General features: G+C 39.5%; 2 long non-coding RNA genes across 2 annotated transcripts; one reads left to right on the forward strand and one right to left on the reverse strand.

Annotated features, from left to right (window-relative positions):
- Window positions 1–17,206: 17,206 nt before the first annotated feature.
- Window positions 17,207–60,494, forward strand: LOC102461971 (uncharacterized). The gene is made up of 5 exons (XR_012904820.2): window positions 17,207–17,399; window positions 18,461–18,584; window positions 43,787–43,828; window positions 52,947–53,094; window positions 58,347–60,494. It is a non-coding gene; the product is annotated as an uncharacterized LOC102461971 (long non-coding RNA).
- On the reverse strand, window positions 24,946–103,246 carry LOC112547357 (uncharacterized). The gene is made up of 3 exons (XR_016349916.1): window positions 103,127–103,246; window positions 47,507–47,627; window positions 24,946–25,361 (listed from the first exon to the last, which is right to left on the reverse strand). It is a non-coding gene; the product is annotated as an uncharacterized LOC112547357 (long non-coding RNA).
- Between the last annotated feature and the right edge of the window lie 26,201 nt (window positions 103,247–129,447).

Here is a 129,447-nt window from a genome sequence, read left to right on the forward strand (position 1 = left end):
GTTCTCAAGCAACATTTTTCTTTCTTTGCCTATCAATAAATTTCAGTTATTATCAATGGAAACATTTTTAATTTGTTTGTATGTATATGGTAAAATCGATATTTAGCAACATTTACTGATAACAATCAAATCCTTCCAAACCTACAGTGCTTAAGAATCAGAATAGCTGTGTTGGGCTTGTCAAACTGACCTAAATTATACTATAACCAAGCACTCAAACTCCCTTTTTTCTAAGGGGTCTTTATATTTTAAATGGATTACTGAATATTTTTCTTTCTCCTATGGCCTACTAATATACCAAGTCTTACTCAGAATTGTTGGGGGGAGGTTAATTAACAGTGGTAAAACCCAACCTTTAGAAACTCAAACTGCAATTAGATCAGATTGTAACAGAATTTCAATTGTAATAATAGCATTTTGTGTTGATCAAACCTAGACATTTTAATTACATTATCTGGTTCTTTAGAAAAATAGAAATCATTTAAAAAAAGATAAAAGACTCACTGGTGTAATTTGCTTTTACCTCTCAAAAACACACAACCAAACCAAGCAATTTACAAAGCAGGCCTTCAGATGATATTTCTCTTTTCCAGATTGCCCTTCTCTCCCCCCTACCCCCACCCAACCACCCCTAGCTCCCAGGAGAAAATTGTGAGGGGAGGGGGGGAAAGGATTGTCATGATATAAACTATTTTATGGAGGGATTGTTGGGAAAATCTTTGATTTAGTTTTTAATTCTAAAGGAGACTTATTTGGTAGGCTTACATGGTCAATAGCAAGATTTGTAATCAAGGCAACTTTATTTATTTTATTGAGAGATCTAAGAGACTGAATACATGAGTCACAGGATAGATTCAAAGTAGTTCACAGCTTGCATTGTTATATGAATACTAGTAGTGATTGGTAGAAATAAAGAAAACTAGCACTATCTTAGTATCTAACGTAAAAATAAAATCATATTTACCCTTTAGGAATAATCTGTCTGGTCCTATTGAATACATTGAGCCAGACTGTGCTAGCAATAAATTATAGACTATTCTGTTCTATTGGTAGTGTATTTAATTGGTTTATACTCTCTTAAACAGTTTAAAAATTAATTTTTATGTGTAAATGTAGCCAATTTTAGGTTAAAATAGGGTTTACATAATTTTTTTTACTTTGCTGACAATGTTAGTGTTATGGGGTTGTTTGTTATTTGGCTTGTTGGTGATGCTTAGCAAAGGAGACACTTCCTTTCAGATTCTGTTCTAAAAACCTCAGGGCTCTCTTTTAGGCAGTTCAGCCTAATGGAATTAAGCCTGACATGTTTCAAGTCTATTTCTTTATAAAATAAACATAAAACAATGGTTTAGATTTCTAATAAAACTCTTGAACCATGCGAGACTCAAACTTTCCCTGTCCTTTACACATCTGTAAATAAAGACCATAAAAGAGGAATACAACAGGATAAACCAACATGAATCTGAAATCCACTGCAGCATATTAAATGGCGCAGGCTCACTGAAAGAGAGGGTGACCCCACGGCTTCTTGCAGTTTGAAGCTAATTGTCTTTGTCAGGATGGGAACGTCTGGAAGTCCACTGCAGTGTCCCACCAGCAAGGCTTCAGTAACTGAGCTGGCCTGCAGAGAATGAACCCACTTTGTAGCGACACAGCGGGCTCAGACACCACCTATTCTGCTCTCCAAACTGTCATGCATAACAACTTTATTGTGCTAAATTGAACTTGAAAGCAACCAAAGGCTATGAGAAGGAGAGGCTATGAGAAAAGCGTGCTGTCAGCGCTGGCAAAGTCTGACCTGGAAAGTAGGCTCAGAGACAGGAGAATAAAAGACCAGGGCCCATGAACACAGCATATTGTTTCATTTTAAAGTATGATTCCCATACTAGAGAAAGTACCAAATGTGATGTAAATTTATTTAAATAGATTCCACTGCTTAAAAGTTTGCCAGCCGCTCATATCCAACTTTCCCAGCTCTCTGATTCGTTACTTACAGTGGGAATATAATGACATATAGTCATCATTGTAACAGCTTCTTTGCAGGGACACAATGATGATTAATAGCTAGCAGCAAATTTTCACATGGGCTCTGAAGCACTATAGCATTAAGCAGCCAAACACTCCCAAATCCCCCTTTTCTGTTCCACTGAAAAGTCCTCTCCTTGTACCTTGCAGATATGAACAAAGCCTATCTTAATTCCAATCAGCTTTTCCTTATTCAAAGAGACCTTCTCTTTTTCATAATTGATTCATGTGCATTTTTTAGTCTTTCACTGAGCCTGAGCCATTTTTTCCTTTTCTTCTTCTTCTTTTTTTTTTCCCTGGGGAGATTCATTTAGGCAATAATTTGTTTTGGGTTTTTTTTCTTCCAAAATATCTGTTAAATAGATTTCTCAATTAGTTCCATTTTTTAAAGAGAAAATAAACTCTTAACTTTGTATGTCTTTTGCAATTGTCAACCAGTAGCACTGATGTATGTGCTCACAGAAACACAGAAAAAATTCTGGCAAACATAAGTCAAAGACTAGAGAGCAACAACAATAAGCTGGTTCTATTTATTGTATCAGCTCTCATTCCCATGAGAGACATGCTGCTGAAACTGTAGACTAGATCCATTTTTCTTGACAGAATTATTTTTATAGACAGATTGTATTAAAACTATTTCCAACATTTTCATTTTTTAAAACTATTCATGAATGTTTCAGGATCATTGGCTTTTCTGCAAATATTCTGTTCACATGTTAAAGGAAAAATATATATACAATTAAGGCATGCTGCCACTCTTGCTTTCATCTGTTTATTACTTGTAAAACTTCGTTCAATTGAGTTATTTCTGATTTACACCAGGATGAGATCAAAATTAGGCCCTCAGGATTTACATTTTTATTTGTATTTGGAAAAAACATCATCATCTTCAAAACAAGGTGAAAATTGTATAAATTAGTCTTTAAATTATACATTTGCATTGGTTTTCTTCTTATGCACAACTGTCTACTGCATTCTCTGTTTCCAATCCAGGATGATATTCCCTAGCTATTTCTTTATTGCATATAATGAAGGCCAGAATAGTTTCTGAAATTAGCATAATATTAAGGAACATACAATCTCTGCTGAAGTCACAGCTTCCAAACGTTCAACATGTGTGACAATGAAACTATATAATACTCTCTGTCATTATTTCTTAAATTCTATTGGTTGTGCTTCAGTCAAATATTAATATATAAGTTCATTGAGACTTTTTGCTAAAGCTGACTGATTTTTTTTCATCCAAATACTTTTCTACTAAACATGTCTTTTTGTCCAAAATTGTCATGGACAATTTTCATTTTGGTCAAAAAATTCAGTAAAAAGATATGGTAATTCATTTTTAAATCCAAAACTTTGTACTGGACAATAAATATTTTGAAGGGTTTCGTTCCAGTTTTTCATCAAAAGTCCCGCAAAATGATATTTTTTTAATTCCCAAAATAAAACATTTTAAAACCAATTCTGCTCTCAATTTCAACATGCTTTGCAACATTTTGCAGTTATGTTTTTAATGCTGAATTTGTTTCTCACACAGATTTTGCATTGATTTCAGAGGAGTAACTCCTAATTAACACTGATGTATCCAAAATTAGAATGAGGTCCACAGAATTTTTGTCAGGTGGTATAACTCTTGGTGCAATAACATTTTTATTACAAATCTAGCTTTTTGACACCAGTATGCCCCGTGAAAAACTGGAGTGTGACATGCCTTTCACTTCACTGAAAGACATGTTATGCCCTATCATGTTTTCTACAAGCAATTTCTGTTCTATATGTTATTTGTAGTATGGGATGGGGGGAGGTACCCCCAGCCAGTTCCTTTCACCAGTCTGGTGAGTCTGTCTCTTTTCTGTATGATTTTCTGAGAAGCAATCCCATTCCAGTCACATCATTCTATTTTCCTGGCACAACCAAACCCTGACCTTGGTTTAAGTTATAATAAAAGGAAGCTGTGTACCAAATTTGGTGGTTCTAGCTTTTACCGTTTAGGAGGAGTTCTTGAACAAACAGACACATAGACAGACAAATGCTCAAATATATAGTAAATATGGTAACTTGTATTGAATAATGCCTGCATTAGTTATTAAACGTGGATTTTCACTCATAGTATATCTGGTAGAAGTGGAAACCTAAAAATACAAATAGATTAGGTCATCCATTCATTGGTTTATGGATCCACAAGTTTTTCAAATAGTGTCAGAAATCTAAATGATATCCCTTAGTGCTGATTATATAATTTGGAATGCTAAGTTAACTGCTAACTATATAAAATCTATATAAAAACTATATAAGATCTCTATTGACTACACAGCTGAGAAGGCTTGTGTGTGTTGTTAATTGGACTACAGGAACTCTTGATACTGTTAGATAGCAGTATGCAAATAATTGGCATGAGGGGCTAAAAACCCACCACATATCCTTTTCAGGGTACATCAGCACCAACACATTCAGCATGTTTTGGCATCCTAATGTACCTTTAGAGGACAACAGACTGCCAGCACAATTAAAATTTTGGGTAGAGACTGCTATTATCACTGTCAATGCATACTTCATTCCACTTTCTGCTGCTATGTATGATGAGTACATCAGAGAGCAGCCCTCTGTATTTGAAACGAAAGATGTGAACACCACCTGAAACCCCTTTCACCAATTGTCTCATGTGATTTCCGGTGTTTGATCATATTGCATCATTTATTGTAAAAACATTAGATGGTTCTGAACCAAAAGCATAGTCCAACATTCCTGATCCTTAGAAAAGTCTGTCTTGGCATCTACATCTGAATACTTCAAGTCAAGCTCATTCTGCCAGTCTATATTGTCCTGTCTCTTGTGATATTGTGAAGGGGCTCACCGTCTTGTAGCTCCCCTTTCTGGCTGAGAGCATGTCTGCAACTTCCCTGCCTGGCTGTTCTCTGGGAGTAGAGGGTGTCCCAGAAGGTTTTCTGGTCAGTTGCCTGGCACCAGACTCCTTTTTAACCCCTTGTTGTGGCTGCTGGAGGTTCGTGCAGGTACTCAGGCCACTCACTCCCCTTTAGTCTATTGGTCTTGTTCCTGGGCCACTTTCCGAGGAAGCTGTTCTGTCCAGACCTTTCTCTCAGTGCTTGCAGTCAAGTTCTCCCTGCACCTTGTTCAGGGTTCTGCAAGGTGTTATAGTCTGTTAGTGGCTAGTCTTCAGCCCCTGGACATGGGTTCTGACCAGGTATGAAGTCCAGCTCCCACTCAGAACTGTCCAAAGTGCTGCTGTTCTCCCCCTTTAAGATTGGTAGGTTACATGAGATATTTTGTCCAAAGCATCTACGAATTATGCATATTTGTGCCCCATAAGTCCATTTCATAAAGCATGGAGGGGATCCCTCACACCATGTCAGAACTGGCCTAAGCTATGGGCTGACCAGGCTACCACCTGGGGCACCCCATTGTAGCAGGCGCCGCGCAGGGTTGCCAGACCGGGCAGGGGCGAGGCCGCACATGCACCGGGTTCCCGGGGCAGGGCCGCGCATGTTCTGGACGGCCGGGGGCAGGGTTGTGCATGAGCCACACTCCCGGGGGCGGCACTGCGCTCCCGGGGCCTGGGGCGCACGAATGGCTTGGGTCGGCCCTGCACCATGTATCTTAAGTGCCTTCTGTTCCATTATCTACTTCCTGCCTTTCTGTATAAGTGTCTCTACTACCTTGTCTTGTCTCCCTACAAATGTTTCTGTGCTGTTCAGTACCTTTCTTTTCTTCTCCCTTGTATGTTCTTCCCAGTCACCTTGTTTCCTTCTCTCTCACTCCCTGCACAATGCTGTCTGGAGGCCAGGTTCCTTTGTTTAATGCTTCTTGGGACTTTTCTCTCACACTGGTGGGTCCCATTCCCAGCCCTTTGGTGGCTGAGGGCTCTGATCCTGTGGATTCCTTTGGTTCTTGAGAGAGGCTCCCAATTAATGTCCTTCTGTGTAGCTGTGGTTCTGGTGGAGGAAAATAGGTTGGCTCCTCCTCATTTCTATTTCTAGCAATTTTTACCATCCTTGTAAAGGACATGACATGGTGCAGCTGTAGTATACTTTTTATGGCATACTCTTTGAGCTCTGACCTAGTGCTCCTGCTTGAGGCATGAGTTCTGCACTACGGCCAGTGAAGGTTAATACTTATAAGGCACAATTGTGAATTTAATTAAGTGAAGTAAGAACTGGGGCATTACGACATTTCAGAAAAGTTGTGGTTCATACTATTTCATATTTCTGAAGTAATCTATCTCTCTACATAACAAAGTTTTTCCTGCCACCCGACAGAATGACATCATCAGGCTCTCTGACTGCAACAGTGGCCAGAGAGAGGGTGTTCGGAGAGCATAGCAAGCAGGGTTTTTTTGCGCCTCAGAGTGGGGGGTTGGCAAGTGTAGCAAGCAGGGCACAACCCCCTAGTCTCTTTTATCCTCCAGTTCCAGAAAAGTGCTTATTTACTTTGTTGTCCTTCATCTTTGTGATGAACTTAGATAAAGAATGTGGGTTTAAATTGTGCAATAAACTGATGGAGAAACACACTTTGTTGCCTCAGGAAAGGTCAGTCTCTGAAGTTTGCATTGGCATTGCCCTCTGTGCCTTACTTCCTCAGCAAGAGCAGCTTAATAACTTGTGGAGCGAAGAAGTGCAAAATGCTCAGTAAGTTTACAAAAAATATCTAAGAAACAGACTCTTAGTTCTGAAGCTCTGTTAGATTAAAGATGTTTGATAGACATAAATAATCTCCTGAGACCATTTTGTAAGAAGTCCTCAGGTTTGCCCTTCTTTGAACTAAGGAACTGCCTGAGCATTCACCCTAAATCAACGGTTGGTCCTAAATACCATTAAGCTCATGGAACTAGCTGCCCGTGACAGCTGACTGATCCTAGGCTCAAGAGGTGTCAAAACCAAGACAAGAGTTTCACTGCTGACAACCTTTCCCAGTTGTTCTGGAGGCATTCACAGTCTTTCCCCTTGACTTTCTATATTGTGTTCATGTTCTTTTATTGTGATACCTTTGAAACTTTACTCTTAGGCTACGTTTACATTGGCATGATCTTGCACAAATACTCTTTAATGCAAGAGTTCTTGTGTAATAGTATTTGCGCAAGAGAGCATCTACACTGGCATGTGCCTTTGTGTAAGAGATGTACTTTTGCGCAAGAGCATCCGTGCCAGTGTAGAAGCTCTCTTGCGCAAGAAATTCATGTTTCCTGTCTACACTGGCCTCTTGTGCAAGAACAGTTGTACAAGAGGGCTGATTCCTGAGCGGGAGCATCATAGTTCTTGTGCAAGAAACACTGATTTTACACATTAGAATGTCAGTGTTCTTGTGCAAAAATTCCCCGCCAGTGTAGACAGGCAGCATGTTTTTGCGCAAAAGCGGCTGCTTTGGCGCAAGATCGTGCCAATGTAGACACAGCCTTATTTTTTGGGAATGATGTAACTATGGAGCACCAGCCATCATATGCCTCTCCAATAAGGCTATTATACAAAGAGGTTTCTACATAAATATAAAATGCCTCTTTCTTCTTCTCTGGAATCTTTGAGGATAACAGTTATTCAGAAAAAAGAGGAGAAATTTGAGGAAGTGAAACACTCTCAGATCAATACACAGGCCTAATTTTCTTTCATTGTGGCAATCTATTTCATTTTGTGACTAAATTTCCAGATTGTTATGAACTGTTTCAATAGCTATATTTGCTCATCTGAAGAAGATCTTGTCATTCCAGAACTACCAACTGGAGAGAAACCTGACAGGATATTTAAAATGCTGGTAATGAAGGAGAACGGACAGTTAGTTTTCCATTAATAATTGAAAACTAAACAAAGCAGCTATAGATTATATCAGCTTGAATAACTGACACAGCAAAAGATTTGATTATATCAAATGACATAGCAGAAATACTCCGTAAGCTACCTTCCACTCAGGTCCCTGTTCATCTCAGTTCCCTCAGAGAGGGATTCATCAGGTCTCTGGATCTCTCCAGGTTTTCCTTCAGAAAAAAGGATTGATCCTTTTGATTCCAAAGCTAGTTTTCATCAGAACAGGCTTCTAAGAAATTGCATTTTTTTAGGTATTTCCTTCATAAGGAACTCCTAAGACATGCTGTTGCTTCATTTATCACACGAGATGCAATAATAGAAAGAATTTAAGAAAGAATATTTAAGAAAGAATTTCTGTGTTTTGTACTTCATACTTCCAAAGGAGGATTATGAAACAAAGTCTTCATTGCATATAAGGTTCAAATCTAACTGGAGATTTTAGCATAAACCTAATTTTTTAGTAAGAGTTTATACATGTAAATTTTTAAATCAAAGTTTTGAAAAAGTGATATATTTTCAAATTGTATGCATTGTATCACACTGAGACATATGAGCAATAGGACACCCACTGAAAGAGAGCTGTATTAGTGGTCTGAGCATAGATCTAGAAGCTACAAACTTTTGAACTGCAATCTAAACACTTTCACTAAATATCTCTGTGGTAAGGTCATTTAACTTATCTGTTTTATTTTCTTATCTGTTGAGCAGGAACAATAATACTTCAAAGAGGTTTTCTGAGGATTAGTTAATGTTTGTAAAAGGCTTTGAAGATAACTACTTCTACAATTACACATCTAGGCAAATGTGTGAGGTGAAATATTTAAAGCTAATTATACAGATGTATAGGGTTTGACAGTATTTATAGTAATAGCTAAGCTATCAGTGCAATATGCTTATGGCATTTGCACTTTAGTTTATAGCATTCTATATCAAAAATAGTTATTTCGAAATAGTGGCACTGGAGTGTCCACACTACTCTTATTTCGAAATAACTATTTTGAAATTAGCATTAATCCGTGGGAAAGCAGGAGTGGAGATTTCAAAAGAAGCAGCCCATTATTTCAAAATAACAGGCATGGTAGTGTGGATGCTCTGTTTATTAATTCGACCTAAACGGGATTAGTTCAAAATACAGCCCTAGTTTAGACTAGGGCTAAGGTGCCACAGGACCAGTCTCTTTTTAAGTTACCAACTAACAAAGCTGCACCTCTGACATTCAATGAAGAAGGAAAGGCCTCAATAATTAAAAAGGGCCACATGCTCAGTGGCTGTTGGCTTACTTTCTTTTTCCCTTCTTGCATCAGCTTTATTAGCCTCCCACTCCCATTCTTCCATTTTACCATATGCCGGACCAGATGAGGCACAATGGACACCTTCCTCCATGGTCCACTTTGGAACCACATCTCCTATTTTAACTTTCCCTTTGAAAGAAATATTCAAGGCAGGCCTGGCCAAAGAGTTTGCAGAGCACTAGCAGCACACTGAAAGAGGAGCCCAGCCAGTGGATGTTCTAGTTTAAGTCAAACTCAGTCGAGGGGTTACAGAGTCCAACCTGGGCAGCACAAGTTGCTCGCTGAATATATTCCACAACACCTCTATTTTTAAGAAAAATTTAAACTGTCATCTATCTCAGTGTCACCTGCCATGCTTTCACTGTTCATTATGACATCTAGTAGAAGCCCCCACCATCTATTCTTACAAACTGGCTGAGACCCCCCGACTTGTATTAGAGATCCGGCATTTATTTGACAGACCTGGCATCTATTAAAACATCTGGTCAGTACTCCTGGCAACTAACAGAGTAAAAGACTCATATGGAAGGTAAATGTTTTCGTATTGGAGGTTATTGTACAATTTTATGCTACTTAAGACCATTTTCAATACAGTTGAAGATGATTGCATCAACTCCATGTTTCAGTAAGCTGGTGTAACAATGTGTTGCTGACATCCAGGGCTTTATAGAAACATAGAATTATAGAACAGTAGAACTGAAAGGGACCTTGAGAGGTCATCAAGTCTAGTCTCCTGCCCTCATGGCAGGACCAAGCACCATCTAGATTATCCCCGAGAGATGTCTATCTAACCTGCTCTTAAATATCTCCAGTGATGGAGATTCCACAACCTTCCTAAGCAATTTATTCCAGTGTTTAAATCACCCTGTCAGGAAGCTTTTCCAAATGTCCAAGATAAACTTCCCTTACTGCAATTTAAGCCAACTGCTTCTTGTCCTATCATCAGAGGCCTAGGAGAACAACTCCTCCTTGTGACACCCTTTTAGATACTTGTTAAGTGCTACTATGTCCCCTTTCAGTCTTCTCTTTCTAAATTAACAAGCCCAATTCTTTCTTTCTTCCCCATAGGTCATGTTTTCTAGACATTTAATCATTTTTATTGCTCTTCTCTGGACCTGCTCCAACTTCTTCACATCTTTCTTTAAATGTGGTACCCAGAACTGGACACAATACTCCAACTGAAGCCCAATCAGTGGAGGGTAAAGTGGAAGAATGACTTTTCCTGTCTTGCTCACAACACTCTTGTTAATGCATCCCGGAATCATGTTTGCTTGTTTTTGTGACAATGTCACACTGTTGACTCATATTTAGCTAGTGGTCCACTATGATCCCTAGATTCATTTCTGCAGTACTCTTTCATAGACAGTCGCTTCCCATTCTGTTTGTGTGAAACTGATTGTTCCTTCCTAAATGGAGTACTTCGCATTTCTCCTTATTAAACTTCATCCTATTTACCTCAGACCATTTCTCCAGTTTGTCCAGATCATTTTGAATTATGACCCTATCCTCCAAAGCACTTACAACCCCTTCTAGCTTGGTATCACCTGCAAGCTTAGTAAGCATACTCTCTATGCCAATATTTAAATTGTTGATGAAGATATTGAACAGAACCTGGCCCAAAACAGACCGTTGCAGAACCTCACTTGTTATGTCCTTCCAGCATGATCGTGAACAATTAATAACTACTCTCTGAGAATGGTTATCCAGCCAGTAAAGCACCCACCTTATAGTTGACCCATCTAGGTTGTATTTCCCTAGTTTTATTGATAAAAAGCTTATGAGAAACCATATCAAATACTTTACTAAAGTCTAGGTAGACCACATCCACAGCTTCTCCCTTATCCACAAGGCTTGTTATCCTATCAAAGAAAGCTATCAAACTCGTTTGACATGATTTGCTCATTACAATTCCATGCTGGCTGTTACCTGTCACCCTATTATCTTCCAGATGTTTGCAGATTAATTCCTTAATTAATAGCTCCATTATCTTTCCTGGCAGAGAAGTTAAGTTTCCTGGGTTGATCATATTTCCCTTTTGGGCACTATATTTCTATTTTCCAGAGAGATCTGGCTTGTATTAGGGACCCAGCACCTATTAGTACAAACCACTTGAGGCTCCTGGCTTGTATTAGAGATCCGGCGTTTATTTAAGACCTGACTAATGGACATTTTACAGTATATAGAGTCAGGTGGTGGCAAAATAAAATATCCAAATAACCGAAAAAATTAAGTTTTCATATCTGTGCTAAATTATGGAGTTTGTGAAGTATGAAATAATAAGAAATAATCTCATCAAGCCTTTTTTATACAATGAAGATACTTGTAGCTATATAGTTTAACCACTGAACAACTCTAAAACAACTGTTAGTACAACTCGAGACCTGCACAGCACAAGTGCAGTTAGTACCCCAATTATTTTGTCAATTGCAGGGTGGGACACTGAAAGCGCAGGGTCCAAGGCAACTGCCTTACACAAAGGCTGGGCCTGGTTCAAGATCTGGTTCTCATCTGCACCAAGTATAAACTTAACACAGCTAATGAGAGCTGAGGGATAGAGGGCTCTAAGCAGCGTTTCCGCTGGGCCATCTGGGAACCAAAACAGCAGTTGGAAGCTAATCAGAATGATGCTGATTGCACTGGTCTCAGAGGGTACATCTACACAGTAGCATAATGGCCGTTATTCCGAAATATTAACGCGCGCATCTACACAGCAATTCTGTCACTTCAAAATAATTTTGAAATAATGGGCACCTTATTCTGACTCCTGTAAACTTCATTCCATGAGGAATAATACCTGTTCCAATATAGCTATTTCAGAATATTAGTAGTGTGGATGCTACACTTCAGCTATTTTGAAATAGTTCCTCCTCAGGACCATTCAAACTAATTACTCCCCAGTACCTCCTGGAGCTCTAAATAGAGGTGGCACAAACACATTAGGGAAGACTGCCTTGGATTAATTTTGAGGCTTCCTTGTAGTATAGACGTGCTATTTTGCAATAAGCTATTTCTGAGTATTTCTTCTGAAATAGCTTATTTTTAAATAAGCATGCATTATAGACATACCCAGAGAGACCATTGGACTGCCTGAGTATCAGGCAGAACAGTATATGTTATGTCCCACACTGAGAACCTTTTCCTATCCTTGACATGAGTCATATGTGCAGGAAAAAGCTAGCAAGTTGAGTACAACAGCAAAGCCGCTGAAGTTAGGGCTCTCAATTTAACACTTTTTTTAACATTCTTCTAGGACAAGAACATCATAACACTCCACAAAAGTAAAGACTACTAATGAAAGTAGTATTTCTTTCTACCATGGCGTTTCATGCACACAAATGTAGGCATGGAACTACGTATACATCTTTGGTTTTGCATGTTGGTCTCAAGTTTTTAAAAGTTTTCATTAGTGTCTCTCTACCCATCTGGGTCTTGAGAAGTGACTGTGTCAGCAAGGTGTCAGATTCCACCTTGGGAAGGCAAGGATTAACCATTAGGGTCAAGAAGTGTTTTGAATCTGTTAGCATTTATAAGGCAACTGCCATGAGTGGTTGCCCAGCTGATGTGCTGGACTAACAGCTGATCTGCATTATAGACAAAGTCAATAAAACGTGCATTGCTCAGTGGTGTGAAAAAGCACCCCTCTGAACATCACAATTTTTGCACTGTGCACATCTCCTGCCAGATTAGCTTCTGTTTCTCACTGAGGTGGTGTAATTATGCTAATGGCAGAGTGCTCTCCCATCAGCATAGAGTGTCTTCACCAGATGTACAACAGTGTTGCTGCTGCATTGGTTCAGCTGCCTCTGATGTAGTGCTGTAGTGTAAACACTGTTGAACTGTTGGTAAGCATTCTGTGAATTTCACTTTTTTTTTTTTTTTCAGCCTGGCTACAGACTGGGTTGTGCTTTCCTTCTTTTATGGGGCTGTCAGGAAAAAAGAGCAAAAATGTGTTAACTGCTGTTCAGACTGTAGTTTACCACATTTTAGCTTTGAAAAGGGAAAATGAAGTAGTCTCAGGAAGGCATGAAAGTTTGGGTGAACAAATTGTAATAGCTGTCCAGCCATCAAGATCCACAATCAAGACTTCAGAGAGCTGATGGGAGTAGTGTATTCCCTTCATCCTACATTTCTCCCTTAGCACCTGTAGATCTCAGTCACAAAAATGAAACATATGTATAAATGTTCCCTTATAAAATTCAGGGACAGTTATGTGAGGCTAAATGTAAAATACAGGTTCCCAGAGTTCTTACAGAAAATAATAAATATAGTAAGTCACTGTGTGCCAGATTCCAAACTAATACAATAGGGTAATTTCACAAGTTGCACCAAAGATGGATCAGGCCTAGGGGCTAGAAATAGAAGGAAATTCATTTTTCTGGATTTTCTATGGATTGTTTAGTGTTAGAAATGTATTCAATGCCATATTGCACACAAAAATAGTCCTTTTTCCAAATTGCTTACAATTATATAAATATAGCAGATGTCATTGTTAAGCTAAAAGACACAGAAAATATTCCAAAGATGAGAACTTGGTTTGGAAAAAAGGAATTGTTTTTCTCTCTTCTTGTGACTATTGCAAAAGGTTTGTGTAAAGATGGACTTGAATGAAAGGAGATTTTTTTTTATAGGGGGGACAGAAAATTCTCTCTCTGTCTCACTCTCAGAAAGCAACTGATGGATAGGTTCTATCGAGCCAACCTGGCTCACCCAGTCAGAGAGACAACAGTAATACCACATGATTTCTATCATGTGACTCGCTCTATGTGATTTGTCTCAATGTACCCACAATGAACTTGAACTTACTGTGAACAGCAGGAGGAGGGGGGAATATTCAAAGAGCTCAAAAAGCATTTAAAGACAGTTTGTGATGACTAAGAAAACTTGAGCAAGTATGTTCGCTGCAACTTCATGGATGCAGTTCAGGAAACACAATTTACACAGCATCTGTTTTAAAGCCTTCATCTGATGTAAGATGAGGCAGATTTAATTGGGCTGTGATCTGGCAAAGAGCTGTGAGGGTGGGTGGTTGTTTAAAAAGGCTGTTTACATATTATTTCTCATTTTCCACTTTAGACTTATAAATAAAACTTGAAATCATATTTGACCCACTCTAGTTTTGCATAATGAAAACCTGTGCTCCCTGTTGCAAAGATAATAGTTGTTCTATTTTGGCATCTATAGGAGACAACAACTTTTATGAAACACCTGAAATAATATAAAATATAATATCATTGTCAAGCTGTCAAAACAGAAATCAAAGAACTTGCAGAATACTATAATCTGCAAAGGTGTCTTAATATATTATACCAAAGATTTAAAAAACAATTAATGGTCCTACAGCCCCTTAGGGTATGTCTACACTACAGTGTTATTTCGAAATATTTTATTTCAAAATAACTATTTTGAAATAGCTTATTTTGAAATAACGCACCTGCACACAATATGCATTTTGAAATAGCATTTTGCTATTTTGAAATAGTGCATCCACACTGAGTAGACTCTGAATCGCATTTAAGACTGGCCAGAACCAGTTCCAGCAGGACACCAGGTCAGAACTTACTGTGTGGGGCAGCTGCCTGAAGCTATCTGAGTTCTGAGCTTAAAGGGACCCCCCCGCCCCTGGACAGCCAGTTCTCAGGTTTCCCTGCTTGATTGTCTACCTCGATGATTGACAGCAAAGAATTTTGTCCCTGTATGCTCTGGTTGCCCTCACTCGGGACACCACAGCACTCTGAAACATGGAGCCAGAGCTGCCCCTAGGCACTCTGGTGCTTCTTTTGGACACGTTGCTGTGAATCTGGCTGCACTTTCTGCAGGCTGCCATCTAGGAGGTCCATCGGGGGGCTGGCAGTATCCAGGAGGCCCTGCGGGAGAGCTTCCACCCTGAGGAGCACTAAGCGCCTCCCTGGTCTGCCCCACTGGGGGCTTGTGTCTCATTCCTCACTCAAATCCTTCCACTTACCCTTCCCTAACCCCCCTTCCTGATGTCAAATAAAATACACGTATTTTATGAACACAAACTCTCTTTATTTAACAAAACCGGGGGGGGGGGGGGGGAAGAGGAAGAGAATGAAACTGTGGTGAGACTAGGGAAAGGAGGCAGTAGAGGGGAGGGGGAAACCTAGGAGGAGGGAGCTGGAAGGGGGAAGCAAGGGGAAGAAGGAGGAAGGGAAGCTCAGGGTTGTGGGGGGGGGTCTCTCTGGACCAACTTGATTTTTCAAGTGAACCTACTCCTCGGTTCACATGTGACCTTTGGTGGCCAGGCTGGCAGCTATCCTGTCATAGACGGCCACATTCCTCAATCTAGTGCAGAGATCATGGATGTTGGGGGCATCCCCCCTAAATATGAAAAAGGTCCATGATCTCCACCCTGGTCCAGGAAGGTGCCCGACTTCTCCAGGTCCTAGCAGGCTCCTGGGAGCTGGCAGACTGCTCCTGGGGAGCGGTGGAGGGTTGTCTGCCAGTGGCTTGCTGGCTCATGTTGGGGCCACTGGGTCAGGGACAGTGACTACTGGCTCTGGGCTGGCAGGCTTGGAGCTGGCACAGGCACTGTGGCCAGAGTCTACCCCTTTAAGGGCTCCGGGGAAGGGGGGGGGGAGGGAAAGGAGTGATCTTGGTTGAGGCTGGAGTAGCCACCAGGGTACCCTGGGAAGGCTGGAGGCCCCCATTTCGAAATAAGTGTCTACACAGCACTTATTTTGAAATAGCTATTTCGAATTTGGCATTATTCCTCGTAGAATGAGGTTTACCAAATTCGAAATAAACGCTCCACTATTTCAAATTTATTTCAAAAGAGCGGTTTGGCTGTGTAGACGCTAGGAAAGCTATTTTGAAATAACGACTGTTATTTCAAAATAACTTTGCTGTATAGACATACCCTAAGAGACTAAAAAAACATATAGATAGCTAAGAGTACGTCTACACTGCAACCCTAGTTCAGACTAGGGATGCAAATGGAGACGACCGAAGTAGTTAATGAAGCAGGGATTTAAATATCCCACGCTTCATTAACATGATCTCGCCGGTGCGCTAGTTCAAATCACAGCTTATTTGAACCAGGAAGTGCGCGCCGGGACACATTAGTTTGGACTAAAGCCCTTAGTCCGAACTAACGTTACTCCTTATTTTTTGAGGAGTAATGTTAGTTCGGATTAAGGGCTTTAGTTCGAACTAACGCATCCCGGCACGCACTTCCTGGTTCAAATCAGCTGTGATTCGAACAAGCGCGCCGGCGAGATCGTGTTAATGAAGCGTGGGATATTTAAATCCCTGCTTCATTAACTACTTCGCTCGTCTCCATTTGCATCACTAGTCCAAACTAGGGATGCAGGGTAGATGTACCCTAAGATTGTATGTTATAAACCCACTATTTTATCTGAACAAAATAATCTTTTAAAAATACCTTTCAACAGAAGTGTTAGTAAACTTATACCAATGAACTTAGTAAAATTGGAATAAACTCTATTCTTAAATCATAAAATTTCCTACATTTTTATGTTTCCTGTACTGGTTCATGTTTCCCTATGGAAATATATCAAAGACAGAATTAGAAAAGACTTAAAACCTTTTCTATGCTTTTGATAAGATACTTTCTTCAAATAAAATTTAACTTGAAATAACTCTCCAAGCCATGTAGAACAGTTCCAGAGCATTTTTTAACTTTTTTCTTCCTTCCCCTCCCCCGCTATCTCAACAGTTGTTAAAAGAAACAGAAAACAATTGAAATTTCACCTAGTTGGTAGACAAGTCAATTTGTGTTTTGCTGCAAGATAATCTACACTTGTCAGGGCATGCACTGGGGTCTCTTGCGCTTGTTATGATAACTGAATTACTTCAATTAAGTTTTTAATTGCAGAATTTAAAGTTTCATTTCCTTTTGGATGGATTATTATAATTTCTTTAATAAAATTAAATGTTAATTTTTGTTGAAATGATAAATACATTTCTCTATTCTGTAAAATCCATAGAAGTGAGTATTGACTTTTCTGTTCTAACCTGTGATTCAAGTAAAGTTCATGTGAATACGCTGTTGAGTTATCTTGTAAATTCTATCACTGTATTTTCTATTTATGACATTTATAGTTGCAAAAAGTATTTAATATAGAAATATTTCTACTAATGATATGCACCAGAAAGTAACTTTTAAAACATTGGATAATATTTCCAATCTGCCGAGACTGACCGAGACTTTTTATTAGACAGAAAGAGAAGACCTATACCCTGAAAAATAAAATTACATTACTTATTTGAGAGAGGAGAATTTAATCCTCAGGTAAGAAAAAATACTATAAATACTACCTGTCCCCACAGAAGGAAAACCATAAAAACCAGATTACTTTCATTGTTGTCTTCTTTTTCCCTAGTTTTTGTCTGTTATTTTTTATATTCAAAACATTAATTTTTCTTTAGATTTTTTTTACAAAGAAGAAAAAAAAAGGGCTAGGCCACGTCTATGCTGAGAATTAACTTCAATTCTTTATTGTTCAGGATGTAACCAGATGCTTAAGTAAAATGTTTGATCTGTCTTTCAGTGGAAAGCTTCTTTTTAAATCACAGATCAACTTAGTCAGAGGAAAGGCATTCTCTTGCTTTATGAACAGAGGAAGTAATCTGGGTGCATTTTTAGAGATATTTTACTCCCCATGGAGGAATAAAGCTACATTTAGAGCTGGTTTCTGGTTTAATATCTCTTATTGAAAGCTGGACCTTCTGAAATCCAATGCAAGGTAGAACTCACAAGTGGAGGATTTTATTTTATGAGGGGTTAATTTCATTAGTCAGTTTAACGCTAGATCCATATTCCTTCCCCACTTTGCTTACATTTGTATAATTGCTATAATGCAGTGATAGAGTTTTATGAACACTTCTTATATACCTTTTACATAGTTTAAATCTGATATAAATTAACTTTATTGCACTTAATGTGATTTAAACCAGTCAAGAAAGGAACTAGAGAATCCTTTCTTTGGTGAACAACCATGGAAAAATTTGACATGAACAAAATTGTTACTGCACCATTGATATTATTTAAAGTACTGCTGTTAGGGTACAATGGTTATTTTGTTGTACATGTTTGCTTTTATTTTAATCTCTGTTATAGTAATTAGTTACCACTTTTTCTTATTGAATATTTTATTTGACATATATTTAAATGAAAATAAGGGTTACTGTTGGTAAACTTTTATATACTAACTATTAGCAACTATTTGATGCACCCTTCATGCTATGAGAACATCAGGCAAACACACCCATTGCTCATGTATTGTATTTTTGGCTCTGATCCAAAGCCCAAAATTTCCACTGACTTCAATGTTTTATTGGATCACTCCTTAGGATATCCACCCCATAAGCAGAATATACTTTTTCGGCATCAACATGTAACATCAACAGACTCCGGTTGTTGGCAGGCAGGATCAAACCTGGAAGTTCTGGAGTTAAATACATGACCCTCTACCACGTGAGTTAAAAGCCTCATGGCTTTCAGTTAAAGCTATAGCCCTAAGGTTACACATTTATGGCACGTCTACACAGCAGGGCAAAAGTCAAATTAAGATATGCAACTTTAGCTACATTAATTGCATAGCTGAAGTAGAAATGCTTTAATTCAGCTTCTGTACAGCAGGAAGATGAAGGAAGAACACTCTTCCTTCAACTTCCCTTACTCCTTGTGAAATGAAGGTTACAAAAGTTGGAGCAAGAAATCCTCCACCTTGACATTATTTTGAAATAACAAAATGTGGCATCTACACTGTATTATTATTTCAAAATAATGTCAGTTATTCCGAAATAATGCTGCTGTGTAGATGGACCTAGAGAAAGACACCACGGGCAATCTTCTATTAGACCTACTTCTGCTGGTGAAAAAGACAAACTTTCAAGCTTACTCAGAGGTCTTCTTGAGGGCTGGAAAAACTAGCATGCCAGAGCTATATACAAATTGGAATAGATAGTTTAGAATGGTTATTTAACAAATATTCTCAAGGGATCATACAAGGTGAAGTGACATCTTAATGTTTCTGTAGTCATAGGACAAAAAAAGGGTGTTAGTGAGTTATTGGGTTACAGTTTATTATAATAAGCCAGGAATCCAGACACCCTACGCCAGTGGTCTCCAACCTTTCTACACCAATGATTACTTTTTTAAATGTCAGGGCAAGCCAAGATCAACCCCATCTCTTCCTCAAGACCCTACCCCTTCCTTGAGGCCCTGCCCTCTCCATTCCCCTCCTCTCCATCATTTGCTGCCCCCAGCCCTTACTCACTCTCACTGGGTTGAGATAGGAGGGGTGGGCTCTGGGGTGGGAGGAGCAAGCTCTGGGAGGGAATTTGGGTGCAGGTGGAGGCAGAGAAGGGGATGCTGGCTCAGGGAGGGGACTCCAGGCCGGGGAGTCTTGGGCTCAGATAGAGAGTTGGGGTGCTGGAGCAAGCTGCAGGCTTGTGGATATGAAGGTGCAGGAGTTTGGGCTGGGGTGTATGAGGGGCTCAGGACAGGGGGGTTGGGAGTATGATGGGCTCAGTACACAGATCTGCAGTGTGTGGATGGTGCAGGAGTGTTGTGGCAGAAGTCTGGGGATGTGGGGGTGCAGGAGTTTGGGAACGTAAGGGGCTCAGGTCAGGGGATTCAGGTGTATGATGGGCTCAGGGTTGAGGTATGTGGGGAAGTGCAGGAGTGTTATGATGCTGCAGCCAGATGGGGCTTTGGCCCCAACTGGGGGCTTGCCAGGCTTCATTTTTAATTATAATATTATGTCCAACACAAAACATTTCAGCATTGTCTTTATTTATGAGATTGGCGGGAACCTGTTTTGGGTCGGGCCACTGACCCACAGAAAAATCAGTCAGGGACCACACAAGCCAGATGGAAAAAAACAACCCTTCCAAAAACTCCCCAAACCTCACTGATGTGGCCCCACTGACACCCCTCACTCCCCTGGCATTTGTGTTTTATTTCCCCTCTCCTCAACTCAAGGGTGTAAGGACATGTTTTCCTTATAAAGAAAAGCAAATGTGTACTTTTAGCTTCAAGCTCATTTAGACTTAAAGAACAAATAAGAAAGAACAAAAGTAAAATCTCCATGGAAAGGGCATACAGTGTGTATCAACTCTGGACTGTGCCACTCGGTCCTTACACTTCCTAAAACGGGAAGCACATATTGGGCCCCTCTCATCTTGTCCAGGCACCTGCATCAGTGCAGGGATGAATCTGGCCTAGAGAGTCTGATCAGCTGATTTATGCTCAAGATGCATGAAGGGCAAGAAGAGGCTGAGGAATTCCCTTTTCACCTCAAGAGACCTTCAGATATTGCAAAGGCACTTGAAGATGTGCGCAAAATAAATACTTCCACCTTTCCCCCAACTGTGAAGGCAGTATCCTTGGTTTACACTAGCACAAACTGAGCCATTTGCATGAGGAAGAGAAAAGTATCTACAAGGTGAAGAGGCTCAGTCAGAGTCCAGCACAATCCCCCAAAACCTTTGCTGCAAATCACATTTTAATTTTCTGTGATCGACAAGTGGGAATTTTGGAACTGATAGCTCCCCATCCTTGATGGCTGACCAGCTCTGTCACAGTGGGGATATGGCAGAGCAGCCACTTGTCTGCTACTGAAGAGTATCATGTCTCTACATCTGATTTGCATAGATTATACCCAAGCTTATAAAATGACCTAGGTTCATTCAAATATTGGCCCAGTCTTACTCAATATTCAGCCCAACTTCACTGAAGTCCACAATCATTGGCAAAATTTGGACAACTCTGCCCCCAATTTCATGTTTCTAATGACACCTAATAAGTTTCACTTGATCTGCAATTTCATTACTAAAGTTTTGCACAGTTTTGTGTATCTGATTGTTGTGTGGGCTGCTTCCAGTCCCTCAAAACTCTCAGCTGCAGCACTGACCAGGTGGGCAGCCTCCAGCCAGCAGCCCTGGCACCCTTATTCCAGGAGCTGCTGGCCAGCTAGCTGGAAGCTCTGGGCAGTGCAGCCCCAGCTCTCCCCTCCCCCACCAATTGAGGGAGCCAGACAGCCTAGTCCCAGCCTTTCCTCTCATAAAGGAGTGTTGTGAGCAAGACACGAGAAGTCTTTCTTCCGCTCTACTCTGTGCTGGTTAGGCCTCAGTTGGAGTATTGTGTTCAGTTCTGGGCACCGCATTTCAGGAAAGATGTGGAGAAATTGGAGAGGGTCCAGAGAAGAGCAACAAGAATGATTTAAGGTCTAGAGAACATGACCTATGAGGGAAGGCTGAAGGAATTAAGTTTGTTTAGTTTAGAAAAGAGAAGATTGAGGGGGAACATGATAGCAGTTTTCAGATATCTAAAAGGGTGTCATAAGGAGGAGGGAGAAAACTTGTTCATCTTGGCCTCTGGGGATAGAACAAGAAGCAATGGGCTTAAACTGCAGCAAGGGAGGTTTAGGTTGGACATTAGGAAAAAGTTCCTAACTGTCAGGGTGGTCAAACACTGGAAGAAATTGCCCAGGGAGGTTGTGGAATCTCCATCTGTGGAGATATTTAAGAATAAGTTAGATAACTGTCTATCAGGGATGGTCTAGACCCGTGGTCCCCAACACGGTGAGCGCCGGCCCCGGGGGCGCCGCGGATTCACCCCCCGCGGCGCGCGGCGCTTGGGGAGAGAGCGCTAGCGCCGGCCCCGGGCGCGCGGTGCTTGGGGAGAGAGCGCTAGCGCCGGCCCCGGGCGCGCGGCGCTTGGGGAGAGAGCGCTAGCGCCGGCCCCGGGCGCGCGGCGCTTGGGGAGAGAGCGCCAGCGCTGGAATGCGGCTATGGGGGGGCGAACGGCCACGCCCCCTGGCTCCCGGCAACCCCAAATGGTTGGGGACCACTGGTCTAGACAGTATTTGGTCCTGCCATGAGGGCACGGGACTGGACTCGATGACCTCTTGAGGTTCCTTCCAGTCCTAGTATTCTATGATTCTGTGAAAGAGCTGTGGGCTGGATAGGTGTCAGGCAGCCCAGCTCTGTTTCCCCCACAGTGAGCAGCTTCCTGGGGGGTCAGGCAGCCCAGTCCTGGGCCCACCTCCTGCAAGGAACCGCTGGAGGAATGGGCAGCCCAACTCCAGCCTCGCCCCAGTGAGAAGCTTCCACCTCCCCGACCTCTCAGCCCCCCTTTGTGTGCTCCCCTCTGTCCTGAATCGTGCACCCCCTTACCTTCCACCCTCTGCCCTCATTCCTGTACCACAGGGCTATGCACCTTGTTAATTATCCCTTGGTTTATATTGTTTCGTGTGTGTGCGCGCGTGTGTATGTATATATAATTTTGTTAGTAACTGGTGGGTGCCCCGGTGGTGCACAACTGAGCAAGCACACATGACATCAGTGTTGGTACACAGGACAAAACTCACTCCAGTCATGGATGGAAAATCTTAGAAGGAACACTGTATAACACATTCACAAACTACATTATATTTACCAGTAGCACTTCTAATCCTTATGGAATATGTTCAAAGTTCGGTGTGTTGTTGTATAGTATAAGTCAGATAATTCTCAGCTGGTGAGCACCTAATATCCTGACAGTGGAGGCTGTACACAGACCAGTAGCTTAGTTTAGAATGCCTTAGGGTATGTCTACACTGTAAGCTTATTTCAGAAAAAAAGCTATTCTGGAAGATATCTTCCAGAATTGCTTATTTCGAAATAGAGCAGCCACACTACAGGGAAGCCTCAAAATTCGTCCAAGGTAGGCTCCCCTAATGTAGACATGCTATCTTGATTTAGAGCCCCAGGAGGCACTGGGGAGGAATAATTTAGAATGGACCTGGTAAGGAGCTATTTTGACATAGAAGCAGTGGAGTGTCCACACGCCCCCTATTCCGAAAGAGCTTTTTCGGAAAAGGCGTTATTCCTCATGGAATGAGGTTTACCAATGTTGGAAAAAGCCCTCCGTTTTTTAAATTTTCTTAAAAATTTAAATTTTCTTTAAATTTTAAATTTGGACGCTAGTATTGGTTTTCTGGAATAATGTCCATTATTCTGGGAAAATGGTGCAGTGTAGACGCACCCTTTAGATTTCACACTTTTTTCCTGCTTATCTGGAGTTATCTTCTATTATCTCTAGCTTAGACAATTAAATGATTGGGTTCTGTAATAGATAAATGACATAGTGTTTAGTTCACACTGCAGTTTACTATAAGCCCCCAAATGTAATTATGGATAACTATTGACAAAATCAATGTGTTAATGTTGTATGACACAGTCCTTAAGCCCCATGTGAACAAGGATTTCAGGATTATGCTGTTATCATTTAATAAACATAAACACAAGAAATTTAGGTATAAAAAAATCCATGCAATCCTATAAAATTAGGATCCTATAAGAGGTTTTGCTGTAGTCACCACCAGAAGTTAACTTTTTTATTTGAAAAGAAAAATGAAGTTTTTGTTCTTCTGTTTGAAAAGTTAACCTTCACAGTGTAAACTGATACAGTGCCATCTTATTGACTCAACTGTCTATATTGAGGCTATAACACCACAAAGAGAGGTGTGAACTTTCACATTCATTTTAACGGAATGTTAACTTTGAGGCTTAATAATGGCCTTCTAAATGTCAGCACTATTAATTACATTTTGAAAATCCTATCTCCAGGATTAGAACCTCAACTCAGTGATAGCTAAGCTGAAAAGATCATTACTATTTTACGTTAGGGAGAGTTACCGGAGGTTCTGTTATCTTAGAATTAGTTACCAAATATATATTATGAACAATACATGAATGTTGCATATCTTGTACAGAAATAATATATGTATGTTGAGTAAATAAAAATAAACAAACACTTTGCTGGGGGATGACAAGGGAGATACATCCAGTGCAATTAGCTCTATACTTTCTATGTTTCATTTACCTCACACTGATCTAACATATTACCTGTATTTTCCAGCAAGAGCAGTGGTGTAGGAAGCTCCACTAGAATTTGGAGGATGTCATTTCCTTTTTGTGTGTGTGTGTGTGTGTGTGTGTGTGTGTGTGTGTGTGTGTGTGTGTGTGGAAAACCAAACAAACTAAAAAGCTATAAAAGTCACCAGTCAATTAAATTTAAGAAAATGGAATAAAATGTTTAATATTTAATATTTTATCCTTGTTTTACAGACAAACTATCTAAAGTAATACAGAATTTCTTAATTCCACCATCTGAAGGAGCTACATATAATTATTATTATCACATCACAAATTAAAAGACTGTAACTATTGGTTGGAAAGCAAGGCCACCATTATACATAGTAATAACAGTAATCAGATTGGGAGAGGAAAGGCAGGATGTAGCTGTCAAGTTCTAATCTCACTATTTTCCATGCAACTTTGTGAGACCCATTTAAACCATACCAGGTTGGCAAGCTCACACTGCAGACCCCAACCATCACCTCAGTGACAGCAATGTTACTTAGAGTATGTTTACACTGCAATTAAAAATCCACAAATAGCACATATCAGTCAACTGAGGCTCACAGGGCCCAGGCTGTGGGCCTGTGTAATCACACTGTAGGCATCAGCTCAGGCTGAAGCTTAGGCTCTTGGACACTGAAAAGTGGGAAGGTCCCAGACCTCATGCTGCAGTCTGAGCCCAAACACAATTAAATATCCCTACTGCCTGAGCTCTGTGAGCCCAAGTCAGCTGGCACGGGCCAGCCATGGCTATCTAATTGTAGCGTAGACATACCACATGTCTCAGTACAACTACATGCTACACTCCCTTGTCATGGAACAACCAAGCCCAGACTGTGGCCACAGTAAGAGCTAAAACAGACATGCATTCAATATCAAGCCAAGCAATTAACTGAGTTTTATTTTAGTCACATTATTGTTGCCTGATTATGGAAACTCAGAGGTGGTTTATATCCTATTATGGAACAATTGTAGCTGGCCAGATGAAGTGCTTCAAACTGTAACATGTTGCCATACTCATCCATCAGATCATTGGTCTGGAAGGCTGAAGAAACGGGGCTTCCATGCAAGCCATGTGGAATGTGTAGTTCTTGAAAACTGACACAAAAAATTAATCTTGTACTTATATTATGTGCTTCTAGAGAAGCAACTGCAATAACTTAGACATCTTAGAATGATCTGTTCTATCTGACTCCATTCTCTGACTATCTTCTATCATCATATACTTGGGGAGACTCTCTGCACTTACAGGGAAATCTCTGCCAAGTGGAAAGGGAGGCCTTGGGCACCAGAATCCTCAAACTTGTCCTGGTCGTACTGGCTGAGCACACCTGTTTTATCTCTGAAACAGACAAATAATTTTATTTCATTATTGGGTCCCAAGCATGTTACTACTGCCTGGGAAAATAATATTTTCTGTCCTACTTAAAGTTGTTCATGGTCAAGTGTTAAAGTGGCGTCAAGCAATATTACTATTTTACGTTAGGGAGAGTTACCTGAGGTTCTGTTATCTTAGAATTAGTTACCAAATATATATTATGAACAATACATGAATGTTGCATATCTTGTACAGAAATAATATATGTATGTTGAGTAAAAAAAATAAACAAACACTACTCTTTAATGAAAATGCTCTAAATTGTCTACCTACATACAAAATAACATGTCAAAAATACAGTTGTTAATTGCAAGGATCTATACAATGCCCAATATAATAGGAATCTGGTCCAGACCGAAGCCTCTGATTGCTACTAAAACATACATAAAGAGAAATAATAAAACATACTTTACAGTAAATAAGATTACTGTAAATTATAGGCATTACCTGTTTGGTTGATTGGTGCTTGTTGATTATCTTTGCAAGGTTTGGTTGTTTATCCTAAGCTCCATTTGTTTTTTTAGTAATGCAACTTGCCTAGACCAATATAAGAATTATCAGAAATATTGAGAAAACTAAGAAGTTGACCAATCTGTGTACGATTGTTAGGCCCTCTACATATGTACAAAGTATTCACTGGCATCCAAACCTCTCCTCTCCAATGCTGAGTTTATCTTGTCATGTTTGTCTGTTCCAGATATGGGCTGGTCACGGAGTTTGCTTATCCACACAGATGTGTTCATTGTAAATTCCTTTAATGGGTCATTGTAAGACCTTTCTCGGATGATTCTGATGTCAGCTTTTGAGTCAATTTTAAAATCAATAGTCTTGCCATGAATATTTAGTTTTACTCTCCAGGCAAGTTCTATGTCTTCCCAAGTGATAAATCCTAGAAACAATGGCTCTTGATTGTCTGTAATATGAGTCAACTTCCTGACTACTTTGGTAGGGAAAAGTGTCCATATTTCATTCATTTATATCACCATGTGTCTTTGGCTGGACATGTAAAATCTCTTGGGATATGCTTTTTTCATACCTGATGCATGTAGGATGAAATTTGTCCTTCTTAGCCTCAGCGTTCTTTCTCCTTGCTTCAGAGGTTTTATGGTGACTATAACACTCAAATATCTGTTTTTAGTTTTTATGTTAGTTTCGGGTTTTTCAAGTTGCTCATGGCTTTTGTTGTATTGCTTGACTAATTCTATCTGGTTTGCTATTTTTAGCTGTGGTGAGAGTTAAATCTCATTCATTTGTAGCTGCTGTAAAAGATCTTTATCTTTTAATCCAGTAACTAGCCAGTCTCTGATATTTTCACATTTTGCATTCCCCAAATCATAGTTTTCAGCCAAAGTATGTGGAGCTCTTATAAAACATTCAGTATTTTCCTCTGGTTCCAACATACTCTTTCATAAATCACATTTCTCTGGGGTATAGAGTGTGAATCAAACAGAACCCTTTCAGAGTCATCTGTGTGACAGAGTTCAGTAAAGTCTAAGGATGTAAAGATATCCTCTGCTTGCTTCCCCATAGCATAAATTAATTAAGATTTCTGTATATCTCCTGTTTCTTTGTAGTGTTTGTTTGCAATGCAAAAATCTTGCAAAATATTGCTTCCAGACTGTGCATACTGAAAATTTGTCAATGTTGAAGTTCTCTGGGGGCATTGAGAAGTGGCATGGTGATGAGGTTCTGCAATCTTTGTTGCTGTTTTCATTGTATTTCTATTCTTAGTTTACTCCTGACACCATGTCATAATCTTTTGTACCAGATATGGATTGCTCATCATAAGCTCCTTTAATGATCTGTCAGATATTGCAGAGGTTTCTTTATACAAGGTATTTTACGTAAAGTGTCTTCAGGTAGCTAAATGGTATTACACATTTTTGTGTCCCATTACACATCTGTTCTTAATTCATGGTAAGTTAATGAGAAGGGCCTCAATATCTTGCTTCTATGAAAAAGCTCCAGGAATGCCCAATATTATGTCTCCACGTAGTCCAGTTGTTGGACTAGAGCAGTGGAGTGGACAAATGCAAATGTATCGGAGACTTCCAGATTGTGCTTTTTGCTGCACATCCACAGCAACATTCTGAAGATGAAGACATTGGTACTTGTCTTTCATGTAGGTTTCTCCTATCTAATACTAATAGTTTAAGAGGGAGAAATCACATTTTGACTGCATAATCAACTAAGGGAACTTAGGATCTTCTTTCTGGGATCCAGGCTGCATCTTGTGAACAAGGACTGTCTCCGCAGTATACCCATTTAGCTTATTGACTCACAAGCCCAGACAGACTACAATAAGGGCTTGGCATACTTCCTGAAAAGGGTTGCTGGTCATTTGGGTGCCACAGAAGCTGCAATGTTCTCGATGGCCTTTGTGGGAGGAGGTACACTGTGTGACACTGGCAAGCCAGGTGCCAGCTCATGAAAATACCCCTAGGGCTAAACTGAATTCTAACAAATACTAGCTGCCAAGAGCACTGACAGAATTGCTGGCCCCCTGAACCAGGTGCGGGGCGGGGGATGGGAGTGGGTCTGGCTCTACACTTACAGAAGGGGCGGGGCCTTGCATGGAAGGATCAGAGCTGGGGGCTAGTCTTTCCCTGCCAGCCCTTCAGCACCATCCGGAGTGCTACCTGGAGCTCTGGTGGTGACTTAAAGGGCCCAGGGCTTCAACTATCTCCACTACCACAGTTATGGGGCCTTTTTTGATCACCAGGCACTGAGCCGGCTCTCCCCTTCACCCATCCCTACCTCCCATCAGCAGGCCTACTAGCTGCCACCAGTCTGGCTCACTTGTGTGCTGTGCTTGTTTAAATAGGTATTAGAGTAATCAAAATGTATTCAAACTTTATTAAATGTTTGTAAGTTGTCGCATGCCTTAATCTCACTTATAATATCGATGTTCTATATTATAAGGTATTATTGAAGTGTTTGCTCAATGAGGCCTGGTCTACACTAGCCCCCTAATGTCGATTTTCTAAGTGATGTGTCCACACTACCAAGCCCGTTATTCCAGAATAAGAGGCTATGGAATTTGAACTCTGTAATCCTGCTTTTCACAAGGAGTAATGCATTCCCGAACTTCTAAGTCCAACATAATGTTAGTGTAGATGCTCCAGTGTCACTAATTCAAACTAATTTGCCTCCAGGAGGTCTCCCACAGCTCCCCAGAGTGCTTCCGAGGGCTCTGAGTACTAGTCAGGCTCCATTAATGTGGATATCCTACCTCAGACTTCATTTGATTCCTACCCGTAGTGAGGACACAGAACTTCGAATTTATAAAATAGGGTACCCAGAAGTCAAATTCAGTAAATTTGAAATAATCACCGGACAGAAAAAAAAGCATTAATAAGCCTGAAATACTAGTTTCCAATAGGAGGTGTTATCTCCTGTCCAACAAAGAAGGCCCATTAACCCAGACGAAAAATTGTGGAACATCACAGGACAAGACTTTGTTGATTGCTCACTGCCTCCTCCCTAACCCCTCCTGAAGAGGAGACTTGCATGTGAATTCCTCTTAACAGATGAAATTGTGACTGGAAGCAGAAATGCAGGGGGCAGGGGAGGCAAGGGAGGAATAAAAGTCTTCAAGCCTATGAATCGATGGAATTGTAAAAAGTTAGATTTTTTTTAAAGTATAGTAAATAATTTTATTTGCTTTCTGGTTTCTGAGCCTTAGGGTTAACTCAGTACATCAGGCATGTTGTGCATATTTTCATAGTTTCAGGATTTTTGTCAACACTGAGGACTAGAAACTTTTTCTTTAAAATGTAAGCTGAGACTCTCCCTGAACACTTTTCTCCAAGAACTGTAGTTTTGAGAGAACCCCCAAATATTGCAAGACTTTTGAAAAAATCACCAGGGGTAGCAACACTGGTCACTGACATCCTAATTTCAGTAGTATCTAAACTTTACACAAATTATTTCATATTCTGCTAGTGATATCTTTAGAGAGGCATATAGCAAAATGAAGAGAATAGTATTGAGAAATGTAAGAATCTAGAAGCAGAGGTTTGGGTTGAGGATTGGGTTTCATGACTTTGACCTTCCTCAGACAATCCCATATAATTTTTTTTCATTCAAAGGTCTCACAAAGAGTTCATATCTACCTTTGAGAGATTTATGAACTTCCCAGTGTATAAAATTAAAGGCAAATATGAGTATTCTATGTAGGTTTAGACATTATATTCGGGTAGCCTCCATATGGGGCAGTAGAATAGATGACACAATCAGAGGTGCTGGAACAATTTTTATAATGGCATGCTGATGATGGAAACCGTGTATTTTTGTTTGTTATTTAAGCCAGGGAATGTATCAGCACCCTTACCACCACTGGGCACAGTGGTCAAGTTTCAAAAGGAGGACGTCTCATAGGAAAACTGAGAGGTTCAATACTTCTTATTTGTCACTTTAGAGTTGTTTCTTTCGTTTCACCCTCACATGGAGAATTCACAATAAGTAGGCTGAAAACTTTGTTTTTTCACAAAGTGTCTAGGAGTTATAAAACCTGTATTCAGCTTCATGAATCTCTGGGGTCATAAACACCTATATCCTTCATTCTTTTCTTTTTTTTTCTTTTTGTAGTTTTCAGTAAATTGGAAATCTTACCTCCAAGTCACTCACTATAAGTTTCTGCTGTTTTGTAATTAACACCTAGAACCTGCACTTTTTGAGGCAAGGAGACAAAAGTCTTGCTTTCTGCAGTCCGTTAACAGTCTCTCAGTTTATTATGCTCTCCCTCCTATTTGTTTTTAATTGAGACCTTACTTATAATGTAGCCATTTTGCTAAATGTAGAATATTGCTACATTACCACACATGAGTTTGCCTGGTTTTTATGTACATTAGCAAATTATGAAAGATCAAATATCTGAGGAAGCTGACACATACTAAATTAATCCTGAAGTAACCTTGTATTAACCGTTTCAAGTTCACAGTAGTATGTTAAACCACCACATTTAAAAGGCAGTCCCAAAAGCAAACTAAAATGGTGCTTGAGAATAAAGTGATAGATGAGCTATAAGGTAGGTGATAGAGATAAACTCATGGTTGACTCATCTATTTTTTATTAAGGTACTAATTGCACTAAAGACTAGGAATTTGAAAACCCAGAATATTGTAATGCAGAATCCTGAATGAGGTGTAATTATATTTACATAGATAATGAGACATTAAATGAAAAGGGAACAATAGATACAAAAAGTTATTCATTTCATCTTACATAATTATCTGAAAAAGATATAAATTAATAGAATTCATCTGAGAAAGGTGATAGCTGTAACAGATGCTATATTTTGAATTAAAAATGTAACATGCTTGTAATTTCCTTATGTTCTACTTCGTTTCATTTTACAATTAATTTAAGTTCACTTCTGATGTGTGTCCCAGAAAACAAAAGAGTACGCTCTTTCCCTTTCCATCCACCATAAACTAATTCTTTTACTCTAATGTTCAAGTCATGATAAACTAAGACCAACATTTTAGATGTCTATTTGTAACTTAGCCGTTTATAGATATGTAAAACCAAAAAAACACCAGAGAATAAGAAAATTGTATATATTTGATGATGTGGTTTTTGGAAGACCTATTAGGAGGCTCATACAGCTAGTGCTCCTCTTCTTAGAATATGCGCATTGTGCCTCAGGTGCCACATGACCAGGATTCATTACCAAATTTGGTACACTGGTGGATCATTAGCTTCCCAGACTTGAGCTGAGTACTGATAGGGAATGTGATGTGAACACTGATCCAACTCCCACAGCCAGTAGTAAAACAAATTCTATAGCTTATAGATGATAATTTTCTAACACAAAAGGCTTTGAACCTAACACAAGGTAAACTGTTTTGGGTACATCATTATTATGGATAAAAGATTAACTAGTCATTGGACTGGCAGTTGGTAGTTGCTTACGGACCAATTATTAAACTTGATTTCGATAAATATAGACACACAGTGAGCAATCCCAAACAGTAATAGATCTCTACATTTGGTGCTTCAAAAGGACTAATTCCACAAATCTGAGAAATTATGTGCAAACTTGATTTTTGGTTTTTAACTAAAATGTAAAGGACCAGATTCTGATCATTGGGCATTGCCAAAGTAAATGGACTATGTTTTCAAGTAAATAGAATTTAGAGGCCAATGGAATCCTCTCCTGCCATAATGCTCAGCTAAATCCTTTAATGGTCCTTACTTCAGCCTCAGGGCAGTCCTCTTCAGATGGGCTGGGGAGATGTTTAACTGGATTCATCGCTTGTAGTCAGGGTTCTGCACTTCCTTTGAGCTGGTCACTCCTAGTCTCTCCTCTGTAAAAGGGCTTCACAGGGACATCTGCACCTGTGTGGGCTCCCCATATATTGCCAGTCTTGGGTAGTGTTACCACATAAGTCTGTTGCAAATGGAACCTTGCATACTTGCAAGGGTGTGCAGGCAACAGGTAACTTAGCCAGCAGTGTGAATTAATAATTTTCTGTAATTTGTATAAAATATAATTGACTACGACATTTCATCTTAAAAACAGGTGGTCACTGAACATCTACAATAAGTCTTTCAAATGAAAATTGCACAACAATTTAGCATTTGTTGATTTAACCATAGACACATTATGTCCTCACTGACCCACCACATCTCCTTTTGAGTCAGTAACATCTACTGTCTGTCACTTTAAAAAGTCTTGGTGTGGCAGATCTTAAAAAAAAAAACCTCCAAAGAAACTCATTTTTAAAATGCCATAATTATGGACCCGATTGCCCCTGATTCAAGTAAACCCAAGGGAAGGGACTAAAGGAGATGAAATCATGAACCACAAGGTTCTCTTTGCAGAAATGTCACACCAACTGTTCTGTCAGAGGTCACAGTGGAATGGGCCATAGTCTGGCCCTAAACCCAATGGAGTGTGTGCCATGTGGCCTGGGAGAAAGGAGTGATTTTTGTGATGTAGGCTACCTTTTATAATGAGGAGCGGGAGGACCACACACACACACACACACACACACACACACACACACACACACACACAACATCCCTCCATGCTCAGATTTAGGGTGTACTATCATACCCTATTTATTTACTGGATCCAGTTAATAGTACATATTTCACATGCTTTTTAGCTATGTGTTTCCTTGATAGCCTGTGGTATTTCTAAAAGCAGTAACATAGTTACCCAATAATCCACAATGTCATGCTGTAAATTATGTAGTTTTCAAATGCATGCTGTTGATACTTTTCTTTAATATACTGCCTAAGGGTCTGATCAAACTCCCACTGAAGTCAGTGTAATTTAGATCAGACTCTAAAAGAAATTAACTATCAAAAAACTAAATGATAGTGTTTGCTTCTGTGGACACTATATTTAAGGTTGCAAAATGGTTTCAATAATAGCCTCATGTTTTCACTTCCTCATAATTTACAGAAGAATTCTCCTTTTGAGATGCATTTTTTGTGCTTCGTCTCTGTGCAAAGATTTATTTTTATTTTTAACATGTTTGAGAAAAAATCACTTCAAGCTGTTTTTCAGTTCTGAGTGCCTGAAAAAATACCACATTCATGCTGAAAGTTGCTTACTTTTTTCCTCTACATTTGTGTTGTCTCCCCCCGTAGTTAACTCAGGAGCACTACACTTTGAAACTTGAAATGTGGCATGTAAATACTCCTTATTCAATAAAACTTCCATGACCAACTACAAAAAATAACATGATTGGTATTAGTTTTTCCAAGTGCATCTTCATCATACTAGAACCTTGATACTAGTTCTTAATGTTAGGCTTGACATATTGGCAAGACACCACTGTCATGGTTAAAGTTAAGGATATGTGGAAATGTTTGAAGGGTCAGAGCTTGTGTAAACAGGCCATCTGCTCATCTGCAAGTGCATAGGATTAACAGTGAATCAGTAGTCTTCAGAAACTCAGGTAGAACTTCTCCATTGCTGTAATGCTGAGACATGAGCAGGTGAAGGGGCTGCAAACCATAACTACACCCAGATAAAATGTGAGTTTCTCATCCCAACCCTCTCACCATGGAATCATAGCAATTCTGCTGAGTGATGGTGCTTCCCAAGCAAAAGAAATTGAGAAGCAGCTCTGAGTGCTCAATATTTACCTGAGCAGGACTGAATGCTAAATATAGTTAATTCTAATTCCATCTTGAGATCCTGATTTAGCACCATATTAACGTGGGAGGACACACATAAAAAAGATGGCTCAACTTTTAGGAAACATTGGCAAGCAATTAACAAAGTTACGAACTTTTCCATATTGTGCAGTGCTAGCCCAGTACAGTTAAAAAATGTCACTGAATCTGAGAGTTCTCTCTTTTGGATTGCTACACTATGCAAATGCATCTTTTGGAGAATGTAAACTTTTTTTCAATGATACAGAATAGCTGCTGACTGTTAACCAAGCCAATGTTCACTTTTCTAAGGAACTGAGCAGGTACAAGTTGACCAGCCAACTGGTCAGTGAATATTTTTTCCTTCTTCTCCTTCCTTTTGCTGTGGTGGTTTTCATTTCTTTAAAAACATTTCTCATGCCTTAAATATTCAATGCATCTTAAAAAATACACACTTAAAATAAGAAAGATCAGGAATTTCTAAACTTAAACAACATAACCTCCAACACTCAGAAAATTGACTTAATATACATAGTATTTTCTGTTCCTTTTTTCTAATTTAATATGTAGTTGTAATACTGTTTATGTAGCTAAAAATATACTATAAACACTTAGGACAATGTCTTATGGCTGAACTTAATTTTGCTGTAGGAACATTATACTTTGTATTACCTAACTTTAAGTGATTGAAACAGTGCAAATTTAACATTGATTAACACAGCTTTTTGCATTCAGTTTAGTTGGCATTCAAGTTTAAAACCTGCAAAGGCAAACAAATGTTCTCCTAAAAGAATTCCCCTAGATATGGTATAGTACATAACCAACCTCAGCTCCCTCACTATACCTAGGCACAATGCAAGGATTTAAAGAATAAGAACACAGGATTTGAGTATAGTGGCTACACATACCCGTGGCTAATTTAATTAACAGTGTCTGACAATCTGTACTCCTAGTCTTTACTCTGAATTTCCTAGCATTTATAGATTGAATAAACAAACATATGTTTATGTAAATACATTTTTATGTCTGAACTGAGGGCCCAAATATGATCCATGACTGTGATGTTTCACTCCACCTGTTTTTAATCAATAGCAATGCATGCTCATATTTGTTAATAAAAACAAGTTCCTCTTGATATAAAGCAGGTTTATTTTGTCAGTGCCATATAACTGTTCATATTATTTAGTTCAGCATTATGACTTTCTCTTTTACTTTTGCATCTAAAAACTATATTTTGTTAAAATGTTTGTATTTTAATTTAGAAAAAAATTAAACTTTCTTTTTTACATACCTTTTAGTTGTTGACTAAATGTCTACATTCCAGCAAAACAGAAGCTTTTAGATTTTGTTCTGGCTTCTACCTTAAATTACATTTAGGAAACTCTTTACTAATGGCATTTTTTAAACAATTTGATGTGGAATATGCTATGGCATTTTTGTAAAAATGACAGGTGAGAGTCTACTCTTAAAAACCTGCATGTTACCGTTTTTTTTTAATGTGAATGTTCTATGTGGGAGAACAATGTCCATTCTAATCACAAACTTTCATCGCCTATAAAAACTGAGTAAAAAATGAAGTTCATGTCATGAAACCACAAAGCAAATTAATGAAATCGTGTCATTTGTATCAACTCGAGCTATATCTGCTAAATATTTTCTAACTACTCTAAGGGGGAAAAAACAGAAGGCAAACTAGCAATGAAAGGAAACAATAATGGTCAGCAGCATGTGTTGCATGTTATTTGAATGGAAAGTAATTTGTCACTTCTGAAATAAAGGCTGTTTATTCTTGTGTTTCACTGTCTGTAACAATCTTTACAATTTATCTGTGAAAAAGTGAGAAACTGTACCATTATTAGCATATGAATACTTGACACATCAAATTGGCTGTACAATAACAGAAGGACATTTGCTATTGGTGTATGCACACAGACAAAGCAGCCATTTTGAAAAAAAATGAAATGGTGTGGATGTTTAACCGTTTGTCTGTCTGTCTGGTTTCACACTACTGCTTTGATTAGTGCAGCTTGGAAGCATGACTTGAAATACCTAAAATATAAGCACACACATTAAGTACTGGACCACCGATTATTTCTTTTATATTTTTATTCAGATATGAGCCATAGGAAAAAAAGTGTGTGTGTGTGTGTGTGTGTGTGTGTGTGTGTGTGTGTGTGTGCGCATTCGCACAAGATACGGGGGAGGGGATATGCCTGCCTATGTGAAGAGTGTACAGAAATGAAACATTGCCTACATACAGTTTTATTTCATGGCAACAACATAGTGGGCCTTGGGTCAGATGTGTGAAACTATTTCTCAAAGAAGCTGCATACATAATTGAGGCCCTATGAAGGGTTCTCAGTTGAAGTTGCCAGGCTACATTCATTTCAAAAGCAGAGCCATTTGTTATCAAATTTAAATTAACTCCCTCAGCACTGAACTCCTCGTTTAAAGCACAGCTTTTCAAACAGTACTCAAAGTATCGACAGAAAAGAGAAATTGTGGCCACTAAATGACAATAACATCATTCCCACAAAGAACAGAACTATTACCCACATTTAGGCCTGCCATGCTATAGTCTAAACAGATTAATTTCTAAATGAGCTATTTTGATGCCTTATTGCCTGTTAGGAAGCACAAACGTATTCTTTTAAACAAAATCCCCACTGTAGCTTTAAGTTGGGTGGAAAATCTGTATTTAAGATTTTTTCCTTTTATAATCTGTAGGTACTAAGGCAGCTAATATTAAAAGTCTCTTTTCTACAAAGCAACAATGCTTATATACAGAAATTAGTGATACAGAAGCATAGAACATTGATACGTTTCAGCTACTCAGGCCTTAGGTCTATTGGATCTGATCTCCTAACCTTTATTGACATATAATTCTTGCACATGTGAATAGATCCTTTGACTACAGTGCAACTACCTGTATGTGTAAGAATTATTCACATGAATAAACATTGTAGATTTTAATTATTATCATTATTTATTAATTGTCAGCAATGTCCCCAGTGTGCAAACAAATCACAAATATTCATTCCTATTATTTCATAAATCCACTTTGGTTGTATTCATGACCCTTTTGTGTTCACTTTTGATAAACATTTTCACAACTGAATTTTACTGGCAAAATATTTGAGGAAAGCAATTTTTATATTCCATGCAGAAGAATTTTCAGTGTGTGCTCACCCAAGGCTCAATCCTGCAGTGTGCTGGACATTCTGGGTTCAATGAGAATGCTCATGTGCTTAAAATTAAGTACTTTATGCCATATTTTAATGATATTTAGGCCTCAAGTGGGAATTTCAAAAGTATCTACTGTCCACTGAGATCAATAGAAGTTAGGCACCTAAATGCTTTAAAAATGTACCCTTTGTGCTTACCTGGACTGTGGGAAGAGAGCACAGCACTTTACAGGATTGAACCCCCAATAAGGGAACATAAAAAGATACTATATGGCTTATCTGGCCAATCAAAACTAAACAACACAGCTCAGATTTTGAATATTTCTAATCATTTCATAGATCTAATATTTCTAATCATTTCATAGATCTAATATTTCTAATCATTTCATAGATCATTTCTATACATACACCTACAAAGCCTAGCTTGCAATCTACTTGCAGACATGACAAGAATTGAAAAAATGCTAAATTTAAAAAATCAATTATTCATTGTGAATTATTCGCTCTGTCTAGTCTTAAATTAGGTTTTCTCAGTCCAATCAGCAAAGTTATGCCAACAATTAAACCCAACAGAACATTCTGGCCATATACGCACAGTATGCACCTGAATGCATCATTATACATTGCAGGCTTTCTGGATAGCAAAGGAAAGATGTACATAGTTCCATGAATTTTACATAAAACACAATTATGTTATTTTCTTCAGTGAATTTTATTTAACATATTGAGGTTTTATATTTCTAAAGCTGTAAAACCTGAGATTTTTACCTGATTTAATTAGATATTTCTGTGTTCATTTCTGTGAGAACTTGAAGTCTCTAGATACAAGTCAAACCTTTGCTATTGCTAAGTTTAATACACAGAACTAAATATAGCATTCTCAACAATCTGTGTTTTTCTTTCTTGAAACATAAGCTTAAGGCATCTAATCTTCATCAACATAAGATACTGATTTGTTAGAAGCAACTCAAGTCTGTTGTAGCTGTTGACATATATGCTAGAAAGCCTGATTGAATTTATCTTTGTAGTCTGTGAATGGAAAGATGACTTTGTTTTAGAACAGACACAATTTTAATATAATCCAATAGTGTTTTTAAATTATAAATATCATTATCTGCTATAAGAATTATCAATATGTCCTTTAGAAGTTGCATGTGCAAACATGTTGTGCGTCTATTTAAGCAGTTATTAGATGACTGCCACAAATTGTACAGAATATTAGAAAATGGTCCCATATATGTGCAAATACTTTATGAAAAATATGAGATAAAGGCAAATTAAAATTAATTAAAAAGTGGGGACAGCAAAGTTACACAATGTAGCATGTGTCTTATGATTTTTAAAGAAATATATATGGCACATGTGTGCTTCCCCTCAACACTGAATATTATTCAAAAACGACAAACCATTTGCTTATTTAAAGCTCTGTGCAGCTAACAATACTACAGGGCTAGTAAATCCTACCAAACACTCTTTGAGAATCTTGTTTATTTACTGGTGGAAGTAATACACCATACTTGTGTATCCATGACAACACTGTAACATGTCAGAGCAGTACTAGGTCTTTTCTTGCAATTGCAATATGAGATTAAAAGTAAGAGGCTAAATCTTATTAAATAGCAGAAGCTTTTCAAAAAATGAAACATAAAGTTTATGGCAGCATATGATAGTTGTTCATGGTAATATATTTGTGCTATTTCAATTCTTCAGTTAGGTCCATCCATTGATTGCAAATAGTACTGAATGGAGAACATACAGTACTAGGAAAGATAAAACTTTGCATTTCCTGCTGGAGTTTACCACAATATAGAAAAGTGATTGAACAGTGTCAGGAATGACTCATTAACAATTTCAGTTTTATAGAGTGGTAAATTGGATTATACTTTACCTTTTGTTAACCTAGGATGTTTCAGATTCCTTATTTTTTTCATTCTCATACCTAATATTTTTTTTCATTCTCATGCCAGTGGATTAATGATGCAATTGTCTAGTTATATTTATAAATTCATGCATTCTCTATGTGCATTTGTGTTTTCTATGTCAATGCTATCAAGCCTGAGATTAGATGCAAAAAGTGGAGGGGAAAAATTAACACATAACAGGAAATTTAATTTTCTGTTATCCATTATTTTGTCTACTGTCCTTCTTGATTATCTTACTGTTTTCTTGACAAAATGTGTGCAAATCCTTAAAAATTCTTTAAAAACTGAAATATTTCCTCCACCGGTCATAAATTCAAATGAATTAAAAAATAACTGACACTTGTGTAGCTGCAGGATGCTTATAATCCGTGCTAATATTGTAATAAAATATTCTGCTGGCCAAATTTTTACCTATTATTTTTATTAGCATAGCACCAATGAGTCCTAGGATCAGGACCCTATTGTGTGAAGGTGTGTATTCCTAAATTACTGATGTTTCATTAGTTTGTCTTAATATGTTGTATTTTGTCTTTGGAAATATTTGAAATATACTACATTACCTAGAAATGTCAGTATTTAAACATATATCTGAATTTTTTTTTATCCATTATTATTGTTATTTTATCCATTTCCTGATCCTGGTAATAAAAAACTGTTTCTTACTATTCTTACCATTAACTCAGGATCCTGAATCTAGCATATGGACAGGTACCTAAAACACCCAAAAAAACCTTTGTTGATACCCAACCTGCTTTGTACACTTAATAAAAAAAAAAAGGTTTGGGCATATAGTGAAAAATATCTGAAAATGACTATTCGGGATTGTTTTCTCATTAGGATTTAAAATGGAGAATAAGAAAAGACACAAAAGGGAGCTATTGAGAAGAAATAAATACTTTCTGTGGATTTATTCTCTCACTACTTTATCCTCCATCCAATATCTTTTAAGTAAGTCAACTTACTTATAATATGTTCTGGTTGAGCAATGGTATACATACAGCCACAAATATTTGATAAACCAATGTTTTCACAAGCATTTGCTCTATAGCCAGCAATGAGAAATTTGCGTGGTTTTGTCTTGGGGGGAGAGAGGAGTTAGTTTTGTTAATATATTTTTGGTGTAGGGTGGCTACCTTACAGGTGTTTTGTGCATGTTCATGCAGACAGACTGATGTTGATGTATAATGAAATAATGTAATTGTTCTTGTTGATTACCTGGTTAGCTGCATGTATGTTCAGTGGCATAATTTAGAGAAGTGAATTTATAATTTGAAAAATTTTCTGATTTTATTAAATAACAAATTCCCATTCCATTAAAAGTTTTCACCTTTTTTTTCTTAGAAATATTTCCCAGATTTACAATAGTTTGCCTGTGTAGTTCTGCCTGTTCTGTAGAAATGTCAAGAGAAGCAAACCCAATTTATCAATCTGCTGCAAAACAGAAAGATGTTGGAATGGGCTTTACTGGGTTTAGATGCTGTTGTTCATCCAAGTCCCACTGATATATATAAGGAAGTAATAACTTTAATACTGTGAAATTAAGTTTCACTGATCTCTACCTGTAGTGATCATTCATCTCTATGATTTAGATCTTACTTTGCAAAAGATGTATGTTATGATGCGTTTGTTATATTGCCTCATTTCCACTGATTGATTGGCATTCAGTTGGGAGAAACAAATTGGAAATGATTCCTTTGATTTTTCACATAGGAAAGAATGTTTTACCTTTTTGAGCTCCAGGGGAGAATGTTATACTTGTTGCCAGTCAAAGACAGATAAGGAATATTGCAGCTTGTGGGTGTGCAAAGTAGAGCCAATAATAATTTATCTTAACTGCCATGGCAGTAAGATCCCCAATTAGAATTTGCTCGGTCCTTGTAAAGCGTAGATTTTTCTTCTGACCACAAAACCTGATCTGGAAAACTCAATATGTCCTGGATATGAATGTTGTGATCATGAAAACATACAGAAATAGTCAAAGGTGGATTGACCATGTTATTCATAGTGTCAGTATAATACAATAATTTCTTTTTTCCTCTCCTGCGAAAATGTATATCTAGGATCAGATTCATTTCAGGATTACGGTGATTAAATAAGAGCACAACACTCATATTAAACACTAGAGCTACGTCTAGACTGGCATGATTTTGCGGAAATACTTTTAACGGAAAGGTTTTTCTGTTAAAAGTATTTCCGCAAAAGAGCGTCTAGATTGGCAAGGATGCTTTTGCGCAAAAAGTGCTTTTGCACAAAAGCATCCGTGGCCAGTCTAGACGCGATTTTGCGTAAGAAAGCCCCGATCACCATTTTAGCCATCAGGGCTTTTTGCGCAAAACAATTCTTCCCTGTCTACACTGGCCCTCTTGCGCAAGTATTCTTGCGCAAGAGGGCTTTTTCCCGAGCGGGAGCGGGAAAGTATTTGCGCAAGAAGCACTGATTTTGTACATTACAAACTCAGTGCTCTTGCGCAAATTCAAGCGGCCAGTGTAGACAGCTGGCAAGATTTTGCGCAAAAGCGGACACTTAAGTGCAAAATCTTGTCAGTCTAGATGCACCCTATCAACTTCTTGAGAGGACAGTTGAAATAGGCACCAGTATTCTAGAGTCTATCGTTGAAGATGATAGTTGATCCCCTCCTAAGAAAACCATTCCCCTCCACCCCCAACAGAGAAACTGATACACTATTTGCTGCTATCACATTGCTCTGTTGTGTGTTCCACCCCTTTCCCCAACCCAAAGTCCATCTTCTCAATGTGAACAATATTATCATGTTGTTTCCTTGTTGTCTCTTAAATTCTACTTGGATTATGAGCTTTTGTGGGGAACAAGGATTGTGTTTTTGTTCTGTCTCTGTGCAGCAACTAGCACAGTGGGGGGCTGGGCCATGACTGGGGCTCTTGGGCAGTGTGATAACAACAATATTATTTTACAAATCTATATAGTGGGGACACATAATATTACATTTGCTATCATTCACTGCATCAATTGCTGACACCATCTATAAGATACAATACATTTTTATTTGTCTTTTCATTAGCCTTCAATGGCTTTATTTTCATTTTCCAAATCTGATGGACTGAGCTCTTTTTACACTTCTCACTTTTCTCCACAACAATACAGACGTACACTTTTAGCAATGATATCTATATCAGAAAAACTTTATAACTGTCATTAGGTTGGACATTAGGAAAAACTTCCCAACTGTCAGGGTAGTTAAACACTTTAATAAGTTGCCTAGGGAGATTGTAGAATCTCCATCTCTGGAGACATTTAAGAGCAGGTTAGATAGACATTTATCAGGGATGGTCTAGATGGTACTGGGTCCTGCCATGAGGACAGAGGAGTGGACTCGATGACCTCTTGAGGTCCCTGCCAGTTCTAGTATTCTATGATACTATTCTATGTACTGAAATTAGATGTCCTCAGGCTCTTTAACTCTTCATTATGACTTTGTGCCATGCCTACAAGTTCTTTACTGCTACTTAAGCTGACCAAAGTTCTTTCCAAGTTTCACTTCTGACTGACTTTAAAAGAAGAAAAGGAGAGCAAGCTTTACATGTAACTAAGAATATAACTATCAGCAGCTGATGTGTACTTCTAATTATAACTCAGTGATGCTGCGTGTAACAGCAGTTGCAGAAGGACTGATGATGCTTGCTCAGATTTGTATGATTGGCCTTTAAAGGGAGGTGGGACCATCCCCACTGTGCCATAATTAATTAGCTGCTTCAGCACCTGGGAGGAAGAGGATTGTCTCATACCTGTATGGATAACTGAGTCTTATAAAAGGGCTGAAAGTGGTCACTCTGGGAGTAAAGGGGGAGGTAGGCAATGAAGGGCCTGGCTAGGAGCTGCAGGAGAATGATAGTCCAGGAGAGCCAGTCTAGGGGCTGAGTGATCTAGGCCAGATCAGGAGAAAGACATAAATATAGCTCACAAAGAGGCTGACAACAGGGCCCAGAGAATGGCTTGAAAAGAAGCCTATGCAGGATTGAAGAAGCTTTTTATTTGGGCTCTTTGTTACTCCTGGAAGGAGTTAACTTTGTGACTTGACTGAAAAGCTTAGTTCAGCACTAACCTGGGGAGCTCTGAAGAGGAAAACTGTTTCAAGGTGCCACAGAACCATCTCCAGCCCTGAGGAGGGTGTTTGGGAGGTGGCTACGTCATTGCACTGATGATCAAGATGAGTATTTCTAGGGTCCATGTTGTTTCCTCCTTCAAGGAGTTTAAAGTCAATAAGAATTCCAAATAAGGACTGAATGTGGTATCACCCTAGATTAAGACTCTCAACTGTAGTCATAGAAAACTGAGCATGATTAAACATGTTATTGCTCTTGATGTTTTGTTCTCTCTGGTAGAGGAGGCAATATTTTAAGTGATATAGATAGATCTGTACAGAGTATCTGATATTATGCTAAGAAATGCAAAAACACTTAAAAAGCCCATAGGACAGGGATTGCACCGAGTATTGTTGAAATACCTAAATTAACTTGTAAAAGGAGATGTGGCAAGTAATAGACTCTTTACTTTCACTACCAGCTTAACTTTATGGCAATTATTGTTTTTCAGTGATCTAGCCAAAGGACCTTATGCACAACATTGCTACTGATGGGGCTGAATTTGCTATGCTAGTACAGAATGTGACCCATACTGTTTAAAAGTGTTAAAAAGATGTGGCTATACTAGCTAAAGAGCTAGTGTTACTGAAGTACTAAGGAGTTAGTATGACTTTGTACTGTAATGAATCTGTAACTCCTACCTGGACAGAGATGTACAAAAAGGAAAACATATTTATTTTTAAACTCTTTCAAAGATGTGTCATGTCTTTGCTGTCTGTTTACATTGTTACTGATAGCAATTAAATCTGTCCTTGATGTGCCTAACCTGAGCATTCAAATACCTAAAAGCAAGAAGGAAGAAATATATATAGTTTGTTGTGGTTCTGTGACTATTCGCTGTCTGTACCGTTTGTGATGTTCTGTGCCTTATACCTGAACTGTCAGTACTGATAGGGCTCAATCTTGCAAGGATTTATACATGTGAATGACTTCAGTCATCAGAGCGCACACATTTTCTACCGGCCCAGACAGGCACAATGTTACTGGGCTTCTTGAATATCCAGACTGGTGAACTGTGCTATATTGTAAAGCAAATTCTTTCTTTGCAGATCACAACAGCTATATTCTACTTTAAACAAGCCAGCTGTGAGGTAAATATAATCTTAATTATCATGCTATATGTATTTTTCCTACTAAATAGAAAGGGAATTTTAAGGATTTCTTTAAAGGATAGAAAACAAAGTTCGCTACATGTTCCAGTTGTCTGGAGTCCATCATGGAGGGTAGAGGAAAAGTGGCGAGGAAGAGGAAAACATGCAGTATCCCAAATACTCCCATTTTGTCCTAGGCTGTTGTAACAATCTCCAGGATGAGAGGCTGAAAGGCTTGGGATCTCTATCAACAGTAGTAGGACACTGGAGCCATCTGAGGCAGTGACTTTAGTTGAGCTGTCTGGAGTCATCATTAGCAAGTTAGAAGGCTGCAAAGATACCCATATTGTTTTCTTAGAGCTAACTGTAACAGACTTTCATCTCACATTTAGACACTACCAATTGTTTTAGGACCTCCTTATTTTTGGTTCCTATGAAGCACTGACCCTCTTGCTCTGAGCAAGCTCATTCCAGTAGGAGTTGACCAAGTGTCTGCTAGGTCCTGTCTCCAAACAGGAATGAAACCAGTTATATTTGAATACAGTGCTGTATCTAACTGACTCTGTTTACCCAAGGTGCTTCAACATGGTATGAAGGCATATATGGGGGATAGGCAGCTTCCTATCAGATATATGAGTGCTATACAGTATAATATATGGGAATCTAGTGTATCGCTTCCAACATATGTTTGTGTGCCGGTGAGGTATTCATGACACCTTCAGAACAACTGAGCTCAGGCCCTGTATGTCCATCAGAAGTTCACCACTGTGTGGTATTGAAATTAAATGTAACTAGCAAAAACAGACACCAGACTGGAGTTGGAGAGAGAAAAGTGAAATGTGTAGAACTTTAAAACATATTTTAAGATGTTTATCATTTTTGCCAATTAAGAAACATTAAATAAAATCATATCCTGGTGTGTTGTGCCTGTGACATTTAGAGGCCTGGGTGCAAACAGAAAGACTGACTTCTACTTACAAAACTAAATAACCCTTGCAAAAATCCCCAAAATGTTATCTTTCCATTCTGGATATGCAGCATTTCACTTTTAAAAGCTCTAAACTTTGAATATTCATTAAAATGCACATGGTAGAGAAGCATATTAATTTCTTTTATAAGAAAGGGGATCAACAAAATTTGGGAAAAGATTAGCTATGGCGTAAAAGAGGTTATAAGTGCATACATAGTACAAATTATAAGTGCATATTGGACAAAATTCATTTGGATTGCATTGTCAAACTGTCGGCAGTCACTCATGAACACAGGTGCCAATCTCATGGCAGATTGACACAAATCAGGGCACAAACCCCAAATCAGTTGTGAGTTCTGTAGCTAGATTTCACTAAAAATGTGTCCAGTGTGAACACGTAAAGCTCTATATCAGCCTTAGTCCTGCTAGGCACTACATTACATTACAAATCACAGTGATATTCAGGTTACTCCCAGTCCCAAAGGACAAGTCACTTACCCCAGGTCAGTTACACCTCAGATATCAAATCAAAAACAATGCTTTTGGCCAATTCTAAGTAAAGATGTATAAAGTAGGAAAAGGAAAGAAGAGGGATATTTACACTTAAAGATGGTAAACTTGTGCCCTCAAAACAGATACACTCTTAAGATCCAAAAGCTGCCATATACAAGGTGTGTATGTTCTTTAAGGTCCAGGGGACCCCTTCCTTATGCTTCTCAGAGTTCAAGCAGCTTAGGGATAACTATTTCTCCTTAACAGGGATTTTTATTCTTTCCCCTCAATGTTCAAGTTGTGATAGGATGTGGGCTTGTGCACATAGTCTCTTTGGGAATGCAAAGGAAGCAACTGACAGAGCTTTTTGTCTGCTCATGTTCCACAATGACTTTGCACTTCTATGTTTTACTCAGTGGCTACGTCTAGACTGGCATGATTTTCCGCAAATGCTTTTAATGGAAAAGTTTTCCATTAAAAGCATTTGCGGAAAAGAGCGTCTAGATTGACACGGACGCTTTTCCGCAAAAGCACTTTTTGCGGAAAAGCTTCCTTGCCAATCTAGACGCGATTTTGCACAAGAAAGTCCCGATCACCATTTTTGCCATCGGGGCTTTTTTGTGCAAACAGTTTTTAGCTGTCTACACTGGCCCTCTTGTGCAAGAACATTTCTGGAAAAGGGCTTTTGCCTGAACAGGAACGTCAAAGCATTTGCGCAAGAAGCACTGATTTCGGACAGTAGAACGTCAGTGCTTTTGCGCAAAATCAAGCGGCCAGTGTAGACAGCTGGCAAGTTTTTGTGAAAAAGCAGTTGTTTTGCGGAAAAACTTGCCAGTCTAGACGCAGCCAGTATGTACTACCAACAGCTTATTAATGTGGACACTGAATATTTTCTTACAGTTGCCTCTTCTATACCCTTGTTAGAGCAACTCCACTGGAGAAAGCATCATAGAAGTACTATTGGGCTATGTCTACACAGCAGGCTTCTTGTGCAAGAACTGTTTTGCGCAAGAGTTCTTGTAGCAAAGTACTTGGGCAAGAGTGCATCCACACTGCCATGTGCTTTTGTGCAAGAGCATCCATGGTGGTATGGATGCTGTCTTGTGCAAGAAAGCTCTGAAGGCCATTTTAGCCATAGGGGTTTCTTGTGCAAGAAACCCCTGTTGCCTGTCCACACTGCCTTCTTGCGCAAGAGCTCTTGCGCATGAGGGGTTATTCGTCGTGGGGAGAGGAATAATTCTTGCGCAAGAAGCCCTCTGTTCCGAAGCTTTACTGTAAATTTACTTATGCAAGAACACGCGTGCAGTGTAGATGCGCAAGAACAATTGTTCTTGCACAAAAAGCCTGCAGTGTAGACGTAGCTTTGGAGATTTATTAGCTAGCAGTTATTTGATTTTATTATTATTTAATAGAGGGAGAGGCAATGATTTTCCTCTATCTACTGCTTGCTCTCTATTTTCAGTGGACTGTCTGCATTTCATTATAGCTAGCAGTTATTGCTATCAGTTTTTAGCACTTTTTCTACTGACCAGTCATGTCATCTAGATTTGCTCTGAGCTGGGTCAGGTATTTTTAGTATCATATGATCTATGTCCATATTCACATTAGCCCAATAACAGTTGCTACTATCAATGGAGTTGCACTGCTGGTAGAGGAATGGTAGAAAATTTTAAGGAAAATGCCTCTGTAAGCAAGTTCTTGAGTGCTTCAAAATAGTGTTTCTCCATAGCTGGTCCATGAACTGTTCCTGTCCCTGAGATTCCACTGACACAGTTTAAGAAGGTAGCAAGCTGGTTCTCGGTATCAAAAAGATTAACAAATACTGCTTGAAAATTTAGCTATGCTGACTCTTAATAAGTAGCTTTAGGGATGTTCTCTCTATTTCTTCAGAAGCCTTTCACTGTGCAATATGACCTATGACTTCCTACTGCTTATGTCAATAATTTTTTCTTTCCAACACAGACAATAATGTTATGGTCTTGCTGGTGAATGGAGGGGAAAAGGATATATTTATACACTATTTGTCATAACTCCAACACAATGCGGTACTACAATGAAATGCAGGCAGTCCACTGAAAATAGAGAGCAGGCAATAGATAGAGAAAAATTATTGCCTCTCCCTCTATTAAATAATAATAAAATCAAATAGTAAATTTAAAGACAGAGAGAAAGCCCTGGAATATGCGAGATTCTAAAATAGATAATCGACTCCATACCCGGCAGTGAAAGAGATCTGTTGAGCCTTGTTGTTGCCTCATCAGCTTAAGGGGTTCCAAAGACAGTGACACAGTAGTTTTGAGGAAGAGTGTTCGAAGGTCATGAAAGCCTGGTGGGAAGCTGCAGAAGAAAAGAAACCCTGTTAGAGGGATATAGGAGGAAGAGGTTGCTTATTCATACAAATCCACCTCTTTAAAAACACTGGGGTTCACTTGAAAGATTTTTTTTTCTGCTAAGCCAGTATACACCAAAACTTGGTAGCCACCTCTTCAGAATTCCTACCAGTCTCCTACTCATCTTTGGTTATACTGTTCTTTCTGGCTCATCTGTATTGATCAAAATAGATTTTAAACTAGATCCTTGTCTGGTGTACAGCAGCACTGATCCATTATTTTCAATGGAGCTACATCAATTTACACTAAGGATCAAACACCTATTCTACAGTCATTCAATTCTCTTTAATTTCAATAAAACAACAAAAGAAAAAATCTTTGTTGAAATAAATGAGTTTACGTTAGATATCAATTAAATAGTGATTAAAAGATAAATAATTTGAGGTCATCTATTTGTCACATAATTGCAAATAAAGAAATGAAAGAAATTCTAGGGATTAAAATCCAGATGTAAGCAAAGGGTTTTATAAGTAAGATGTTTGTCATTTATGTTTGTATTGTCTGAAAGAAAGGAGAGAAAGACAGCTTGGTTGAAATGAAGAAGGCCAGGTCCACACTACAGCCAAAGGCCAGCTTAAAGTATGCAATACCAGCTACGTAAAAAACATAGCTGGAGTCGACGTACCTTAAGCCGAGCTTCGGCACCATCCTCACAACAGGAGGCCCATGGGAGAAACACTCCCGTCGACTCCCTTACTCCTTGCAAGAAGTAGAAGTTCTGGCATCAATGGAGGTGACCTCGGCGTTCAATTTAGCGGGTTTTTACTAGACCTACTAAATCAAACTCTGGAAGATTGACCGCCACAGCATTGATCTTCTGGGAAGCGAAAACATGGCTTCAGTTGACGGACTTAGAGTGGACTCAACATTTGTTGTTCCAGAACATGGTATTTGACAATTTAACTGAGCAAGTGATGTGGATGGAGCATAGAAGTGATGGAGATACATGGAATTTTAATTTCCTCCTTATTTTTTCCCATGATCACAGTAGCTTTTATACTGTATGTCACCTTTGCACATCACTCATGGGTGTGTTCAAACAATGGTGTTTTCCAGACAGTGGGATTTCCCACTGTCACGTTAATTAAATTAGAGCAAATTAGACACTTCTTAAACAAAACTATCTTCCTGACAATGGTTCAAAGTTTGGAAAGTAATTCTCCCTTTGCTGGGTTAAACTATATTTAATAAACTGTTAACTACTGTTAAATGCAGATATTATTCTACTTTTGATTACATCCCATTAGATACTTTGTTTTAAAAAAATCAGCTAAGGTTTTTATTTGATTAAAGGAAAGTGAACCTCCTAAGGCTGTCAGAGAATCCAAATGTTAATTAAATGACTGTTTGTCCAGGAGTTGTACTTGTATGTGGTGCCAAAAGAATTGTAAAACTTAGTATATTAGTTGCAATTATAGTGTAGGTCTGAATTAATTAAACAACTAATTTTACAAACACACAGGAGAAACCATGATTTTCAACTAATGTTTTGGCTGTGGGATGAGGTAGCTGAATCTTCTAGACAGAGTGAATAATCTCATACAGCAGGCAAACTGATGAGGATTTGCTGAAATTGGCTACTTGTGCTAACATCATTGACTAAAACCATAAGTCACAAGGTGATACCATAAACTGAGTTGTCATTATCAGCTCTGGGCAGCAAACTAGATGGATAGCAATAATAAATTGTAAAAGAAGTGTAGAATCTAGTTAGTGCAGATAAACATCCAAAAACATTTAAAATAGATGTTGAAATGAACTTGTGGGTAAAAGCCAATGCACTTTAATTAATACCCAGATGCTACAAGTGTAGGTCCTTATAGGACCTGACAGGATCCCAGAGTCTTAAAAATGTATATGGTTGATTCAAGTGGCCATTTGAAGTAATGCTGACTATTACTCACTCTGCCAAGATAGGTTCTGATATATCAATTGCTACGCAATACTCAGGTGTTGATACAATGGTATGTTAGATGTGATTTGCACAGTGTTAATCTAGTAACTAAAGGGTTAATTGTTACAGAGTTCACACGAGTTAAGAGGGAATGCAATGAGCTATGGTGTCCCCGTTGACTAGACATACCTTGAACAAGTGAAAGGTGATTGTTGTAGGCAGTGTTCCAGCCAGCCCCTAGTGTAAGTAATGGAGATAGCACAGGGCAAAAGAACAGGTTGAGAAGTGTAGTTTCTTCTGTATGAGAATAAGACTGCTGTTTTAGTTTCTTAAGTTCCAGTCTTATGAGGTTTTCTGTACCCTGAACTTACATGTAGTCAGCAGATGTGATCAAGACCTCACAAGAGCAGTGCTTATACACTTTGCTATATCCCTTTCATATTTAGATGTGAGTTAAGGTATTTTGCTAAAGAATTTCTTGTGTTTCAATGTCTCAGAGGGGTAGCTGTATTAGTCTGTAACTTAAAAACAAGTGGTCCTAAGACACCTTAGAGACTAACTAAAATATATATATATAGTATCATGAGTTTTTGTGGGTAAGACCTCATTTCATCAGATAAAATGTTTTATTGTTCCTGTAAACAAAAGAGTAACCACAGACGCAAATCTCAAATACCTCATGTTGTCATGAAAATCTCAAAATGTATGTAATCAAATTTACAGCTTTATTACATAAAGTAAATAGCACCCTACAAATGGTCGGTAACACAGGATAACCATGCAAGTAACATGACATTTGAAGCCAAGGGCAATTGTTTTCAGTCTACCAAGATATTCAGCAAGGTATCTATATATAACCATACTGAATTTCTCTATTGCTGTTAATAAAATGCTTGCTGTTCTATTTTTGAGTGGATGATAGTCCTGTCCTCTCCTGTGTAGTTATACTTTCACAATAGCAACCTTTTTCATTTACACACATTCTTCTTTCCAAAATGACCATTCTGGTAATGTTATATATGTGATTATATAATAGGATTACAGTAAGAATTTTAACTGAAATTCATAGACAAATTGTTCCTTTTTCCACTTGTTAATTTACTATTTCAAAGTTATACGAATAGAGATTTATTCTTACTGGGAACCATTTCTAAAATGGTTTTTATACTTGCAGTTATGTTTCACATTATTATGGGAGAGTTCATTGCAAGAGTGAAGGAGAGATTCAGCCAATAAGAATACAGCTTACTTCAATTAATATGTGTACATTAGTCATATTTCTTAAAAAGCCAAAATATTTTAACTTAGGTTCCTAAAACAGCAACAAATCTATAGCAGACAATTTATAACTGGCCTGATTTTAAAGTTAGTGAATTTCCCAAACTCATATTGGATACTTTAAATGCATATATCTCTTAAGTACCTTGTGCTTAACTGCCTAATTATTTATTGTATATCCATAAGATAAATTTAGTCTTGATCTGACCCCATTTGACTGCATGTGTTGCTATTCCATTTAATTATATATTATCACTATATAAATTAATAAACAACCAAAATGGCTAATTGCATACTTTAACTTTATCCATTCTAAAGTAATATAAATGTTGAACTTTACAGAGCAATAAATTAAGGGTTGGAAAACCTTATAAGATTTAGTCCATTCACCAGTTCATTTCAGACTGTAGTAAACATAAAGGTTAATTTCATCCCTAGTTAATGACATTTACATGTATAAATGACTGGGACCTGATCTCCACTGTGTTACTTCAGTTTAACTTCAGTGGAATTGCTCTTGATTTACATGAGTGTGAGCTCAAAATGAGCTCCCAGGGTTGTGTGTCATGCAAGTTTTCTTTGTACTAGTATAAGCAACAAGGATTCCTGTGGCACCTTATAGACTAACAGATGTATTGGACCATAAGCTTTCGTGGGCAAAGACCCACTTCGTCAGATGCATGTAGTTGAAATTTCCAGAGGCAGGTATAAATATGCAGGCCAGAATAAGGCTAGAGATAACTAGGTTAATTCAGTCAGGGAGGGTGAGGCCCACTTCTAGCAGTTGATGTGGAGGTGTGAACACCAAGGCTACGTCTACACTGGCCCCTTTTCCGGAAGGGGCATGTAAATTTCATGAGTCGTCGTAGGGAAATCCGCGGGGGATTTAAATATCCCCCACGGCATTTAAATAAAAATGTCCGCCGCTTTTTTCCAGCTTTTAAAAAAGCCGGAAAAGAGCGTCTACACTGGCCCCGATCCTCCGGAAAAAGCGCCCTTTTCCGGAGGCTCTTATTCCTACTTTGAATAAGAGCCTCCGGAAAAAGGCGGAGGATCGGGGCCAGTGTAGACGCTCTTTTCCAGTTTTTTTAAAAGCCGGAAAAAAGCGGCGGACATTTTTATTTAAATGCCGCGGGGGATATTTAAATCCCCCACGGATTTCCCTACGACGACTCATGAAATTTACATGCCCCTTCCGGAAAAGGGGCCAGTGTAGACGAGCCCCAAGAGAGGAGAAACTGCTTTTGTAGTTGGCTAGCCATTCACAGTCTTTGTTTTGATGGTGTCAAATTTGCAGATGAACTGAAGCTCATCAGTTTCTCTTTGAAGTCTAGTCTTGAAGTTTTTTTTACTGCAGGATGGCTACCTTTAAATCTGTGTAGCAGATCCAGACTAAGATGGCTACCCCTCTGATACTAGTACTAGTATGAGGAACATGCAAAATATTAAACTTAGTCTGTAAAAATTTAGTTCTCTCAGGGTACATCTACACAGCAACATTATTTCGAAATAACTTAGTCCATGTTTACACAGCAGGCAGTTATTTCAAAAACTGTTGAAATACTGTCAAGCTAGAGGACTTCTTACTCCAACTCCTATAAGCCTCATTGTATGAGGAGTAAGGGAAGTCAGAGGAATGGTGCTCTATTTCGAAATAAGTACTATGTAGATGCTCCCTATTTTGAAATAAAATGCAATTGACATAGTTCAATTTGCATAGCTTATTTCAAGTTAAGCCCTGCTGTGTAGATACACCCTCAGATTCCAGCCATGGAGGTGCTGGATAGCATGTAATTGACTTCAATGGGAGCAGAAGGAACCCATCACCGCATATGTGGTACTCTGTACTTTTCAGTATCAGGCTCTAAATGCTTCATTGTAGGAAGCTACTTGCTCCAATAACGTTCATATTCAGGGGCTGATTCCATGTATTGTACATCAGTATAGTGCTGTGTATATATTGCCCATTCTGGCAGCTCACATGGCATGTCTATTTAAAGCTATTGTTTTCCTCTATACTTATCCAAAAGGAGGTAAATTATGGGTATTTTATACACTTCTCTTAAATATAATTATATCTCTTCATTGTTATAGGAAAAATGAAGTTTAGAACTGACTCTTGACACGTGATGCACATTTGGCAGGAGGCCAAGGCAAATCAGAATAAACAACCAGAAGAAAATGCCAAATACAGGAAAATAACAGTAACTTACTATGATTTAATGCCAATAACGTGGTTAAGGTTAGTGGAAACAATCTTTGCTTTTCTTTTTCCCATTGATTGAAAAAGATTTTATAACATATTATGGCTAGTGTAGCATGCTCTAAGTCTATCTGTTATGACAAATTATAAGCTCTACCTTGTCCAAATCATAGCTGTCAAGCTCTTGGGCAAGACTAGGCAAAGAACAGATGTTGAACTGATGCCATACAGCCTCTGTTAACACCAGATTCAAGGTTCTGGCCTTGGGTTTGTTTTTATTTTTTAATACTTCCTAAACAGGGCTCATTCTACCTCAGGAACTGTCTTTGCATTCATGAGGATGACTTCACTCACCAAGCACATGAAACCTAGACCTGCTTAGGGTGAGTCTGGGAACGCACCAGACCTTACCTGCATCTTACTGTGGAATCCTGTTCTGTGGCTGCTTGTATTATACTTCTTGGTTAAGCTAGAATCTTTCATACATCTTACCTTCACTTCAAGATATTTAAAAAATCCTCTCCCCTACCCTTCAGCTGGTTCCTTCAGTTTCATAAGAACTATCTACTCCACAAAGTTCTGTATCTTGGATTTAATTGACTGATCATCTTAACACAGTGGATCTCAATCTACAGCTTGTGGAATGCTCGTGCTCTGTGAAGCACTTGCTAGTGGTACACAAAGAGTGAATTAATTATCAGGGAATTAGATATCCTGTTGGGCACTTGAGGCATCTAAATCCAAAATTTATATTCTATAAACCTTCATGCAGCTGCTTCCTAACAATGGAGCGTCTACCTATCCTAGGTACCTGTTTCCATAGGTGAAGTTCCCTAGGAACCTAGAAGTCTGTCAATGAGGCTATGTCTAGATTGCAGGCTTCTTTTGGAAGAAGCTTTTCCAGAAGACATCTTTGGAAAAAACTTCTTCCTAAAAGAGAGCGTCCACACTGCCAAAGCACATCAAAAAAGCAATCTACTTTTTCGCATTTAAGCTGTGATTACTATGAATGGAGTGGCCACCAGGGCACCTGTGCTTTTTCCTCTTTCCTCTTCTTTCGAAATAACTCCCTCTTCCCCGTCCATACACACCGTTTTGTGAAAGAGCTCTTTCAGAAAAAAGGCTTCTTCCTCATAGAAAGAGGTTTACCAATGTTGGAAAAAAACCTCTGGTTTTTTTTTTTTTTTTTTTTTTTAATTTCAAAAGAACGCGATTGCAGTGTGGAAAAACTGCTGTTTTTCCCAAAAAAATTTGTAGTGTAGACATAGGTGACTTTGCACATGCTCAGGCTAAGTCATGGTGCACAGTGCCTAGTTTATGCCTAGCCTCTGGCTAGCCATACCCCCACATGTCTCACCTGTGGGTCCTCACCAAATAGGAGCACTAGGAGAGAACCTTAGAATATGTCTACTGAATCAGACACTGTCCAAAAAGTAGGTAGAGATGTACCATTACAGCAGTGGTCACTACTTTCTGATGAAACTGTTCCATTTGGTATAACTGAATAAGCATTCATTTGGTCAAAGAGAGAGAGAGGCTGACTATAGCCTTTGGTTAGAGAAATCCCCTGCTATGTGCAAGCACACCTGTTCCAGTCCATGTCAGGCAGAGTCATGAACAACCTGGGTCAGTGTTCTAACCACTTTGGTAGAAGGAGAAGCTCTGCTTCATCTTCATCATCTTTTTTTTTTTTTTAAATGGGAAAGGACTGACTTGGCTTAGGTGCCTAAGTCTAAGGGTGCGTCTACACGGCAAGGCTTAGCTTCAAATAAGCTATGCAAATTGAGCTACGTCAATTGCATAGCTTATTTTGAAATAGTTTATTTCAAGTTTTGGTGCTGTCTACACAGCACCTATTTCAAAATAGAGTACTCTTCCTCCGACTTCCCTTACTCCTCATACAACTAGGGTTACAGAAGTTGGAGTAAGAAGTCCTCCAGCTTGACAGTATTTCGACATAATGTTGAAATAACTGCCGGCTGTGTAGCCCCTGTGCATAGCTTATTATTTCAAAATAGCCATGCAGTGTAGATGTACCCTTTGACGATATAGCCTCAGGATATGGCTACACTTCATTCCTCTCTCGAGAGAGGAATGCAAATGCAGACACCTGAAATCGCAAATGAAGCGGGGATTTAAATATCCCGCGCTTCACTTACATAAGTGCGATATGGCACTATTTCAAAATACCACTATTTTGAGAGGAAAAAATGGGGTATTTTGAGAGAAAACCTTTCCCTTGAAGTAACCCTTACTCATATTTCGAGGGAAGGGTTTATCTCTAAATAACCCCGTTTTTTCTCTCGAAATACCACTATTTCAAAATGGTGCCATAATGTGATTATGCAAATGAAGCGCAGGGAATTTAAATCCCCGCTTCATTTGCAATTTCAGGTGTCTGCATTTGCATTCCTCTCGAGAGAGAGAAAGAGGAATGAAGTGTAGACATACCCTAAGATGCTAAATATTTTCATCTTACTAAATTTAAAATGATAAAAATATAGTAGATGCTTTACTAACATTGCAGCAATTGCTAACAAGGAAAAACAATTTCTCTCAGGAATTATATGTGACGATGAATGGGCGGGGAGAGAGGGAGTTAGTTGTGCAATAACAAATGGATAAAGATATATCCATGAGATGATCTTTCTAACCCATGCTAAGTAAAGGTTTGAGAACGCCTATAAACCAGAACATTTGATGAGGAGTCACACTTAATATTCCAAAAATACCTGATATCCCTTAAAAATACCAGCAGCCAGGAAAGAGCAATAATTTGATAACAATAAAGAACAGCTTCTAAGATCAACTATCCCACATTCTTGGATATTTTTGTAATATAATAAACCTTATATACAGCAGATTTGGAGATTAACATGACTACTAGATGATGAAGTCAATGCTGCTACAATATCAACATTATGAAAAAATCCGAGATAATTTACTCTCCATTTTAAGATATGGCATTTTAAAAAAAAAAAATCTTCACATTTAGTTAACAAAATAGACCTCCAAAATCTAGTTCAGTTTCCATTTAGCTCATCTGATGTTTAAGAACAGATGACAGGCATCTGATTTCAAAAGTCTACTCCTTGTTCTTATTATCATCATTTCACATGAACATAACTGCTTTTATGTAATGTATAATTTTAAATACAAAAACTGTAATAGCATTTCAATAACTTTGAAAGCAGACAGTTACTTTCCCTGAATTGTGTTAAAATCTGTTACAAGTGAGAGGATATAGCCAAGAAGTAAGGGTGGAGATTGTTGCTGCGTAGCATGCATGAGTTGAAGGAAAAAGGGAAAGAAAAGAGAATTGTTGGCAGCACTCTGTAAAACTTTCAGAACTAAACTTAAAGACAGACAAAACTTTCCTGGCTTATGTTTCATTATAGCCTTGAAATCTGGACCAGCATAATTGATGCTTATGCACCTGAGCCTATTTCAGCCCAATATGATCCAATTTATAGTTTCAGATGCAAAGCTTATTCTCCTTGGCATACAGCTAAACTTAGCAGTTTGGATTGAGTTTTGTTCTGAAGTTCTAGGGTGAAGTTATGAAAATTTCAGAATGAAACTCAGGCTGTTGGAACCAAAACCAAGAAAAAAGGTTTGGATGAACTCCTACAAGCCATTTTTGAGATTCACGTGAGGCTGATAATTATCTATTATGATATAATATGAGAAGTAAAAGAAGCACACACTAAGGAATGGAGTTTCCGTAAGACAGGCCTTTCCAAGTGCAAGCTAATACAACCCACTATCAGTTTTAACATGCCAATAAAAGGAGGTTTTTCATAGCATGCAGCAAGTTTTAAATCAATAAAAAATGTAGCTCTGTGTTATACTTACTTTTTAAGATGCACTTAACCTCTACGACAATGGCCTTACTGAAAGGGTAGGTGGACCTTATTCTGCACAGGGTAACTACAGAGTTTCAAACTCTGCCTGCATACAAGACCACAAAGTGCTGGATTTGCCTCTGGCCAAAATCTGCAGAAGGAGTACCAGGCCACAGTCTATCCAAGACCAAGCCCCCAAAATCAAAACAAATGCCATATAATCCATTCCTTGCTGTATGAGCATTGTGAAATGTTCCTGTAAATGTAACCTGCTTCCTATAGGCTACATTTCCTTTTACTTGATCAGTCTGTCTCCCCTTGCTGTGACTGTGCTGCCTATGGGAGGATGGGATAGAGTGGAGAGACAGACCAATTTTCTGTTACAGAATCTCCTACCATTGTGGAAAGGGAGTGTTGGGAAAATGAGGGTTTGAAAGGATTAAAGAGACACTGAACCAAATTGCAGGCAGATGATGATGGGAGACTCGGAGAAAAAGGACTTCCAACAACCTCCTCTCTAATTTTTGTTCCCTTGTCTGGATGAAAAGCACCCTCAACTTGCTGTGGCCCTCTCTTTTTCCTAGATAATTGATAGGAGTGAAGTGGAACAACAGTCAGCCAGGGAGAACCTGCCTCCATATTTAAAAGTGAGAAGACACACTAATAATATTTAGTTCATTTCCTAATGAGCCCAATTGCAATTGGATTTGGTGGTGTAACTTCCCTATTGAGAAAGGGACAGTCTTGAATGGAGAACATCTGACATAGCATTATGAAGCTGCCACAAATAAGGAAGTATCCTCTCAGAACAGAGAGCAGTATACAAGTCTCAGTAGCCACAGAGGTTCACAGAGCATCTGTTGGACACAAATTACTTAGTTTCTATCCAGTAGAAAAGTAACTTAAGAAAAATACAATTATTTTATCTGTACTGATAATTATATGAAGTTGATCATATGTGGAAGAAGTTGTTAGTTCTACAACAGCTGTTATATTCCAACACTGAGACATTTCCTATTGCAGCAACATATTTGTATTAGATTATTTTTGGAATAAAGAATTAATTGGAGAAGATTTTGATATACAACTTTTTAATCCATCAGAAATATTAGCATTCTGAAATCTCCTCTCTTTTCTTCTTCAAATAATAAAAAAGTATAGTGTAATTCATTTTCCATCTTTTTGGTTGTTTTTGTAAATATTTATATATGTTTCATAGTCTTAGCAGCAGCATTAGTAAAGGTTTTCTACACCTTTCTATAAAAAAAATCAAGATGTTGGGTTTTTTTTCTTTCCTAAATATATGAAATAGAAAGCAAAAAGAGAAATAACACCTTAGCCCATAGATCAGTTCTTTCACTTGTGTGGAAAAAAGTAATTTACTTTACAGTATTTGTCTTTTGTTTACAAGGGTAAAATGCTAACTTTTTCTCTATTATTTTACAGATGAAATTTCTTAAATCCTGTTATGAAGTCTGGTTAACAATGACATGGAGTTTTGAGGAACAAGGTCACAGCTTTGACTGTTTTTGAATGAAATATACTGAAAGAAAAAGAAAAGCTTGGTCTTGATTACCTATAGTACAGATTAGTTTGAAGGAAGTAATTATTACCAATCTGTACCGTAACAGTTGGATTTAACTGCAGTGTAACATTTAAGTTCCATAGAGCAGAGACTATCTTACTGTTCTTAGCCTGTACAACATATATCACAATGAGACTGTTGTCCATAACTGAGGATCCTAGATGCCCCCTTAAAATAAGCAATATAATATTTCTCTTATTCAGTGTGGATTGTTTCTTTAGTTACTTTAATTTTATTTTTGAATATTTATAATTTATCTTTAGCTCTTAGAGCAAAATTACCAAAGGTTCTTACATCAGATGTGCCACTCCCAGGCTGTGTCTAGACTGGCAAGTTTTTCCGCAAAATCAGATGATTTTGCGGAAAAACTTGCCAGCTGTCTATACTGGCCGCTTGAATTTCCGCAAAAGCACTGACGATCTCATGTAAGATCGTCAGTGCTTTTCCGGAAATACTATGCTGCTCCCGTTTGGGCAAAAGTCTTTTTCCGAAAGACTTTTGCGCAAAAGGGCCAGTGTAGTCAGCACAGTACTGTTTTCCGCAAAAACGTCCCGAGCGCGAAAATGGCGATCGGGGCTTTTTTGCAGAAAACCACGTCTAGATTGGCCACGGACGCTTTTCCGCAAAAAGTGCTTTTGCGGAAAAGCATCCTGCCAATCTAGACATGCTACTCCGAAAATGCTTTTAACGGAAAACTTTTCCATTAAAAGCATTTTCGGAAAATCGTGCCAGTGTAGACGTAGCCCCAATGTATATATTGTCATATGCCCTGATTCTCATCTTGTAGAAATATAAGACCGCAGCCTAGTAATCAGATCTGCATGAACAGTACCTTGGGACTGTGCAGAGCCCATTGACTTCAATGCAAATTCAGTCAATCCACACAGAGCTAATTGCAGGTTAGCAACCTTCAAACAGAAGTGAATCTGCTGTTATCAGATGCAGTTAGACGTAGGTAAAGCAGTGATGTAAGCAAAAAGGAGAACAGGACCCATAACAGATTTGCATATGCAAGTTCAACCAAAGAAATAAAATACCTGCACACACATGCAGATGAGGGCTTTGCAGGTGCACTGGGCTTTGAAAATATGGTCATTTTAGATAGTCCATTTGTTTACAGCCCTCTTCTAAGTGTAATGAACAAGTAGTTCTGAAGGAAATTGAAGTTGGTTCATTAGATACTTTTTCATATCTCATAATGTCAAAATGAAAACAAAGAGAACAATATGTACCAGATTAATTGATAGTACAGGAAATGTGACTTTTCAGTTCTGAAATATTTTAAGATTGTACTTTATTAGGTCAAGAAGAACATATTTATAGGAAATATTAAATTTTTGCAGAATTTTCTGTCTTCTCTGTTTCTTTCACATTTTATTTTGCCTTTTTATATTTATGCGGTTTGTTTCACATGATCAGAAATCACAATATATCTCTTATAAACCTACTTTTCAGTCAAAATGTATTAAAATTGTATTTAAAGTACCTTTAAATGCCATCAACAGATTTTTATTTTTGTTGATATTTCTGGCTTCACTGCATGTCAAAATGTAATTTTTTAAATCAAGCCTACAAGCCTAATTCAAGATAAAATGTGCATAGAAATTAGGGATGTTAAAACTGTTAGCTGATTAAAAACTATCATTTAACCAGTTAGCTGTTTTTAAAAAAGGTCCCATCACCCAGCCCCACTGTGGCCAGGGTCCTGCTGCCTAGCCCACAGGCCCCCAGTAGCCAAAATCGCTCCAGCACAGCATGTCTGGCCACTGCCAGAGTTAACTAGCAAGGGCCAGTTAAACAGTGAGCATGCAGTAAGCCTCATGCTTACCAGTATGCTTACCAGTTAACCAGCTAACATCCCAAACTGAAAACAGGAAATCAATTGTCTTCCTGTAGCTTAGTTTTATGAGAGTAACAGAACTTTAAATAATTTTTCTTATTATTGTCTGGCAGACATCTCTTTTACCAGTTTAGTTTAACTAGTAAGTTGTATAATTCAAATTTTGTCATAAAATAAACTGCATAAATTGTCTCTCGATTCAGACTTTTCATTAACTGAAGTCCTGGAGTCCTCAGGCTTTTAGCCCAGCTCTGTTCTTTTGCAGGAAGCCAGCTTGGTAATGAAGTGGGAGGGGCGTTTAGTATATGTGGTCCTGATTTTGAGAAAATGAGTATTTTGAACTTGATCACTTAAATGGAAATTGCATCAAGATATTATGGTGATGAGTTCAATATATAAGCCTATATAGAATGGACTAGATACTAGTGATGGAGGTATTCAATATGGGTATAATAGACTAGATTGGCTAAACTTACTCATCCTCTGAGCTTCATATGACAATCTTCAGAAGCTTGTGAGCTGGGAACCAGCAGGTGGGGCTCAGGGCTTCACCCCCGCAGGCAGCTTCTGAGAGGACTTGGGGCATGAGCCCTGCTCTTGCTGAAGCCTTGAGCACTACAGTGGCTTTCCACAGAGCTGTAGCCCCAAGATCCTCCTCCCTAGTGGATAGAACCCCTATCCCTCCACCGTGGTGCACGACAGAGGTTCTGAGCTCCCCCTGCCAGTCTGATAGATAGAAAATGAGAAGGTGTGGGAGACTCCATGAGGTGCACTTGGTAAAAGAGCCACATATGACTCACAACCTGCAGTTTGGCCATCCCTGTAATATATTTTATTTCAGTAAAGTATTTGCAAGATATACAATGCACAAGATAACCAGTTTGACATAATCATGTTTATTGATTCAGGCAATATAGATACAATGTAAAGAACATATTACAGTTCTGCCTTGATATCAAAGCTTGCATTACATTCCAGTGTATCTTTCACATATGTTCAGTCCAGAAAAATTGTGTACAAACTTGTTACATCAGGAGCACACAATGGAAAAATGTCTGTCTCCATTCTGGCTCTCCTGCAAATAAATGGAGAACACACCCACAGGGCATGTCCAACAAGGGTACAATTAAGGGATAAGGAAGAATGGTCCATATGTGTAGGTATGGTCATGTACATGGACCATGCAGGGTGTGTCTATATGGATGAGACAGTGGTGTTCAGCAGCCATTAAATTTATTAGACACTGGGCAACCTTTGTGAATGGAGAAACCTATACAGGAAGGATGGGATCCTCCTAAACCATTCTGTGGTCATGTAAAATTATAGAGCAGTTTTAATCTAAAGATTGGGGAAAAGCCAACAAAGGAACACATGGTTTGAACAGCGCCATCTCCTAGGGAAGAATTTATTAAAGGGGATGCTCTACATCCTAGTAAAGAGGAGAGATAAGTGAAGAAAAACAGTCAACATAAAAAGAGAGAGTCCCATTCAATTACATCACTTGAAAACAGACACCAAAATATTGACAAGATTTATAAGTGCTGATATACAAATGTTAGAAGTTTAAATACTATGATGGGTGAACTTGAGTGCCTGGTATTAAATGCTAATATTGATATAATAGGCATTACAGAAACTTGGTGCAATTGTAATAATCAATAGGACATGGTAATAACAGGGTACTAATATATAGGAATGACAGAATAGGTTGTGCTGATGGGGGAGTGGCATAAATATGAAACTGTATCATAGAATCTCTATAGATAAAAATTTCATGCTTGAATAATAAGAGTACCGCAGTAGGAATATACTAATGATCACTTCAGTAGGATGGTGACGGTGATTGTAAAATACTCAGAGAGATTAGAGAGGCTACAAAGACAGAAAATGAAATAATAGTGAGGGACTTCAACTATCCTGATATTGTCTGGGTAAATATTACCTCAGGAAGGGATGCAGAGACAACATTTTAAACACCATGAATTACAGCTTCATGGAATAGTTAGTCCTGGAACACATAAGGGGAGGGCAGTCTTTGATTTATTCCTAAATGGAGCACAGGATCTGGTCCAAGAGATGAAAACAGCTGAGCTGCTCAGTAGAAGTAATCAAATGCAATTAAATTTGACATCCTTCTATGGGGGAAAGTACCAAAGAAACCTACTATGGCATATTTAACTTAAAAAAGGGGAGCTATATAAAAACAAGCAAACTAGTTAACCAGAAATTAAAAATGAACAGTTACAAGCATGAAATGCCTACAAGCTGCATGAAAACTTTTTACAGTGTAACAACAGAGACTCAGACCAAATGCATACCCCAAATTAAAAACAACAACAGGATGAGGACTGAAAAAAAAACAAGTTCCACCATAGCTAAACAACAGATTAAAAGGGCAGGTAGGGTGCATCTACACGGCAGGGCTTACCTTGAAATAAGATACACAAATTGAGTTACGTCAGTTGTGTAGCTCATTTCTAAATAGAGAGCGTCTCATAGCACTTATTTCGAAATAGAGCACTCCTCCTCCGACTTCCCTTATTCCTCATACAATGAGGGTTACAGGAGTTTCAGTGAGAAGTCTTCCACCTTGACAGTATTTTTACACTATTTTAACATAACTGCTTGCTGTATAGATGCGGACTAAGTTATTTCAGAATAGTGCTAGTTATTTTGAAATAGTGTTGCATTAACTAGAATTATTTTGAAATAACTTAGTCTGCGCCTACACAGCAAGCAATTATTTCAAAATATTGTCAAATACTATCAAGCTGGAGGACTTCTTACTCCGACTCCTGTAACCCTCACTGTACGAGGAGTAAGGAAAGTCAGAGAAAGAGTGCTCTATTTCTAAATAAGTGCTGTGTAGACGCTCCCTATTTCGAAATAAGCTACGCAATTGAAGTAGCTCAATTTGCGCAGCTCATTTCCAGGTAAGCCCTGCTGTATAGAGGGAGATAAAAAGACATCCTTTAAAAACTGGAAGTCAAATATTACAGAAGAAAATGGAAAGGAACATAAACTCTGGCAAGTCAAGTGTAAAAGTATAATTAGGCAGGCCAAAAAAGAATTTGAAGACCAACTCCCGATTAAGGAGTCAGTAAAGAAAGTTTTACAACAGAGTGATAAATTAAGCAGCAATAAGTTGTCAGGGTTAGATGTCACCCATGAGTTCTGAAGGAACTAAAATATTAATTCAAATATGAAATTGCAAAACATGTGGTATGAAACCTATCACTTAAGAGATCAACTGTATCAGATGATTGCACAATTGCAATTCTGACTATTACAGGTGATTTAAACTTCAGTACCAGTCAAATGGTTGAAACTATAGTAAAAAACAGAATTATCAGACACTAAGATGAACCCTGGACATTGGGAAAGATTGAACAGGGCTTTTCTAAAATGAAATCATGTCTCACCAATCTGTTAGAATTCTTTGAAGGAATCAGCAAGCCTGATCCAGTGGATATAGTGTACTTGAACTTTTAAAAACCTTTCACAAGCTCCCACGCCAAAGGCTCATAAGCAAAATAAGCAGTCATGGAACAAGAGGTAAGACCCTCTCATAAATCATGAATTAGTTAAAAGACAGGAAACAAAGAGTAGGGGAAAATGGTTAGTTTTTACAGTGGAGAGAGGTAAAAAGCTGAGTCCCCCAAGAATCTCTAATGGTAGCAGTGCAACTCAACATATTAAAAAATGATCTGGAAAAGGAGATAAACAGTGAGGTGGAAATGTTTGCAGAAGATGCTAAATTACTCATGATAGCTAAGTCCAAAGCTTTTTGGAAGAGTTACAATTGGGTGACTGAACAACAAAATGGCAGATAAAATTCAGTGTTGATAAATGCAAAGTAAGGCACACTGGAAAACATCCCAATTATACAAACAAAATGATGGGGTAAAAATTAGCTCTTACCACTAATGAAAGAAAGCTTGGAGTTAGTTATAATGGCTAATTGTATGGAAATATCTGCTCAGGGTGCAATAGCAATCAAAAAACCTAACAGAATGCTGGGGAGGAAAGGGATAGATAATACAGAAAGGCTGCGCCTGCTTTTGCAGAAAAACTTGCCAGCTGTCTACACTGGCTGCTTTAATTTCCGCAAGAACACTGACGATCTCATGTAAGATTGTCAGTGTTCTTGCGGAAATGCTATGCTGCTCCCGTTCGGGCAAAAGCTCTCTTGTGCAAATGCTTTTGTGCAAGAGGGCCAGTGTAGACAACGCAGTATTGTTTTGCGCAAAAAAGCCCCGATCGCGAAAATGGCGATCGGGGCTTTTTTGCGCAAAACCGCGTCTAGATTGGCACAGACGCTTTTCTGCAAAAAGTGCTTTTGTGCAAAAGCATCCATGCCAATCTAGACACTCTTTTCCACAAATGCTTTTAATGGAAAAACTTTTCCGTTAAAAGCATTTGTGGAAAATCATGCCAGTCCAGGCGTAGCCAAAATGTCATAAAGCCATTATATAAATGGTACTGCCACACCTTAAATAATACATGCAGTTTTGGTCATCCCATCATAAAAAAATTAGACCTGGAAAAAATACTGAGAAAACACTGACTAGTTGTCCTTTTCTGTTTGTTCTCTCTGGAGAATCTGGAATTTGCTATTATTGGAAGACAGGATACTGGGCTAGATGAACCATTACTCTGACTCAGCATGGCAAATCTAATGTTTTTTAATGCCCATACCAAGGACATTAGGGGGGGCATCAGGGAAATTGCAGATCACAATATGAGAACCACTAATGGACCACTACTTCCTATTCCAAGTAGACCATTTTTTAATATTCTCCACCATGATTTTAAATACTTTGTCCTATTCTGAATCTGTGCAGATGGGGAAAAAACCCATGGGATTAAATTTATGTTTGTACAGCTCCTAGCACAATTGAAGCCTGGTATATGACTAGGGCTCCTAGGTACTAACTACAGTAAAATAAAATAAATATGAATACATTCCAGGAAATGGGCTGGTGAATCTTACTTCTCCCGTGGAGTAATGGGGAAGAAGAGATTGAACTGTGACACTGAACACATGCCGCTCCTTACTCAATATGCCCATTTAACCTGATGCAACTGTGTAAGGAATTTTCACATGATAAATGATTCTAGGATCTGGTCCTATACTTGTATTTCTCTTTGTGCTATTATTGGGTGAAAAATATCATGGCCCCCTTTGTAGGTAAGAGTCTTAAGAGTGGATCAGAGAGCAAAATTTGCCTTATTTATTTATCATAAAGCCATAAAACAAACAGATATTGGTATACAACATTGATCATGCTAAGTGGATAAGGGGAATGACAAACAATATCCAATCTGTTTAATGAGCTATCTTATTTCATTTTCATTTTCTTTTCCGGTGTAAGGCAACCTACACAGCATGCATTTTTGTTTTTCCCTTCTCACTGTTATTTTTGTCTAGGTGCCAGTAGATCAAAGAGTTAATGATATCTCACTGCTATAAAAGGTCATTTCCAAACTAAATGCAGCAATTCAAAGTGGAAAATAGAATGAGTTCCAAGGAGATGTTTAATGAAGTAACATTTTAGATGTACTCTTTGAAGAACATTTGCAGAATTGTTTGATTGCTTTAGAGCACACAGGAAACAATAAACCCTACACAGCATTAACACTGACTCTCTTGGTTACATTCTGCTGAAATGTTGCCAGACCATTTGGAATCACGAGTATATTTGATATAGAATTACCTAATATGATGGAAATATTTGTGTGTTGTTTGCATAACAAAATGTTTGCAGAAACTGACCTTCCTGTCAGGCTGTACAGGCATGAGTTCCCTCAGCTGAGCCTGGGGCTAGTTGGCTCAGCCCTCAGGCCAGTTAATAAGCCCAGCTAGGTAGTGGCAGAATTGTCTGATTGTCTGGCTTGCTGATTGGCTAGAAGGGGCCGAAGAGTCTGTATTTAAGCTCAGCAGCAGTGGTCATCACTGATTGCTAAATGCTTATGCCTGCAGCTGTGATCTATTTGGTGTCTGCTTTATTCCCAGCCTTGCTCCCCTCCAGATCTGCTCCAGCCCTGCTCTTGTCCTGCTTCAGCCTTGTGCCTTTGTTCATCTTCTGACTGAAGCTCTGAGAAGTGGTTTGTCTTCTGGCTCCTGACCCTTTGTTCCTGTTCCCAGCTCTAATCACTAGGCCAAGTTCTGGCTTTAATCACTGGGTAGAATTATCCACATCCCAGTCTCTGCTACTTTTTGTCCTAAATATTCAAAGCATAAGAAATGAATAGCTAGTTTACATTAAAAATAATTGAGAGCACCACCAGAAAAATATTTCTAAGAGTAAAAAGTATGGGGCTACAGTTTAACCAAATTTTCCTTTAATTTGTTAGAACTTTATTGTTTCTATCTCAGTGCTCTTATAACAAGAGCATCTATAGAACTGTATGCTTGGAAATGGTCAATATTGCACATATTGATTTTATTCAAAAGAGACAAGCTGGTGTACTGCACTTGCATTTCAATGTGTAGATTCCAGTGTCTGCTATTCAAGGACAAGGTTCATTTCAGCCTCTAAATTGCAGCATGCTAAAGATGGCATTCCTTTCTTTGGTCCATTTTTTCAGAGAAGAAAAAAAAATCAGAGCTACTGAGCCACAATGGAATTGGCTATAAAGCTGGAGGAAATGTGCTTGTATGTCACTGTGGACATTAGCCTAAACAGAAAGGGAAATAGAAAGATAGAAGATTAAAAAACAGATTGTTACTTAGTTTTACAGAAAACCAGCTTCAGTTGAAACAAGTAAACCCAACCCTTTCATTGTTTTCTGCCACTATAGGCTATAGAATAAGTTTCCAAGAGCTGGCATGCAAATAGTCATACTATGTGGGCATTTATAATGCATCTAATATGGTAGCACATTGGTAATATCCTGAATACCCTACTTTGCATCTGGGATCCCCATAGGGATCCTTTTCATGGGGAAAGACTAACTTTAAAAAAAAAAGACTATTTATACAAAAAGCAGTTTATATGACTAATCATTTCTGGATTTCCCTTTGCTAGTAGCTCAATTATTTGTATTTGAAAAATAATCTCCATTAGCCCAACCCCTCCTCCTCCTCCATCTGCAGTGAGTCAGAATGCTGGGCTTTGACACATCTCAGCCCATGCAGTAGCATTTTACACTCATTTTCCATTGGTGTAAATGACTGTACAAGGAGCAAGGCACAGCGCCTATTGACTCCAGTGAGAGTCGCATGTGTGAATAAGAACATTTCACAATTCCCAAGATTCCCTTCAGTATCAGGCTGGGAAAAAATGATGCAAGTAATTTGCAGTGCCCTAAGATGACTGATTTTAAATTCAGATAGGCCAATAAGAAAAACACAAATCCAAAACCAATATTTCATTATTTCCTTCACTGATGTAAGATGAATACTTTGTACATAGATTACCTCTTACTTTAAGATTATGCACTGAATTTAGACATAATGAAGGTAAATGGAGTTTTTCTTGTTTAGGAGATCTGCGTCTCATCAATTATCAATACAGTAAGGCATTCAGTGTGAAATTTCATAGACGTAATTGCTATATTCAGACTGCGAAATTGTATTCCGTCTTCTATATGTCACTAATTTCCATAAAATGAAAACAAACATTTTATCATCACACACACTAACAAAAGATGTATTTCACAAACATTTACATTTCAGAAAAGCCTGATATTTATTTGTGCCTCAACGCGTCCCTTCTTTTGTACCCACAGTTTTGTAGACCCAACTATAGCATTTAGACAATTGTACCTGATATTTCTAATTTTTAAAGCTGTTTGGCCTCTAAATGATAACATCTGCTTATGCAAACGACTATGGAAGTAAATTAAGCTAGCTATCATCCACAGAATGAAGGAGGAGGCACAACAATAAAGAATTCTAAGAAACATGATTAAAATGATTTATATTGAGGGCTGGATTTAAAGTCTCCACCAATGTGTGTACAAAATTGTACATACAAATACATATACACATGTACATTTTGCCTCTGTTAATACCTGCTCACACAGTTGCCCCATTGTACCACCTTCAAGCACTTTCAAGTTGTAGACAGATGGATTTTGAAGATCATGTTGTTATGTTTTTGTGAATGTACATTCTAATGCTTGTGTGCGCACAGATGTTAGAATTATTCAAGAGTACACAGAAGTGGTTTTATTTGTAAAGTGGGGTACATGTTGCAAATACTTAGATGCAAAATCTAGCCATTAAATTCTTATAAAATTATTTGCTAAGAAAATCCCCCCCCCCCCCCCCGGAGTACTTTAAATATGCAATATTAAAATCAATGTACAGGCAGTCCTTATGTCGGATCCGCAGTTACGAACGGGCGCTCTGGGCGCTACTGGACCAACCCGGCAGCACCCCAGCTGCTCTGCCCCAGGCGTCCCCAAGTCAGCCGCTGCTGAAACTGACCAGCGCTGACTATAGGAAGCCCGAGGCAGAGTTGCTCTTCCTGGAATCAGCCGCTGATCAGTTTCAGCAGCAGCTGACTTGGGGACGCCTGGGGTTCTTAAGTTGAATCTGTATGTAAGTCGGAACTGGCATCCAGATTCAGCCTGTTGAAACTGATCAGCGGCTGATTCCAGGAAGCCCAGGGCAGAGCAACTCTGCCTCGGGCTTCCAGTAGTCAGCCGCTGGTCAGTTTCAGCAGCGGCTGAATCTGGACACCAGTTCCGACTTACATACAGATTCAACTTAAGAACAAACCTACAGTCCCTATCTTGTACATAACCCGGGGACTGCCTGTAATTATTTGAAATAAGCAACATTTTAGCACTTTCACACACATAAGCCTCCACCAGTCCATTGTATGCACAAATAAGTTGGATTTGCAGCCTAATGAGAAAAAAACCTCTTTCAACACAAACTGCTCATTCATTATTTGTGGATGTCCCAAAACACAGAGAGTCAATATCTATTGTGTTTGAAGCACTGATACTTTCAGATGATGGGGTCAAGGAAACATGCCAGGTCTTCCTCTACCAAAGGGAGACAACCAAATGTTAACCTGCTATGAAAGAGCTAGTCCTGCAAAGCAGCAGTATGATTATTTCCTATATAAACTAAGAGGACTTTAATTTTCAAGGATGTTGATCTGGCTCCTTTCATAAGCACTATAAACAAAAACGGACGGACCCTTTACTCAGGGATCCTTTAAGAGAGCGATTATTTTAAAGAGCTCACACATGGAAGAGGGTTCTGCATTTCATTTGTCTATATTGTCATGTATAAACCAACAAAAATCTGTGTCTCTCTCTAGATATTTATACAATACTTATCCCCATGGTGTAACTACCAAAGGCCCAATCTGGTGTGAGAGGGTAGCCTCAAACAGAAAGAAAGGGTAGAATTTGGTTTGTATTAACCATAATAAACATGGATACCAAGCAATTTTAAAAAATTAATTGTGATTAATTGCATGATTAATTTCAGCTAAATAATAATAGAATACCATTTAAATATTTTTGATGTTTGCTACATTTCCAGATTTATTTATTTCAATTACAACACAGGACACAAAGTATACAGTGGTAATTTTATATTTCTTTTTATTACAAATATTTGCACTGTAAAAAACAAAAGAAATCATATTTTCCAACTCACTTAACACAAGTACCATAGTGCAATCTCTATCAGGAAAGTTCAACTTACACATGTAGACTTATGTACAAAAAATTACTGTGTTCAAAAATAAATTGAGAAATTTTAGAGCCTACAGGTTTGCTCGGTCTTATTTCTTATTCAGCCAATTGCTCAAACAAGTTTGTTTACATTTGTAAGATATAATGCTGCCCATTTTTTGTTCACAATGTCACCTGAAACTAAGAACAGGTCTTTGTAGGGCACTGGTATAGCCGACATTGCAAGATATTTACATGCCTGATGTGCTAAAGAGTCACATGGCCCTTAATGCTTCAACCACCATTCCACCAGAGTACAGATGTCCATGCTGATGATGTGTTCTGTTTGATAGCAATCCACAGAAGAGTGGACTGATGCATGTTCATTTTCATCATCTGAGTCAGATGTTACCAGCGGAAGGTTGATTTTCTTTTTTCGTGGTTCAGGTTCTGTAATTACCACATTGGAGTGGTCTCTTTTAGGACTTCTGAAAGCACACCTCATCCCTCTCAGATTTTGGAAAAAACCTTCAGTTTCTTAAATCTTTGGTTCAGTATGGTAGCTGTCTTTAGAAATCTCACATTGGTTCCTTATCTGTGTTTTGTCAAATCTGCAATGAAAGTGTTCTTAATATGAACAACATGTGCTGGGTTATCATCTAAAACTGTTATAACATGAAATATATGGCAGAATGAGGGTAAAATACAGAGCTGAAGACATACAATTCTCCCCCAAAGAGTTCAGGCACAAATGTAATTAACATGCTATATTTAGTGAGTGTCATCAGCATGGAAGCATGTCCTCTGGAATGGTGGCAAGAGCATGAAGGGACATAGGAATGTTTAGCATATCTGGCAGATAAATACTTGCAATGCCAGCTACAAATGTCTCATGTGAACACACCTGTTGTCACTTTCTTGTGATATTGTAAATGAAAAGTGGTCAGCATTATCTCCTGTAAATATAAATTAACTTGTTTTACTTAATTATTGGCTGAACAAAATAGGATTGGGTGGACTTGTAAGTTCTAAAGTTTAGCATTGGTTTGATTCTGGGTAGTTATGTAAAAAAAAAATCTACATTTGTAGGTTTCACTTTCATAATAAAGACATTGCACTATAGTACTTGTATGAGATGAACTGAAAAAATCCTCTTATTTTTACAGTGCAAATATTTTAATAAAAGTAATATAAAGTGATCAGTGTATACTTTGTATTTGGTGTTGTAATGAAATGAATATATTTGAAAATGTAGAAAAACATCCAAAACATTTAGTAAATTTCAATTGCCATTCTATTGTTTAACAGTACAATTAAAACAGCAATTAATTTTGTAATTGTGATTAATTTGAGTTAATCACGTGAGTTAAATGTGATTAATCAACATCTCAAATATCCATTAATTTATAATAATTAGGAGAAAATGATGTGCATATCTGATATGTGCATAACAGCAGTGGGAATATTGTTCAGTTCATCTCTAAAAATTATTGCCCAGCTGAGGCTGTGCATGTCAGTGTAACCAAAGCTGCTTGCCATGCACATTCCAGATGCAGGACATAAAAGATAGTAGGAGCATTGCCTTTTGTGCACATTTTTAGAAATATATATTGGCATTTGTGGCTATTTTTAAACAACTTTTGTCCTTACCTGCCATATCTTCTACTTTGCTGTGTAACTTCTGAGGAGCGATCATGCTGCCTGGTATTGTGACTATTTTTGTCACGCTGTGTAAGGTCATTCAGGGAGGACTTTGCTAAGAGTGTATTTAAAAAATATATTCCTGGGCTAGCAATACATGATGACAGCATGAATACAGAGATGGAATTTAGACAAATCCTTATGGGCTAAATGTGTGGCTTTGCCATGAGTCCTGTGAACTCAGCAACACCACGTGCATCCCACCAGCAGCAGCCTATGAAACAGATGGTGACTGAGAGAGTCACAATCTTCCCCCAGATTTCCCCCTGCTCCAACTGAGACACATCTTTCATCAGCCCCTATGCCTAATGCAGTATATGTCCCCAAATGTGCCGGTATAGTTGCTCTGTATGATGCGTTTCCACTTCCTACTCCCCTGTGTTGCATAAGGAATAGGAGTTCTACTATGGCCATTCCTTCCTTTCCTCTCAGCCCCCTGCTGCAATCCATAGTGGCTATGAAGAGGAATGGATTACATGCTATATATGTTTTCTCATTCTTCCAAGACTACAGTTTACATTGCAAGAAAAATGCCTCTTCTATCTCTACATAATGACTACCTAAGATGACAACGTGCCCACTTTTTGTACTTCTCTTCACTCAGAACAGGGTTTGATAGTCCTTTGACAGGAAAAGATGCTGTCATCAGCATAAAAATATAAAGAATGTCACCATTTTGTGTGCAACTATTTTTCTGCACATGGAACATATATGGAAGTCTATATTGTTTGTTCCTGCAGACAATTATGCAATTGTAATTTGGAAATTTGCATTATACAGTCTTTTATGCACAGAGTCAGCTTCAATATTCAGTTATGCCTGCACCTATTATATACCTAACTATAGTGGCAAACAGGACAAGTAGATGTCTAAAGTGATGCCACCATGCCTACAGCATTAGAGTTAACTTATGTGATTATCTCAAAAAAAATTAATTGTGATTTAAAAAATTAATATTGATTAATAACAGTTGTAATCATACTGTTAAAGAATAGAATACAAATTGAAATGTATTCAATATATTGGATGTTTTTCTACATTTCCAAATATATTTAAATTACAAACTGTATAGTACTCACTTTATATTATTTTATTACAAATATTTGAATTGTTAAAAATGAAAAAATAGTATTTTGCAGTTCAGCTCATACAAGAATTATAGTGCACTCTTCTTATCATGAAAATGTAAATTACAAATTTTTGTTTTATTTATTCTGTAACTGCACTAAAAACAAAACAATATAAAACTTTAGAGCCTACAAGTCCATTCAGTCCTACTTCTTATTCATCCAGTCGCTCAGATAAATAAGTTTGCTTACATTATTTATGTAGGGAGGGAGTGGGGGGCAATGCTCCTCACTTCTTATTTACAATGCCACCTAAAAGTGAAAACAGGTACTCTCATGACACTGTTGTAGCCAGCATTCTGAGATATATACATGCAGATGTGCTAAAGAGTCATATGCCCCTTCATGCTACAACCACCATTTCAGTGGACATGTGGCCATTCTGATCACATTTTCTGCTTGGCAGTGGTCCAAAGCAGTATGGACCAACACATGTTCATTTTCAACATCACAGTCAAATGTCATGAGCAGATGGTTGGTTTTCTTTTTTTGTGGTTCAGGGTCTGTGGCTTCTGCATCAGAATTTTGTTCATTTAAGATTTCTGAATGCATGCTCCACACCTTGTCCCTCAGATTTTGAAAGGCACCTTGGATACTTAAACCTTAGTTTGAGTGCTACACCTTCCTTTAGAAATCTTCCATTGGTACCTTCTTTGAGTTTTGTTAAATATGCAGTGAAAGTGTTCTTAAAACAAATATGTGCCGGGTCATCATCTAAAACTGCTATAACATGAAATACATGGCAGAATGTTGGTTAAACACAGAGACTGAGACACATGATTCTGCCCATTATTTTTTAAATGAGTGTCATCAGCATGTTCTCTGGAATAGTTACTGAAGCATGAAGGGGCATAGGAATGTTTAGTATATCTTTCAGATAAATACCTTACAATTCCAGCTACAAAAGGATTGTATGAATGCCTGTTCTCACTTTCAGATGACATATGAACAAGAAGTGGGCGGCATTATCTCCTATAAATGTAAACAAAATTTTTGTCTGAGCAATTGACTGAGCAAGAAGTAGGACTGAGTGGACTTGTAGGCTTTAAAGAATTACATTGTTTTATTTTTGAATGAAGCTATTTTTTTCATAAGTCCACATTTCTAATTTCATTTTTCATGGTAAAGAGAGTACACTATGGTACTTGTATTACATTAATTGAAAAATTCAGTTTCTTTTGTTTTTTACAGTGAAAATATTTGTAAGTAAAAATAAATACAACGTTAGCACTGTACACTTTATAATCAGATTGGTAATTGAAATCTACATATTTGAAAATGTAGAAAACATCCAGTGGCATTCTATTACTGTTTAAAAATGCAGATAATTATGACTAATAATTTAATTGTGTGACTAATTGTGATTATTTTTTAATTGCTCTACAGCCCCATCTAACATTCTAGATATATTTTGTAACTGTTCAAGCAGTTGATCTAGCTCAGTTAAGACAGTGCCTGTCTCAGATTTATAAGGACTGAACCAGGGACTTTCTCTTAATCACCATGAAGCTATTCAAATCATGGTGATGGAGGAACTTGGAAAATTAACAAAAGTTGGTCAAAAGAGCCATTAACCTCTATATACCTCATTTAGATCAAGCCTAAACTTTTAGGAACAGACTGTTGTCTCATTGTTATGTGCCCTATGCAAATCATTCATGAGCAAAGCAAAGCCATACATATCCAACTACACTGAATTTTGTGTGCACTAGATTTGATAAGCTATGTAGTATCCATGTGCCTGCTCAAGTTCTAAGTCTGGGGGAGTTTAACAACTGACTTCAGAGGAAGCAGGATTGGGATCCAAATTTGATTTTGTGTTTTTCAAAGGGTATGTTCTTGGGCTTTAGAACAGAAAACAGGAAATGCATTTATTAAAAACACACATTTTATAGGGAAAATTTCCTTTTGCTTTCAGATGTGCTCATATTTGGTTGATAATCTCATGTGTCTATAAATTTAAAATGCTTTTCTACTGTCCTAAAAATACTTCAAAATTTAAAATAATAATTTTCTGTAAGATTTGCTATGTTTCCATATAATGCCCATCAGTTCACATTATTTTTATAAAAAATGTGCAAATATTAGGAAGAATCCAGAAAATGATTGAATTGTAAGCTTGTTCGAAAGCTAATTTGAAATTAATGGGACCTTTCTTTGGTTCATCTGTATCACTGATAATAAGAGACTACTATGTCTCCCATCTTCTGGCAAAACAGGAAATGCTGTTTGTATAAATGAAAATGCTAGCTCAGTCAATGGCATTTCATGCAAAGCTGTAGAAATTATATGCGGGAAATGTACATAAACAATGTAAAGAGACAATGAAGAACTAAACTGTATTTATACAAGCATTTGAATTAATGACTCACAAGTCTCACCTAATGTTTTATTTCTATTAACTCAATAGCACACAATACCCTATCAGTTCACCACTCGGTACCTTATTTGTCCTAAAAGTCATCCAACTACATATGAAATCTAGTTGCTTTCACCATCATTTTCCACATCAAGCACACATCTCCTGCTGCTATGCTGGGAGGAAGTGAAATCTAAGGATTTTTTAAAACACTTCATTATTTTTTAATTCTATACTACAGTGCATTAAAATTAAAATGAAAAGCCCTTCCACCTTATATTAATTGATGAGCTTTTCAGAAATTGTCATAATTGTGTGTGGGGTGTTTAATGATTGCTTCTTGTAAAATATCTTTGGTAGCATGAGATCAAAGCAAAGCAGAGATGTCTGCTACAAGATGATAATTCAGGTAAACACACTCAATGGTAAAAATGCAAATGTTCAAATGTGATTGATTTTGCTTCTATTTATTTTCCCCGCCAAGGCAACGACAAGTTCAAACTAATTCCATACTTGCTATAAAATAAAATATTTTTTTTAAATATCGAAACAACTATAAGACAACCCATTTCAATTTTGTTAACTTAACCTAGATCTCTAATGATGAAACACTCGTCAAAGGTTTCCTTTTAGTCAGCTTTCTATTGTGCTCCAGGAACATAAGAAGGAAACCAAAAGAAATTAATCCAACTAAAAGTATTTTCAAATAATTCAATAGTTAATTAAAACTGTAACAGATCATAGCATCCCTGCTCCCTACCCAGGCTGACAGCTGCAGTTCTTTCTATGCATACTGTACACCTCATCACATTAATTGGTTTCTACTAGCTAGCCTTATCAATATATTCCAGAATCAAAGTGAACTTTAAGGCATTAACATCCCTATTCTGATTTCACTTGTGCCATGAACAATCTTGATTTTCACCTTATATAAACACCGCTGTGGGGGGTTAGCGCTCTCTTAGCTACTTGCAGAAGTGCATCATCATTATTAGTATTTCAGTATGTTCAGAGGTCTCTCACAGGATTGGGTCCTTTTTCTATTAGATGCAGCATAAACCCAGAAGGAGACACAGTCCCTGCCCCAAACAGGCCACAATCTAAATTGAAACAACTTGCAATGAGAGTGGTAAACAGTATTAGATAGGGGAAGGGGAGGATAACAGTTCTAAGATCAAATGGTCCATATTCCAATAATGCAAGCCCTCTCAATGCACCTTGGTGCTACTGGCAGTGGCTGCTGCTGCTGCTGCTAAAATTCTCACAGAGCTCTTCTTCAGCTCAGCTCTTCTTCCTACGTGGTCTGTAACACATGGCGACAACCTATGGCAATCAAGAAATAAGAGATAATAATAGTATAACTAATAACCATTAATCACGATCATCACCCCATTCACACGTCAAGCCATTCTAGCACCATAGTCAGAATTACAGTTTACCTTTCAGCTGTTTACAACATTCACCCTTCTGTTACACCCATTGCATTCTTGTAGTTCATGAAAATATTAATATTTTCCCTAATCCAGCATTTGCTCTATACAAGAGTACGTTAGCACAAGGAAGTGTCAAATACTCTAATTCAACTGCTTTTAAAAAACAGACATAAAATTGAGACTGTAATAGTGTAAACAGAGAGATGAAATTACACTCCAGCGGAGAGAGAAACACATAGACACCACGACTGAGTTACAGACAGACATCTGTTACAAGTCTGTACTGAAACACAGTTATTCACCATAAGAGACACACATTTATCCACATAGTCACATGTAACATTATACTACTTTTTCGTTGTGGAAGCACAGAAATGTCAGGGACTCTCATTCTTACCTTGCCACCCTATACAAACCCTTTCCAGACAAAGGACAAAATGTTTCCAAAGGGTATCTGAGGATGTCACACCTGAGATTTGACAAGGTGCTCACTTGATACCTAGACACCATGCTAACATACTCCAAGAGAAACCACCTTAAATACATCTGTATCATGGATGTTTTTCCCAGCATCCTGGAGCTACACATATGAAGTTCTCTCATTGCATCCACAGACATTTCACACAAAAGCATACAGGCTATCAGTGAGACCACACCAAAATTTATGGCAATAATGTTCTTGCCACTGACCTTAGTTTGTTACAAGGGACCAAAATGTTGGCAATCCATGTGTGTGTAGGCTCAAGGAGCCTCATTCATGTTGCACTCTGAATGTTCAAAAGCTAAAGATTCAGTTCTTGCATTCTCCTGCTCCATCCTAGATTATTATAATATTTTTCAAGGCCAGCTACAGAGTGGTCTGCTATCCAGAGAATATTCTCCATCCAAAATATCTGCAAATGTACCAAGGGCATTCATTAACCTCCAGAGTGAAACATCAAACAGCTCCCGGTTTCCCTAAAGAAAAAGTACAACCTGACCAGAAAGCAATAGGCATGACAATGGTATACACCCACCAATCCCAGCTCAAAATATAAGATATTGAGCATGGTCAGTTACAGAAGTAGAGAAGTCAACTGCAATACTCCCAGACAGTGCTTTTTTTGTAAAACAAAACAACAACAACAACAAAGGTGCCAATACTCCGGGGAAAAGTTATTGAGCTCTGACTGGAGGTGCCAGTACTGCATCTGGAGGTGCCAGTACTGTGTACCGTCACAAAAAAAGCACTGTTGTCAAACAAGCCAAAGAACTTGGGCTAAACCAGAAAAATCTCATCTACCTGGACACTGACTTCTCTAGACAATAAGCCAAGCAACTAGTTCCTAAATCACAGAAGGACCCATCTGAGCTGCATGGTGATCTGCACAAAATCACTAGTCCCAGTTTAACCCCACTCTGAGATTTATATACAAGAGATGGACACGCTTAACCATTCTAGTTTTAATGTGTGAGATTTCTTTCATTGGAAGCAGTATGCAAATACCACCTAACTGATCCTCCCTCACTTCAAGCTGAAATTTTGCCTCTAGCAAGCTGCAGACATCTGTGTCAACACAAGCCTTGCAGTCTCATCCAACGAAGTTTAAGTTCAAAAAACAGAAGCTGTTCCAATAAAAGATATTACCTCACCCACCACATATTTCTAAGGGCAAATCTACACAGCAGCATTATTTCAAAATATCAAAGTGAGCGTCTACCCAGCAAGCCCGCTATTTCAAAATAATTTCAAAATAATGGGTTTCTTATTTTGAATTCTGTAACCCTCATTTTACAAGGAATAATTCCTATTCCCAAATAGCTATTTTGAAATAGGGTGTGTGTAGACAGGAGATCTGGGGAAAGGAGGCAAACCCCCAAGATTTCCACACCCGGCAAAAAAATGCAGATGTCTATGGATGGATGGCTGACAGCATGGGGCCACCTCAGGAGCAGGTGTGTATGAAGATCAAGGAGCACAGAGCCTATGCCAAGCGCCTGCTCCAGGGTGGTACCACAGACCTGCCCTTACTTTGACCAGCTCTACTGCATCCTGGGTTGCACCCTGACCCCCACCATTGTGGACTCTGGGCTGGAGACACCCATTGTTGCCCTCCAAGGGGGCAGAGTCAGTGTGGAAGAGGAGCTGGAGGAGGAGGCACTAGGTGAGGCCAGCACCATCTTCATGCTTCCCAGCCAGGAGATCATGCTCGTACTGGAATGGGTACCTCCCTCCCAGGATGTCTCCCAGGCTTCATCCGAAGCCAGGGAAGGTCCATCAGGTGGGTGCCATTACTTTCCCTAGACACACATGGGTGGAGGCGGCAGGCAGCAAGGGGCTACTGTGTGCTCTTTGCTTAGCCTTTTCAGCCTGGGCATCATGCATTAGCCTGTGAATGTGGGTGCACGTAGAGTGCCGGTCCAGGGCACACAGCCCCAGGAGGCTGCAACAGAGGACCCTTGTGCTCTTGCTCACAGGGTGTCTGGAGAGGCCTGCCTTACTGCTGGCACCAGGGTGGGACACACCTTCCCACCACAAGGCACAATTATAAGGAGTCTGGGGACATGGAGATGCCCCCACGCGTGCACGCGCGTACACACACCAGTGCCGCACATGGCCACGCCCACACTCTCAGGGCAGCATCCGCTCCCAGGGACAATGTGACAAGGTGGAGGACACTGAGCCTCAGTCAGGGGAGCCTGATGGGAGGGGAAGGACGTAGAAGGGACCCCAGGAGCTCTCTCCCTGGCAAGCAACATCTGCTGCTCACACACATCTGCCTCCAACACTCTGTCCCTCTCTCCTCCAGCGAGCAGTGATACAAGTCCTCTCTGTGTGGGATGCCACCATTGCTGGACCTGGTGTGTGTGCAGCACAGAGGGAAGCCAAGATGCCCCCCTTCTCCCGCCCCATGTAGGCTCCTGGCCTACCCAGCATGTTCCCATGCTTCCTTGTCTCCGGGGCATGAGGGTAGTGAGGCTCCCCACTGGGACATCTGTATCCCTGCAGGAAAGGTCCTGCTGTCCGGGCCTCAGGTGGCCTTGCTGGAAACACCCCCCCTTCATCTGACCTGAAACCTTTTGGTGTCAGCTCAGAGATGAGGGCGAGGCTCCATGCACAGTAACTCCTTGGATGACTGCCCTTCTCTTTGTTCTGCACAGCTGGACCACCTGTGAGTGGAGCCACATCCCCCAGTCCATCCTCCTGACCCTAAGGTGAAAGCAAGCCCAGGAAGACCTGCATCGGGAGCACTTCGCCTCCCTGCATGCCCTTCAGTGCTCCCTGGACCCCCCAGGACCACAGACTGGAGGCAGACCTGGAGCTGTGCTGAAACACCAGGTAGGAGCTGCTTCATCAAGGCCTGACTATTTGTGTGGTTTTCACCACCGCCATTGACTGCCTGGTGGCCACTCCTGCTGCCGCTCCTGCTCCCCTCCTTTTTCCCCCTAGCCCCACCTGTGGCCACTGAGGGACACACATGAGGTGGTGGGAGCACCCAAGGCAGATGCCTGGCCCAGCCCCATGCCTGAGCCTCTCCTCCTCCTCCTTCCCTCCCTCCCCGCTTCCAGGTTCTTTCCCCAGTCCCTCCCCAGTTACAATAAACCACACTTTTTGTTTTGAAAGAATAAACTGGTTTTGTTTAATTGGGATTAATGTATCTGCAGGGGGGGAGGAGGGGAAGGGGAGACAGGAGAGGTGGGAGAGGAAAGGCACACTGGGCTGCTGCAGAGGTCCCTTGTGAGGAGGCCCAGGGGAGAGTCTTGCAGATGGCCCTGGCTGAAACTCTCCCTCAGGGCCTCCCAGATGCACACAGCCCCATGATGGACTTGCCGGATGGCAGCCGTGCGCAGCTGCTCAAAGGCCCTGGTGAGCTGCTCAGCTTCTGCCCCCCACCCTGGCAGGAACGTCTGTCTCCCTCTTAGGTTCACAAAGGGAGTGGAGGACACTGTATATAGCCATCACTTGGGGCATGTTCCAGTCGTCAAGGTCCAGCCATGTGAGGAGGCAATGGAAACTCTCTTTCAGACAACCAAAGGCACCCTCCACTGCAATGCTGGCACTGCTCAGCCTGCCATTGAAACGCTCCTTGCTTTGGTCAAGGTGTCCAAGGTAGGGCTTCATTAGCCAGGAGAACATCGGGTAGGCTGCATCCCCAGCAATGCACATCAGCACGTCCATATCCCTGACACTGATGGTGCAGTTGGGGAAAAAAGTGCTGGCATGCAGCTTTTGGAACAAGCTCGAGTTGCAGAAGATGCAGGTGTCGTGCACCTTCCCCAACCACCCGACGTTGATGTCCATGAACTGGCCCATGGTGGTCCATAACGACCTGCAGGACCATCGAAAAGTACTGCTTATAGTTGATGAATTCAGATGCCTGGTGGTTGGGGGCCCAGATGGGGATATGGGTGCCCACATCTATAGCTGGGGAAGCCCATGGCAGCAAAGCTGGTGATGATTGGGTCCACTTCACCCAGGTTGATGACCCTGCACAACAGGATGGTGTTGATGGCCATAACCAGGAGACAAACAGAATCACAGGTGTGCCAGAGCCCTCAGGAGGTCCCAGAGTCCAACCCCTCTCCTCCCTCCCACACAGCAGGAGCAATCCCTACTTACTCCATCCCCTGGTAGGGCTTTGTGATGGTGGGACTGAAAAACCTCGTGGGGAGGGACTCCCATCCCACCACCCACCCATTCCCTAAGATACCTCAATCCAGCAGTTCACTGACCCCTGGGACAATAGCCCCAGAGTGCCATAACTGCATGAGCACAGCCCCGATGGTCAAGCTCCCCATGCTGAACTGGTTCCCCACATAGCGGTAGCTATCAATCATGGCGAGCTTCCAGATAGCAATGGTAACCTGCTTCTGCAAGGGGATGGTGGGTCTTTTATGAGTGCCCTGTTGCATGAGGGCCGGTGAGAGCCACTCACACAGCTCCATGAAGGTGTCCTTCTATATGCAGAAGTTCTGGAATCACTGCTCCACTATGATCTGGTCCCACCAGTCGGAACTGGTGTCCAGTTGCCAGAAGTGGGGGTGCATGGTGTGCAGGGGAGGGCAGGTGGGGCTGAGCTGCATGAGCAATGCCTCAAGAGAGGAGAGGAGGTACACTACAATGATCTGAGGGTCCTCCTCTTGCAGAGCCATGAGAACAGCCTGCAGAAACTGCACCAGGAAGCGCAACGTAAGACGTAAGAGCCATTGACTGCTTGGAGGCAGGTCCAGCTCCATGGCAGGAGTGCTGTGGTGTCCACAAGGGCAACAAGAGCACACAGAGAAAAGACTTTGCTGTCACTTAAGGAGGAAGGCAAAAAAGAAGAGCCTGAGACACAACTGTACAAGAGGGTCCCTTTAAACACGAGCCTCATATAGCCTCAAGCAGCAGCTACAGGAAGTGACTGCTGTCTTGATGCCCTGCCTGAAGTGCTTCCATGTGGCCTTAAATGCGATTCAGTGTCCAATGAGTATGGATACTCTATTTTGAAATACCTCCGCGCTATTTCAATGGGCATTTGCTGTGTAGATGCGCTATTTTGAAATAAATTATTCTGTAATGAGTGTGCAGTATAGACTTACCCTAAGGTTTTAACAAAAAACAGGACTATGTAGCACTTTAAAGACTAACAAGATGGTTTATTAGGTGATGAGCTTTCGTGGGCCAGACCCACTTCCTCAGATGAAATAGTGGAAGAAAATTGGCACAACCATATAGTCCAAAGGATACAATCAAAAAAATGAACACATATGAAAAGGACAAATCAAATTTCAGAACAGAAGAGAGATGGGGGGGGGAGGTAAATGTCTGTGAGCTAGTGATATTAGAGGTGATAATTGGGGAGGCTATCTTTGTAATGGGTAAGATAATTAATGTCTTTGTTTAGACCGAAGCATAAAGTGTCGAATTTAAGCATGAATGACAGTTCAGAGGATTCTCTTTCAAGTCTGGTGTTAAAAGGTCTTTGAAGCAGGATGCAGGTAATCGAGTTGTTGAGACAATGCCCTTTCTGGTTGAAATGGCAAGAAACTGTTTTTTCTTTGTGATCCTGTCTAATATCTGTTTTGTGGGCATTGATTCTTTGGTGAAGTGTCTGAGACATTTGGCCAATATACATAGAAGATGGACACTTTCGGCACATGATAGCATAAATTATATTTCTGGATGCGCAGGAATATGCATTCTTGATCTTATAACTCAGTTGGTTAGGTCTAATAATGGTATCAGCAGAGAGAATATGTGGACAAAGCTGGCAATGGGGTTTGTTGCAAGGGAAGGTTCCAGGGTTGGTATTAGTGTGGTATGTCCTGTGGTTGTTGGTAAGAATCATCTTGAGGTTAGGTGGTTGTCTATAGGAGACTATGGGTCTGTCTCATGATGGCAAATTTTATAATCAGTGACTATGCATTAATAAGTATAATCTTAAAAGAATTCATGCTGAAACCAGGCACTATCAAGACAAAACACATCACAAAGCCAGCTGGACTGAAAATAAACACCTAATAAAAGTTTAAATCTAACTTTTTACTCAATCTTTTCCATTTATTAAACTATTGCCTTCCAGAGGATAAAACATATTGATGTAAGAGAAGGAAAAACAGGGAAGAAATTGGGAAAATATAGTCAGTTATATTAAATGGTCACATTTAAATTACCCTTTGTCTGCTCTTGTTAACTCAACTGGGCGGGGCAAGTCAATTTGAATTTAAATCAAATGAATAAATCAATTAATAATAATGGAGAAGGAGATCCAACTCTTACAGACTTCAGATAGGATCAAATTTAATAATAATGGAGTCAACAATTTTCACAATTATATTATGACTTCTATGTTATTTGTCTTATATCTGCAGGTCTGGAATCATGTTTTTATCTTAGCTTAAAGTAAGCGTCTAGCTCACATAGTGGCAGAAAAGGCTGGAAACATGACGCAAGTAGATTTTAAAGGATCAGGAAACAAAAGACTAATACAATTAACCCAAAATGTTTATCTTAAAATTCATGAGATTTGTAAAAACCCCAACAATCTCATTTTTGAGGCCTGAGTTGTGACTTTTGAATACTTGAGATTGGCAATGCTGCAACTAGTTTTTTTCTAAACCTGCTTGGAACTGGCATTGCTATTATGCTGATCAGTCTCCATAATTTTTAGATTGGCCAAATCATTATTTATTAAATCCCCTTTCCTGTTAATATTTTATTTATTGTATTATGGATATTACTAAAATAGGTGAATCACTGGTTAAAAGACCATACTCAAGAATTGTTATCAATGGGTTGTTGTCAAACTCAGAAGGTATATTTAAGTGGGGTCCCAGAGAGGTCTGTCGTGGGTCTGGTACTGTTCAACATTTTAATTAATTAACTTGGAGAATGGAGTAGAAATTATACCTATAAAATTTGTAGGTGACCTCATAATGGATGGGGTTTCAAACACTTTGAAGGACAGTAGTAGAATGCAAAATGACCTTGGCAAATTGGTGAATTGATCTGAAATGAACAAAATGAAATTCAATAATTACAAGCACAAAATACTATACATAGAAAAAAATCTTCACAAATACAAAATGGACAATTACTAACAAGACAATAGTGCAGCTGAAAAAGATTTGCAGGTTATTGTAGATCACAAATTAAATGTGAGCAAATGTGATGCACTTGTGAAAAAAACTATTATAATTCTCGAGTGTATTAAAGAAGTGTCATATGTAAGATTTTTTAGGTAATGGCTTCAGGTGGAATACTGTGTCCAGTTTAGAATGCCACACTCTAAAGTGGAAAAACTGAAGAGTCCAGAGATGAGCAACAAAAATGATAAAAAGTTTTAGAAAACAGGACCAATGACAAAAAATGAAAAAAACTGATCAAGTTTAGTCTTGAGGGGAAAAAAAATCCGAAGTGAGGATAACAGGGGTGAACTTGGTTAGTCTTTAAATATAAGGGCTTTCATAAGAAGGGCAGTGATCAATTATTCTCCATGTCTGCTAAAGGAAGGACAAGAAGTAATTGGCTTAACGTGTAGCAAGGGAAATTTAGGTTAAATATTTTCTAACCATAAGGATAATTAAACACTGGAATAAGCTTCCCAGGATGTGAAGCCCTATCATTGAAGGTTTTTAAGAACAGATTCTGCCAGCATGATAGCTCCTCTGCAAATTGAGGTTTTGGTCTCAGACTGTCAATCTGATATCTTTCAAGAACACTAAAAATAAATAAAATAAAGAATTTAAAGAAAAAGAACATTAGCAATGCAATGGGAGTCCTAGATGGAGCACGAGTTAAAAACAATGAGCCTAGAGGCCTGCAGCCTTTACAATAGTGTAGCTTAACATGGGTAAGCAGTTAACCAGGAATAACCCTAGATCACAAGTTATCACAGGATAGACTATAGTAACTAAACAATTGATGGGTAACCACATATTCTAGTTTACATCAGCTTTAGATATATTTAAGTTCGGAACATAAGCAGGTGTATGATGTAAAAAATAACCCTGGTAACTCAGAGTGCATCTATACATCATCCTTACCTCGAAATAAGCTATGCAATTTGCGCTTCACAAATAGCAAAGCTTATTTCAATGTTATTTCGACATAGCTTATTTTGAAATTAGGCACTATTCCAAAATGTCCCTTATCTCTCATGCAATGAGGTTTACGGGGATGTCAGAATAGTGAGCTCATTATATTTCGATATAACAGGCTTGCTCTTAAGATGCAGAATAGCTATTTTGGGATACTAGAGGTAGCTCTGCTGTGTACACATAGCCTAACAGACTATATGCTAATGACTTTGAGGTAAATTGACAAGTTATCAATAAGAGAAGGGCACCCTAACATTAGAAAGTGAGAAAATACAAATAAGGAAAAGGAGATGAAACCCCTGTTAGATATGCATTAGATATAGTGAGTATCAGTGGAACACATTATAAAAGTTGTATCCCAGCCTTTGTGCATTGTTAGCTGTAACTGTTGGAAGGACCAGGATGATAACCATTGGTGAAGGTGGTGAGGAAGATGATGAGCAAGAGGAAGATAATGAGAACAATTCTGGATGTTCAGGGAATAGTTTGAATATATATGCTCAAATACTCATTCTGTGTTTTCTCTATCTACCTTGCTGGATTGTAACCCTGCTAACTGGTTAACAAAACTGTCACGAATACAGAGGGATTTCCTAAGTTTAAATATTTAAATCCCGGGCTTCATTTGCAAGTTTGAATGACTACATTAGCCACCCTACTTCAAACTAGGGGAGCTAGTGTAGCCATACCCTAAGATACTGATTAATTATTGTTACTTTATTATCCAATGTCTATCATTTTATGTCCCTAATCTGGAAAGAGATTGGGGTTTAATATCCATTAAATTCAGTGAGAGTACTCAGCTCCCCACCACGCCCATGAAGTATTCAACACCCAGCAGAGTTGGACCCTAAATTTTTAAAAGTTAGAAAAATCACTTAATACATTCTATGTATCTGGTTAGTCCCAATAACCTCTCAAAGGGAGTTAAACACGTGGTTAAAGTTAAGCATGTTCTTAGGTACCCTTTTTGAATAAAGATGCTTTTCTGAACTGAAGGCTTAGATACTATTTAAAGCATGTTATCTTCAAATAGACAGTATGCCATTGGGCATATAGGAGGACATGTATTATGTGTTTTAAAGTCGTTACTGTTTTTATTAAGCATCGCATATTAATGGGTTGCTTCATTTTCTCAAATCAGATAGGCCAAACCACAGCATCATTATTTCACAGGATATAGTTGTGCACGTCTTCTTGAATTATGAAGGTGTGTCCAAGAAAAATGTGCAAGGAACATACATTAGAGAAAAGGTATGTCTGCACTACACAGATTTTAACAACAAGGCTATATCAACACAGCCTTGAACTTAAAAGTCAGGCAGGGATTGTTTGTTGGCACTTTTGTGGAAAAAAAAAACTTTCACTACTTATGAGCAGTGTTTTCTTTGTTGACAGGAGAACACTGCTTTTTTCATGAGGGAAGGGGGTTTCAAGCACCTGTGAATGACAAAAGTTTTGTCACTCTGGGTACGTCTACACTGCACAGTTATTTCAGAATAAGCTATTCCGGAATAGTTATTCCAAAATAACTTATTTCAAAATAGTATATCTACACTGCAGGAAAGCCTCAAAATTAGTCTGAGGCAGACTTCCCTAATGTAGATGTGCTATTTCGATTTACCGCCCCAGGAGGAATATCTTAGAATGGTCCTGGTGAGGGGCTATTTTGAAATAGCAGAAGTAGAGCATCTACACATACCTTATTTTGAAATAGCAGTTTCAGAATAGGCATTATTCTTTGTAGAATGAAGTTTACAGAGGTTGGAATAAGCCATCCATTATTTCAAAATTATTTTGAAATAGCAGAATTTACTGTGTAGAATATGCTCGCATAGTTATTTCAGAATAACAGCTGAGAACGGTGATCTGTGGCCAGTTGGAGCTGCAATTGCTTTTATTATCATTTGTTGGACCAACTTATGTTGGTGAAAGAGACAAACTTTTGAGCCACACAGAACTCTTCTTCAGGTCTGGAAAAGATACTCCCAGACTCGCAGCAAAATGCAAGGTAGAACAGATTGTTCAGCATAAGTTGTTAAAACATATTGTAAGGGATCATCCAAAGTAGAGTGGGTTGTTCCAAATCATGGAGAAATCATGGGTAATAGGATGGCTCCCCAATATACCAATCTCTTAATGGCCCACCTTTAAGAAAAATTTCTAGACAAATGTACCAAGAAATCAATAAGATACCTGAGATATCAATGACATTTTCATTCTCTGAACATTTACCTTAAATTCCTTCATAGGTTTCTAGCACAACTTCAACAACCATCAGCCATACATTAAGCTCTCTCGGGACCATTTCTATCTTAGCATCAACTTCCTCAACACCAAGTCATTTTCAATGATAGAATCCTTCATACACCCACATGAAAACAATCCACAGATTACTAGAACCCTGCACAGACACAAAATTTGTATCTGCATCCGTATCTGCAAAAAATGAGACATTCGTATCAGACTCCATATCTGCGGATGCAGATATTTGTGGACATAAAGTGAATATACATGGATTTGTAGGGCTCTACAGACTACCACTACTGCTTTCGTAGATTTAGTAACTCTCTCAAACACACCAAGAAATCTGTTATCAGACAAAACCCTCACATACCATAAAATATGCTCTGAGGAGAAAGTCCAGGATATACACTTTAACACACTTAAAACCGCCTTTACCAAACAAGGAAATTCTAATTGATATAGCACTGTCAACCCCCTTGGGGTTTAGGTCAATATAGCTACATTGCCCTGGGTGAGGTAGTTATACCAACATAAGTTACTAGCATAGATCAAGCCTTCTCTGAATAAGAGAAGCAGAAGGGGGTAATGTATATTGGAGGCAGCCACTTGAAATGAAGTGGGCAATTGGGTGTTAAATTGTTATGCATAAAGGGGTTTGAAGTGCACAGATAAGGATACTAGGCAGTCTGCTATATTACAAATTGTTGTCACTGGCCATAAAACCAGCTTCTCTGTTAAGTCTATGGTTTTTGGTGTCCTTAGGAATTTAAGTTCCCAGGATTACCTTTTAAAGGGTGTTGTATAAATATTGAAGTTACCTCAGTAACATAGGTTTACCTTTTGTTTGTAACTAACATCTCCAAATTGAGCACCTACAGGCAACCTAGTTCAGGGATTCTAACTTACCCCAGCCACAGTTCATTCCCTTTGTCCATTTTGTTTGCACCCATTCAGACAGCCCTCCTCTTTGCAGGCTGCTTTCAAGTGCCCACTTTTTCATGGCTACCACTGAATCCTCCCCAGCAACAGTGTGCTTCATGGCCTGGCTTTCAGCCTTTCAGAGTATGTCTTTCCTGTACCTGGAAGTGAGCCTTCCAGACACACTCACACAAGTAGGGCACACGGTAGAGAATAAAGTAACGTGGACATTGTGACACTGGTTGAGATTCAGGTTATCTACCTAAGCTCAGACCCAGGGGGGCTGGGTGGGTCCAACCCGAAACTCTGACAGTGCCTCAACATCCACATTTTAATACCCTAGCTGGGAGTCTTGTTCTTAACTGCAGTATAGACATGCACTCAGTCCTGCCTACCTCTACACTACTGCCTGGATAAATACATTGAGATCAATCCACTGGCGGTTGATTTAACAAATCTAGTTAAGAGCCACCAAATCAACATCAGATTGCTCTCCAGTCACCTTGTTACTCTACCCTGAATGGAGAAGAGTAAGAGAAATAAGAGTTTCTCCTGTTGACCCCCTGCAGTGTAGAGCCAGTGGTAACTTGATGTAAGGTGCCTTGACACCAGCTATGTTATTCCCTTAGCTGGAGTTGTGTAGCTTAAATAGACTTTTTAGTGTAATGTAGAGGTAGCCTCAGCTCTTCAGCTGACCTGCCTTCCATCAATGTAGCTACCACCTCTCCGGTAGGTAGATTACATCTGCATGGATGGAAGAACCCTTTCTATCAATGTAGGTAATGTCTACTGAAGCACTACTCAGTACATTTTGATCTTAGGTGGTATTTCCTTTCCTAAACTCTAGAGGTTATGGAGTTCTTTCTGCTGACAGGCAGTTGCGCTATGGAAGTGGTGCCCAACGCGGTGCCCGTGGGCGCCATGGCGTCCGCCGGGGCATTTATGTGCACCCACCTAGTGACCAGGGCTGGCTTGAGCCATTCTTGCGTCTCAGACTCCAGGTGCCCAGAGCATACACAACCCCCGTCCTGCATGCACAGCATATGCATGGCCCCATTCCTGGGCACCCGGCAGCCCCAAAAGGTTGGGGACCACTGCTCTATGGGTTAACATTTCACTCAGTAATAAGGCAGAAATTCATTACAATCTTCTTATTGTTTAGAGTCTTTATAGTCTTTTGTCTCTTCATTTATCACTTTTCAAAAGATTTCCTTGGCTATCAGCTATTTAGAGGCACAATTCTTGATTACAGAAGATATGCCCCAGAGCTGTTCTTATGTTTTCCAGTGTAAATGCCCACATAGGTGTGTGCAATACCTATTTTCAATTAGATCAAATTAAGACAGAGGACCATATTCTTATCTGATAATTTGGTAGCACAGGTAGCTTGTGTTAAGAACAGAAGAACGGCCATACTGGGTCAGACCAAAGGTCCATCTAGCCCAGTATACTGTCTGCCAACAGTGGCCAATACCAGATGCCCCAGAGAAAGGAAACACAACAGGTAATCGTCACATGATCCCACTCCTTTCACCCATTTCCAGACAAACAGATACTAGGGACACCATTCCTACCCATCGTGGCTAAAGCCATTGATGGATCTAACCTCCATGAGTCTATCTAGCTCTTTTTTGAATCCTGTTAAAGTTCTAGCCTTCACCACATCCTCTGGCAAGGAATTCCACAGGTTGATTGTGCGCTGAGTGAAGAAAAACTTCCTTTTGTTTATTTTAAACCTGCTGCCTATTCATTTCATTTGGTGACCCCTAGTTCTTATATTGTGACAATAAGTAAATAACTTTTACTTATTCACTTTTCCCATACCAGTCATGGTTTTATAGACTTCTATCATATCCCCTCTTAGTCTCCTCTTTTCTAAGATGAAAAGTTTAAGTATTTTTAATCTCTCTTCATATGGGACCCATTCAATCCCCTAATCATTTTTTTTGCCCTTTTCTGAACCTTTTCTAATGACAAATATATCTTTTTTTGAGATGAGGTGACCACATCAGTATGCAGTATTCAAGATGTGGGCATGCCATGGTTTTATGTAGCGGCAATAAGATATTCTCTGTCTTATTCTCTATCCCTTTTTTTAAATGATGCCTAACATTCTATTTGCTTTTTTGACTGCAGCTGCACACTGAGTCGATGTTTTCAGAGAACTATCCACAATGACTCCAAGATCACTCTCTTGAGTAGTTGTAGCTAAATTAGTCCCCATCATCTTGTAGGTATAGTTGGGATTATTTTTTCTAATGTGCATTACTTTACATTTATTAACATTACATTTTGTTGCTCAGTCACTTAGTTTTGTGAGATCTTTTTGAAGCGCTTCACAATCTGCTTTGGTCTTACCTATCTTGAGCAGTTTGGTATCATCTGCAAATTTTGCCACCTCGCTGTTTACCCCTTTCTCTAGATCATTTATAAATAAGTTTAATAGGATTGGTCCCAGGACAGACCCTTGGGGGACCCCACTAGTTACCACTCTCCACTCTGAAAACTTACCATTTATTCCTACCCTTTGTTTCCTATTTTTTAACCAGTGTGGCAACCATTTTACTTAGAGTGTCTTTGAATACCAATTTGATATTGTAATATGTGTGCCTGATTTTGATTTCACATGGTTTTATTCACCTGTGTAACTCTGTTGACCTCCTTGACTTCATCCTGGTTTATGACAGTGTCATATCAGAATCCTGCCCAGAGCGTGAAGATTTGGTGCTAGGAGAATACCAAAATTCTCATATAAAGATCTTCTGGGTGTCTTATGCCATAAGAGGAAAAGTTCCTGAGCACGTCTCCACCCCTTCTTTCTCTGCATGTGTGTGTGTAGGCCTGTCAATGGGGAGAGCAAAGGGGGCAGTTCTCTCAAGTCCCAGTGATTTGAAAGGGCCTGGGGTGTCTGGCTGTCATCACCACTACTGCAGCAGTGGCAGCTTACAGAGCCCAGGGCCCTTTAAATAGCCACCAGAATGCCGCACAATGTGTGCCACATAGCTCTCGGGGCTGCTGGGGTAGGGGAGGAGGACAGTGCACCCCAGACAACACTGAGGGCTGGCTACTCCTAGTCCTGCCTCTTCTGTCCAAGACCACACCCCTTCCAGGAGCTGTCCCTCCACCTTGCCCTGCAGCTCAGCAACTTTGTTAACCTGTGTGTGTGAGAGAGATTTTTTTTTAGCTCCATATACCAAGTCCAATCCTAGCTCAAACAAAGCTATTTGATAAAGTATATTATGCTATTTAAAACATGTAGCCAAAAGTTGCGTTTTATCTCAAGGAGAAAGAAAGAAAGAAAGAAAGAAAGAAAGAAAGAAAGAAAGAAAGAAAGAAAGAAAGAAAGAAAGAAAGAAAGAAAGAAAGAAAGAAAGAAAGAAAGAAAGAAAGAAAGAAAGAAAGAAAGAAAGAAAGAAAGAAAGAAAGAAAGAAAGAAAGAAAGAAAGAAAGAAAGAAAGAAAGAAAGAAAGAAAGAAAGAAAGAAAGAAAGAATAAATTATTTCCTTTAGGAGATCACAACATGATGTAGAAAATGAGAAAATAAACTTAAGCAGTGTTGTAATCTCCAAAGAAAAATCTGCAGTAATACTGTACTCACAGCAGATAGCTCACAAACATGTAAATCATTTTATTTACAAAACCCTCCAAATTACAAAAAACTGTTCTCAACCTGATTTCAATGGGTTTATGTTAACTTAAATTAACAGGGCCATTGGAAAGCAGGCTTATGACAGGGTAGGAGTCCACCTCCATAAAAGCTCTATTAGCTGTGTCGATTTGAAAGGATTCTTTTGGAAAGGAGAAGAAGGACAAAGAAAAAGAAAAGAAGGCCGCTGTTCTGTCTGGGAGTGGAGAAACAAAGATGGAGAGAGTGGCTGTGCATCATGCCTGCTCTTGTAACTTCAGCCTCGTTATAGTTAAACATTACTATATGAAAAGGATGCATATTATACACATTCCTCATCTCAACTCAGATTGATTCTCTGGAAGACTTCTGAGCGTTTTCTTAAAACAATGTTTAATAATATAGTTTATCTTGCTTACTATGATCATTGCCAGGATATCTGAGAGCTTGGTATCCCTGTTATATTTTCCCAATTATTGCCTCGAGTGAATACCTGATTATATAACAGCAAAGACCATTACTGGTAAAAAGCTGTACTTCCTGTAGCTACTCTGTTGGAATGTGTTGAGTGTAAAGCTCATTGCATTCAGTAACAGCTACCTCTGCACCTCTCACAGCAGAAAATGCACCACAAGAGCAAGTGCTTTGGATCACGTGAGGTGGCAAGTGGGAAGGCCTGAATGGAAAGTATACAGATCCTAGTTCCCCATTCCCTAACATATGTTTGTGAAGCAAGTGATCTGACTGTATGGTATTTGCTTCTTATCTGGACCATCGCATGGACCACCACATACTTGCTTTACAGCCTGCATAGTTTTATGCTCCTAACAAAGGTATGTATTACACACACGTTATGCAATCAAAGGGAATTACTGTTCCCGTATTACCAGAGTTGCTGCCTACAGTGACTTGCACAGAGGAAAAGCTTGTCCATGACACTAGCTTAATGCAACTTATACTGGGAACCATAACACTGATTGTCTGTCAACAACTTGATACTATACTTGTAATGGGACCTGATAGCATCTTACAGCTGTATTTACATATAAAAAATGGGCAACTAAGGGAACAATGAGTTTATTAATTTACCCACATTTCCTGTCAATGCAGTTCTGAAACACCATCAAATTGTGCCTCTAGCCATGCACCATGTTTCACTGTAGCTGGTAATGATTTACACAAGAAGAGGTGGGAGGGAGTTGCTGACCTGTGAACATTTACTCTCCAACAGGTGTTTTTATTCCTCATATGCCAAAGGAGTTGGTCACTACCCGTCAGCTGCTGGACTCTTCCACTGATGGCCCCAAACTCCCATCATGTGTTAAAAAGCTATATAAGCAACCAGGACTTCCCTATGATTTATGAAATCTGAATTACCCTGATATTCTGCATGGCATGAGCACTATGGAGCAGCTTTTTCCCAGAATTTCCTCAATACCTAACTGGCCCTGTGTCAGTAGTACTCAATCCTTCCTTGTACCAGTGCCCACAACAAAGCTGTCATTATGGACCGTACCACTTTTGTATTTTGTTTTTGATTTTCAGTCACCATATCTTATAATCACAATCATCATTCTACAACCTGACATAACAGAGAATACAGTAAATCACTGAACAGGTTTGTGTATCTTTCCCTGTTTACTGATATCAGGAAACAAACATTCTTTCCCAATCTTCCCTTCAAAAATGGGTCAGGCCTTAATTGTCCACAGTAGGAGATTCTTTGCTAGACTGTGAGGGAGCAGGCAGGCTGAAGAATCATGACTTTGAAATATTGAGTCCTGTATTTATCCACAGGTGAAGCATAGCGCATACAGTCACATGCAAGTTTCTTTATACTGAGGAGTTTCCTTTTCCACTACTCCTTTCTGCTGCAACCTACAAGAGAGATTTTCTTTAGACTGAAAAAAGTAAATACCTAAAAGAACAGCTGATAGTTTATTATGCTTTAATACAGCAAGTAGAACTATTGTTAGATTAAATGTGGAGTTAGGTGAAGGTGGTCATAAACTAATGATGATTAGAACATGGTTTGTGGCTCACTAGGAACTAATTCGAAGCTACTGTGTTCATTTTGGTTAACTTCCTATTTTAAACTAAGGGTGCTCAACACTGGCAGCTAACCTTTACTCCTGATTTTATCCATTTAGAATAACAAACATGCAAGAAGCAGTAACTATTTCTGCATAGATATCTACCTGTGTAGCATGGAGCTGCCCTAATTCTGTTTCTGTATTGTTTGACATGTCCCCCAAAACCCTGTGTAGCCCAGTCACATCACAGAAGGCTTTTGCAAGCACAGGAAAAGGGAGAAACATGTTGCAGAGTTACCACTCCTTAGTTCTATGAATTAGGCATTCTCTTGGCAAGAATTTTTGCTTTTTGGCTTGCCTTGCTACCATGCAGTGTAATGGGGAATGTACCTGGTACAAAAATACTGAAGCCATAGAATTTGTATACCCAAAAAGCTAGAATTTGTATACCCAAAAAATCAAATAGTCTCCTGGCTGGCATACTGGATAGTCTAGCGGATATAATACGTGACTCCATAGTCCATTTCATAAATTGCATTGTCATACCTGTAAAAAACTGGTAAAATAAAAAGGGTGTGGTAAAAAAGGCTCAATGAGGCAGAAAATAAGCCCAAGTCCCAAGGCCACTGTCCTTAATAAACAAAGGAGATTATTATAGAAACCAGACACTACATTAATACTTTTATTAACTTACTATAAGAAAAATGTGGCATCTCAGTGACCAAAGAAAACAGTTTCAGGGTGTACCTGAGCATATAGGACAATTTGCAAAGAGTAAATGCAAGGGGTTGGAAAGTTTTCTGCACATTTCCATATGCTGGGGGCCTACTACAATGTATTTTTCCAGACTCTGGGTAGTAGAGTCCCATGACTTGCTCACACTATCTAGGACAGTGGCGGGCAATCATTTTTAGAGGGGGCCATTTAATGAATTTTAGTATGTGGTCATGGGCCAGCCCCACCTCTGGAAGAGGTAGAGCCTGGGGTGGAAGAGGTGAGGCTGGGGACTAACCTCTCCCAGAGTTGTCTGGGTCCAGATGCTTTGAATTAAAAAACAGTAAAAGGCTAGCAGCTCCTGACCCTGCCGATACTATGGAGCTTGGGAGCCACATAGGGTTGTTGTGGCTATTGAAAGGGCTCCGGCTCTGGCCCTTGCGGGGTAGTTCTGTGACTGGGAACTGTGAGCCATTTAAATAGAATCCCAACTGCGCATGCCACCATCTGGAAATTTGGTGGCTCAGGCTGCAGGATATCAATGGAAAGCAGCCAGATGCAGTCCGCAGGCCAGATCAAAGTGTTAGGTGGGTCGGATCTGGACCTCGGACTGCATCTTGCCCAGCCTTGATCTAGGAGGTTTAAAAAAAAAAAAGAATCTCTTCAATGGATGTTTCTAGCCATGATGACTTCAGATTATTAGATAGGGTTTCCCTGTCATGATTGGGTGGCATGATGCATATTAACTACTTACACTGTTCAGTTTTGTCATCTCTTCCCTGCAGATATTAGCCTATCTGCACATTTATTCTTAACAAAAAAAAATCAAGTAAGAGGCCCCCCCAAATCCTCAGAGTTATTAGAACAGACCTACTTCTATATTAGGTTTAGTAAGTGAAAAACTGAGCAGTCTGTGCTGTTAATTACAGTGTAAACATTTAATAAATATTCCTGCTTTTTATCCTTTGCCCTTTTCAAAAATGAAAGGTTGTAATTTACATGTAAGATAGTTCCTAATTGCCTCTTCACAAAACCTGCTTGTTTTATTTATTTCCTATCTTCTTTTGGGAAGAGAGGTGGAGTATATGAAAAGAAAGCAACATTTCTACCCTAATCTAAATTTCTTTAATAAGAAAGACATAGACCAGAACCACAACCACCTCACAGGGTTCTTATTCATCAGCCTTATGACCTTAACTGATAATTCTACCAAACTGCATTTTAATTATAGAATGTATAATATGTATAAGATAGGGTTATAGATATTAATGCAATAATTGTGCATGTTTATTATACTGTTTATTAGTATGAGTGCATTTTGGATATGCACTTGCACAAATAAATAGTATAATTGTGTATACATATATACTACTATTATTTGTACAGTTATGAGCGTGCGTGTATGTTGTATGCACAAAGCACTTGATTATTATCCTGATGCTTATAGGAGGTTTTTATAGCAAAGTAGTGTTGCAGGAATGGTTGTGTTTGGAATCCATATGCAGGTTCAAGTCATACATTCAGAGAGGACAATAAAGCAAGGAAAAAACAGCTGATACACAAAAGGGACGTCTAGACAGTGCCCCATCAGTCTGGCTAAATTTGGTGCTGGCATTCCCAATGGGATTGTAATGTAATTGTTCTGGTGTCTGCGTTCATTCCCCCTGTCAAACACCATCCCAAATATACATCCTTTATTTTCAAATACAACAGGCCCAAACTGTACCACTATATGGAAGCAGCTTTGAAACAAGCAAAAGAAAATGTAGCCTGATGTGCAACAAAATAGTTCTTTAATTTCTGGAAGGAAACTCACATTATTCCTTAATCCCAAATAAACTTTATTTCCAACTCAATTTATAAACTATTTTGATTAAGACAATAGAGATAACTTGAAATCAAAATTAAAAACACTCTTAATACAGCCTACTTTCGCATGCTATAGAGCAAGGACATCCTTTCTCCTCCCTTTATGTTTATTAACCTCTCAAAGAAAATTCAACAGAAACTCAGAAATGTGAAAGTGTAATGATGGCTATGGATCATAAATTCTAATGAAGGAAAAAAGCTAATGAAAAAAGAAAAGTGATAACAAGCAAAAGCATGGAAAAATGTAAATGATGTTATTTCACCATCTCACAGTTAAAAGAAACAAGAGTCCCCCCCTCCACGAATTTCTATAAAAAGACACAGTCTTATTTATTTCATTTTAAAATGTTCAATATATATTTTATGGAAAGTAAGAGTTATGTCTATTTATTGGAAACATCTATGCACATATTTTGCCACAATGTGGAAATTAGTGAAAGTAGTATTACATCACAGGAACTGTACTTTTAAAATAAATACATTCAAATTAAGAACATTGTATTATTACAATGATGCAAAAGCATTTAAAATCTTTAAAAAAAAAGCTTTGAAAAGTAAAATACTGAAAAATATTTTTGATATTTCAACATTATATTCATGGCTGTGTTATCTTTGTTCTTTTCTCAAAGCCACCTTTATTTGTTAGATATTAATGGGACTGGGACATGATTTTAGGAGATTTAAATAAATATTAGACTGAATTATTGTGTAGAATGTTAAAAACAAAGATATTCACTAATATTGCATATATTAGTCCTGAACATCCTACCATTCAAGTCAGTAGTAAATTTCCTATTAACTTCAATAAAACCTGTGTCCCCCTGATCATTTCATGAATGTTGTAAGCAAATAATCTAGCACTGTACCCCACATATTTCAGTAGTTCTGATCAGTGTAGTCAGTAATTGGTGTATATCAGAAAATCAAAGGATTGGGGATCAATGCCTCTGACACTCTATAAAGTTTGAACCAAGGAAACTTTGGGCTCCATGACCTTTTTCAGCATGAGTTATGAAAGTAACTGGAGTTGGGGTGTAAGAAAGGGAGAAAGATTTGCCCCATGTATATCAGTATATTACAGGCAATATACTGATCCAACTCCAACAATTCAAGAGAAGAACAAAAATTATGCATAAATAACCACGCAGACTAAAAAGAGATATCTGAAAGGACAAAAATTAAGTGTAGATTTTACTTTTGACATCACTAGCCCAGCTGGAAGCCATGGATTAGCGTGTTTAAATTTTGCAGAAGGAGATGGGAGAAATACAAAAAGCAATTTCAGTATTTTTTTCTCTGAACCAGCTCCTCTAATTTAACTTTATGTGAAATGAACACCTAATTTGCAATAAGAGTCCTATATTAATGGGTCTGTGTGTGGCTATGTTTGTTCCTTCAGAGCTGCAGTGGTGAAAACAGAAGAAAAGTATTGCTTGTCTCCTTTGAGATCAATCGGTATTGGGGAATCTGAATTTCATACATGTTGTTCATACTATTGAATAAAGTCCTAAGAGGACTCTTAGGTTTTAATTTCAATTGGATTCAAATGAACGTGTTTGTGATAGGTCTCGTTCCAACAAATTTACTTTCAAAGAGAGAGTAGATAGATAGATAGATAGAGGCAAATAGTAAGGTGGCTATATATGACTGTTACTGTGTGTGAGGGGTTTTCCTTGTGTGGGGAAGAAGGGAGGTGTGGCATATGGGAACTCACAGCGTTGTAATTGCTTCAGCTCTGGCTGGACCCGAGTTTTTTGTTGTGTCTGTTTGGGAGGAACAGTCGGAATTTCAGGTTCAGGTTGGAGTCCAGGGAAAGGGATTGCTGCTGTTTGTGAATTTCCTTTTCTGAGCTCCACCGTGGTGGCTACACTGCAGTTCAAGGAGCACTGGAAAGGAGTTGGGGGTGGGTTCTCCCTGCAGCTGCCCCTCTCACACTTGAATGAAAGAGAACTTTTTTCGGGCGGGGGAAAATCTGTGAATACCTTGCCTCATAAGAGATGAGGCATATTGAAAACTATATTAAATTACCCTGATTAACAATTTAGCCACGAACCGGGGAGCTTTGGGAGATCTCTATAGGCAGGGCTGGGGGCTATTCATGTCAGTAGCTAAGAGGTCGAAAGGTTTCTGAAGTTCACAGGCTCAGAGCCTTTGTTATGCTAACAGACAATCTCAAATCAGCTGCCTAGTGGAGTGTGAAATATAAATGATTCCTTGAGAACTTCCAATAAGTTGTCACTCTTGCTCTCCAAATACCAGGACAGGCTGCTAATTTCTAGCAGGCCCTTTTGCAGCATCGCGAGCCCTAACTGAATGCCTTTGTAGTTCAAATAATCTTTTCATGGGAGCTGTCCTATCATAATAGCCCAAATGCATCATGGTTTTGACTATTTAAATGAAAATCAGGACTTTTCCGTGCTTGACTTTTCCCGAGCTGCGCGGTGTTTTGGAAGGGTGGCAGCAACTCGCATACACAACAAGGTAGCACCCACTGCAGGGGGCCCCGGACATAAATAACAAGCTATACACTAGAGTTACTGAGAATCAACCCCTGCCCTGAGCCCAAACAAAGCCCGGGACTAGATTTACGTGTCTCGCCAGACTCTAGCTACGTTCCTGTCTCTCAGCCGGAAAAATTATTTAGGTCTGATTTAGGAGACTTTATATCAAAGGCTTTTTACAGCTTTCCAAAGTTCAGTGAGATCATCTTACAAACTTGTTTTGTTAGTTCTCTGCATTGCAGTTGGGGCTTTTTGCTGGGGAAGGTGCATCACCTGAAAAGAATGGTGTCTTTTTTATAGTGATGAGACAATCAGATAAGCGATTTGAACTTAGTTGAGACTGGCTTGGGCGTGGAGTCGGACTCTGAACAGATTCAGAGAAATATGCACATCCCTTCTACAGAGCATTAATACTAACAACATTAAAGGGAAGAGAATGAGTTAATTATCCTTATACATACAAGGAAATTAATCCGTTGTAGGGTGTGAGCAGTTCATATTCAAGAAAGAAAGGAGGAGAGCCTGCCTCATGAATTAGTACCATAGTTGATGAATAAAAAGCAAGCGCCTAAGGTACTGCAAAGTTTGACACATTTACAAGAACACTGCACAACAATCTCTAGAGCAACAATAAGTTTAGTGTTTGGAGACAAAAAGAGTTGAAGGATTTCTTTTTGTGTATTCATCCTATGTTAGGGATGTAATAGAACACAGCAAGTGTAACTAAAGAGTTCGGTCTAGATTCCCCACTGCCTCAGTTTTTGGTACTGTTGGAAGTAGAATCACTTTTTAGGGGATTAAAAATAAGATGAAATATATCTGTGTCTCATATGTATTCCATTCACCAGAAATCAAACGAACCATTTTCCATGGTTAAGTGTCATTACAATATTATCCATAATCAAAGCAGATTCATAGACTATTTGGTAAGTAAAAGTGTAAAAAAGTCACTCTTGTCTGTTACACTATTAACACACACTAGATACAGTGGTTTCGGGGCGGGCGGGGGGAGACTATCATTATTTCCATCCTAATCCGCATTTATTTTTCTTCCTGGAAATAGATCTCTGTAATTACAGTCTGCAAAACCTTTTTGAAATTCTCCCCGAAAAAGAAGGAGCAAAAGTTTGGTTTTTGTTCCCCGGAGGGTAGATAGTAGACTCTGTGTGTATATATTATTTTTCTGAAAACACCAGAGTCACGAACTATCTGTGTCCTGAGAGTTATTAATAACACTTAGCACTTTGACAAGAGCTTTACATTTACAAAGGGCTGAACAAACAAACACTAATTAGTACTGCTATTTTGATTTGCATTTTAAACCTAGTTTTTAGAAAGACGAATTAAATATTCATCTCCAATGTATTTTTGCGGGTTTCCAAACAACCCCCCGATACTTTTCAAGCTACTTCTCACAGTTTATTTGTAAACTGCCAATAACTACATCAATCAGTAAGCTCTAGATTGATTTATACTGAACCAAAGTATTTGCATGTGAAAGGACAGTAGCACTGATTACATTTTTTCCCATTGATGAATATCTATTTCCACGTGGTATTTCATTTACAGGTATAAATTTAAGCTAATAGTTCTGGTTTTCTTCTACCAGAAAAACGTAACAGTGAATGCAGAATTTTTGTTTATGAACTAAGAAGGTAGCACTTGATCATGTCTTAACGTACATAGCAACCCAGTATTCTTGTCGAATATTTTTCTTTTTGCAGATTATATCTTTAAACTACATCCACAATTTTAAAATAGCTGAACTATAAAGTTGGAATTGGTAGTAAGGTACTTTTTATTAAAATATTATCTCAATGAAATCTACACCGAGAGCACTGACGCTGATCAGTACCAACTGTAGGTCGTATTAACAATGAAAATAATAAATAAATAATCCAGCAATAGATACATACAATCAGAAACTCCAAAGTTAATTTGTAAATGGGAGCATCCAGCAGATTTCCTATTTCTTGAATGGTAATTAGTTTTCAGACAAATTAATTTTGTTCCTAAGAATACAATTTTGCTTACATATTTGCTTTTTGTAAATACGTTTCAACACAGATTCTTACAATGCAAAAATGATGTTTCATTCATATGTATGAGTAAATATCAAGGCAGACGTAGTTTTCTTGTAACCACTAGACAGTGATTGCTTGAAGTGCCAAAGGGGAATGCATCCTTTCCTCTAGCATAAGGAATGATGTAAATATATTGTATATATCATGTATTATCTTCAAGACTAATTAAGGTGAAAGGCAATATCACAGCCGAAGAAAGGCTGAGTGGAAAAGAATTAAGGATAAAAAGTGCAAGATGACACCCACAAGATGGCTGCCTTTTCATTCCTTCCCTGTGATTTTCCTGTAGAAATTGGGTTATAATCAATCTAAGCTATTCTTTAGCAATACATTATTCTTTTGCAAATCAGATAGAGAAACTCGAGCGACTTCATCCCTCCCCCCAAAAGTCCCCTGTAAATAAAGATAATAAAAATATTAAATACATTTAGGTCTATAGAAATACCGGTGTACATTACATATGTGGATGACAGTAGCAATGCCTACTGTACATTTCAGTCACCATACCGAGCTATATACACGTTTGTACATGTGACACACGCAGTACAACAGAAAAACACGCCACGATAGAGAGCCTGACTTCTATGATGCAATGCACTACGAAAGACGTAGCAATATTACACCATTATTTGCTTTTAAAGGATTAGAAAATAGTGTTTAAAATAATATAACTGAACATTTAAAAATAATGGCTCTTTCATTAAGGCGGCTCAGATTTGGGTAGACAAGATTTCTACTCATCTCATCTTGACCAAACCTGCAATTATTTTAATTTGTCTAGAAAAATCTCTAATATTCAGAACTTAGTTGTAGATATGATCTAAATGTAAGATTAATAAAAATAAAACACCATGGCAATATGATATCAATAAGGCTCAGTATAAACTGTAAACAGTTTGGGCTTCAGCCCATTCAAAAAAACTCTTAGGTTACAGGGTTACTATGTGGGCTGAAACTACAGGCTAAGAACAAAGCAAATGGATCAGTTTCAATAGGAAATATAATAAAACCCCCTTTATCTAAAAGCCATCAGGGACAAGCACTCAATACAAGCTAACAAGCAGGAACTGATAAGATAACATTTATATGAGGTCAGAAGTCAAATGCCAGTGAAAGGCTTTTAACCTCTTGGGTCATAAACAGGAATGGTTAAAACACATAAGATAGTTATTTATCGGATTTTAAGGGTACCTGATCATGGTTAGCGGAAAACGCGATGATTAAGCTAATTGGGATTTATAGAAGAAGAACTTTGTAGTTGTTAACATAAAATGGAAAGTCCCTCTGTCTATAACTCTTTTTTTAAAATTCCCCTTTGTCTCTCAAATCTGTAGACCAAAGCAAACAGATGACCAAAAGGATAAACATTGTTTCGAAGCAGGAACACAGTCAATACATGAAATGATCTATGCAAGCCACGACTTGTCTAAAGATTCAATAGACTAAATATTTACAGTCAACAGACATAAGAGAACAATAAACAGCCTCTCTATTGTGGTGTTAATGCCACGGTTTCTCCCCTTTCCCCAGATCACTAAAAGACGACGACGTATAATTGAAATATAAAAATGGGGTTTCCTTCAGAATAATCTTTTAAAAAATATTTTATAGTTATTTATTTTATAAATTCAGGTAGATTTAAAATTGCTTATACTTTTTCTTCTGATCTAGCCAGGGAATAGTCATTCTGTCTTTAGTGTCCTAGTAATTTTTGTTTGATATTGCAGGTTCACTTCTGCAAAATCTATAATTTACATACATGTATATTTCAACTTACATTTTAAAAAATAGCAAATGAAATATAAAATCTATCTATATATCTACAGAAAGAAATGGAATCTATCCTGAGGCCTTTCTAGGCCCACTGTTTCTTTAAACAGAGTTCACAGTACACTAGGCGAACATTGTGGATTTAAAATGCTTTTAAATATTTATCAGAAGTATTTTATCACCATATTCAAATGACACCTGGAGTGCACTCACCTTTATTGACAATCTCTGTTCTGAAAGTCCATTTGCTTCACCAAAGCCCCCCAAGCAGAACAACAAGGACTAACCGTTTTCATTCAGTTAATGTTTAGTAAAAAACCAAGCAACCTTAATCAGCATGCTGATTGCATCGTCAACTAACAAATAATTTACTACTCTGAGCATTGCATTCCATTAAAAGCTCATTAAATTTTCTGTTCTCCAATGGGAGCTTTAGCTTTTGAACTGCAAGCTTTTGCTCCAAATTATCAGTTATTCAATTTTTTGCAAAATGTTTTTTTTTCAAAGCATAGGTGAGAGGTTTCACTATCTACCTACAGTAAATTCATGGGGAAACATATCTCAGGTTTGTCTTTTATATTACACACACAACAATTTTATGGGGAGAAGAAAACCCTACTTTGTTAGAATCTAACATATCCAGTTTAACTTTGATGAAAGATCCTCCTGTTATGAAGAAGAGTAGTGAGTGATTTAGGTGTGTAGATTTTGAACACAGGAGGAAAATTGTACAGAAGGATTCTTTATCTTATACATCTGAAATGATCCTTTAAAAAGGCTGCTCTTTATTTATTATTACAAGCAAATAACAGAGAAGAGTCTTTGTATTGCAGAAAACAAATAGAGTGCCTTCCCAAATATAAAGAGGAATCCTAACAGTTCACATGTTTATTAGGGTACGGGGAGGGGTGAAAGCTTAATATCCTTTCTCAGCCTTGCATACTAAACTGTATATAATCGTTATATTTAATAAGTAAAACGCAAGAAAATGTCAGCCCCTAAATTAACATGCATTTTTGGATTGCTAATTGTGTTCATTGCAAATTTGGGTCATTTTGCATGAGTGACTCTAATGTAGGGCTGAGATTGCCATATAGCGTAGTGGATTCCTGATTCCCTGTGCTAATCCTGAACTCAGTGATTGTGTCAGGTGCAGTTCTGTATGCTCCAGCAGCTGGCTCATCCTCATCAATGCAAATAAGGCAACTCCTACAATCAAAGCCTCGTGAGTCTAAAGCCTGATTGCTGAGGGCAGGCTAAAGCACTACATAGACTCACTTTCAAATCATACTAACTGACAAGACCACTATAATGTCCCGTTCAAAATCAGCCTTCGCCAAACAAAACAAAAGAGAGAGCCACCAATTTGTGTATGTACAAAATGCAGCTAGATTTTCTATGAATGTTAACTGAGATGGGTTAAAAAAAACAACTAAACTTTAATGAAGTCCATATTGTTACAAGCATTAGCAATAATTAATATAATATGTCGATGCCTAGCAAGAGGACAGACACCAAAACGTTAGCAACAAACTGCCTATTTTTCCAGGGAACTTTCTTAGGGACTGGTTCAAAGTATGCACCCATAGCTATCTACGTGTAGGGGTAACCACACTCTCAGAGTGACACTGTGGATAGCGACTGCCCTATAAGGGGCTCGTTCTCTTTGGTCTAGAATCCGAATGCACCATTCTAAAAGTGGTAAAATCACCACTCACAGCAGAGAAAATGCCACTCAGAGCTAAAGAGGATAAACAAATAACACCCCAAACGACCCGCCCTGCTCCCTTTCTCCTTTTCTCTATTTGCCTCCACCTCATAAAAGAGCTATAGCTTCCCTGAGGTAACCTCTCGAGTAGCTTTTCCGGATTGTGCACTGCTTCGTAGTGGGGTCTACAGACTCCCTCTTGGCCTGGATTTTTTTTTCAAATGTAGAGTTTTCACAAGACATCCCATATTTAAATGCCAGACTAGGGACATGTATTTGCGCGCTCTTTAAACACGGAGTCGAAATCAGAACGTTTAATCCGAAATCTCCGGCTGCTTTTAATTCTTTTATTATTTCGTCCAATTCAGGTAGTTGAAAACACAACTTTGAGGAGTCGCCGTAACCACCTCCCGACAAATCCTCAAAGACAAACACCAACTTAGCTATCGCATTAAGGGTGCAGGAGACACGGGAAACCCTAAAGACCGCACTGCTGGCTCCCAATCAGCACACGTAAGTATCAACTGGAGTAAGGCAAGGGGAATATTAGCTTCCCCAGTAAGATCTTAGAAATCATCAGACACAGGACAAAGCTCCAGCCTGCAACCCCAGTAGTGCTGACTCACGTTGAAAAGTCTGATGTAGTAGATAAGGCCAGTTTTCAGCGGTAAGTGGAGCAAAAATACCTCCCACTTGTAAATTAGAATGAACGCGTCCCCACCCCGGGCCATAACAAGGGCTAATTCAGTCCTGGCCGGTGGAACGGCCAAACACTAGGGAAGGCGAGTTAACACAAACATTTCCCAAGCGGAGACAAGCCAGCTTTCCTTCTCCCTCCTCCCTGCTGAGGACGGGAGCAGGGGAGGAAAGTTTCCCCTTCAGCTACAGTGGACATTCCCTGAGTAAGTGGCTGGGTGCATACAACTCCCACACCTGCTGGGGACGCACAGAGGTTTGGATCGGACACCTCATGTCACTGGGATTTTGATTAATGACACAGGAAGAAGAAAAAAGACACGTGTAAAAATCAGTCGGCTCCACCTGTGATCCGAACTTTTACAGCTGCGCCAAGCCACTGACTTGCCCTCGCTCCTGTCTCTCCCTCTCTAATAGGATTAACAGACATTTTCCTACAAGCAAATCAGAATTTGTCAAATCATCTGTGACAGTCGATTTGCTCATCTCCACATTCTTCCGGTACTGACATAGCACCATCCTCACACAGTTTAATCTTGGCTGGTGCGGGGCATCTGTGAGGCAAGCATTTGTCTTATTAAAGCACTGCCACTCTCCTTAATTCTTTATAGTTCTTTAAAACACCTCTTAGCAGCCTAAGATCACTAGAGACCTAAGGTCTCCAGCATCATGATGATGCAATGCCTATACAGTACTGTATTACTGCCATGAAAGGCTTCTTAAAGTTCCTTGTAATCTGCTTTCTACTATGTCACAGGTCCAATAATCCTTTTGGTACGTCACATCCAAAGTAAATCCCTCTTCTGCTCCCCCTTGCGTCACGTGCTCTGTAATCGCCTCGCCCCTACACAGGCAACAGGATTTTTTTAATAGTAAATTCAATAGCCCTTCCCTCCAGGTTCAATGCTCATCCCTATCCCCCCTCCCTGAGTCACATCCATCATCATTAATAAGAAACACTCCTCCACCAAACTTTCCTCTAGTCTTCATATTTCAATGAGCTTTCTCCTCCTGCCTAAGCTACGTGCAAGGGAAACTGCTCTTCCCCAGTGGTTCCATGAGTCTGCCATTCTTACTGTACAGCTGGGAATGCTCTCCCCAGCCCTGATGGCTAATCTAAGATTAAACACCCAAGAAGTAAATGGATCTCAGAATTGCACTTCTGTTGCATTATTCCACTGACGCTCTCCCACTCCTTTTTTTTCCCCTCCGGACAACAGTTTATGATGATAGCAGCAGAGGCTCTTAGTGGGATCAAAGTTTCATCAAGCACTAGTGTTATTCTCAGGACTGGAATGGTAAACGTTCCACAAAGAAACATTTTCTCTCTATAGAAATGTCAGGCTAAATCCTGCAATTATTATCTAGGCTCACCCTTAAAGCCCAGATTCTCCTGTCCAGCTAAACTGTGCTCAGCACAGAAAGCCACCTTGACTGCTTTTGGATTCCAGGGCTGGGGTAGGGGCTGTTCTAATTTAGCTCTATTGCTAAGGTCCTCGTGGGCTATGGTAGCAGCTCAGAACAGCTAGAGCACAGTGTCTTCTGGCTACACCCTGCTTTCCTCAGCACACCTCCTTCCTCTCTAGCCACACCCTCCAGGATTACTGTGTACTAGAGGGCTTGAAAGTTTGTTTCACTGACTCTACCCCACTGGGTATTAATAATAATAATATAATTAATAATATTTTATTATTATTTTATTATCCTCCCCAGGAAGATGCAATGGCTTTGTGCCCATTGTATCAGTTGAGTTAATACAGTGGGGCTGTGTCTAGAGTGGCATGATTTTCTGGAAATGCTTTTAACGGAAAAGTTTTCCGTTAAAAGCATTTTCGGAACAGAGCGTCTAAATTGGCATAGATGCTTTTCCACAAAAGCACTTTTTGCGGAAAAGCATCCGTGCCAATCTAGACGCGCTTATCCACAAAAAAGCCCCGATCGCCATTTTCACAATCGGGGCTTTTTTGCAGAAAACAAATCTGAGCTGTCTACACTGGCCCTTTTGTGCAAAAGCTTTGCGCAAAAGGGACTTTTGCCTTAACGGGAGAAGAATTGTATTTCCACAAGAAGCACTGATTTCTTACAGTAGGAAGTCAGTGCTTTTGTGGAAATTCAAGCAGCCAGTGTAGACAGCTGGCAAGTTTTTCTGGAAAAGCAGCTGATTTTCCGGAAAAACTGGCCAGTCTAGACACAGCCTGGGGTCCAGGGAACTCAAAGAGAGAGTACGTTTTGGGGCAGAGAGGACAAGTTATAATGCTAAATCCTTCATTGCATTTAACCATAGGAACTGAATTTTTCCATCAGTTTGAGCCTTAATTCTGATACAGCAGTTATATACATGCAGTGTGAGAACAGAACCAGGAGGCTATAACTATTTTGCTTTGGATATCTATATCTATATCTAGCTATCTTCCGGTACTGACACAAGGGGCTCCATTCAGCTGAAGAAGAGGGTTGTGCCCACAAAAGCTCATGATATTATCTATATTTTTTGTTAGCCTCTAAAGATGCTACAGGACTAATTGTTATTTTTAAGTTTTTTTCTGTATATGAGACAATTCTAAGGAATATGAGGAAAAGATGTAACTTAGAATCGTAGGGCTGGAAGAGACATCAGGAGGTCATTGAGTCTAACCCCCTGCCCAAAGCAGGACGAATCCCAACTAAATCATCCCAGCCAGGGCTTTGTCAATCCGATCCTTAAAAGCCTCTAGGGATGGAGATTCCACCACCTCCCTAGGTAATTGATTCCAGTACTTCACCCCCTTCCTAGTGAAAATAGTTTTTCTAATATCTAACCTAGAGCTCCCCCACTGTAACTTGAGACCATTGCTCCTTGTTCTGCCATCTGTTAGTACTGAGAAAAGCCTCTCTCCATGCTCTTTGGAACCTCCCTTCAGGAAGTTGAAGGCTGCTATCAAATCCCCCCTCACTCTTCTCTTCTGTAGACTAAGTAAGACCAAATCCCTCAGCCTCTCCTGGTAGGTCATGTGCTTCAGCCCCTTAATCATTTTGGTTGTCCTCCACTGGACCACATCCTTTCTGTAGTTGCAGGGTGAGGGCAGAATTGGACACAATACTCCAGATGTGGCCTCACCAGTGCCAAATAAAGGGGAATAATAACTTCTCTAGATCTGTTGGCAATGCTCCTCCTAATGCACTCTAATATACCATTAGCCTTCTTGGCTACATATCTGGACTCATATCCAGCTTCTCATCCACTGTAATCCCCAGGTCCTTTTCTGCTGAACTGATACTTAGCCAGTCAGTCCCCAGCCTGTAACAATGCTTGGGATTCTTCTGTCCCAAGTGCAGGACTCTGCATTTGTCCTTGTTGAATCTCATCAGATTTCTTTTGGCCCAATCCTCTAATTTGTCTAGGTCACTCTGGACCCTATCCCTGCCCTCCAACTTGACTCAAACAGATGTAGCAACAACAATATATGCAAATAATCCTTACACATATAGCATGGAAAGTCATTAACCAGGAACAATTTCTTGCACCGTTAGAAGCAGAACCAAATAGCACTTCTCCACCTCAGTGTCTCCTGCATGATTTTAAATCTGTGTCTAACAGCCTTCCTGGCCTAGCCATTATGTTCATATAGTAAATCAGATAATGTTCTTCTTTCCTGGAGGGAGTTAGAACTACCATTCCACTAACCCCTGGCAGCTCCATTGCTAGGTACCACAAACATCCTGTGGCTTGAACTAATTTCCTAATTTAGGAATAATCAAATGGGAAACCTAGACCATCTATCCAGAGTATCAACTCTCTAATTTTAGCTAATTAATTCTGCTTAGCCTGACTGTATGGATTATTTGCTTTTAACCCAAATACAACAAATGGAGACAGAAGGTTCATATCCATACCATGCTCCAAGAACAGATGAACAATAATCCAGCCTACAGTAGTAAATAAGCAGAAAGAACATGTTCAATAAATAAATATGAAATGGCAACATAATGGTGAAATGATGCAAACTCAATAACATATTACATATTATTTCTTGCTAACAATATGTCAAGCCAGAGTGGCAGTCATCTTGGCTAACACACAAGGAACTGAACCAGGAACCTACAGCTAAAAATATGAGTCTTTACAGCTTTGACCTAAAAAGCCAGGCTCTGTAATAGGCAGTTGTAACCAACTTGCATAGGAGCACAAAAGGGGACATGAAACATGCACTGACTAATGGGCTACTCCAGAACATGGGTAACAAGCTGTGAGCAAGTCATATGCTGCAGAGTGGCAGTATCAACAGTTTATTGCCAGTGGGAGGCAGAAGACAGCTTCTCGACTCATGCTTCTCTACCTACTCAACAGTGCTGATCCAGTGACAACAAATTAACATGACCTCCCTTTTCAGGACCAAATGAGAGAATCATGTGGTTTTTGATATGCAATTCAATTATGACTGATCAACTACCTGGTAGCATATGGACTGCAGTCTTTTTTTACACAGCCAGTAATACAATCATAGGCAACTACAAGAGGAATCAAGGAAAACATAAATATGAGACAACTTTAAGTGTGAACGATCAGTTTTACTTTAACATTTGTAAATGTGGCTTTTATTTGCATATCAAGCTCCCTATTAAAGCTGCAAAAATGACCCTTATATGTTTCAGCATATTCTCAGACTTTTTACCTTGTTCTATAACAAGATTTTTTGGGGGTCTTTTATTTAACCCAATTGTAAGGTAAAAAACATCTTGCCTGATGGGAAAGTGACCATCCCATTTTTCAAATACTGTGTCTTGCCAATTCTTTACTAGTCAACTCAGAAGAATCTTTCTTGCTATGAAATAACAAGAATCTTTCTTGCTATGTAATATCCAAAACAAAGCCATCTAATCACTTTAGTTTCCCTTTTCCATTATCTGATTTTCTGATCATCACTCTATCAGCAGAGAGCTAATCATCATACATATACATTTAAAAGAATATGGGTGGGAGAGAGGGTTGTAAAATATTTACTCAAGTAAGTACTCAGAAGTAGTAATGACTTTGATTTAAAATATTCATATTATATAACTGTGAGTTGACATTGACAGTAAATATGGATTAGACATATCAAAAGGCAACATGTCATTTTACTCCTCCTATGTTCAGTCTAACATTCAGGAGAAGGCCATTGTTTGCTCTGTTTAGATTAATTTTCTTATAGAAAATTAATTTTTAAAATGTATACTGCAATGATGATAGAACATGACAGAGGAAGAGAGAAAGAGAGAGTTTTAAGAGCTCAGTACCCATAAGAGATTGTGACTGAATTCCCAGGACTACTGTTTGATTTGTTATAATAATTAGTGCTTAGTTATTAGGTCTCTTCTTACTTTTTTCAGGACATTAGAATGAAAGATAAATGGAGGAATGAGGTCTAGTACTATTGTAATTTGAGAGCATAATGGAAGCATCAGGAAAGTGCTGTTGCTGAAAAACTTACATGAGTTTTTAAGTGATGCACTATTAATAAGTGTTACATAAGGATTCATGCAGATGTGGTAAAGAGTAAAAAATACTCAGGAGAGGTGAACAAAATGAAGAAAACAGAATTTAAAAATGGTACGACAATTGTCTTGGTTGTGTGTCCAATCATCTTCAAACAAAACATCTCACTCCTGTAAATTTGTTACACTGAGGTATATTTATCAGCTGTGATCTACCAAGGTACCCAATATAATTTACAGTGTTTATGAAGTACATTTCAACTCTTAAAAGTGGTAACATTGTGTAAAAATGTCATCACTAGTCTATAACCACAGGTATGGTCCCTGGATGAAAATCCTCTCACTAGACAGAGCCGGTGTACACTTTAAGACCCCAACACTTTAAGACCGCATGTGGGAAAATGGGCAGTGGACACAAACTATTGGTTATGTGATATGAAGGGGCTGTTGCTCTTATTCCCATCCAGAGGCCGGAATAACCACCTGAGAGTTCTGCACATTAACCCTGCTCCCTGGTTGGCAGCTGGAAAATGGATTTAATTTCCCTAGTTCTTCCTCAGTTCATCAGTCTACAGCCCAATTCCTTGGCTTTTATGCGGCTAGATTGTACTATAGTCTATATGGATTCACAATTACATCTGCTTCTATTCATGTTTAATATAAGTTTTGATTACTCTTACTTCTTATTTGCATTCTTGTATTTAACTAGGACTAGGATATTTACAGCATTTTTTAACTAATATTCCACACTGGCAGGTATCTTGGGTATATAGGTTTGCACAAGGGATTTGGTTTTGCTTTTTTCTATAGTCAACCCATCTATATTTGAAATATTTATTAAATATTTACAAAAGGGAGGATCCATTTACATTTAGACATACCTTTAATTGGGGGAGAGGGAGGGAAGAAAAATGGGAAGAAAAAGTCCTTTCCGTGGATAGCTTTTTGACAGCAGAAGGATCAGGATTCTGCAATCTGAGATGTAGCTGTTCTTTCTATCACCAGGTCAGCGATTGACATGATAGTCTGGTCATATTGTCTGAGTTGCAGCTGTGAAACCAAAGCCTTTTCTTTTTTCCCTCACTGGTTTTCCTATACCAGGATCAGGATCAGGTTCAGGCTCATTTCTTACAGCCAGAATGCATCCCTCCAGTCAGTTGGAACTGAAGACCCAAAGAAGTAAACATAGGAGGACAGAAATGGTAAAAAGCAAAGAGAGAGGGATACACAACAGAATAAGGGTGCACTTTTACAGGAGACAGGAACCAGTGATATTAATGAGGTACCAGAGGACAAATTGGTTGGCTAACCCTAATCCTTGTCTCTTTAGCCTTGTGAGTCAAAGTGAGGAAAAGGTTGGTCTCTTCCCTCTTTATTGCCCCACCTACGTCCCAATACTGAAAAGCATCTTTTTACACTGAAGGAGTCTGTTCTGCTCAAATCCAAAAGTCCAAAGAACAATGCCTCGCTAAAAATATTCAACCAAAGTAAATTTATGGTTACTATTAATGCAGATATGTTTGTGAGAATTCTTTGAGAACCTTCCAAGTGGGTGTGTAACAGTTTCCAATTTAATCAGGATCCTAGAAAATTTCCAAATAAGACAATTTCTAGGTCTAAACATACATAATCATACATTTATTTAATTACATCTTGCCCTTCTTTGATAACAATTTTATGTACTACTAACAGGTGAGGCCCATAGTTGACTGCGCAAAGTCATTTTGCTTAGATTAGGTTTACAGGAAAGTTCAAGAAATTAAATATATGTAATAGAATTTTTTATTAATGTGCTTGCAAAAGGGAAATAAAAGAGCAATTTTAAATGTGTAGGATTTTACTTTTAAACATGATTCATTTTATTTAATAATTACCATACATAGTTCATTTGAATCAGAACCTCCTAAAGCTTCCATTACTCTTTCCGTAACTAATTTGAATTATTTTGTGATTTGTAACAGTACAATTTTTCTTTTCACTAAAATGGCAGTTGACTAGCAAAACAGTTTTATTTTTGTTAGCAAATATTTTTTTGTGAACTCTTATCATAATAGTCATGATTTTTTTTCTGATGAAAAACAAAAATAATTATTTAAACATTTCACCCAGCATATTCTGTTGTAAAAAGTAGTGCATTCGGCTAATTTAAGTGGCAGGTTTGTTTATAAAAAATGTGGTATCTGTAGGTAATCACAAAGTATAACTTTATTTTTCACAAACAAATCCACAAACTCTTCAAAATATATAATAAATAGTGTATATGAATTGGTAGCATCACTTTAAATAGCCTGTGAGTCATCTTATATCCCTCAAGGTGTTCTTGTGTTTCAAAAACCTGCAGAATCCTCCCAGAGCTGCACTGTATATTTGTAGCTAGGCCTTACATATTATATATGTTTGTTAAACACAGTGATTTGAACATCCTGTGCCCCTGTGATTTCTTCACATACAGTAAGTTGTGTAAAGAACAGAAGACACAATGTACCATGTGTATAGATTCAAACAAATATTAAATTTATCCAGGTTGGTTCAATAAAACTTTTATTGAAATCTTAAAATATATTGGGATTTTAACACAGCAGCATGGTAAAACAAACAAGAGAATGAGCTGGGTTCTATTCCTTCGCATATAGTAACAGAATTATTTACTAAATTGCTATAAGTTACATTTGTGCAAGCCCATTAAAGAAACTGAGACAAAATAGATATCAGTTGGGCCATAACTGGAAGACAGAAGGTGGCACAGAAACAGTTAAGGGCAAAACATGAAAAGCAGATCTTTTATTATTGGTGAAGGAATAAACACGGCTTGACTTTTAGATGACAGATTTGCAGCATTGGGTATTATTATTGTTATTGTTAATATTATTATTTATTAACAGGTAGGAGACCCATTAATGGTCTAGGATCTGGTTGTACTAGATGCTGTACAAACACAGACCAAAAAGATGGTCCCTGCACAATTAATATGTAAATCATTAAGAAACAACAAATATGGGACCCCACAACTCAGAATAATAGGTTTATTTATAAAATTAATACCATAGGTGAAAAGGGAAAACTTATTTTGGCCATTTTAGAAGTGACTACTGATTGGGGCGGCTCCATTTTTTGAATACACAACTTGAGACATTCTGAAAATCTTGGTTGTATTGCTTAGATAAGCTTCCATTTTCTGGATCTAAGGCTATGTCTACCCTACAGTGATCTATTGGAAAAAGGTACGCAAATTGTGCTCTGCAGTTTGCATACCTTTTTCCAAAAGTTTTTTCTGAAAAGGTTTTTCTAAATTTTGGCTGATCTACACTGGGCCAAATTTTGGAAAAGCCCCCTCTTTCGGGAGAGCCCTTCTTCTTCGATGGAGGAGAAAGACAGGGCTTCCGAAAGAGCGCGTCTGCTCTTCCTCAAGAAAAAGTAGAAGAGCAGTCGCATTCCCTGGAACCCTGGGCTATGTCTACACTGGCAGCTTCTTGCGCAAGAACATCTTGCCCCCAGCAGGGTGTGCACACGGCCCCAAGAGGCCCGGACTTAGAGGCTGCATGTGGCTGATCCTTAAAGGAGAGAGGGACAGAGACACAGTGGGTGGTTGACCATCAAGTGGAGCCTCCCAGAACGCCCTCTGCTTGGATCGCCTGGCCAGCGGACCAGCTTAGGAGTCAACTTGGGAAGATCAAACAATATGAACTGCCTTCTGCTCGCCTTATCATCCTGCCTGGCACTGTAAGTGTGATTGAGTGTCTGAGTGAGATTCCCCTCCCTTCCCAGTTTTAATTGAATAAACAAACCCTTTACACTCCTATGTGGTGATCCCCTCTCCTTAGTGTTTAAAGCAGTTACAATCCACATCCCCTTGCAACAAAAACATCCACACTGCTATGTGTGAGCTATGCTTTTGCGCAAGAGCGCCCATGGCAGTGTGGACACTCTCTTGTGCAAGAAAGCTCTGATGGCTATTTTAGCCATAGGGCTTTCTTGTGAAGAAATCCCTGCCGAGCGTCCGCACTGCCCTCTTGCGCAAGAGCTCCTGCGCAAGAGGGCTTACACTTGTTAAAAAAGAGCGTAGCTCTTGTGCAAGAAGCCCTCTCTTACCACGCCATACTGTAAATTTCTTTGCGCAAGAGCGGGCGGGCAGTGTGGATGCTTTGTGGATTCTTGTGCAAGAACGGCCATATTCACGCAAGAAGCCATGAGTGTAGACATAGCCCTGTAGTGTAGACATATAGCCCGAGAGAAAATAGTGTTTCTTTAATCTTCCTCTTTAAGTAAATGTACTGATGTAAGCTAAACTAATATAGGTCAGTTGTAAAGAAACACATATGTGGAGACACTGTGCCATATAGAAATGGCCTTAAACATTGCCCCCTGTAGGCTAGGTTGAAGTATCACACTTTGAACAAGTACAATATGTTTTCTGCCTTCTCCATAGAGCCAGCTCAGCTTGCTGGTACAGAGTACACAACGGTCTGCTCCTTTTGGAGAGGTTGGTGTCTGTTGTGGTGCTAGCCTGACAGATCTCTTTTACTCAGGTACCAAAACAAGCACCTAATGCTGCTAAATCCATATTTAGGCACCTTAAATAAGTGGCCAGATTTTCAAAAGTGCTGAGCATCCAACTGCATTAATTTGATATCTAAATATGAGACAGAAGCCTAACTTTAAGTGACTATTTTTGAAATTTTTGGCCAGGTGATCAATTTGCTCAGACCAAGCACAAGAGGAGAAAGAAAGTTCCTTGCCTTTTTTATGCAATTGCAAATCTGTGTAAGACCAGACATGGACTTGTGCTTACCATTTGCAAAGCATAGTAAAATTATTGAATGGAAGGTGCTATGTCACTTCTAATGACATGATTATTCTTACAAGATTAAGTAGAACTATGTTAATTTATCAGTGTACTATGTAATGACAGACTTAAAAGATATTTGATAAATGTTTAAGAAACAATACTATTTGCAGTATATATTAATAGTTTGTATTGCTCTCTATATTAAAACCTTTTGATAAAATGAACTTAGAAGAATTGTTTGTATGCTGGAAGATACACTAGCAGGAATGTTTTAAAAATATCTATCAAATATATTTCTTTAGAATTTACACTAATTCCTTCTAATCTCAATGAGACAAGAGGGTGTGATTGAAAGCATTCAACACTCAAGGGTCCTGTTATTCTGAATTGTGTTTTTCTAGTTAATACCACAACAAAGACTGTTTTAGCATCATTTACCAGAAGATTCACTGATTTATTCTTTGCATACCAGAAAATGTATGCTAACTTTTCTTCTATGACACTTCTTAGTATACAAAGATGGTATAGTTCTTTATATTTTTACTTTAGGGCTACTCTGGCATCACGATAGAGCTCACCAGGGCATCATTGAAAGCATTCATCTGATGCCTTGTTATGCTCTACTTTTTAATTTGAACCTTGTGTACCTTGACTACATTTACGTTAGTCACTTTTGACCCATATTCATCTCTAATGTAACTCTGTTGAAGTCAGTATATTAACATCAGGGACAAATTTGGTCCTTTGTGTCAACATTCCGATTTCTTTATAATCAGTCTGCATTACGATGTTTTCAGGGTTTTCTCTACTTTAAATAGGGTGAATAGTTAGTCATATAAATAGCAAGCCTGCATACATGCACACCTAGAGAGATAGATTAATAAATACAAACAACAAAACTCAACAGCTTTTATTCTATGATCACAGAATATCATTTCCAGCTAATGCAAGTGAAGCAATGACAGACTTTACTACTGGGTATAAACAATACATAATGAGCATCTGAGGGACACTGAATAACTCCCATTAGTGAGGAAGGATCTTCATAATTCACGTGTTGGTTTACCACTTCAGTTTATTAACTCTTACTCATTAGATAGCAACTGTATCCTCGGCTGCAACAACTGTTAACTTTTGTAGGTTCCAAAGCAAAAAGGGATCTTTTTTAGGGGAAGATTCACATGTGATTGTGATACTTCACAGGAATACCTAGGGTTGTCAAGCACCTTGTTACTAACAGCCATTAGCATGAGGAAACTTTGGTTGTACCCACAAGAACAACCTTACTGATTCCACTAGTCACAGGCAAAACAAGCACTCCGCTCTCAGCCTACATGTAGAATAAAATCATAGCACTCTTTTCACAGGCTAGAATTGAATAGCAAAACACTCTTCTATCTCGTGAAGAACAACGAGTAGTCTTGTGGCACCTTAGAGACTAACAAATATATACATATATAGCATCATGAGCTCTTGTGGGCAAAACCTACTTCTTCAGAAGATTAGCTCATCCATACTTTTAAAACAAGCATGCTGATTGCTCATCCACGTGGTGAAACTTACAATGCAAATTCTTGCATTTTTCTGATACGCCAGACTAATTCTTCGATCTTAGTCATAAACAGGTATGTCTAGCCTGCATCCTTCTGTCGGCAGAGGGATGCAGATTGGGCAGGTCAACATTGCAAATGAGGCAGGGATCTAAATATACCATGCCTAATATGCATAACAATGGCTGCCGCGTTTTGGCAACTCAGCACTGTGTCGGCAAAAAGCAGAAGTCTAGAGGGGGAACTGTTGAGAAAGAGAGCCTTTTTCGACAGATCCTGTAAACCTCCTTGCAGGAGGCATAAGGGATCTGTCAAAAAAGGTTTTCTTTCTCGACAGATCCCCCTCTAGACTGCCGCTTTTTGCAGACAAAGTGCTGAGTCAGCAAAATGTGGCAGCCATTTTATGCAAATTAGGCATGGGATATTTAAATCCCTGCTTCATTTGCAATGTCGACCTGCCTAATATGCATCCCTCTGCCAACAGAGGGATGCAGTCTAGACATACCCAACAAGACAGCCTCTTCAGCTATGTGTTCCTTTCTATAGATTTTGTGATTTCTTGTTAACTTTACAATCTTGATTAGTAGTTGCTCCTATATACAAATAGATTTACATTGTAAGACACAAAGCATTTAGCTGTCACCCAGGAAGTGTCTACTATCCCTTGCCTGACTAGAAACTGTTTACCATCTTCTGGAGACCTGCCTTAACTTCCATATCTTAATAGAGTTTTCATGATAAATAACTTTTAAAATAATATCTTTATATATCTTGCAATGATGATGATGTGTGGCTATGTGTTCTCAGTAGAGACTTCATATGCCAGCTGTTAGCTAACTTTTATGTAGTTTTCAATCTTTATGCACCTCTTCTTCCATCTGAGGATTGGTACCAAAGGTCTCTGGGGGAACGTCTACACAGCATGACTAAACTTGAAATAAGTTACACAACCTGAGCTATGCTAATTGTGTAGCTTATGTTGAAATAGCACAGCAGTTATTTTGAGGTAGAGCACTCTTCCCACAACTTCTCTTACTCCTCGTACAATGAGGGTTACAGGAGTCAGAGTTAAGTAGTCCTCCAGCTCAACATTATTTCAGCATTATGTCAAAATAATTGCTTGGGTGTAGACGTGGACTATGTTGATTCGGAATAACGTCAGTTATTCTGAAATAATGTTGCTGTGTAGACATAGACTGGGTCACAGTGATTTACATGCATGAGTAATGGGGTGTGTAGTAAAGCAATTAGTTTGATCTGGAGGGCCTGCTTGGGATTTCACATTTTTAGGTGCTCTGTATTTCTGCGTTATTGCATGAGCCACCCCTATCTCTTCCTTGGATGGGGGAAGAGAAACAGAAAATTCACCATCTGATCTTGATAACTCCTTCTGAGAAAGAGACTAGAGTGGGTGGAAACTCTTCTCCTCACCTTAGGATTCTCTTCTGGCATGGCTGGACTGGAACAATAGGAAAGTGACTGTATGATCCCCACCTTAGTTATTCATCCTGGGAGAACCACAAATCCACATTTGTATATGGAATGCAGAAGCATGTACATAGATGACAAATATGGGAATATTTTCTATTTGGTAGAATTGTAATATGTTGTAATGTACTTTCTTTACTGTAGAACTTAAGCATATTCATAAACATGAAGGGACAGAATATTCTTGGGCAGTAAAGCTTTATTGTTGCTGCTGTGTTTGTTGTATAGAAAGAATCAGTAAAAGGTATGTAATGATATGGCCAAGTGCTTGGAATACATATTTTTGGACGCCTCAGGAATGCAAACACTGACTAGGCCTATGGCACTTTTGTAGAGCTTTTGAAGAATGCAGCTGTCAGGTTGTTAACTTGCTCCCAAGCCTCAGAACATACTGTAGTTTCTTTGTTCATTACACTAGTTCCCTGTGAAGCAGTGGATTGATTTTAAAATTCTGTTTCTGACCTATAAGACCTTCAATGGTCCAGCTCCGGCAAACCTACGTAAGCTGTTTTCCCCACTTGCTCTGCAGATATGAGTTCATTGTTCACCATATGCTATTAACTCTAACAGTGAAAGAGGAAAGAACTTTACATTTTGTGCAATGTGTAGCTGGAACACTTTGCCAATTTGTAGTCCTCTCACTCATGATAAGATCTTCACATAGGAATACACTGGAAACTGCAGCCTATGCTTGCCTGTGGCTAATGTAATTAAATTGATTGTTCTTTTCACACCAGTGTTAAAGCACTTTAATATATCTTAAAACAATGTAGGTGAAAACTGCAGAAAATATCAAAATAAGTCAGTTTTATTGAAAAAGACAGAATCATAAAAGAGGTTTATTGTTAAAATTCATTTTAATATTTAGTGGTTAAGCCAAATCATAACACACCACAGGCCTTTCAGTTCTACCTACACTGCTCAGCAAGAATGCACTTTCTGTTGAACAACTTGATTCTTAAAGCACAAAGGAAATACGTTTTCAACATCAGAAGTAAATTTCAAGTTAGCGTCACTGTACAAAAGAACAGTAACCATTTGAAAAAGGGACATACAATGCATACAGTTTGGACTTACATTCCCTGTTTTAAGTAGCAAACCTGGAGTCCACAATTTGATCATGTGTCCATTGTCCTCTCATGTAGTAAGAATATGTTTTATATTCTTAGTGTGTAATATTTTTAAACGTGTGTCATATGTGTAGGAATTAATGAAAGGGGCTGTGTTCATAGATTATTCCATATAATTCCAATGTGGATTTCACAAAATTACTATGCTGTTTTTCTCTGGAAATAGATAGGATAGAAAAGTATTATTTTACAATAGCAATTAAGAGGGCCAGTCAGGAATCTGGATCTCTTTCTTCTAGGTGTCAAACAAACATGTAGGAAAAAGAACCGAAAGGGTTTGCAATATTATAATCCTCATTTTATGACATGAGGAAACAGATGGATGAAACAGATAAACTGGAGGGAGATCAGTGAGTGGAGTACACGGTAACAACAAAAATTGTGCCTTTGCATATAATTTCTGTTAGGTAAACAAAACATCTTGACTATGTAAACTAGGGATGTTAGCAAACATTTACATGTGGTGGTGGGGGGAGGCGTGCTCGAAGTGAGCTGGGATCCTCTGAAGCACAGCTCCTGCCTGCCCCCACCCTTACCCCCACCCCCGCCTCGTACTGCTGCCTCTCTGGGAGGCAGCAGAGGGGAGGGGGCGGCCCATAGGCACCGGCTCCCACTTCCCCGACCCCTTGCTGTCTCCGTTACAGAGGCAACAAGGGGGGGAGGGGCTTCATATTAGGGACGTTAAATATCAGTTGAGTAGTCGATTAACCTCATGAATTCTTATCGGTTTCTCAACTATTCTATAGTTCCTGGGGTTGGAGCTGGCAGCCAGTGTGCTCTGGCCCCACTCCGAAGGACCCCTCTGCCACTCCACACTGCTGCCTCTGTATCAGAAGCAGCAGTGTGGAGTGCCAGGCAGGAGCCTGTCTATGAAGGGAGCAAGTTTAAAAACCAGCTCCCCATGCACACCGACTGCCTGTTCAGAGGTGGGTCTGAGCTCCCAGACCTGGCACAAGCCTGAACTTAGATGGGCTGTCTGCCTGCCTGGCTCCTAATACACTTTAAATGCAGAGCTGTGGCAGAAGCAGGTTCCAGACAGGTTATTTGTATTGAAACAAATAACTAACTACTAGAGCAGTGTTTCCCAATTGGTGCTCCGGGGAACCCTGGGGTTCTGCGAAGCAAAACTAGGGGTTCCGCGAGGAGCTGGCAGCGAGTTGTATGGGCTCGTGGTGCCCATGCTCCACCAATATTTGGAACTGGAGCGGGCCCTGGCCCCCCCGCACGTTCTCCCACCCCGGTCCCAGAGCGTCTCTCCTCCGGTCCCATCCCCATCCCCATCCCCGTCCCTGCCATGCGCAACCTTCACTGAACTCCCCCTTGCTGGCTGCTGCTGCCCTGCACGGCATGCTCAACCGGTTGGCGGGGAGATGCCCGGATGTGACGTAACGTCACGTCCCAGGATTTTAAAACTGCTGGGTGCTGCGTTGCGCCGTGTGGCTGAGTTGCGGGTTCGGAGTCCAAGGATGGAGTGCAGACTCCAGCCCCACAAAGTGGAAGGCAGAATACAGGGGAAGGGCTGGGAGAGGAAGGGGCTTGTGCGGAGGGGGAGGGGAAAGGAGGAAGAGAGGGGAAGGCGCCAAAAGGACAGGGTAGAGGAGAGACAAATGCCAGGGGGCCAAGTGCAGACAATGAGGAAAAAGACAGGAGGGGAGGTGTCAGTGGGAGGGGGACAGGGTGATGCTGGGAGGGGAGGGGAGAGGTTAAGGGCATTGGGGGCTAGGGGGAGGTGCTGGGAGAAGGCTTGAAAGAAGTGGTGAGCATGAGGAAGGCCGGGATGGAGCAAGTCATGTGTGGATGGCACAGGGGCATGAGGGGAACGGGGGCAGAAGGTGGTGAGGGGGTGGGCATCAGGGAAAAAGGGGGCAAAGGAGGTAGGGGGAAGCAACAGGAGGGTGCAGGAGTAAGATAAGGTGCAAGTGCCAGGGGATTCTGGTGGTGAAGCAGAAGGGCAGACACCTGCAGGAGAGGGACCACCATCAGAGGAGAGACGCAGGGCAGGTTTGTAGAGGGAGGTATTAGAAGAGAGGATGAGGAGGGGTAGCTCACATGATCAGAGTGGGGCTACTGGAGGAGTGGTCACAAGGGGAAGAGAAGGGCTGGTGGAGGGGGGGCAGGTTGCAGGAGGGCTGAGGACAGTGAGAAGGGCAGGAGTCAGGACAGCAGAGGCGGGTGAGGAGTTGGGAGGCAGCAGGCACCAGGGGAGCTGATGAAAAAAGGGGAGGAGACATGGCAGCAGAGAGACAAGGTATAGGTTTAAAAATATTTATTAATAACTTGGGTGCCACAGTGGCACATCCAAACAAGTACAGGTGCACAACGCAAAATTCATTTTGCTCATGCGAGGAAACTCTTAGGCTATGTCTACAGTGGCGATTACTTGCGCAAGAACATCTTGTGCAAGAATACGTCCACACTGCCATGTGTGAGCTGTGCTTTTGCACAAGAGCATCTATGGCAGTGTGGATGCTCTCTTGCCCAAGAAAATGCCGATGGCCATTTTAGCCATAGGGCTTTCTTGCGCAAGAAATTCATGTTGCCTGTCTACATTGGCCTCTTGTGCAAGAATAGTTGCACAAAAGGGCTTATTCCTGAGCGGGCGCATCATAGTTCTTACGCAAGAAGCCCTGATTTCATACATGAGAATGTCAGTGTACTTGCGCAAGAACACATGGCCAGTGTAGACAGGAAGCAAGTTTTTGCGCAAGAGCAGCCACTTTGGCGCAAGATCGCAGCAGTGTAGGCACAGCCAAGGGGAGGGAGGGAAGGAGGCAGGGGCAGGGAATCAGCACTGGCTCAGCATGTCTGCATGGTTTGGGGAAAGATGCAGGGAAATTGAGCTCAGGTGCATTGCAGAGTGGGGAGATCCAGGGAGCTGGGCTCGGCTGGGCTGCGGGGTGTGTGTGTGTGTGTGTGTGGAGCTCAGATTGACTGCAGGAGGAGGGAGGTGCTGGGAACCCGGGCTAGACTCAAGGGGAGGGAGGGGCAGGGAATAGGCGCTTGGCTCAGCAGTTTTGTGGGGCTTGGGGGAGGTGCAGGGAAACGGGGCTCAGCTGTGCTGTGGGGGAGGCATGCAGGGAACCAGTGCAGGGCTCATCTGGGCTGAGGTGGATGGGGGAGGGCATACAGAACAGACGAGCAGCTCAGCTGGGCTGTGAGGGGCTGCAGGGAACTGGTGCCGCACTCCCTTGGATTGAGAGGGATGGTTTTGGGGGAGATGCAGGGAACCAGCAGGGGTGGGCAGCTGAGTTGAATTGCAGGGGATAGAAGTGCAAAGAAGCCTAGTGTGTGTGTGGGGGGGGGGGGACGGACAGACCAGGAGGTCCAACTCCTACCCAAGTCCCCTTCTTGCACCCTCCCTTGTAGCCATACAGCCTTCCCCCAATCTGCTCCTGCTCGCCAGACACCCTACATCCAGCCTGCTTCTGCACCCTACCTACCACCCAGACCTGTCCTCCTATCATACACTGGAACCCCGTCCTGAGCCTCTTACATCCCCAAACTCCTGCATCCCCACATCCTCAATCTTCTGCCACCACACTTCTGCACCATCCACACATCACAAATCTGTGTCCTGAGCCCATCATACTCACAACCTTCTTGCCCTGAGTCCGTCACATATCCAGCCCAAACTCCAGCACCCTTACATCCATAAGCCTGTGGCTTGCTCAGCACCCCAACCTTCCACCTGAGCCCAACACTTCTGAGCCTGGAGCACCCTCCCTGAGCCAACATCCCCTTCTCCTGCATCCAAATTCTCTCCCAGAGCTTGTACTTCTCACCCCTTTCCATGCCCAAATCCCTCATTCCCACCCCACACCTCCTGTCTCAACCTAGTGAGAGTGTATAAGGGCTGGGGATGGCAAGTGATGGAGAGGAGGGGAACAGAGAGGATGGGGCCTCAAGGAAGGGGAGTGGGGGGTCTTGGGGAAGGAATGTGATTTTCATGCATTAGTGGGTCCCTCCCCTCCCCCCCCTTTTTTTGCTTTACAAACCTAGGGGTTCCTTGAAATTCTGAAAAGCTGAAAAGGGTTCCTTGGCCAAATAAAATTGGGAAACACTGTACTAGAGAGACGTGTGCCTTTTCTTCACACATATCTAGTATTTTCTTTTTACAGGCATAATGAATATAGCTATGGTCATAAGGTCTTTAAGTTTTTTTTGGGGTATTGGGCAAGACATGCATGATCTCACATTGTGTGATGGGTCTTACTGTATGTTAAACTACTGCATCAACACAAACTCACACCCAGCATTTAGAAAGACTTGGGCTCTTTCAGATTCTTTCCAATATGTCATCCTTCAATTTTATCCAACATTTTATCATACCAAGGAACTACACTATTTTTAGGTGGTGGCATTTCACTACTGCAATAGTGTCAATTGCCTTGATTATTAAACTTATAGCTATACAAATTTCCAGTCCTTCCAGAATTTCACTAATTTTCTATCAGAAAATTCTGGGGACATTTTGACGCTATTTGGGAGGCAACAAAAGCAAAATCTGTCAGAATGTGGGGTGGAATGTAACAAAATCTGCTCTTCTAGAAAGAATACTGTAATATTGCTGAGATTTTTGTCTTCATGCAATGTTTGTCTTCATGCTAACTGGTGCAGCAATATTCTTACAAGAAGCAGTTTCCTTCCGTTATATACCATTGACATCCTATCTACACTACAAACATGTCAGAATATCCAATCACAACATAATTTTGTGCTAACCATATTATGACCAGTGTTCCCTCTAAGCTGCCTGGCAGTGCAACTTCATAGTTGATTCATCAACCCAACCCAGTCAGTCAGCTCCTTCAGTCAGTGGGGCTGATTAATCACCTCTGAAGCTGTGGTGCCACGTAGCTTAGAGGGAACACTGATTATGATGTGATTTTACCACTGCGTAAGCGAGGTCAAATTGGATCATGGTAAATTTCCTTTGAGCTCTACTGCTCCATTGGAATATGGTACAGTAATGTCCTAGTCAAGATTTGATTTTCCCTGTGTAGACCAGAAAATGAGACAATAACGAGGAAGAAGTTTAATGCTATGCAAGAAACAGAACTGAAGAATGCAAATGAAGAGACCGAGAAGTAAGAATGGATCTGAGCCACATCAGAAAATCTCAGGATTTTTTGTGATATTGAGTCATACTCTGCAAAACTAAGGATCTGTTGTTGTTTGAAATGGGCAAAGGAATGTAGAAAGTCCCACACAGAATTAGGTGGGATTCATCTACTTTGGTATCTAGTCTCCAATAGGCTAAGTCTACACAAGGGGATGAGTTCAAATTAAGATACATTAACTCTAGCTACGTTAATTACAGCAGGAAGTCGCCTTACTCCTCATAGGAGGACTTTTGAGACTGACAGGAGTGCACTCTCAGTTCAAATTAGACTCGCTAATTCAAACCCCAGAAGATCGACTGCAGCAGCTTTGATCTTTTCTGAGTGTAGACAAGCCCATAGTGACTGATAACAGATGCTTCAGAAAAAAGTGCAAGATAATATACCTTAAAGGAAGTTATTTTCTAGGAACTTAGGCCTTGTGTACCCTAGCATAATTCTTAAAATTTCCCAGTGAGACAACTCTACTTGGCTGTGTCTAGACTGGCCAGTTTTTCCGGAAAATCTGCCGCTTTTCCGGAAAGACTTGCCAGCTGTCTACACTGGCCGCTTGAATTTCCGCAAAAGCACTGACTTCCTGTAAGAAATCAGTGCTTCTTGTGGAAATACTATTCTGCTCCCGTTCAGGCAAAAGTCCCTTTTGCGCAAAGCTTTTGTGCAAAAGGGCCAGTGTAGACAGCTCAGATTTGTTTTCTGCAAAAAAGCCCCGATCATGAAAATGGCGATCGGGGCTTTTTTGCGGAAAACCATGTTTAGATTGGCACGGATGCTTTTGCAGAAAAGCATCCGTGCCAATCTAGACGCTCTGTTCCAAAAATGCTTTTAACGGAAAACTTTTCCCTTAAAAGCATTTCTGGAAAATCATGCCAATCTAGACGCAGCCTACATGTTCTAGAGAAAACTATCATAGACAGAATACAGGTGTTTTTACCAGTGTTATTTAATACTCCATGGTACAATCTCTCTGAGTTCACTTGCAAAGACCCTACTGAGTCCACGTTTAAGTCCTCCTTAAAGAAGACTTCTGCATGGTGCTTACATTAAATATAGTTGTGTGACTGTGTGTTGTCTGTTATTCTACATCCTATAATCACCAGTAATTGGGAGAAAATATTTTTGAAGGAATTTAAAGCCTCATGTTTTAGAGTATAAGCCAATCTCTAACATTTGTCATTCTGCCTACTGTAACTATGGTCTCATCAATGCCTATTCTTAAATCTGCATAAGCTCTTACAAGCAATATGTTGCAGCTGAGTTCCGTAAAATTATTTATTTTGTTAAAAAGTAGGTTAGCAGTTTTAAATTTGTTTTTTTCCCAACTGTTTTTATATTATGAATCAGATTTATAGCTTTTCATTTAGTACATACCTTTTGTATTTGGTATCTTGAGGTCATTTTCCTACTTTCCTTTCTTTTTTGATTAATATTTTGCATTAAATCATTTAAAAATGTTACAAACTTTAAAATGTTGCAATACATAATTAAGAACTGTTAACAAATTAGTTATCCAAAAGTTATTAACATAAAATTTAAATATGCCAGAACTATCTTGCATTAGCCTCTTATCCTACATCTGAATAAAATTTGAATTAAATCATGAATTTTTTTTTTCTTGAGGTTGAGTTGAGGTTTTTTTTGGGGGGGGGGGGGGGGGGGGGGGTTTGTTTCAAAAGAAAAAAATTCAGAATGTCTGAGTTTCCATGAGACAGAATGTCACTTAATTTTCTGAAGCGAGAATCTGAGTTTCTGAAATATCTTTATGTTTTGGGGATTCTCTGCAGGAAGTTTACATTAATCTTTATACATATGTACATAAACAGAACATATTTTCTTTAAAATTACAATTAATGAAGAATGCACATTCTTGATTCTCAGCTTCAAGAGTGGGGATCCTGCAAGATGGTATCAAAGCAGCAGGATTATACACTTAGGCTACAGTGTAGACAGGCAACATGAATTTCTTGCACAAGAAACTCCTATGGGTAAAATGGCCATCAGAGCTTTCTTGCACAAGAGAGCATCCATACTGCCATAGATGCTCTTGCGCAAAAGCACATGCCAGTGTAGACGCGCTCTTGTGGAAGACTTTTTGCACAAGAATTCTTCTGCAAAACAGATGTTGCCCAAGAAGCCACCAGCATAGACATAGCCTTAGGCTGTGTCTATACTGGCACCCTTTTCCGTAAAAGGGATGCTAATGAGACACTTCGGAATTGCAAATTCCGCGGGGGATTTAAATATCCCCCGCGGCATTTGCATGAACATGGCTGCTGCTTTTTTCCGGTTCGGGGTTTTGCCGGAGAAAAGTGCCAGTCTAGACGGGATTTTGCGGAAAATAAGCCCTTTTCCGCAAGATCCCGTCTAGACTGGCGCTTTTCTCCAGCAAAACCCCGAGCCGGAAAAAAGCGGCAGCCATGTTCATGCAAATGCCGCGGGGGATATTTAAATCCCCCGCGGAATTTGCAATTCCGAAGTGTCTCATTAGCATCCCATTTATGGAAAAGGGTGCCAGTGTAGATACAACCTTATTGTTTAAATTACAGTTTGTCAACATGGGTGTGCTTTCCTGAGAAGGGTTTCTTGGAAGGCAGGTGATGATATGAAGGCATGCTCTCTTGGGATGACATGGAAGCAAAGGGAGCACACTCTGAGCTTATGGACTAAGCTGAGTGAACAAAAGGAAGCACACACTCATTTCATGGATTAAGCTAAGTGAACAAAAACAAAGTAAACCAATGGTGTCTTTTAGGGTTGGTTTAGGATAGATGTGAGGTTAGTGCAAGTAATATGCCTCCACGCTAGACAGCAGAGTGCATGTATTCTCTTGCATTTGTGTGGGTGTGTGAAGAAGCTCCATGATACAATACAATGGAAACATGTTCTCATTCTTAGGTATGTGTGGTACAGGTATTTCCGGACCAGATAATGGTGGCCATGAACCCTCTATATCAGGATCATGGGGAAAGGGCTATTTCCAGAACAAGTAAGAGCGAGCTGCCTTATATGTGTCAGGGTGACATTTCTAAGCAGATGGTAGTGAGCACATATTGCTACTTGTGCAATATGTAGTAGGCATCTGTGTCTGTAGAATGGGGCTATTTCCAGACTGGAAGTTTGTTGGTGAGTTCTCTCTCCTGTGCATTACACACTTACTTCCAGCCTAAATGGTAGATCATGCATGTTCTCTTGCATGTGATCAACTACACACACTCTCTCCCAGTAAGGTGTCAGGCAGCCGGTCTGTGAGGGGAACTGTTTTTTAAACTGGCTCCCCTTGCAGACCAGCTTCTGCATGCCACCCAATGCTGCTTCTCCCTCTGATAGAGAGGCAGTAGCATGAGGTGTCAGGGGGCTTCCTGGGAGTGAGGCTGGAGCACACTGGCTGCCAGCTCTGCCCTGAGGGACTATCAAATATCATATAACCAATAATACTGTATGCAGTAACACAACTATTCAATAACATGATATCTAACATCTCTAGTAAACAGGTATAAAACCTCTTGGTTCTGAAGCACCACCTGCAATAACTGGCAATAGAATTGTCTTTGTATGGGAAGGCGGAGAAAGAGATCTCATGCAGACTTCAAGGTGAGGAGCACAGATTAGTGGAGGTCGGAGAGATAATAACCTTGAACCTACAAGTTGTGAGGATAATCACAGAGCCATGCTTATCCATACAAGGATACACAGTTGTGTAAGGCACCTGAACATTTGGGAACCACTGGTTTTTAATGTCCACCCACCTGCTTCTTCCTATCCCTGTTCTATGGCTCTGTTCTCTGGAGAGGATCTAGTTAACTTAAAAGTGAAAAAGCCAGTTTGACTTATTAGCAGAACATTGAAATTGTGAAAGAGCCATTCAAGAGGTAATTAAATTTGCCAAGACAGGTATATAAAAACATATCTCCAAAAAAATCGTAACCCCTCCCCTGCCATTGGGCATAGGGACATCAGCTTACTGCGTAGGACCCCCCATCCCTCTGAAGAACGGCCCTGGGCAACGGTGCTGCGGGACAGAATTAACTAGGCGCTGCAAGGGACGCCCAGGAATGTTGTTGGATCAAAACTGCTTATCTCGACCGCAGGCGGAGAAGCGCGCTACAGCGGTGCAGGGGAGACGGGGAGTGGCTGCTGCGCGTCAGTCTGTCCCTCTCTCCGGCCCGGCGGGTGGGCAGCACGTTCCCCGGGGCTGGGGGAAGAGCAGAATTGTTGTTGGGGGGGGGGGGGTGGCGCCCCACGAGCTGGGACACGCGCGCGGCGGCTGTGGCGCGGCCCCGGCTCCCAAGGAACAATAGACGGCTGCAGACTGAGGCCAGGCCACAGAGACCTCTCGGGCCCCAAATTCCTGTCACCTACACTGCACCAAGGCGCCGCCCCACCGACCGACAGGAAGGAAAAAAAGAACCGCGGGAGCCTACCAACGTCAGACACCCGCTGGGCAACCAAGCCCCGCCCCACAAGAGGCGCTCGTCACCCAGCAACACCCGCGCCACTTCCGGGTTCAAGGGCTTATGCAAGATGGCCGCCGCTCTTAACGCGCATGCTCGGGGAGAAAAGCCGGCGGCGCAGGTGCACAAGCGACACCTTACTTCCCCTCCCCCC

Source organism: Pelodiscus sinensis, chromosome 6 (genome assembly GCF_052426305.1).
Source record: "Pelodiscus sinensis isolate ZL-2025 chromosome 6, ASM5242630v1, whole genome shotgun sequence".
NCBI classification, from domain to species: Eukaryota; Metazoa; Chordata; order Testudines; family Trionychidae; genus Pelodiscus; species Pelodiscus sinensis.